This window comes from Phocoena sinus, chromosome X (genome assembly GCF_008692025.1).
Source record: "Phocoena sinus isolate mPhoSin1 chromosome X, mPhoSin1.pri, whole genome shotgun sequence".
In the NCBI taxonomy this organism is placed as follows: domain Eukaryota; kingdom Metazoa; phylum Chordata; class Mammalia; order Artiodactyla; family Phocoenidae; genus Phocoena; species Phocoena sinus.
In genome coordinates, this window is record NC_045784.1 from 127,068,981 (window position 1) to 127,194,379 (window position 125,399).

At 44.8% G+C, this 125,399-nt stretch overlaps 1 protein-coding gene across 6 annotated transcripts; it reads left to right on the forward strand.

Annotated features, from left to right (window-relative positions):
• Positions 1–22,660: 22,660 nt before the first annotated feature.
• On the forward strand, positions 22,661–120,731 carry MTM1 (myotubularin 1). 6 transcript variants are annotated; one of them, XM_032620379.1, is made up of 15 exons: positions 22,661–22,722; positions 48,116–48,188; positions 50,809–50,881; positions 52,339–52,433; positions 65,513–65,623; positions 69,851–69,952; positions 89,886–89,969; positions 92,159–92,308; positions 96,945–97,133; positions 100,851–101,036; positions 104,121–104,327; positions 105,402–105,494; positions 106,105–106,218; positions 111,282–111,458; positions 119,041–120,731. In XM_032620379.1, the coding sequence occupies exons 2-15, from the start codon at positions 48,126–48,128 to the stop codon at positions 119,206–119,208; spliced, it is 1,812 nt and encodes a 603-aa protein (XP_032476270.1). In that variant the 5' UTR covers positions 22,661–22,722; positions 48,116–48,125; the 3' UTR covers positions 119,209–120,731. The 6 variants fall into 6 exon arrangements, with proteins under 6 accessions (XP_032476270.1, XP_032476273.1, XP_032476274.1 ...); XM_032620382.1 differs by having other exon boundaries at positions 22,668–22,722; positions 52,317–52,433; XM_032620381.1 differs by lacking the exon at positions 22,661–22,722 and adding an exon at positions 37,730–37,762.
• The last annotated feature ends 4,668 nt before the right edge of the window (positions 120,732–125,399 follow it).

Genomic DNA, 125,399 nt, shown 5'->3' on the forward strand with positions numbered 1-125,399 from the left:
ATATTCACAGTGTTGTCCAACTAACATCTCTACCTATTTTTAAAACATTTCCATCACCCCAAAAGGAAACCCTGTGTCCATTAAGCCATTAGTCCCCATCCTACCCCCAGGCCTTGGCAGCCAGTAATCTACTTTCCGTCTCTATTTTGGACATTTCATTTAAATGGAATCATACATTAAGTGGCTTTTATATCTGATTTCTTTTACTTAGTATAATGCTTTCAAGGTTGATCCATGGTGTAGCATGGATCAATACTTTATTACTTTTTTTAAAATTTAGATATAATTGACATATTATATTAGTTTCAGGTGTACAACATACTGATTTCATACTTCATGTTTTACTAGTTTAATAAAATACCACATTTTATACATTCATACATTGATGGACATTGGGGTTGTTTCTGCCTTTTGGCTATTGTGAATAATGGTGTTATGAACATTTGTGCACACGTTTTTGCTCGAACATCTATCTTCAATTCTTTGGGTATAAACCCAGGGGTGGAATTGCTGGGTCACAGGGTAACTCTGTGTGCTTAACTTTTGGAGAAACTGTTACCGAGTCCAAGCTTGAACTACTCACCACACAACAGGCCAATAAATCGAGAGACGAGTTGCTGGGGCAAAGAATATCGACTTTATTCGGAAAGCCAGCAGACCGAGAAGATGGTGGACTCGTGTCCCGAAGAACCATCTTCCCCAAGTTAGAATTCAGGCTTCTTCTATATTAAAAGGAGAGGGGGCGTGGCTGGTTGCTGCAAACTTCTTGGTGTTAGACTCCTTTGTTCTTGCAGCTGTCCAAGTAGGTCAAGTCATGATGTTCCTGGCAAACCTCCAACAAGACAAATGGTATTCTCTGTTCTGCAACTTTTTATCTCTGTATGAATGGAAAAGGTCAGAGCCTTGAGAATGGTCTATGCTGTATATTTCAGGCTAGAGGCAGCATTCTTAACTTGTAGCAAAAGCAACAGAAGAAGGTTAAAGTATGGAAAGCAATTGAATATGGAGTCAGATTTGTTCTTCCCTATTACACTTCTCCCACCAGGCAGTGAGAGGAGCCCCCCATCCCTGTGGCTGCAGCTGAGAGATAATTACCAGGAGTTGCATCTGAAGAGGTTCAGTCTCCGCAGGCTGATAGCCCAGAGCCTGGTCTTCAAATCCCAAAGGGCAACATGGGGTGGGGGGCTTCCCTGGTGGCGCAGTGGTTGGGAGTCCGCCTGCCGATGCGGGGGACGCGGGTTCGTGCCCCGGTCCGGGAGGATCCCACATGCCGTGGAGCGGCTGGGCCCGTGGGCCATGGCCGCTGGGCCTGCGTGTCCGGGGCCTGTGCCCCGCGGCGGGAGAGGCCACAGCAGTGAGAGGCCCGCGTACCACAAAAAAAAAAAAACATGGGGTGGGGAGGCCAGGCTAGAAGGAACTTCCCAAGGGGCTGCTACGGGAGGAGTTACGAAGGGGGACTGCCAAGGAGCCGTCAGCTTGTGAGCCAGTGTTCCTGGGGTGCCGCGGCCTTGCTTACTCACCTCCTTGCAAACCCTCACTTGCAACAGGGATCCTTGTCATGGGCTGAGCCCCAGCTCCAGTCCCTGCCTTGTTACTCCAGGTCCCATGGAGGCAGGACCACTTCTCCGAGCCACAACCCACATGGCTGGGGCCCTTCCCTTTGGGTGGTCCTTGAGAGCCCCTTCCCCTGGGGGCCAGACCACATCCTGGGGCCACTGGGTCAGGGCATGCAACACACAGCCACTACTGGCCTTCTCTGTGCCAGGCCCTGGGCTGTGAGCTGAGGATTCAGCAAGAACGATTTCACTCATGCATTGACTTGACCTCCATGTGTTGAGAACCTCCCACGTGCCAGGGATAGGAACTGTATATAGGAAAGGCCAGGCCAGGCATGACCCCTGACCTCGTGAATCCCACATTCGGGAGGAAAGGACAAGAAGAAATTTAAAAATACCACAGTGGGCTTCCCCATTGTGGTGGCGCAGTGGTTAAGAATCCACCTGTCAATGCAGGGGACACAGGTTCGAGCCCTGGTCTGGGAAGATCCCACATGCCACGGAGCCCTCAAGCTACAACTACTGAAGCCTGCACGCCTGGAGCCCGTGCTCCACAGCAAAGAGAAGCCACCGCAAAGAGAAGCCCGCGCACCACAACGAAGAGTAGCCCCCGCTCGCCGCAACTAGAGAAAGCCCGTGCGCAGCAATGAAGACCCAACGCAGCCAAAAATAAATAAATAAAATAAATAAATGTATATTAAAAAATACCACAATGAGATACTACTTCACACCCACAGCATGACTCTAATCAAAATGACAAATAATAACAATTGTCAGCAAGGATGTGGAGAAATTGCAGAGCTTGTGCGTTTCTGGTGGGAAGGTGAAAGGGTGCAGCCGCTTTGGAAGACAGTTCGGCAGTTGTTCAAAAAGTTAAACATTGAGTCATCATTTGAGCCAGCAATTCTACTCCTAGCTCTAGACCTAAAATAATTGAAAACAGATGTTCACACCAAAAACCTGTGCACCAATGTTCATAGCAGCATATTTCACAATACCCAAAAGGTGAAAACAACCCAGAAGTCCATCCGCTGGTGACTGGGAAAGCAAAACGTGTTAGACACATACAATGGAGTATAATTCAGCCATGAAAAGGAATGAAGTAGTAACACCTGCTACAACATGGAGGAACCCTGAAAGCGTTATGCTGAGCGAAAGTAGCCAGACACAGAAGGCCACGTGTTGCGTGATGCCATTTATGTGTAATGTCCAGAATGGGCAAATCCATAGACAGATAGCAGATACTGGTTTCCGGGGGCTGGGGGAGGGGGTAATGGAGAGTGACTGCTAATGGGGATTGGGTTTCCTTTTGGGGTGATGAGAATATCTTGGAACTAGGTAGAGGTGATGGTTGCACAGCACTGTGAATATACTAACTGCCACTGAACTGTACAGGTTAAGATGGTTATGTGAATGTCACCTCCGTGAAAACCAAATACACGACTTGATTTCAGTAGCGAGCAGTGCTGTGTAGACATTGAAAAAAGAAGAACCAGGGTGGGGTGGGTTTTAGCCAGGGAGGTCAATGAAGGCCTCTCAGAGGAAATGACATTTAAGCTAAGACTTGAAAGTAATAAGCCTGTCACACTTAGAGCTGGGAGAAGGCCACTCCAGGACAACAAGATGAGATAGATGTGGACTCCACCTTCGCAGCCCAGTGGGCGAGACGTGCTGAGTGACAGTGAAATCACTCCGAGAGCAACAGGCACGGAGTACTGGGGGGACACACAGGAGGGTGCCGACTCTGCCTGGGTGAGCAGGTGAGGGCAGGTAAGGAAACGATTCCTGAGCTGGCCCTTGAAGAATGGGGCGAGTCAGCCAGGGCAAGAGGAAGGGGTGTTAACGGAACGCAGGTTCGTGTGCCGGACGCACAGTGAGGCCAAGCAAACCGAAATGCCAGAGTTCGGAGCAGAGAAAGGTTTATTACGGGGTCATGCAAGAAGACAGGTGGCTCCTGGCCCCAAACCCCCCCCAATTCTCAAAGGGGTTCGGCAAAGCATTTTTTTTTTTTTTAGGTAGAAACTTTATTACCCCAAGCTTTTTTTTTTTTTAACATCTTTATTGGTGTATAATTGCTTTACAATGGTGTGTTAGTTTCTGCTTTATAACAAAGTGATTCAGTTATACATATACATAATGTTCCCATATCTCTTCCCTCTTGCGTCTCCCTCCCTCCCACCCTCCCTATCCCACCCCTCCAGGCGGTCACAAAGCACCGAGCTGATCTCCCTGTGCTATGCGGCTGCTTAAAGGCAAGGTGAGGGAGGGGAAAGGTTGGTTGCGGCAGACTTCTGGGTGCTGGAATCCTTCGTTCCTGCCGCCGTCCACATAGGTCAGGTCACGATGTTCCTGTAAACTTCCAACAGAAAAAATGTTATTCTCTGTTCTACAACTTCGTATCTCTATATGAATGGACTCTTAAAGGTCAGAGTCCTGAGAATGGGCTATCCTGTATATTTCAGGCTATGGGCAACATCCTCTTACAAAAGGTGCAGAGCCAGCATGGCTAAGCACAGGCAATAAAGCACAAAGGGTTAAAGTAAAAGGAGCAGATCTCATATGGAGTCAGACTTGCTCTTCCCTGTTAGAAGGGAAAGCCTTGAACTCCTGAGACCACAACGCTGCCCCCACTGAGAAACAGCGTCGCTTCCGGTCCCCAGCCCCAGCCAACGCCAGTCACGTCGCTGCACAGCCGCCAACTGGCAGGTGCTTTGGCAGCATCTATGAGGCATCTTGGCCACTTGCTGGGTCAGAGCGGGTCTGGGAGGGGAGCGCAGAGCAAGTCGTCTCAGACCTGCTTTTTCCTGCATCCTCATGATGTCTGGGGGAGTGGAGTCCAGGTGAAGAGGCCGGGCCCATGTCTCATGAGTTACGTGTGGGTTATGTGCACAGTATTTTGGGCACATAGCTAATCCTACTGCTGCATTCCTACTCAGGCCTGAAGACCAAGGGTTTTCTGCAGTGGCCTGCAGCCTGCATGCGAAGTGCTGTGAGCCCTTGACCTTCAGTGTGTTTATACGGCCACCAGGCCCATGCTATGGGGGACGGGGTGTTACTGGCCAAGTTCTGCAATATGAATGTTGGTCAGTCTTTTTGCTCTGAGACAAAGGACAATATCCTGAGAAGTCTCTTTCCTGCCACCAGCGAATGCATGAAAACGGTGAGTGAAAAGACAATCTCTGCACAGACCTCAGGGATCACCTCGTCTATCCCCCCCTCACTTACCAAACGGGGAAACTGAGGCCTGGAGCAGGGATTGAGCAAGGTGGCAGGCAGAAGGGTCACAGGGCAGGGGGTTGGAGGGGGAAGAGTTTAGGCACTGGATTCGGAGAGAACGGAGTCTGAACCACAGCCTCACCACGTGCTTGCTGTATGACACCACACAAGGCTTTTCCCTGTCTGGGCCTCAGTTTCCCCATCTGTAAAATGGGAATAATGGCATGGCCTCTCAGAGTTGCTGTGAAGAAGTTATGTGACATAAAAGGTCCGATGCTTCAGAGGTACTCGGGAAACTGAACTACCCTTCTTTGTTTTTCAATATCTGTTCCGTAGTCCACCGCTCAAGCCACTTGACCCACTGGCCTTTGTACTTGGAGCATCCAAATAGCCCAGCAGAACAGGGACCTCTGGAGAGGCAAATGGCCACTGCGCATCCCATCCCGAGTGTATTTCAAACAGGCCACGGGGTGGTGGGCAGCAACCATGAGAAGGCGTGGTGCAGAGAAAGATGAAAGAGCCACTTGTCTAAGAGTCAATATCCCTTTCAGAATCCAGGCATGTTCCGGGTCAACATCAGTGGAGCAAGGCAGAGCTGCAATCCACCGCTCTGTTTTCTTTTGAGTGACATGGAATGCTCTTTTTCTATGCAAAGAAAAACAGAACAACCCATGCCATTGTTCTGACATCAATTCAAAGTGCCTTGGGTGGGAGCAGTCCCCTCCCTCTCCACTCCCCCAAGGTTGAGTCCCTTCCAATCCCCAGCGGCTGGACAAGCTCCAGCTAGGTTTGCCAGGGAAAATGCAGGGAGTCCAGTTACATGGGATTTTCAGAGAAACAATAAATAGTGTTGTAGTGTAAGTATGTCCCAAAGATGGTATGGAACATACTTATACTACAAAATTATTCATTGTTTATCTGACACTTAAATTTAACTGTGCATCCTGCATTTTTATTTGCTAAAACTGGGAACCCTGGCTCCAGCCAAACCAGCTAGGAGTTAGACCGGCTCCTGGCCACAAATCTGGGTCACTAGGCAAATTGCAGTGGGGCTTCAAGGCTGCCTGAGCTCCAGCCCCGGCTGCCCAGCCCTCCAGAAGCAGCCATCTTGTGGATGCCACTGAACTAGGGAGACAGCCAAGCACGCTGATTCCTGTCTGTGGGTTCAGCTCCCAGGAAGGCAGTTCTCCACACCCAGCTCTAAAAGGGACCCAACTGGTCTCGGTGGTGGGGACTTTTGAACTACTACCCCACACTGGTCAGCCTCCCTCCCTTCCCCAGCAGCAGCCTGCAAGCCCAGCCCTGCCCAGCTCACTCAGCGCCTTTCCCGGGAATGCCTACTCGCACCAGGCTGTCTGAGAGGCTTCGGAGCTCGATGGGGCGGTGAGCAAAGAAGATCCAGCCCCTGCCCTCCAGCAGCCCCGGGACTACCATTTGTCAAGGCCCACTTCTGTGCCAGACACTTTATAGCAATCGTTGCGTTCAGGCCTCGTAATGATCCTAGTGCTATTATGACCATCCAGTTTTACAGATACAGATGAAGAGGCTCAAAGACAGAAGCAAGGGTGTGGGGATGCCGGGATTTCAACCCAGGTTTCTCAGACTCCAGGAGACTGGACCTGCCCAGAGGGTGGAACTATGACACAAAGTGCAGGAGGTCCAGGGGAGGGAGGGGTCCGTGCCTCTGGTGGAAGAAGGAGGTCCAGCAGCTGGCTTTGCTGAACTGGAGGGCCCCTAAAGTGTGGCAGTGTGGACCCCATGAGGGTCCCTGCCTGAGGACAGCGGTGCTGGAAGCAGTGGACACTGGGACAAGAAGGAGACTTGTATCATCATATTGTTCAGACTCCCGATACCCTCTCCAGAGGGGGCACTGTGGTTATTCGGCTTGAGGTCACCCCTTATGGGAACAAGAGAACAGCAGCAAAAGTTGCACTTCACTGGAGAATGCTCACAGCCCCTCAGATGGAGACACCCACAATGATGATCGGGAAGCATCCCCCAAGAGGCCAGTCCTCAGCCTCTGCGGCACTTGCCGAGGCCTCATGCATGCACGCATTCATTCATTCAACCGTTCACGTGTTTCTTCAGCAACAAATACTCGGGAAGCACCTACTAGGTGCGAGCTGTGAGGTGCGGGCTGAGTGATCCAGCGCCGCCTAGCTGATCGTGAACGACAATGGGGTTCCCTCACTAACCGTCCCCTAGGCTTTGGGTACCTCTCTGCCCCTCTTTCAGGCTCCGGGTATGTGGAACAGGTAGGAGGGGGCCTCCGAAGCTGTCCCCGGCACATCAGAGGGTGGCTCCCCGGGAGGGAGGGCAGGCCGGCTGCCGAGGGGCCGCCTCCCCTTCCCCGTCGGGCCGCACTGGGAGTCCCGTTCCCGGCGGACTCGGCTAGAGGGGGAGTACCAGCCGGTTCCGGGCAGCCCGTCCCCTGCCCGCCCCCTCTTCCCCACAGCGCCCCGGAAAAGCACGGCCCTCCCAGGGCCTCGGCGGCTACCCGCGCCCTTGACCGCGGGCCTCGCCTCCTCCCTATTGGCCGCCGGGTCACGTGCGCGGCCGCCCTGACCAGCGGGCGGCAGCTCCGAGCGGCCGCCGAGCCGGGTTCTCTCAAGTCCCCCGCGCGCAGCCGCCCCTTCGGGCCCCCGCCTCGCTCCGCCGCCGGCTCGCGGCTCGCTCCCCCGCTACGTGCGCCCCTTCTGCGTCCCTCAGCCTCCCTCCCGCTGCCCTCCGGCCCGCGGACTTACAGCCGGTCACTGTCAACTCAGCTCAGCTCCTCCACGGGAGCTGGGGACCCGGCAGCTCCGAAGTGTTAGTGGAGATGGGTAGCAGACACGGTGGGCCAGTCGCCGTGAACGCAACCGCTGATTCAAGCCAACTGTGTTTACTGAGCATCTGCTGGGTGAGCGGGGGCGGGGGGGGGCGGGGATAGGGTAGGGCTGGAAACAGGTCAGATTCCTGCCCTTAGGGACCCGCCATTCTAGTGGCCCAGCCCTTTGTATTTAGATGCCATCAGAGGCTCATTTATCTCTGCGGGTGTTCCTTTGAGCTCTCCCCACCCTGGGTCCCGACTTCTGCTGGGCATTTTACGGAGGGCTGGCTGGAGAGAGTCAGGGGACATGAGTGAAATGAATCACCCCAGCCCACAAGAAACTCCCAAAGCCCAGTGGAGAGTAAGACGAGAAAACCCCTAATTAGACTGGAAGCCAGGAAGTGCTGTGCCCAAGGCCTGACTCTGCGCGCCCAGAGGATGCAGTGTGAGCGGGCCTGGGCTTTCTGCTAGCACCAGTCATTTCAGGCTCCAGCGCGGGCTGCGAGCGGGACTCGCTGCCCTGTGCGAACACCAAGGTGGGGTGTGAATCATGGGGCTGCGGGGTGCGAGGTATCGGGTTAAATACAGGACGCCCAGGTACGTTTAAATGACAGAGACGCAAACAAACAAACGGGGGTGAGGGCGTCGCTTTGGCATAAGTATATCGCAAATACTGCATGGGATGTACTTACACTAAAAATAGTCATTGTTTACATGAGATTCAAATGTAAATGGACAACTGTATTTTTATTTTCTAAATCTGGGAATTTGGGGAAGTGCCCTGTGGGAATGGCCCAAAGGGATGGGGGGCATTGACTAGAGTCCCCAGTCAGGCGATCCCCCCTAGAATGAAACTGTCTCTACAGCGACTTGGAGCCCTGGAACGAGTGGCGGCTGTTGTCCAATAGTGCCCTGGACCCTGTGTGATAAAGGAGGGGGCAGCCCCCGGTGGGGGAGGGGAGGAAGAGAGGAATTAGGAGGAGTCCCACCCACGGAATGAAGGCCTGAAGGGTTAGAGGCTTCCTGCAGAGGATTTCTAGAAGGGGCTCCCGAGCTCCACACCAGCGATGCCCTGAGGACTCCGAGAGGCTTTGGAATTCGTCATTTTCCCCAGAAGGGCTTGGGGTCGAGTTGGGGAAGGGAGCGTGAGTGGCTTTGGTCCTGACAGCAACTCGGGGCTCCCGGCGTGCAAGTGTGGCCCCCGGGAACTGCAGCAGCTCTCTAAATCCCGAGAAGCACTGAAAATAGAGAAAAGGGGGTATCAGGGCACAGACGTTGTCTGGACATGGGTTATACAGGGCCCGGGACGCACAAAGTGTACAAGGTCACACAAAGTGTACATGGCCCACATAAAACCAGAATTTAATTTGGACTATAATAAAAGATGCGAACAGGAGGAAATTGCAAGCTAGCGATGATTTTGTTTGCTTTGGCACAAGTTAGAAGCATTTTAGAGGGGGACAGTATTTTAAAGGTCTAGATCGCTCCACTCCTGAGACAGGCACACACACACACACACACACCCGCCCCGAGGAAGGTAGGGGCAATGCCTTCTTTCTAGCTCCCATAAATTTACTGTAGGAATTGGAGGCCTTGGGAAGTAGCCCATCCATCTTAGAAGTGACCGTTAAACAACCACAATGAACAAGCAGATGAGGCACCAAGCTCGCCCTCTCCACAGTGGAGGGCACATGCATGGGCTCTGGACAGGATTGGCCTGGCTTCAATTTGCTTTCGGTGCCACTTAAGAGCCGCGTGACCTTAGGATGGCCCCCGACCCTCTCTGAACTTCTGTTTCCTCATCTCTAAAATGGGTCTAATGATCGTCCTGACCTTGCGGGGCAGTTGTGAGGATTTCATAAGATGCTATATGGGAAGCTATGTTCAGGGCTCAAGAAATGGACCCTCTTGTCAGAGTCAGAGCAAATACATGGCCCACAGACAGGAAGCTGTGGGCGTCAGGCTGGGGGCATTTTGTTCGCACAGTTACCACTCTTCGCTCTGCACTCTTCAGTGAGTGAAGACCCCCTGGCGCGGGCTTGACTGCACCCCACTTCCTGTTGGCATAGTGGATGCCGCGAGGTGGAGGGTGCAGAATGGATGGCTCCGTGTGGGGAGAGGGGAGCGGGGCTGTGCTGGTTAATGTTTATCCACCAAGGTTGCGCTGGCCAGCCTGGGTTGGTTAGGCCGGGGTGTGCAGAGGGCTGGAGCTGCTGCTGAGATCACCGTGTGCAAAGCATGTTTGCCGTGAGACAGGAGCCGGGGGGGGGGGAAGTGATCCAGACTTGTCCGCCCCCGCTCGCTCTTGTTTAGATTCTCCCAGTGGCCTTCTGGAGCAGAGGGGCCCCAGCACTCATGCTCTGAGCGAGCAGGTGAGGGAAAGGCCGAGAAACAACGAGAAGCAGCCCATTTCTCTGCTCCAGCAGGGTTGGTGCTGCACCATGTCGTGCCGTGTGTGGGTGGAAACGGCTGTGGTCTGTCCCTCTTTTAGTGAGAGAAGGCTAAATAAGGGGTCTGCAGAGCCTTGCTGGAAGGCCTTTGTAGAGCTACTGGAACAAGCAACCACAAACTGGGTGGCTCAAAACAACAGAAACTTATTGTCTCAGTTCTAGAGGCTAGAAGTCCAAAATTAAGGAGACAGCAGGGTCGTGCTGTGTCTGAAGGTTCTAGAGGATGATCCGTCCCTGTCTCTTCCGGCTTCTGATGGCCTCAGGTGTTCCTTAGCTTGGGGCTGAATCACTCCAATCTCTTCCTCCATCTCCACGTGGCCTTCTTTTCTGTGTCTCTGCGTCCTCTCCCCTTCTTACAAGAACGCCAGCCACTGGATGCAGGGCCCACACAAAAGCCAGGACGATTTCATCTCGAGATCCTTAACTAGCTACATCTGCAAAGACCCTATTTCCAAATAAGGTCACATTCTGAGGTTCTGTCTGGACATGAACGGCGGGGGCGGGCGGTTACTATTCAACCCACTACATACTCCTAACTGAAATTTGCGCCAAAGTAAGCATTTCAGATTTAATCTTTATTAGCTATTATTTATGAGAATATTGTTAATTGACAAAAATGTGCTTCAAAGTGGTTTCCATCATCACCAAATTCCCCTCTAATGGTGTTACCTCAGAAACACACCTTGACCACCGCTGTATGCGGGTCCCCAGAACAGTACCAGGTATATAGTAGGTGCTCAATAAACATTTGCTAGATGAATAAATATAATGAAATCCATTTAATGGCCCAAAGGACTTGCCCTTCGAGTGAGAGAAGCCAGTCATGGGCACAAAGTCCCAGGTTTTCCCAGCTATTAACAGAAGAGTACAGGGCATTTTTTCAGACAACTCTGACAAGTGTAAAAGCAGTCCAGGCTGAGCCCTTCCGGTCTGCCCTGCCCACCCTCTGGGCAGTCACCAGGGTACTTCCTGGGGCACCAGGAGCCATGTGGAAACCCTGGCCGTAAGTCAGGAATCAAAGGCAAATGAGATTTTTCAGTGCTGGTTGTACATCACACACAGCACCAAGGCATTGACAACCACCCCTAAAGTTCACCCTGTAAAATGACACAGCTTTTTATTCTACTCCCCCCAAAGCATGCACTGAGAGTCAGCCTACACGGTGTACTTTAACAGGTTAACAATTGTTCTCTCGCAAGGCAGGTGGTGAAAATGGTTTTCGAGTGAGGAACTACCCTTTTCTATTAAAGGGATCCCATCGTTTTCAGGATGCATATGTTGCTTTCTTTGGTTTCCCAAAGGGAAGTGCAATACGAAGAAAAGATATTTTTGTAAATGTGAGGAGGAAAAAAAAGCCCCCGAAGCACTGTCCATCTCTAATTGGACTAAATTGAAGGGCTGGGCTGCCAGGGTGGCTGTTTTGAAACAGATCGTGCTACATGCCAGCCTACCGACTGGCAGTAATCCCCCATGACCTTCAGGATGGTCTAGACTCTTTAGCCTGTCATTCTTTCACAGCTGTCTCCATCTCCTGCCTCACTGTTAAGGATTGAATTGTGTCCCCCCCAAAAGATGTTGAAGTCCTAACCCCTAGTATCTGTGAACGTGACCGTCTTTGGAAATAGGGTCTCTACAGAGGTAACAAGTTAAGATGAGGTCTTCAGTGTGGTCCGTCATCCAATGACTGGTGTCCTCATAAAAAAGGGACATCTGAACACAGAGACATGCACATAGAACGCCATGTGACGATCCAAGTGATACTGCCACAAACAAGCCAAGGGACCCCCCAGCAACTGGGAGAAAGGCCAGCTTGATCTCAGGCTTCTGGCCTCCCGAACCCAGAGGACACATTTCTGTTGCTTAAGCCACTCGGTTTGTTGTACTTTGTTCCCGAAGCCCTAATGCACTCACCTTCCGCGGATCCCTCCCCCACCCTCAAAGCTCACACTCTAACTGCTCTGTTCCCTACACGCTTCCAGCAGCCTCGCCACTTCCATCGTGTGCTTTGGCTCGGAGGAATCACACATCCGGGTTTCCAGGAAGAGTCCCGGCTCATGCCCGTCGTCGCAGCATAAAGGTGAACAGTGCCCCTTTTCAAAGGCATCCCGATTTGGACGCTGTACCGGTGGTCCCACTAGCTTGAGTGAGCCTCCTCTCCTTTTCTACCTGGTAAACTTCCACTCGTTGGTCAAAGCCCATTTTGAACATCACTGCTTCTGTGAAACATACCCAGCCTCAGCGAGGTTCTCATCAATCTGTCCTCTGGGTCCCCAGGGCAGTTTATACATTTCCAGCTCCCAACGCTTTTCACTACGTCATGTCAGCTCGAATAAGCTCTTCTCAGGATGACTCCCTGATGTCCTGACTGGCCCAGAGCCCTGGCCATTGCTTTCATGGTACCATGGACTCCACTCCCTTCGTGGTCTGTAGCACCGGCTGTAATGAGCTATCTGGGGGAGTCTTATCGTCATGGTAATCCAGTATTTGCTCCCACCCACTGGTGGCAGGCACCAGGTCTGTGTCCTGGCACACAATTTGAATGAAGAAACACCACAAGCGACTATTTAAGTTCTTGTCCTCCCTGTAAAGCTGTCACCTCTTGCCGATCTTGGCTGTCTTCATCCTCTCTCTGCCCTTTAGCACCTGCTACTGTGTCTAGAACATCCAAGGGCTCGATGCCTGTTTACTGAGATCGTGTTTTATTTAAGAGTCAAAAAGGGATATTGTATGTTCTTCCCTCCCTGCGGGAATACCATGTGATGTTGGGGCCTTCCTGGACAATAAACGCAACTGGGACAATCGTGGGTCTCGGAGTGACTGTTCTACTGGGATGGAGAAGTGATACAGTGACAGTCCAGCAATAGTTGCAGGGTGGGGGAAGGTGTGGGAAATGGCCCATTTCAGCCCCTGATCCAGCTGATTTCAGGCAAGAGCCACTGTAGAAACACAGGACTAGTGACTCCTCATGTGTATTTTAGTCCTTGAGAGTTTATAAAACGTATTCGCTTAAATGAACTATGTTGAATCTCACACCTCTATAAACTAACGAGGGCAGGGAAAGGAGCAGCGGAAGTGGCCTTTATTTCAAAGGGTCAAATAGCATATCTTCAGAGTCCTGCCGTTTAAAGAGAGCTGGGCTGTCCAGGAGGGAGCTTGAGTTTATAGCTGAAAACTGGGGTTTTAATTTGTCCTTGAGTGCTGTTGTGTGGACCAGAGAAGAAGAGGGGTTGAGAGGGCCTGGGGAACTTGAAAGCACTGGGTATATTAGGAGCCATCCAAGGTGGCCTTCCTAATGAACCCAGAGAGAAAAGAGAAGGAAAGAAGTATGGTACTGGCATTAGGCTAGACATATGGATCAATGGACTAGAATGAAGGGTCCAGAAAGAAACACATACACATAGATGGTCATTGATTTTCAACAAGGGTGCCAAGACCATTCAGTGGCAAAGAATAATCTTTTCAACCAGTGTGCTGAAACCACTGGATATCCACACGCACAAGTATGAACTTGGAGCCCTACCTCACATCAAACACAAAAACTAACTCAGAGCGGCTCATAGACCTACACATGAGAACTAAAACTAAAACTCTTCTAAGAAAACATAGTGGCAAATCTTCATGACTTTGGATTTGACAATGATTTCTTAGACATGGAGCCAAAAGCATAAGTGACAAAAGAAAAAAAAATAGACAAATTAGACTTCATCAAAATGAAAAACATTTGTGTTTTAACAGAAACCATCCAGGAAGTGAAAATACAACTCACAGAATGGGAGAAAATTTTGCAAATCACCTATCTGATAACAGACTTGTACCCAGAATATATAAAGAATTCTTGCAACTCAACAATAGAAAAGTAAGTAACTCCATTTTTTTAAACGGGCAAAAGATCTAAATAGACATTTCTCCATAAATGATGTGCAAATGGCCAGTGAGCTAATGAAAATACGGTAAAATATCATTAGTCACGAGGAAATGCAAATCAAAACCACCACGTGCCACCATTTCATGCCCACTAGGATGTCTAGAATAAAAAAGATGGACAATGACAAGCATTGGGGAGGATGTGGAGACACTGGAACGCTGATGCATTGCTGGTGAGGATGTAAAATGGTGCAGCCACTTTGGGAACCAGTCTGGGAGTTCTTCTGAATGTTAAACATGAGAGTCACCATATGACCCAGCAATGCCAATCCTAGGTGTATATCCAAGAGAAATGAAAACGTAGGTCCACACAAAAAATTGTGCACAAGTATTCATAGCAGCGTTATTCATAAGAGACAACAAGTGGAAACAACCCAAATGTTCACCGATGGATGAATTGATAAGCAAAATGTGGTAGGTATAGACATACATTGGAATATTATTTAGCCATAAAAAGAAATGAAGGGACTTCCCTGGTGGTGCAGTGGTTAAGAATCCGCCTGCCAGTGCAGGGGACACGGGTTCAAGCCCTGGTCCGGGAAGATCCCACATGCCGCGGAGCAACTAAGCCCGTGTGCCACAACTACTGAGCCTGCGCTCTAGAGCCAGTGAGCCACAACTACTGAGCCCGCGTGCCACAACTACTGAAGCCCGCACACCTAGAGCCCGTGCTCTGCAACAACAGAAGCCACCGTAATGAGAAGCCTGTGCGCCACAACGAAGAGTAGCCCCAGCTCGATACAACTAGAGAAAGCCCACGCGCAGCAACGAAGACCCAATGCAACCTAAATAAATAAATAAAAATTTAAAAAAGAAATGAAGTACATACCTGAAACTAACATAATATTGTAAATCAACTATACTTCAATTAAAAAAAGAACTGAACTACTGATTTATGTTACAACATGGATGAACCTTAAAAACATTATACTAGGTCAAAGAAGCCAGACACAAAAGGTCACACGTTGTATGATTTCATTTCTATGAAATGTCCAGAACAGGCAGATCCATAGAGAAAGAGAATTCATTGGTGGTTTCCAGGGGGTAGTGGGGAGGGAGAAATGGGGAGTGACCGCTCACGGATATGGGGATTCTTTTGGGGGTGATAAAGTATTCTGGACTTAGTGGTGGTGGTTGGAGAGCTCCGTGACTACACTAAAAACTATTGGATTGTACCTTTTACGTGGGTGACTTTTATCGTGTAGAAATCTCAATAAAATTGTTAACAGAGAGCATGGGCCACGTTCTGTGTTGGGGGCAGGGGCAAGGATTTGGGAGGGGGAGCTTAGCCCAAGCAGGTTCCCACGTGTAGCACTGAGGCCCGGGCTCTGCCGGTGTTCCCTTAGCAGTCTGAAAAGTTGCCAGCGCTCTCATTCCCCAGCATTTCAGCTTTGTTCCCATAAGCCCCATGGTGTGAGGAAGGGCAGGTGGGTGGTCTGCAGCTGTCACTAGAAACACCCGTAGTTTACTCCCTAGAGGCCCCACAGGGGCAGCGGTAGGGCTGAGATGGCTGAGGCTCCATCCTGCTCACAAATAGCTACCCCTGGAGGCCCCCACTTGAAGACTCATGGGGTTAACAAGCTCCTTTGGGGGGGTGCACATGCCCCCCACCCCCCGCCATTGGCTGAGGACTTCTTTGAAGTGATCCCTGGAAGCTCTAACTGGGAATGGAGCGTCTCGCTCAGACTCTCTCTGGGGCACTTTCCCAAAGAACTCCCCGCAGCTCCCCACCCCTGATAGGTGTGACCCTCAGGAGGCCGCTTCTAGGGCAATTCCATTGCATCCTGCTCCTCTGCACACCCCAGCCTTCTCCCTGGTGTTTTTCCTCCGGAGTGGAGAGGAAGGGGCTAGAAGACATTCTGGGAAAGGATCTCCCTCCACAAGTCCCGTGAGTTTTTGGCAGTGACACAAAGAAGAGGCGGTAGTATTTATTTTGGAAAGGACCTGTGTTCTTGCTTCCCTCATCCTTCTAGTTGCCTGGGACTGGGGCTCTTGGTTAATTCTGGCTCCCTGTGGGAGGCTTTGTTTCTGAAGCAGGACACGGGACCTCCAGTCCTGGGTGGAAGCTGACCTTGTCAGTGTACAGTCACATCTGAAATGGACCATGAGGGACCTTGTCAACGAGTCTAGGTTTTTGGTCCCCTTAGCTCAGACTACTGTGGAGCCTTAATTAATCTTTTAAAAAATAGTGGTATAATACAAGCATCAAATTTACCATTCAACCATTTTTAAGTGTACCGTTCAGTAATGTTAAGTACATTCACATTGTTGTGCAATCGTGAAGGGTTCTAACTTCATCTTGAAAAACTGAAACCCTGTACCCATTAATCAATAACTCCACACCCCTCTCCCCCCAGCTCCTGGTAATCACCATTTGACTCTCTGTCACTATGAACTGGATTACTCTAGGTACCTCACATAACTGTAACTGGAATCATACAATACTTGTCCTTTTGGGCCTGACTTCTTTCACTTAGCATAATGTTTTCAAGATTCATCCGTGTTGTAGCAAGTGTCAGAATTTCTTTCCTTTTTAAGGTTGAATAATATTCCATTGTGTGGGTAGCCCACATTTTGCTTGTCCATTCATCCATGGATGGGCACTTGAGTTGCTTCCACCTTCTGGCTATTGTGAATATCGTTGCTATGAACATGGGTATACAAAAATCTCTTTGTAACTCTGCTTTCAATTCTTTTGGGTAGATACCCAGAATGGAATTGCTGCATCATATAGCAATTCTATGTTTAACTTCTCAAGGAGCCACCGTACACTTTTCCATAGTGGCTGCACCACTTTACATTCCTACTGACGGTGCCCAAGGTTTCCATTCCTCCACATCCTCCCCAACACTGGTTACTGTCTGGGGTTTTGTTTGTTTGTTTGTTTTTGATAGTAGCCTAATGGGTGTGATGTGGTATCCCATTGTGGTTTTGGTTTGCATTTCCCTAATGATTAGCAATGTCGAGCATCTTTTCCTTTGCCTTTGGCCTTCTGTATATCTTCTTTGGAGAAATGTCAATTCAAGTCCTTTGCCCATTTTTTAAGTGGGTTATTTGATTTTTTCTTGTTGAGTTATAGGAGTCCTTTATGCATTCAGGGCATTAATCCTTCACCAGATATGCAATTTGCAAAACTTTCTCCCATACCGTAGGTTACCTTTTCCCTCTGTTGATTGTGTCCTTTGACGCACAGACATTTTCAATTTTGATGTAGTCTAATTTATCTATTTTTACTTTTGTTGCCTGTGCTTTGGGTGTCATATCTAAGAAGTCCACGTCAAAATTTCCCTCTGTTTTCTTCTAAGAGTTTTATAGTTTTAACTCTAACATTTAAGCCTTTGATCCATTTTGAGTTAATTTTTGTGTATGGTGTAAGAGAAGGGTCCAACTTCATTATTTTGCCTGTGGCTATCCAGTTTTCCCTGCACCATTTATTGAAAAGATTGTCCTTTCCCTACTGAATGGTCTTGGCAACCTTGTTAATAATAATTTGACCCTATATGTGAGGATTTGTTTCTGGGCTTTCTATTCTATCCCTTGGTCTATATGTCTCTCTTTATGCCAGTACTACACTGTTTTGATTACTGTAGCTTTGTAGTATGCTTTAAAATCAGGAACTGTGAGCCCTCCAACTTCGTTCTACTTTTTCAAGATTGTTTTGGCTATTCGGGGGTCCCTTGAAATTCCATATGAATTTTAGGATGGATTTTTCTACTTCTGTAAAAATAAAATGTCATTGGGATTTCGATAGAGATTGCATTAAACCTGTATATCGCTTTGGGTACTACCGATATCTTAATAATATTAAATCTTTGAATCCATGAACACAGATGTCTTTCCATTTATTTGCCTTTAATTTTTTCAGCAATGTTTTGTAGTTTTCCGTGTACAAGTCTCTCACCTCCTTGGTTAAGTTTATTCCTAAGTATTTTATTCTTTTTGATTAATTAATCTTAAATAACAAAATTTGATTCAGGTTCAGCAAATATTTGCTGAGATTCATGTTTTTCCCCTTTCATTTCTCCCCTTCTCGTATATTCTTGCTCAGTTTCAATCTTGGGTCTCCAAATCTCTCAGTGTTTGAAAATACCATACTGTTTACTTCAACATGAATCAGGCCAGCCCCTTTAAATAAAAAGATAAAGCTCTTTTAAAAAATCTGTTTTGAATAAAACACACTTGAATGTATCATGAAATAGTTCCTCATGGGGCTTACTTCCTCAAAATAATTTTAGTGTAAGAAACTGAGATTTTAAAATAAAACTCATAATTGGGGGCAGAGGGAGGGTATCTTGTGAGTTGGCCTTTCTTCCAAGTGGCTTTGTTTTGATGTGTGATCTGACTGGGGCCTGGGGCAATTTTCTCACCAGGCTGCTTGTGGACTAAACCTCAAAGCCATCCCTGAACACCCTCTATTTGCCTAGTGATGATGAGGGAGACAAATGGAGGTGGCCCTTGGAAACACTGTGATGTCATAACAATAATCCCCTCATGTCTGGTCCCTGTGTCTAAGAGGCCCTGAGACAAAGAAATCTGGGTTTCTCTCTGTGTGTGTTTTCATGTCCCATTCCTTGGCTCAGACTTCCACCCAGCACCTGGGAAAATAGACCCTGCTGACCAGCGGGGCCCCTCCGAGGAGGCCCTGACTCAACACTGAGTTTCGCAGGGAACTGGAAGGGAAACGGCGGCAACAGCACCCTGGTCTACAGATAAACACAGGGTCCGGGTGGACGCCCACAGTATCCTGGAGTCCCTCCGTGTGCGCCACAGGTCACTGGCAATTCCCAGAGAGAAGGAGGGGGAAACTTCTTGTCCCTGGGGCCCACAGGTGTCATGCTCCATCCAGGTAAGCACTCCTCATCCCAGCCCCACGGGGCTGGGCCACCATCTTCTCCTGGTGGTGGCTATTCCCTAGCCCCACCCAAGCTTTTGCCTTACAGCACACCCTTGGTACGTGTAGGGCAAGCATCACCACCCTCTACACTTCAAGGCCCTGGGTCCCTTCTAAACAACCAACCAACCAACCAAACAAACAAACAGAAACATAGGAACAATTGTGGGCAGCCTCAGGAAACTTCACTGAGGCTACTTCCTCCCGCCCTTTAAACCTCAACTTTACTGAAGTATAATTTCTCTACAATGAAATGCACCTATTTTATGTTTAGAGCTTAATAAGTTTGGGGCATTGGTGTACAGCCACGTAATCACCATCACAATCAAAGTACAGAATGTTTCCATCACCCCCCAAACTCCCTTCTTTGTCCCTTGGCAGTCAATCCCCTTCCCATACCTCTGGCCCCACAAATCTGCTTTCTGTCAGTATAGTTTTGCCTTTCCCCAAATGTAATATACGTGGAATCATACAGTATATAACATTTTGTATATTATGTGTTCTGCTTAGCATAACATTTTTGAGATTCATTCCTGTTGTAGCACGTTTCAGTGGTTCTTCCTTTCTATCGCTGAGCAGTATTCCATTGTGTGGACCTATCCCCGTTTAGCCATTCATCAGCTGATGGGAATCTGAGATGCTTACCTTGTTGACAACTATTCTTAAAAGGCTACTATGAATATTTGAATACAAGTCTTTTTAGAAACATAGGTTTCCTTGTGTCTTACATAAGTACCTAGGAGTGGTATTGCCTGGTCGTGTGTGCATTTAACTTTATAATTCACTGCCAAACTATTTTCCAAAGTGGCTGCGCCATTCTGCTGATGCTACTTTTTAAATAAAGGGCGGGGTGGGGAGGAGGCAGCAGAAGGACTTTGCGGTTCTTTTAGAAGCAGAAGTTAGTCGTAGGCATTCATGTGTTTATTCTGCACAAGCTTATGAAGTAGATATTAATATCCCCATTTCACAGATGAGGAAATCCAGGTTCCGAGAGATGTACTTGCCCAAAGTCACATACCCAACAAATGGAAGAGCTAGAACGAGCCCAGGGGCCTTCGTGCCAATGCCCAGGGGCCTGCCCCCACCCTCTCCCACCTCTCTTCCCATCAGCCACCTGGCAGCTTGGGCACACTGCTGCCTTGACACTCTACCGCACACTCACCTCTATCCCTGCTGTGCTAGGGCACAGCAACCCTGGGAAGTGGCCTTTGACTCCTTTTTTCAGAGGAAGCAGCTAACGGTCAGAGAGGTGAAGTGACATTCCCAAGGCTTACAGCTTGTCTATAGAATTGCTGGGACTGGCATCCAGGTTTCCTGATTCCAAGCACTTTCTGCCAGAGCCCAGTTCCCTGTAGCTACATCGAAAAGTTTTCATTTCTGACCACTTCCGTCTCCAGCTTTCTCCTTCATAGGGACGCCCTTCCCTTTCCTCCAACTTCCTCCACTTCAGGCCCAACGGAGGGAATCTGGTAGAATAAGGTGATCGCAGCCCCCAGCCTGCATCAAGCCGAGGCGGGGTGGGGACCGCAGGGGTCAGAGTATCATCACCAGGGCCTTTGGGGTGAGTGTGCTGAGGGAGAGAAGTAGGAAATAGGCCATTTCCTCTCTCAGGCCTGCTTCTCTGCCAGGAGGCTGAGGGTGGGAGAAGGGGCACAACTAGCCAGGCCAATGGTGTAGGCCCGTCCTGGTTCTGCCTGCTTTACTTCCCCCAACTTGGGGGAACAGGATGGAGCCCAGAACCTAGGAGGCACCTCTAGTCTGTGCCTTAGCAAAAGCAGGTGGCCATTGGTGGGGATGGGTGCAGGATGCCCTACCCAGAAAGCTTATCGGAGAAGCAGCCTCTGTCAAGCCTACTGCTGTTCCCTCTCTGTTGTGCAGAAGCCCCTGACTGGGAGGCCTGCCATCTCTCCACAGGCCCCTGCATTTGAGGTGTGTGTGCACCTGTGAAACACGAGGAAGCCTGAAGAACCCCCAACACACACACACAGGCACTCACACATATACTTTGAACTGTGAGCTGCAGCCCCAGCCTGAGGGAGGGCAGGACTTGGTCAAGACTACCGCCAGCTCGCCAAGGGCAAGGTGGGAACTCCTCTGCAGGCTTCAGCCTTTACAGTTTTCCAAGTGCTTTCACTTCTCTTCCCTGCGTGATCCTGTGATCCCGCACCTACGCTGTGAGGAAGGCGGGCAGGGGTCTCGCCCTCCATTTCACAGGCCAGAAGACTGGTCTTCTCTCCCGGCCCTTTCTGCTTGGGCTGCCTCCTTCTGGAGCTGGGCTGGGCCGGGGCTGGACCCAGGTTGGAGGTGGTGGAGAAATCTTCTTCAGTAACCACCTCCTTAGGACGAGGAGTGTCCCTGCTCTGTGCCCTACCCCTTGCCCCCCACTCCCATTGAGCGAAGGGCTTCAGCCTCATCCTTGAACGCAGTGCCTACGGTAGGCAAGGCCGCCCACCCAGCGGCCGTCCTCCCTCCATCCAACCACGGGTCCCTCTCTCCCTCTGCTCCAAGACTCACAGGTTCGGGTACAAAAGTGAATGTGCTTCAAAGAAGTTCCCAGTCTGGGGAGAGGAGTTGACAGGGAAGAAGGGTAAGCACTTCTCATCAGTGCTCTGAGAAGGGCTCTGGGGGAGGGGGGAGCTTCTAATTCTGCCTGGCCCCGAGCAAGTGCTATTCTGCTCCTTTCTAGGAGTCTGGCCAATCCGGGAGAAAGGAAGAACAAGCGTAAGGGGCTGGAGGGAGGAAAGAACAGTGGTGCATCCTGAGAATAGAAAGAAGTTCCCTGTGATTAGACCAGAACTTGGAGTGAAGAGAGAGGGAAGAGGCACATTGGGAGAAGTGGCTGAAGAGTAGGTGGGGTTCGCGTCTGAAGGGCCTTGTTACTCAGATGAGGAATCTTGACTCTTCAATAGAGTTAATATGTGTGTATGTATATATATATAATGATATATGGTTATTTACACACACAGACACACATATAGTGGTATCGTGCTTTTAGATGCTGGAGTACTAAGAATAGAAGAGGCAAAAAACGGCATGTTAAAGTAATCCTATTTACCGTCATTTACCTGAGCTGCTTATGTATAATTATAATGTAGCACAAAGACAATTACAGATATTCTATGAGTATTTTTTTCTAATTACACACTGAATTATCTTCCTGAAATTGTCTTTTTTTCTTTTCCTTTCTTTTTCCTGGGTTAGTAGTCGCCTGTCCCAAACCTCAAAAAAGTAGAAGGAACTTTGTCCTGAAATGTTTCCTTTCACTAAGTCTCAAGAGAGTTCTTGTAAAGGTGCTGACGTAGCATGAAGGACACCAGAGTCAGTGAAATTTTTTTCTCTTACAGTATCTCAACTTCACGCAGCCAACCCTATGAGCCCCCAAATAGCTCAATTTAGCGACAGCCGCTAAAGTTTTATCTAGAGAAGTTTTCCCTCAGGGTTTCCCCCTTATTGGAGAAAAACAGTGAGACGCAAAGAATAATTCTCGGACTACACTTCCCAGCGGCCTCCCCTCGGCGCCTAGTCCAACTTCCCTTAACAGGGGTGGTCCCTAGCATCTTGGTCCCGCCCATTCCCGGCACCGTATTTAGAACTACAACTCCTAGCAGTCTCCACGCGCCGGGCCCCTGAAACAAGGTTTCCCAGCAGCCTCCAGGGCGAAGAGCCCCGCCTCTCGGGGCTGCTCCCCAGGCTTGGCCGGTGCCCTCTACCCGCCCCGCCCCCGGCACGTGACACACCCCCACCAACCGGCGCGCGGAGGAGGGCGGCGGGCGGTGGCCGAGGGCGGGGAGGCCGCAGGGGGCGGGCCCTGGAGGGGGCGGAGCGGGGCCCGGGAGCCGAGCAGCCTGGCAACGGCGGTGGCGCCCGGACCCCGAGGTGGGTGCGCGGTCGCGGCTGGTCTGGCTTCGAGCCGGGCGCTGCGGCGACCTGTGGTGGTGGGGGGGGCCGGGAGGAGGAAGTTGGGACTCCCGGGGCTGGCGAGTCCCACGGGGCCTCGCAGCACCCGCGGAGGTGGGCGGGGGGAGGGGGGTTAGCCCGAGTGCCTTCGCTGTCCCGGCCGGCTAGGGCTGAGGCCGGGGAGCAGCAGGCAGGTGCCTCCGGCTTCCCTCGTTCTCCCCGCCCAAGGTCCCGGGCCGGCGGCGGGCGAAGGTAGGGACAGGAATCGGGCCGGGAGGCTGGGGGAGTGGGGGCGTCGCGGCCGCTGCCCGGACTTTCCTTCCCCGTCCCAGGGCGGCGAGCGGGCCGAGCGGCCGCCCTGCCTTCCCGGCGACGCGCCGCGGCTGGTCTTCACCCTGGCCCTCCGGGCGGGGCGGGTGCCTGCCGCATCCCCCGTGGGTCCTGCGGAGGGGCCGTAGCCCGGCAGTGTCCGCGAAGACTCGATCGGCGCTCCTGGACAGTGTTTCTGTGCCATGCACGGGAGGTTTGTCTGCTTTTGCAACAGTTGAGGGAAGATCTGAGGAGGGAACGGTTAGTTCCCTGATACGCAGTCGGAAGTATGCACAGGCACGAGCAAGCGCCCTTTGCCGGGTTGCCTCCCTTAACTGTCTTGCTGCGCTCAGGAAGTGAAAACTAATTTTAGTTTTTGCCTAAGCAAATATGAAATCAGTCTGCTGGAAAACCTATATCACGGGCTTTATAGACGCATGCAAAGTGTGAAGCGAAGTGGATTGAGACTGGTTTTTAAACAGACATAGTAGACCTTCACAAGAACGGAATCATGCCGTATTAGAATTGACTGGGACCTTTAAGTTTATATTGTTTCCCCGTTAGGGAAGCTAAGGCCCAGAGAGGTTAACTAATGTGACAACTTAATGGCAACTTAAAGGCAAAGCTAATATCACAAGTCAGGTTTCTGGGGGCATCTCAGCATCTGTGTAGCCTGGGTAGTTTTTATCACAGCTCAGTTTTGTTCCTTGTAAAGTATCCACCGTAGAGTCTAGAGACCGAGCCAGCGATTTTGTTGTAGTCCAAACCATGTTTGAATTACCTTCAAAACCAGTTTACCAGCCAGATAAGACTCTTGGGCTTGTTCATTTATAGACAGCTTTCCCTTTCATCCAACATATATATTGGGCATGATCACTCGTTCACCAGATTTGACTCTGAATGACTTTTGGCTGTTTCACAAAACCCAATATACCCTTGAGAGATTCCACAGCATGGAGTAGGTTCAAACCAGAGGTCCTGCCGCTGTGTAGCAGCTTCCCAAGGTACTTGAAAGTGGAGAGCGTCCGTAGGGGCTTTTAGAGTCTAGTATGGTTATTCAACGATTGGTCTCCTTACCTTAAAATTCTAACTTGTATTTATTAAGTTGTCAGTGGTTTCATTCATTAAACGCAGAATGCCCATGCTGTGCCCGCAGTGTCCTGAGTGCCGGGAAGACAGCAGACGGCACCACTGACGAGGTCCCTGCCTTACAGAGCTTCTGTGTGGGGAAGCGGACAGTAAAAAAATAAACAATGATAGATTTTCCGGCGGAGATGAGCGCTATGAGGAAGAATAGAGCTCTGAAACTCTGACATGACCATGCAGCAGGCCAGCATGATTGAGCGGGGGTTGGGTATCACTTAGCATCGCTAGTGTTAGATGGCCAGCGGCGGCTCCATTAAAGCAAATCGCCAAATCCAAAAGTAAATCTGTCTGAATCCGGGAGATCCTACGGGGTCATCATTTCTCCAGCCATTGCCTCTTGGATGATAAGTTTGTCACAGCCTCATTTTAACTTGCGTTTCCCCCTCCCGTGCAAACAGTAAGTAGTTTCAAACACCCAGGGAGGCGCCCTTCAAATCCCTCGCAGTCTCAGTAGCTGCCTCACGCCAGCTACGGAAGGCCCTGCTGACTGAGGTCAGGGTTAGGTGTTGATCCCATGCCAGTGTCTGCTGGCTGTGAGCTACCTGACACAGGGATTTCTCTTCGCGCACATTGGTTTGTACTGGGAACCTATCATGTGAAGGGATCCTCATTCCTTGTGTTGTGTGCTTTGTAAAGAAACTAGTTCAATTTGAAAGTAGCTCTAGAGCCAAGAGGCACCCAATTTCCCCAGAAGAGTGCCAATGAAATGGCATTAGTGATAACTTACCATAGAGTTTCATCTGCTTGGTACCTTTTCAGTTCTTTCCTTTTCTGTATGTTCAGTGGCTTCAAAGCAAATGTTTTCATTTTTATAGGTTCCGAAAAATCATTAAAGTTACCCAAAAAATACGCCAATATTCTTTGTTCCAAAATGAAAGGAGGATTAACAGAATGTAGTTACTTTAAAAACCACTGAAAGAACATGGGGTTCTTGCTCTTACTGGGGGCTCCAAAATAAGGAGAAAAGCGGAGCCTCTTCAAGGCTTAGGCGACATTTTGAACTGGTGGCCAAAGATTTCAAAAGGCCAGAGTTTTTCTTATTTCCAAAGTTTTTTCAATTTTATCAAAGAATAAGAGGTGGTTTTCATTACTCGCTAGTAATCTCCCTTCCCTGTTTCTGACCTCTTTGAAGTTCTGCTTTCTTTCTTTTCTAGTTTCTCTGTTCATTATTCCTTTTTGGCAGATGGGGGGACAGGGGCTGTCGTTCACCTTTAAGGTGTTTACTCAGGATTTGAATCCTATCTAACTTTGGGCGAGTTCCATACCTCTGTGCCTCAGCTTCCTTATCTGTAAAATGAAGATGCTAACAACAGTACCTTCCTCCCGGGGCTGTTGGCCTGCCTGCGTGATAAGGCATGTTAGGTGCTCACAGTAGCATCTTACACATAGTAGGCACTCAAGAAATGTTAACTGTTATTGACTTGAGCTACATGGAACTCCTTTCTTTTAAAGAAAAAAAAAAGATTCTAATCATGTCCCAGTAAACTTTTGGAAATCCAGTAAGGCATGATTTTCTAGACATTTCCCTGCATTTCATTGTTGACCCGAGCTTTGAGTTTCAGGTGACATTGGCAGCAGCTCACACAGTTCCTGCACGGCTAAGTTCTCTAAAGAGAACTTTCTGTTTGGACTCAGAAATTACTCGAGCCCATATTTTGTTTGTTGCTACAGACAGGAATAGAGCAAGAGAGGCTTTCTTCCAGTTCCTCTCCCTCGAGAGCCAGAGAGGACCAGGAGACCCAGTTGGGGTTAGTCGAGTGAGATCCAGTTGCCATCCTGTAGTCAGAGGATGGTTTCTCATGTTAAATGTTTACAAACGGATTTATCCACAGGACCACCAGGAGAGTTGCATCCTTTTCTTTTTAAGAATGTAGCAGGCATCTCTTCAGAAAATTGGCATCGTGCACTAGTGCTTTCTATTTCTACCCGGAGGAACAAAGAGTGGTAAAGGAGCCTTGTGTCTGTGGGAGGTGGTAGAAAGCCCCTTCTTAACTCCATGACACTGGACAAGTCATTTCGCCTCGCTGCTGGTGGTTCCTCCATTTGTAAGATAGAGCTAAGACAGCCTGCACACCAAGCTCCCAGAACTCTTCAGAGAATCCAGTGTACATCAACGTCCTTTGCAGACTGTACGGCGTTATTATTATTGCATCTGTGCGTTATATAAGCCGTCGCTATTTGGAGAACTGGTGTGAGAGGGCAGCATCCTTCCTGTTCTTGGCCCATCTGCCCCCGAGCTGTAGGTGTGGCCTCTCTGACCCCCACCCCCAGCTTCTGTCAGCATTGAAATATGCAAGTGTTTTGTTACCTCTCTCAGACCTGAAGCCATTGGTACACTGTGAGCTTCCATTTTGTTTATTCCTAAAATGATAGTACTGTGTAGCCAACAATCCCAGGGCGATAACGAGGTGATCCCTGCACCAGGGAATATTGCCTGCCTTTCCTGTCTCAGAATGGAAGCCTTTCCTTTTTAAAATCAACACTTTACCTTAGCTCCACAATGCAGCTTGAGGCCCTGCCGAGTTCCTCCACTCCTGGGGGCGGGATAGGAAGAAATCCAGGGACTTGATTGCTCTCTGGGTCCACAGCACCTTCCCTGTTCGAACAGGATGGGTGCCGAGTGCTCCTTTCTTGTTACTTGAATTTGTTCCTCGGGATCTTGAAATGACTCCATAAGTAGCTTTGAAATTTCATGTATGTTTAGTATTGCTCTTCCTCGACTCTCTTGTGGTATGTAACACCTGTGTATTTCAGCAGTAATTTTTTTCATCTTCCAAGCTTGTAATAAAGAGGGCTGAGGTTGAAGACGTTTCTCCTGGGCAGGTGAAACCTAACATGGCCCTGTACACGCAGTGGACATTTAGTGAATGTTCTTTGACTTGAACTGGACAAGGGGGCATAGTTTAGAATTGTTGGGATGTGTTCATTTCAACAAATTCTGTTATCTGTCTAGAGATCAGAGTACGGGATGAGTGTACAAGATGCAAGGGAGCTCATGCTTAGTCTTTCTTTCCATGGTCAATTAGCAAATGAATAAGAAAGCACTGAGTCCAGTGGGGCGAGAGGTCCCACACGTTGCTTTCCTACCTTTTTCTTCCCAGCTTCTGGATTTTTAGACTATTGTCACCAGTAGTTTGAGTTTAGGTTTGTTTTTTGCTTTGCTTGTTGGTATGTTTGGGGGTGGGAAGGGGTAAGGGAAGTTGAAGGTAATAATTGAAAGTAAAAATAGAAGTAACTTGTTTGTAACTCATTCAGCTCGTGTTCCCTTGCCTACAGACCTCGGGGACACGGTGTTGCCCTTTCTTTACCTTGTGATAATTGTTATATATTGCTATCTTGTCCTTGGGCATTTTGTGAGGAGGCGCTGTGTGTTTCCCAGAGCCTCTTCCAACGGAACGGGCTGCTCCGCCAGGGTGTCCTACTTTCACCTTCACAGGAGCTCTTGAGGTGGAGGTGGGTCATAAAGGGGATTCTTAGCATCAGGTGGTGTGGCTTGAAATGCCCTTGTATGACCCTCAAGTTCCTTTATGGCCCTGGGACGACTTAGGCGGGGACTGAGCTGTCAGGGTTCATTCCAGCAGGCCAGGAATCCGCCCGAACAGTTTTACTGGAAGAGGAAATGTACCTGCGCAGCAGTGACCAGCTGCGACCTGTCAGTACTAACCGTGCGTCACGGTGAGAAGGAAGATTGCACTCGGTTTCAGTGAGACCCCAGGAGGGTGCTGCCGTTGACACTGGTTGTGTGGCAGGCAGGATAGAAGAACCCCTGATCCAGATTCCATTTTGAGCTTCCTGGTCCTGAGATGTTCTTGCACACGTCGGTGCTCCTGGATCTGTCAGAGACGGTGGGAGTCGCTGCCACCCTCCCAGGTGGAGGACAGTCGGAGCTGGCCCTCACCTCTCTGTAGCCCTTGCTGCGAGACATAATAACTGATTTTTTAAAGTTGAGGCTGAATGTAACCCCGCCACCATTTCCTTTCTTCACTGTTATCAACTCTGAAATGATACGATCCTTTCTCCAGAGCTTCCCATCATGTCTGTGCCACAAAACAGGTTTTCCTTGTTGATAAAATTGTTCTGATGTCTCTGCTCCTGGGAGCTTAGGAGAAATGCAGAATCTTAGGCCCCTGTAGACCTACACAACCAGAATCTGCAGGCTAACAAGACCCCCAGGTGATCTGTATGTAAATTAAAGTTTGAGAAAGTTGGTCTAAGTAGCGAGCGGTTCACATCCCGGCTTCGGGATCCTTTGGGACCAGGCTGTTCATTAGAAAAATAATTCAAGCCACATGTGTAATCCCGTTTTCCTAGTAGCCGCATTAAAAAAGACAGATGAAATCAATTTTTATAATATCTATTGTTCAACCCAGTATGTCCAAAATATTATCATTTCAACATGCAATCAGTATGATAATTAGTGAGATGTTCCCCTCCCCTTACTTGCACTAAGTTGTCGAAATCCAGCAGGTATTTTACACCTACAGCACGCCTGTTTGGACTAGCCATATTTCAGGCTCCACATACTAGTAGCTCCAAGTGTCGGACAGTATAGCTTTGAGAGATACATTTTGGCCTTGATTTGATGATGATGTCATCAGATTTGCTGTCCATGCTCGAAGAGCAGTTAGAGCGTCTGCTGCCTGGGTAGTAACTTGCATTCACGTTCGGTGTAATCGGTGCAGAGCCCTTTGCCCGGTGCTACCGCGTACATCTCATCTGAATCCTCACAACTTTGTTTCAGAGAGTTCTTCTCTGGGTTTCAGCTTGGTAACCTGTATTGAAAAATCGCCATCGGTAGACGTGTGGAATGCAAGCTTCTTTCTCGGGGGCATCTTCAAAGGACTCAAGGGACGCCTCTCCTCTGGCTCAGGGCGGAAATGGAAGCTTCCTTGCGCGCTGCGGACCTGCAGACCCGTGGTTGGCCACGCTGGCTGCTCATTAGAATCACCTGGGGAGCCTTAACGACCTGCTGCCCCAGCCCCACCCAGACATTCAGATTTATTTGATGGGGTGGGAGGGAAGAGATCAGATATCTGCATTTTAAAGAAGTGCTCTGGGTGATTCTGGCGTGCCGCCCAGCTCGAGAGCAGCTGTCCGCAGCTTTGCTGCGCCGAGAACCACCCGGACTTGGGGTTGAAGTGCAGATCCTGACTCTGGAGGACGGGGACGGGGAAGGGCGGAGAGCCCTCCTCCCGCGGGGGACGCGGATGCTGGAGCCGCGGCCCGAGCTCTGACTCCGAGGAACCTGCGCTCCAGAATCACCTGAGGGCGGTTCCCAAGCTCCAAGTTCCCTGGCAGCTAGCCTGGAGTTTCTGATTCAGGAGGTTTGGGGTGGGGCCCGGGATCTGTACTGAAGAAGGCGCGATGTTTTCCATATTTCACCACAAAGAATTATGTTGACTTTAGGGTTTGCGTAGGCGCATTTCTAGTGCACTTTTTGGGGGGGCGGGGTGGTGCAAATGGATGTTGAGTTTTATCAACCCCCGTTTCTGCCTTTATGGAGATTTGTCCCTCACCCTTTAAACCTGTTAATGCGATGGGCTATTTTAAGGGATTTTCTAATATAACTTGGTAGCGTTAACCAGGTTTTGCATTGCTGGCATGGACGCGTTTCTTACTGCTGGGTTTGTTTGGTAATATTTTCTCCAGGATCTTTACATTTGTATTTGTGAGTGAGATTGGGCTTTAATTTTACTTTCCTCTACTGTCTTTGTCTAGCTTAGTATCGTTTTGCTAGCCTTATACAGTGAGTGAGAGCATTCCCTTTTTCTGGTCTCTGGAAGATTGTATAAAACTGGAGTTATTTGTTCCTTGAATATTTAGTAGAACTTGCCCCAGAGCCAGCTGTGCCTGGTGCTTTGGTGTGGGAAGGTTTTAAGCTACCAGTTAATATCTGCCATATCTGTACTTACGTCTGTCTTTTCATTCTTGAATCTTCATATTGTTTGTGCCTTCTCTCTTTTTTCTTGATGAGCCTTACCAAAGGTTTGTCTGGTTGTGGTTATGCAGTATGAGGTTTGTCACTATGTAGAAAGGAATGAGCAGAATTATACTCTCCAGCGTCTTTTTGATTAACTTTAATGAAATGATATGATTTGAAAGTCAGATTTTTATCAAGGTATATTCTGAAAAGCTTTACTTTCACTCCTGTCTCCTGCCAGCCATGCTGTTTCTTCCAGCCACTCCAATCAATATTATTAGTTTTTAGTTCATTCTTCTGTGTTTCTTCTTTTCCACATTTGAGCTAGTGCGCACGTGCGTGCGCCCCCCACACACACTTTCACACTTACTGCATTTCCTTCCTTTTCTTACACCAAAAAAGCATACTACATACACAATTCAGCCTCTTGCTTTCTTTTTTTAAAATAAATTTTTTTATTTATTTTTGGCTGCATTGGGTGTTCGTTGCTGTGCACGGGCTTTCTCAACTTGAAGGGAGCGGGGGGCCCCTCTTTGTTGCGGTGCGCAGGCTTCTCATTGCGGTGGCTTCTCTTGTGGAGCACGGGCTCTAGGTGCGCGGGCTTCAGTAGCTGTGGCCCGCAGGCTCTAGGGCACAGGCTTAGTAGTTACGGCGCATGGGCTTAGTTGCTCCGCGGCATGTGGGATCTTCCCGGACCGGGGCTCGAACCTATGTCTCCTGCATTGGCAGGTGGATTCTTAACCACTGTACCGCCAGGGAAGTCCCAGCCTCTTGCTGTCTTCACGTAAAATATACCCTTGAAATCTTTTTTTTTTTTTTTTTTTTGCGGTACGCGGGACTCTCACTGCTGTGGCCTCTCCCGTTGCGGAGCACAGGCTCCGGACGTGCAGGCTCAACAGCGATGGCTCACGGGCCCAGCCGCTCCGCGGCATGTGGGATCCTCCCGGACCGGGGCACGAACCCGTGTCCCCTGCATCGGCAGGCGGACTCTCAACCACTGCGCCACCAGGGAAGCCCCCTTGAAATCTTTTTGTCTTCATTTTCTCTTCTTTCTTTGGATTTATTTTGCTGCTTGGATGTTTCAAAACACAGTATTTTTATTATTATTTAGTTCTAATATATTCTGATTTCCATTGTGATTATTTCATCCACAATGGAGTTGTTTAGAAGTTTATTTTTAAATTTACAAATGTTTTCTAGGTGTTTTAAAAACCGATTTCTAAGTTAACTGCATGATGGTCAGAGAACGTGGTCTGAATGCTAGTAGTTCTTTGAAGTGATTTGACGGTAGGTTTATATAGATAGTATTTTGTGGTTGGCTTCTTTCATTTAGTGTAAAGCTTTTTAGATTCATCCATGTTTTGTCATTCATCATGTATCAACAGGTGGTGACTTTCTTTTGCTAAGTACTGTTCCATAGTTTGGCTGTAACAATATGTCCATGCACTAGTTGAGGAACATTTGAGTTAATTCAGTTTTTTGGCCATTATGAATAAAGCTGCTCTGAACATTTGCTTACAAGTCCTTGTGTGGACTCATATTTTCATTTGTCTTGTGTAAATACTTAGGTGTGGCATTGCCGGGCCATATGCTTTGTGTACGTTTAACTTTACAAGAAACTGTCACGCTGTCCGCCAGTGTCTGTGCAATTTTGCGTTCCCACCCCACTGGCAAAGTGAAGTGTAAGAGTTCTGCCTGGGTCACGTTCTCACTAACATTTGTTACTGTCTGTCCCGTTAAGTTGTAGCCATTGCAGTGGGTGTGTAATGGTAGTTCATTGTGCATGTTCCTGATGACTAACGATGGTGAGTATGTCTTGTGCTTGTTGAGCATTTGTATATCTCCTTTGATGAAGTGTCCGCTCAGATCTTTTGCCTGTTTCTTATTGAATTGTCCGTCAGTTCTTTGTGTATTGATATTTTGGATACAGGCCTTTATTAGATAGGTCATTTGCAAGTACTTTCTCCTGAACTGTGATTTACAGTTTCATTTTCTAAACTGTGCCTTTGAAAGAGCAAAGGTTTTTAATTTTGATGAAGTCCAGTTTATTGGGTTTTTTTCTCTTACGGTTTATGCTTTTTGTGCTCTAAAAAAACTTTGCCTAAGTTCACAAAGATTCCCCCTGTGTCTCCCTCTAGACTTTTGCAGTTTTAGCTCTTTGTTTAGACCTATTTGGGCAGATAGACCCTAGGGTGGCACCCCTGATTTCTGCCCCCCACCCCCATGTTCATACCCTGTGTAATCCCTTCCCTTGAGTATACAGCTTTCTGAGACCTTGAGCAGAGGATCCCGGTAAGGCATGCCCAGACTCCTGACCCATGACCCACACAAACTGTGAGATAATGAACATGTGTTGTTTACAGCTATTAAGTTTCTTATACAACAGTATAAAACTAATACTTATGTGCTTCACTTCAAGTTAATTTTGCATATTGTGTGAAGTAAGGGTCAAGATTCACTTATTTCCATATGGACATCAAATTGTTCCAGCATCATTTGTGGAAAAGACTGTCCTTTTCCCATTGAATAACCTCGTTACCTTTGTTGGAAGTCAATTAACCATTGCTAGGACCTCCAAAAGATGGGCCTAATTCTGCAGTCTGTTCTGTTCCATTGATCTATATGTCTAATCTTAGGATGCCAGAACCACACAGTCTTGATTACTGAGGCATTATAGTAAGTTTGGAAATTGGGTAGTGGAAGTACTCCAACTTTGTTCTTTTTTATTCCCCCCCCCCCCCCCCCCCCCCCCCCCCGCAAGATTACTTTGGCTATTCTTGGTTCCATATAAATTTCAGAATCATCTTGTCAATTTCTATGACAAAGCCTACTGGGATTTGGTAGAGATTGCATTGAATCTGTGGATCAATATTGACATCATAACAATGCTGAGTGTTCTGATCCTTCAGCATGATATGTTTCTCCATGTATTTAGGTTGTCTTTAATTTTTCTCAGCAGTGTTTTACAGTTTTCAGTGTATGGATCTTGTACACATTTTTGTTAAATGCATCCCTAAATATTTCATTTTTTAAATTATGCAGATGATATTTTTATACTTCAGTGTTCATTTGTCCATTGCTAATGATACAAATACATTTTTTTATGTTGATATTATATATCATGCTGACTTACTAAATTTATTTACTAGTTCTACTAGTTTTTCTCTAGTATTCTTAGGATTTTTTACACAAGTGACCATGTTGTCTGCAAATACAATTTTAAGTCTTCCTTTCAATATGTTATGTTGTTTATTTCTTTTTCTTGTCCTGTTAAAGTTGCTAGGATCTCTAAAATATATCAAATGCAAGCCATAAGACCAACCGTCCTTGCCTTATTCCCACACTTGGTGGGAAAGCATTGCATCTTTCACCATTAAGTAGATGTTAGTTGTAGGTTTTCCATCGGTTACTTTATCTGTTCCTAGTTTGCTGAGATTTTTTTTAAAAAATCAGTATTAGATGTTGAATTATGTTTGTAGAAGCTATGTCTCAGATATAATCTTCAGGAAGATAGTATACCTCGTGAATAGCCCTGTTGACTCTACATATCACCACATTCATACTATTATCAACCACCACTACCCAGCTTTTCCTCCTAGTGTTGATAATAGAATTTCCACCTGGAGCTTGGGAATTCTTTTATTTTTCTATGGATCAGCATATACAATCATCCCTCAGTATCCATGAGGGATTGGTTCCAGGACCCGTTGTGGATACCAGAATCCATGGATGCTCAAGTGCCATAGTCAGCCCTCTGTATCTCTGGGTTCTGCATCCGTAGATACGGAGGGCCGACTGTATTGCTCCTTCAAAAGCCATGGCAATTCTGTGTGGGATTCCTGTGTCATTGTTATGGTACTGGAATTTCTTCATCTTCTTTCTTTGCCATTCTTTTGACACGGTTTTGGTTCCTCTTCATCTCCTTGCCTTTTTTATTTCTGCCATTTTTTCTTTGATTATTTCTTCCACATCTGTGAAAGCTTCCTCCATGCGAATAGTGCCAAGTTCTTGAAGTGTGTGCATGTGTGTGTGTGTCTGTCTGTAGCAGGGATGGGTGGCCCCTTGTATTTGTGGCTGGAATAATAGGTAACTGCCCCAAGTAGGAAGATAACCGTTGTCCATACTGTGGGTCACTGCAAGTCTCTTTCTGAAACTACAAGGCTTCTAGTGAAGCCAGTCTTTGGAGATTCCCTTTAGACACTCCTTTAACTACTATGGCAAAGTGCCTATTGCCCAGGCCACGAGTCCTGCTGCTGATCTCTGTTAACCCTCAAGGCCAACCTGCTCTTGTAAATTAGGACTAATTAAGAAGTATCAAGCCCAGCATTTTTAACAATTGGGAGATCCTAGGCAACATTCAAAAACCTCCCCTGCTCCTTTTTCTTCTAGCCCATGTAGAGAAGGGACAGGTAGCTCCAAATCAAAATTTTCCAGCCCAGTTTTTGGAACTCTTCTTTGGAATTGCCTTCGGAGACCATGACCGTGACAACTTTTACAGAATATCCTCAATGGAGTCAAATCTCTGAGTAAAGACTTGGCATTTGCCTTCAGCCCCAAATCATTTTGAGGCCCATCCATTAAATAAAGAGAGTGGGCACTCATGGGAAGCCTTGTTTTTTGTTTAAAAATTGAGATATGCATCGCTTCTCGGCCTTTTAGCTAAGATCAAGTGTAAAAATTGAGATATGGTAAAAGTCATGAGATGGTGTCTTATCTAGCTTTAAGCTCTAAAAGCACTTTCAAAAGAATTGGAAGAATACTTTGCATAGTGACAGTGTCCCCGGAATAAGTACACACCATCAAAGGGGACGACTTTGTAGAATAACTCATCTAGCTACATGTGCTCTGATAGACATTTTTAACCCTTATTGAATTTTGTCATTTTTAATATAATTTGAAAAGACTCTTCCACAATACAAAGTACTACTGCAGTCAAACAAGAAGGAATATACTGGCTCAGGGCCTCACAGACATGGATTTGGAGGGGAAAGTCACTATTTGGTTAATCATATTTAAAATGAAGTCTCGTGTTCTTATTTGGGACCAGATTTTATTACAGAGATGGAATTCCAAAAAAAAAATTTTTTTCTTCAGCTGTATAAGCAGGAGGCATAACGTTTTCATTTTTTAATTTGATCATCAATTAGATAATTTAGAGCAACAGACATCTGTTAGTGGGTATAGTGGGTAAGAGAACCAGACTGCCTGGGTTTGAATTCCAGTTTCGAAAGTTCTTAGTGGACATGTTTAACCTTCCTGTTCTCAGGGTTGTGTGTTTTCACATGAAGGAGTATTAGTAGTTGCCTTATGAGGTTGTTGGCAGTATTGAAGGAGTTCATCTGTGCTTAGAACAATGCCTAGCACGTAGCAGAAAATCAGTAAATGGAAGCCAATTTGCTTTAATTGTCTATTTAACTTACACCTGTTCGTTGTCTTTATTGCTGTTTAACTTGTCTTATATTTATTCAGCTCCCCAACTCCGTCGCTAGCTCCTTGAAGACCTATCTCAGTTTTTTTTTTTTTAGAATTTCTCACCATGCTCCAGAGTAGTTGCCTAGTACGCATTTGTTGACTAATATTTGACCTCTTTGGAAACAGGATTAAATAATTGTATATGTCGAGTAAGGAGTATCTCAGAAATGATTAGCCTGGTGTCATTTCATTATTTCTTCTAAGAAGCTATATTAATATTTCCATGCTGGTTAACTTAATAGGTGTTCAGTGAATGTTTATATATGGATTCACAAGCTAAATTGTTCTGGTAACCGTATGTCAACCTTTTTGTAGATTGTTAATTTCTGAAGCTAACCTCTTGCTTGCTCTGCTTTGGATTGTGTCCCCATAGAAGATATGTTGGTAGGCTTAGCCCCCTGTAACTCAGAATGTCATCTTATTTGGAAATGGGGTCACTGCAGATATAACTAGTTGAGGCCATACTGGAGTAGGGTGGATCCTTAATCCAGTATGGCTGGTGTCCTTATAAGAAAGGAGAACACCATGTGAAGAGACAGAGACACACAGGGACAACACCGTGTGACAACAGAGGCAGAGATTTGGAGTGATGCAGCTGCAAGCCAAGGAATGCCAGCAACCAGCAGAAGCTAGGGGGAGGCAAGGAAGGTTCCTACCCGAGAGCCTTCACAGGAGCATGGCCCTGCCAACGTCCTGATTGCAAACTTGTAGCCTCCAGAACTGTGAGGGGAGAAATTTCTGTTGTAAGCCATCCAGTGTGTGGTACTTTGATTCAGCAGCCCCAAGAAACTCAGACTCCCATCCATTATCATGCCCTTTTCCCCTTTGCTGCTTGAATTAGAGTGTTGATGACCCAGGGAGTTCATTTCCTCTAGAATGGTTGATTTGCCTCCATTTTCTTCCATTATCCATCTTTTCCATATATTTTGAAATTAAAAAAAAAAATGTTTCCTGCAAGGTCAGACAAAGGTGTTGGAAAACCTGGCACACAAATGCCGTCGCAGTTCTGACACGTGTGCCAGAAGCTGTTCGGAACGTAATAGCGGAGTCTGCAGCCAGTTCACGTGGCCGCTGAGGAGAGCGTGGCAAGCAGCGTGTGGAACGGTGGACCGCTCTGCAGCAGGGAAGAGGAGCAGGGCCCAGCGCCCCACGTCCACATCCGTGGCTCTTACAGCAGTGCCGTGTGAGAAGAGCAAGGGCCCGCAGAATGTGTAACCATTCCTCCTACGTATAAAAGTTCAAAACCACGCACACTCAGCGTATTATTTGGGGATATATCCATATGTAGAAAATGATACAGGTATGCGAGGGAGTTATCAACACAAAGATCAGCCCTAGGGAGGGAGGTTGGAGTACCTTTAATGCCCAGAGGCTGTCTCCAAGATCACGCAGGTTTCTGAGGGTGGAAGTGTATTCACTGCCTCATGAACTGAGGGCCCAGGCTGCTCCGCACGGCATCGCAGTGGGAACCAGCCCCTGGCCTTAGGAAGCTCTGATCTAACAGAGAGACATAAAATGTCAATGGATAGGTAAGTGCAGTACAGCATGAGAAGTGAAATGTTAGAAATTTCTACAACATACAGAGAAATGAAGCATGTGCGTTGTATGTGCGCGTGTGTACACGGGCAGAAGCCTCCTCTGTCTTGAAGCTCCTGCTTCTCCTCCCAGTGAACATGCCTGGAGGAATTGGGCTGAGTGGCAGGTGCTCATCTCCAACCTTCTCTCCTCTCTTTGTTTTTCTAGAAACTGCGCATCTGCTCTTCAGTTTCTTTCCAATACTTCCCCCCGCAGTGCTAATTCCAGTTGGAGGTTTCATCGTTAGTAATGCCCAGTCTGGGAAGGTCTGTGGGAAGTTCGATGTTCTGAACCAGCACCTTCCTCGCTGTTATAGCTGTGGCTCTTAGGTGTTTACTCTTACCTTCAACAATTACCTTTTTTTTTTTTTTTTGCGGTACGCGGGCCTCTCACTGTCGTGGCCTCTTCTGTTGCGGAGCACAGGCTCCGGACGCGCAGGCTCAGCGGCCATGGCCCACGGGCCCAGCCTCTCCGCGGCATGTGGGATCTTCCCGGACCGGGGCACGAACTCGTGTCCCCTGCATCGGCAGGCGGACTCTCAACCACTGCGCCACCAGGGCAGCCCAACAATTACCGTTTTAACTTCTGTGTAAGAAGGTACTTTTCACTTATAAATTGAAAATACGCTTTTGGGGAATAGTTTCTCCCCGGGGAAAATAGTTCTGTCATGGAGCAGATCAGCTGGGCTCATGAGTTTGGGAATTGGCAGGTGGATGGGGAACTTGATCTTGTTCCTATTTTAAAACTTTGTTTACTGGCAGGTATTTGGTGGTTACGAAATCCATTGGTGAATTTAATGATCTGTCTAAGTGTATATAAGATTGCTAGGTAGCCTTTTTACATTAAAAAAAAGTTAACCTGCTGGTAGGTGGCTTTTCTAATAGTTGCTTTAGCATACCAATTTTAAGTTACGAAGCATTTCTAAAGTTACCCTGTTCCATGGCCACAGTGCATGCCGCTGGAGCCAATCAGCTGTCTTGAAGATGTGCCATTTGTCATGAGGGGACCAAGGACTAGGCTGAATGGATCAGCTCAAATCCATCACTAACCACTGGAAAAAATGATTCAAAATGCATTCTTCACTGAATCTGAATTATAGTGTTTTTAGCCAAAAGGTCTTGGCAACATTTAAAGAAGTGGAAGAAAGTGTATTGTGATCTTTAAAGTGAATAGTAAATATCAAAATGATACAAAGAGTGAGTTTCTAAATGAAATACTGTTTAAGATTTTAAAATTTCCAAAGAAGAGTCATCAAAACAATGTCCCTTGAGCCCTGAGATTTGATTTGGCTGAGTTAAATCAAGAGGCTCTAACAGGGCTTCCTTGGTGGCGCAGTGGTTGAGAGTCCGCCTGCCGATGTAGAGGACACGGGTTCGTGCCCCGATCCGGGAAGATCCCACGTGCCGCGGAGCGGCTGGGCCCGTGAGCCATGGCCGCTGAGCCTGCGCGTCCGGAGCCTGTGCTCCGCAACGGGAGAGGCCACAGCAGTGAGAGGCCCGCGTACCGCATTTAAAAAAAAAAAAAAAAGGGCGCTCTAACACATGTGTTGGAGGTATCTTTTTGGGCAATAAGCCACTTACATTGACAGGGGGTACTCTTTTGGAATAACTACAGTTAGATCTACTCTGAGACCTCTAGTGTATTTCGATATCCTTGAGTCACAATAGAAGGCAAAGAGGCAAGATCTCCGTGTTAGGGATCCCATGGAAAGTTTCCCTGGGCTAGGAGTCGAGTGTTGTCTTTTTTTTTTTTTTTTTTTTAATGGAAGTAGGCATGCTTTGAGAATAACCTGCTTTAAGGCTGTCTAGAGCTTTGCCAAGATTAGGTGGATTATCTCAGAAAATGTGTGCAGAGTGGTTAGGCAGTGTTAGATATTGTATATTTTATGGAAAATCCGGCCTAGTCTGTCAGCACCACTTTGAGGAATGACTTCAAAGCATCTCTTGTAAGAGGAAGGGACCTGGTATTTGAGTGCCTCCGTTTTGCCCTCTGCCATGCCAGCATTTTACACGTTACTTATCACCGCCCCATGAAGTAGGTAGTATCATGCCCACTTCACAGACAGAGAACTGCAGTCTGTCCAAGGTCGAATGACTATTATTAACCAAGTGACAAAATTGGGATTTGAAAGCCAAACTGGTCCGAATACAGATTCCCTTCCTCTTTTCAACTGTGTCACACAATTTTGCAGCTGGTCATAGTGCGATTTTACGAGGTATAAGCTACGAATGGTGGGGTTAATGGCTTATATATTAGTTTAAAAGTCTGTCATACAGCGTGAAGTAAGTCAGAAAGAGAAAAACAAATACCATAAGCTAACACATATATGTGGAATCTAAAAAGAAAAGGTTCTGAAGAATCTAGGGGCAGGAAAGGAATAAAGATGCAGATGTAGAGAATGGACTTGAGGAGACGGGGAGGGGGAAGGGTCAGCTGGAACGAAGTGAGAGTGGCATGGACTTATATACTACCAAATGTAAAATAGCTAGCTAGTGGGAAGCAGCCGCATAGCAGAGGGAGACCAGCTCTGTGCTTTGTGACCACCTAGAGGGGTGGGATATGGAGAGTGGGAGGAAGACGCAAGAGGGAGGGGATATAGGGATATATGTATACATATACCTGGTTCACTTTGTTATACAGCAGAAACTAACACAACAATGTAAAGCAATTATACTCCAATAAAGATGTTAAAAAAAGTGCACATAGACTGCTGGTAGAAGGATTAATAAAACAATATAAAAGATTTTTAAAAAGGACATGATTATTATTTACTTTGGCTGAAGAAATTTCACTTGGAAATAACTTTATTTTGATAGTTTAAGGCAGAGGGTGGCAGCCCGTTTTTGTAAATAAAATCGTGCTGGAATACAGCCACACCCCTGTATTTCCCTACTGCCTGTAGCTGTCACAAAGCCTAAAATAGTTACTCTCTGGCCCTTCACAGAAAAAGTTTGCAACCCTTGTTCAAAGAAAAATGTATGAAGATGGAATAAACTCCTACTTTTGCAGTTCATTGTTTGTCTTCATGTGGGATGAGCAAGTATAGAGGTTGAATTGATTGTTCCTGGTCTCTAAATGGCTGGGGCATGAACATTTCTCTTTGGTGCAGGGTGGTTTGGTTGAGCGCATCTTAACACATCTTTTTCATTTCTTGCCTCTGAGGTGGCCTACAGTCAGAGCAACATTTTTTTTTTTAACATCTTTATTGGAGTATAATTGCTTTACAATGGTGTGTTAGTTTCTGCTTTATAACAAAGTGAATCTGTTATACATATACATATGTTCCCATATCTCTTCCCTCTTGCGTCTCCCTCCCTCCCACCCTCCCTATCCCACCCCTCTAGGTGGTCCCAAAGCACCGAGCTGATCTCCTGTGCTATGCGGCTGCTTCCCACTAGCTATCTATTTTACGTTTGGTAGTGTATATATGTCCATGTCACTCTCTCACTTTGTCACAGCTTACCCTTCCGCCTCCCCATATCCTCAAGTCCATTCTCTAGTAGGTCTATGTCTTTATTCCCATCTTACCCCTAGATTCTTCATGACCTTTTTTTTTTCCCCCTTAGATTCCATATATGTGTGTTAGCATACAGTATTTGTTTTTCTCTTTCTGACTTACTTCACTCTGTATGACAGACTCTACGTCCATCCACCTCACTACAAATAACTCAGTTTCGTTTCTTTTATGGCTGAGTAATATTCCATTGTATATATGTGCCACATCTTCTTTATCCATTCATCCAATGATGGACACTTAGGTTGCTTCCATCTCCATGCTATTGTAAATAGAGCTGCAATGAACATTTTGGTACATGACTCTTTTTGAATTATGGTTTTCTCGGGGTATATGCCCAGTAGTGGGATTGCTGGGTTATATGGTAGTTCTATTTGTAGTTTTTTAAGGAACCTCCATACTGTTTTCCATAGGTGCTGTATCAATTTACATTCCCACCAGCAGTGCAAGAGTGTTCCCTTTCCTCCACACCCTCTCCAGCATTTATTGTTTCTAGATATTTTGATGATGGCCATTCTGACTGGTGTGAGATGATATCTCATTGTAGTTTTGATTTGCATTTCTCTAATGATTAATGATGTTGAGCATTCTTTCATGTGTTTGTTGGCAATCTGTATATCTTCTTTGGAGAAATGTCTATTTAGGTCTTCTGCCCATTTTTGGATTGGGTTGTTTGTTTTTTTGATATTGAGCTGCATGAGCTGCTTGTAACGTTTGGAGATTAATCCTTTGTCAGTTGCTTCATTTGCAAATAGTTTCTCCCATTTGGAGGGTTGTCTTTTGGTCTTGTTTATGGTTTCCTTTGCTGTGCAAAAGCTTTGAAGTTTCATTAGGTCCCATTTGTTTATTTTTGTTTTTATTTCCATTTCTCTAGGAGGTGGGTCAAAAAGGATCTTGCTGTGATTTATGCCATAGAGTGTTCTGCCTATGTCTTCCTCTAAGAGTTTGATAGTGTCTGGCCTTACATTTAGATCTTTACTCCATTTTGAGCTTATTTTTGTGTATGGTGTTAGGGAGTGTTCTAATCTCATACTTTTACATGTACCTGTCCAGTTTTCCCAGCACCACTTATTGAAGGGGCTGTCTTTTCTCCACTGTATATCCTTGCCTCCTTTATCAAAGATAAGGTGACCAGATGTGTGTGGGTTTATCTCTGGGCTTTCTATCCTGTTCCATTGATCTATATTTCTGTTTTTGTGTCAGTACCATACTGTCCTGATTACTGTAGCTTTGTAGTATAGTCTGAAGTCAGGGAGCCTGATTCCTCCAGCTCCATTTTTCGTTCTCAGGATTGTTTTGGCTATTCGGGGTCTTTTGTGTTTCCATACAAATTGTGAAATTTTTTGTTCTAGTTCTGTGAAAACTACCAGTGGTAGTTTGATAGGGATTGCATTGAATCTGTAGATTGCTTTGGGTAGTAGAGTCATTTTCACAATGTTGATTCTTCCAATCCAAGAACATGGTATATCTCTCCATCTATTAGCATCATCTTTAATTTCTTTCATCAGTGTCTTATAATTTTCTGCCTACAGGTCTTTTGTCTCCTTAGGTAGGTTTATTCCTAGATATTTTATTCTTTTTGTTGCAGTGGTAAATGGGAGTGTTTTCTTAATTTCATTTTCAGATTTTTCATCATTAGTGTATAGGAATGCCAGAGTTTTCTGAGCATTAATTTTGTATCCTGCTACTTTACCAAATTCATTGATTAGCTCTAGTAGTTTTCTGGTAGCGTCTTTAGGATTCTCTGTGTATAGTATCATGTCATCTGCAAGCAGTGACAGCTTTACTTTTTGTTTTCTGACTTGGATTCCTTTTATTGCAAAAGTCAGCACAAGTTAGTCTTGTTAAATCCCGTGTTTCTGGGCATTCAGGTGCAGAACAGAGCTCTCTTTGCGAGTGGTTCTCACTGGGGGCGATACTCCCCCTAGAGGCCAAATTGGAAACGGGGGGTGTTTTTGTTTTTAGTGTAATTTGTATTGAAAAATACGTTCTTATAAATCACTGTCCTTTTATTATATTTCTCCTTCATCCTGGAGCACAGGCATTATACTGCTGATTTTTAAAATTGTGGTTCATTTGATAATATCCTTGGCTTTCATTGCAGGCTAGCCAAAGGGGCTTTGCACAACTTCGTTTTATAATAAGGGGAGCATTGGGTCTGGGAGTACTGAGCAGCTCTGCCCTGAGTATTTCGCATTTTTTTCAAAACAGACTTCCAAGTAAAGAAAGCTCCCTTCGAAAGACCTGGAATTCTGGATTCAGGGGCTGCTTGTGCAGGACTTCTTGCTCGCTGGCAGCCTTTCGAAGTCGGTTTGCAGACTGGGTAGGTTCCCACAGCTCTCAAGGGAGCCTCCAGAGAGAGATCACCCGTAAGCTTCATTTAAACAGCAACACAGAGTAAGAAAGCACAGCGAGTAAAATCCAAAGAGGAAGGCCTGTGTGCCTTTCCTCACTGTTTGTACACGGAAAGTGTGGGAAAACCCCCAATCAAGGGCCATCGATTGCAAATCAGTGGCCATGGCCACTGAGCTCCCCTTGGAGTTTAGATTTTGCTTGCAAAGGCCCAATGAGGTGGATGTCAAATTTATTTTCTAATTCTACTGCTTTTAGATGTTTCCAGTAAGGGTAAAAATGGTCCTTATTTATTTGAGAGTGTTTATAGTTACGTCTGCCGCAGGTGTTTTGTGAAATCCTATTTTTCATATGCAACGGAGAGGGGAGCAGTTTCTTAGTCTGGAAGAAGGGCGTGGGGGAAGAGCTCTTTGTACCTTAATTTGAAATATCTATTCCATTGTAAAGTCTGTAGTGCAGGATGGTAGTTCTTTTTGGTGCAAGTTCCTTATGGTGCTTCAAGGCGCCAGAAATTAATGCCATTCTGCTGTGCAGAGCCATGGTGCCTTGAGCATCTTGATTAGCCAAGGATTGGTTTTACCCTTTTTTTAAGCTTGCATAAATTTCTGACTTAAGTGAAATATCGGGCAAACAACAGTTATGTTTTTTGGCTGAGTCTTTATTAAAGCCCAGTTCATTCATTCATTTAATGGATATCTATTAAGTACCAACTGGGTGCCAGGCACTGTACCAGGTGCTGTAACTGCAGCATTAAGTAAAACAGACCAGAATCCTCATCTGCTGGGGGCTCGTATTCTGGTAGGGGCTTGTATTCTGGTGGGGGCTTATATTCTGGTGGGAGCTTGTATTCTGGTAGGGGCTTGTATTCTGGTGGGAGCTTGTATTCTGGTGTGGAGGGTGGACAGTAACAACAGGTTATCTGGAAGGTGGTAAGTGGTAGGGAAAGAGACAGGGAGAGAGAGGGGCAGAGAGAGAAAGAGAGGAAGGAGACAGACAGAGGGAGAGGGGGAAGAGAGGTGAAGGGACACGGAGGGACAGAGGGAGATACCATGAGACCATTGAGGTTAGTTGGCTTGAATTTAAAGAGAGACACAATTGAGGCCATGTTGTAACTTTAAAATTTGATTTTTTAAATAATGCCACCTTTATGTAGCTTTATTTGAAGGGGTTGTGGGGGGGGGTCTCAGAGATTGCTTGCCTAGATGAGTTTTCCTAGCTATGTTTCTTACTCTAAAACTCCTTCTCCACTGAGACTGGGACCAGTCTCATCCAACCTGGTTTCTTGAAAAATAGAGATCACTTGGACTCACTTTTTCCTGGATGGAAAGGATACTGCCGTGTTAGGAGATGTCAGCTAGAGCTGGTCCTGCCACTGACTCACGCTGGGGTCTTGTCGTAGTACCCTCTCTAGGCTTTCCTGCCATCTTCTCGGTAATAGGAGAAGACTGGGCTTAAATCATCACAAAAGTTTTTTTCAGGATCAAAAAAGATAGAAGTCTACCTTTGGTTAGATTCCTGAAATTAGCGTATATATAGGGAATTAAGTTTCAATTTTCACTTTAAAGCCAAGGTAGCCCCAATTCAATGTTTTTTAAAATAAAAAGGATTAAAGCTTGATCTTTAGGGGTTTGGGGCAAAATACACTATAACCAAAAGGGTAGCTGACTTTTGTAAACTTTACTGTAGCTTCTAATTATTATTGAACCCCATTTAGACCAACAGAAATATTTTATAGATGAAGATATGGATATTAGAGACAGCTCAGGGCCTGCACTCACCCATCTAGTACATTTTCTACAACTCTGCACAGGGTCCAAATGAGACAGTATTTCCACGTACTTTTTTTAAAATATAAATTTATTTATTTATTTATTTTTGGCTGCGTTGGGTCTTCGTTGCTGCATGCGGGCTTTCTCTAGTTGTGGTGAGCGGGGGCTACTCTATTGTGGTGTGCAGATTTCTCATTGCGGTGGCTTCTCTTGTTGCGGAGCACGGGCTCTAGGTGCGTGGGCTTCAGTAGTTGTGGCACGCGGGCTCAGTAGTTGTGGCTCGTGGGCTCTGGAGTGCAGGCTCAGTAGCTGTGGTGCACGGGCTTAGTTGCTCCGCAGTATGTGGGATCTTCCCAGACCAGGGATCGAACCCCTGTCCTCTTGCATTGGCAGGCAGATTCTTAACCACTGTGCCACCAAGGAAGTCCCTCCATGTACTTTTTCAAGAGAAGCTTTATATAGCTAGATCACCACTGGCCATGCACTGTCCCTGTGGTAGTTAACTTTCTTCCTAGTATTTCTAGGGTCAGACCTAATTTGTAGAAGAATTGGTTGTGGCGTCAGCATTCAGTTATTATCCTTTCATTATTGAAAAGGATGCTAATAATTTGTTAGCAAATATGTCATGTACTGTTCTAAGCCCTTCATGTGTATTACTTCATTTTGCCCAACTATGCTGTAGTAAGATAGAGATAATAGCAACCGAAGCCCAGAGAAGTGAAATAATCTACCCAAGGTCAAATAGTGAATCGCGCAGTGGGGATTTGAATGGAGCCGGCTCAGTACCTGTGCTGTTCAGTGTCATGCTGCTCCAGCTCCTGTACATTTCAAGGGTCTGTTGCAACCTTTCAACAAAGAGAGGCTCACTGGTGACATTTGAAAGCAAACGTCATCATGGAACTAACCCATGTTACCCAGACCCTTGGATTTCTCAGCTTTGTACTCAATCCAGCTTTTAATAGTAGCGTCTTCTAGGGTAACTCTAAAAATGAGGGCTTTAGACATAAAGACTGCATATTATTTGATTCTGTTTATATGAAATGTCCAGAATGGGTAAATCTATAGAGATAGAGAGCAGATATGTGATAGGGGCTGGGGGAATGGGGAGTGATAAGTGATTACTAATGGGTATGGGGTTTTTGGGGGAAGTGATGAAAATGTTCTAAAACCGATTGTGGTGACAGTTGTACAATTCTACAGATATACTTAAAACTGTTCAATTGTTCACTTGAAAGGGGTGTGTTAATAGTAGGTGAGTTATAGCTCAATCAGATAGTTAAAAATAAGGGGAAAAGGAGGACCTCCCTCTGTTAAATTTAGTGCATGTTATTTATTTTAAAAAAATATTTATTTGGCTGCGCCAGGTCTTAGTTGCGGTGTGCGGGATCTTTAATTGCAGTATGCGAACTCTTAGTTGTGGCATGCGGGCTGTAGTTCCCTGACCAGGGATTGAACCCAGGCCCCCTGTATTGGGAGCACGGAGTCCTAGCCACTGGACCACCAGGGAAGTCCCTATTTAGTTCATTTTAAATTGAAGTTTTTAAATGAGGATTGATGAAAACAGGAGGACTCATCTTTCTTTTATGGTTTATAAACAGGACCGTGAAGACTGAGTCGATTATATAACCCAGCATTTGAAATGTCTTATGTTGACTTGACAGTAATAACTTAACATGTGTTTGAAGACATTGACTTATATGATAAAAGTGTTTTAAATATTATAGCATCTGATTACTAAAAGTAATTCTGTATCCGTTCCTGATGAAAATCCCCCAAATGTGTAATATTGTTTAGTCAGTAGAATAATTTCAGGGCAGAAACATCTAACTTGCTCTATCTAGTCCATCTCATCCATTCTGCCGTCTCAGAGAATAATGGGTTATTTGACTGGATTTTAATTTACGATTAGAGAGGTTTTTTTCAAGGCTATATTGTCTGAACTATTTTGTCTGCATTTAATTCATTCTAGAGTTATTCATTAATCTTTTTAAAACAGTTATTTCTAATTTTAGATCGTGCTACCTCTTAATAGTTTCAGGTCTTTTAAGTTTAGTATTCCTTTCTATAAAGAAGTATTTTATTTTGCCCTAAGTGTTCATGTTTAAGCCTCTGCAGTAGTTTCCTAGTTCCAGTGTTCTGGGATTTGGTGAACTGATACCCAAGCTCAGAGCCTCATCATGTTGCCCAATAGTGTGTGTTTTGCACATAATCAGTCATTCGTTCATCAAATAGTTATGAGTGTCATTGTGTGCCAGGAGATAACCGTGACCCAAATGGACCCCCAGCCTTGCCCTTGGAGAGCTGAGCTCTGGTGGAGGAAGCCTGGCGGTGCTAATCTTGTAAGATTGTTCTCACCTGGCCATCTTGCTGCCTCTGTCCTGATGGGTCCCCTCATCCGCATCTTCTTTCACCTCTCAGGCCTTACTTAAGGACATTGGACAGCCGTGCACAGCTATCAAATCACTAGGTTTTGTTCCAAGGGGTAGTGATGTTTTCCATGCCATATTTTGTTAGTGAGTGGTTGGTCTTTTAATGAGCCTGGCAAAAAAGATCCTATAAATATCCACAGTCACCTTGCTGAATTGGATGTGGTTTAACCACCAGTGACTTCCATATGTCTCTCTCGGTGTCATTAACTTTGATAAATAAAATAACCAAAGCACTACTTAGTTTCCTGTTGTTGCTATCATCTTCAAAAGTCTAAATAAACCCCTGGGTTACCAAGGTATTGTATGTATTCCGAATATGATGGTTTCATTTATGTCTGAATTGTGATGAATAAGCCTTATTTAAATGAAGTATATACTTTCCCTAGAAAATGCTGATTAAATCAAATCTTCCTAATTTGATTTCCATCAAATCCATGCCACTTTAACTTGCCTTAATTTAGAGAAAACAGAATTATTAAAGGGGAAAGAAGAGTGAGTTCAGCAGTCTCCCCTTTTTATCACTCCGCCTGGCTGCCTCTTAACTGTCTTTAAAAATTAAGAAATGTGGAAATTTGAAGCCTGTTGCACAATTAGTGAACATTAAGTTTTCTCCCATGACAGTTTGAAGGCTAGGAATAAAAATTCCGGGCACATGTGTGGTGTCTTCTGCTGAGCTCCCCCTTCTCTGTTCCTCCACGGTTCCCTGCACCTTCATCGGAGCTCTTTCCCATGAGCTGTGTTGTGGTTGATACTTCGTGTGTCTCATTCCCACTGGAGACTACGAGGGAAATAGGGCCTGTCAAGCGTACTCCTGTTTGTTCTCAATTGCAATATGTTTGAAATTGCATACAATTCCATTGATATTGAATGTTGTCTTTCTTGGTAGAGTTTCCAGTATGGCCTCTGCACCGACTTCTAAATATAATTCACACTCCTTGGAGAATGAGTCTTTTAAGAGGGTAAGTTGAGTTTTCAGATTTATCTGTACCTCCTTCTCTCATTTCTCCTTTTGTATTTGAATATTAGGTGCTCATTCTGGGTTTCTTGAATTATTAATTTCATTATTTATTCACATAATGTAAATTCTGTGATACATGTGGTTTCGTTAACCCACCTTGTTCAGTAAAAGACTGATTATCTTATGTGTGTTCAGTGAGTTTTGTTTGTAAATCCTTTCACATAACTTCATTTTTGAGAACCTCTGACTTGTGAACTACTTCCAGTGTTACATTTAAGATACTAGGCAATCTCTTGCCCCTGAAAGCTTTCTGAGGGAGAGATTGGAAGCCAGGGTCCGCTGAACAGGCTGTTAACACCTTCCTAAATATTGGTGTTATTTTCTAATTATGAGGATAAAAGAGTTATAGGACCAAAACAAACACAGCATTAACAGAAAATGGTTCCAAGTGTCAAGGAGAAATTGTGTAATTAGAGGGAGATATTGGAACAGCTATTGGAAAGAAGGAATTTTAAATAAGCTTTATTCATGGCCCTTTAAGGCTTTTGATACATATTACCGGTTATCCACCAGAGAGGTTCATTTACACATCCACAAGCAGTGTAGAGAGATACCCAAGCAATCCCAGAAGGGAGCCAACCAGTGTCTTTTAATTTGTATTTCCCTGAGTACTAACAAGGGTACCTTTTTTTGGTTTGGTTTTGTTTTAAAGGTGTGTTTCTTGTCCATTTGTAATTGTTTTGTGAAGTGGCTGTCTGTGTCCTTTGCCTATTTGTGTTTTGGGGTGTTCGGGGTATCCTTTTCTGTTGACTTCTAAGCATTCTTTATAAATTATGATGATCAACTCTTAATAATATATATTATTCTTTATAATACATATAATAATAACATATAAGACTTTTCCCTAGTTTACTGTTAGCCTTTTAATTATATTTATGTGTTTGGATTTTGAAATACAGAGGTTTAAATTTTTATGTAACCACATCATCAGTCTTTTCTTATATTTTCTGCTTTTTGTGTCATGTTTGTAAGGACCTTTTCATCCCCCAATTATAAAAGTCTTTATCGTATTTTAGTATTGTTATGGTACAAGGATCAGTTCTAAACACAAGAGTAACTTCAAGAAGGTAATTGTAAGTCCTCGTGTAACGTTACTCTACTGTGAAAGTACATCTTCTGTTAATCCCATGTTTTCCTGTGTTAATAGACATTTGTTTCCCTTATGTTGTGGCTGAATTACGCTTTCTTCTCCTGACCCAGAACTGTGGTATTTAAAGGCTGTATGAATATTAAATTTGCTCGTTATACTTGTTTTTAGTTTGAGGCAGTGTTAAAGGAGGATGATAATTTCTTTGCAGTCGTATCATTTATATAAAACGTGTGGTTTTTGCTCCTCATTGAAGAAGGCCTTCCTGGCTGGGGACAGTTTGCCTTACCCTCTGAGTTATAAAATGCTTAGCTTACAAGCACTAAAACATATTGAAAATTAGCTAGGAATTTTCACTTTGTACCTGAATAAAAAGACTAAAACCATTAAAAATCCAGCAGAGCCCCCCTCTTTGACAGCTTATCTCTCACCTAAATACACAAGCCACGTTTCTCTTGTTTCAGAATACTCTGCATTTGCATAGCCCTTGGTAATTCTCAGAAGTGTGCTTGTGTAGTTTGTTTCACTTAATATTCACGAAACTCCTTTGAGGCAAGGATTACTAGCTTCACACATGAAATAACTGCAGCATGACTTTGGAAAACAACTAGAAAAAAATGAATGAAAAACAGCGATGAAAAAACCTTTTGCCCAAACAGATGTTAGTGATGTGCCTGGCACTGATCCGCTGGGGCGGCTGAATAGATTGAAAGACGCCTTTCCCAGGCATCCAAGTCACCTGGCAAATGAGCCTCTCAGAACTCACCTTCACTTTTAGCGGCTAATACTTTGCCTGTCTGGCAGAGCGGCTGCGGTGATTGAACGAGGACCATGCGTGGGGAGCCAGGCCTAGAGACGTAGTAAAGTCACGCGAAGAATTTGTGCGTAGATGGTTCCCAAGGCCCCTGTTGGCTCAAAAGTTCAATGACAGGCCACCCCGTCCTCTTATCTAGTCACCTACATGAAGAAAGATCTTAATAAAATAGGAAAATAAAATAGGAAACCCAGTGTGTGGTAACTGTTATTTTCTGGTGTCGTGAGAAGATGCTGTAATTACTGTTGCTCAGTTAAGGCCCCATTGAAATCAAGTTTTCATTCCTTCTCTCAACAAAATAGGACTAAATACTTAATATGAAAAAAAGCTGCCACGGTATATGTGTACCTATAGAATACACTTAATATTTACTTTTTATCACTTTCCTGAACACTGTTAACTATAAATTGCTTGGAAGGGGTGTTTAATTAATATCACTGAAAAGCGTGCTAATGTTATTTACAGACTGAAAGTTAACACAGCTAATGAATGTTGAATGCTAAGTTGTAGTTTTTAGTCGTGTGGATTTTCTGTGCCGATTTTCTGTAATGGTCACTATTTCTCTAATTTTTTTCTTTGACAACGATATCTCTGTTTGGTTGCTCAAAATCCTATGCAAATGTAATGTCATTACTCCTGATGGCACCATTTTGTTTCCAGACTTCTAGGGATGGAGTTAATCGGGAGATCGGTGAGGCTCTTCCTCGACTTCCAGGAGAAACCCGCATCACTGGTAAGGAGCCTGTGAAGTTAGGATTTTCGTACATTGATGAGAGGTCCAGCAGGGTCAGGTGGCTTCAATCCCACGGACTCTTTAGAAGTTACATTTCTTGATCAAAGAGTTCTCTCAAGAGCTTCACGCTCTCCAGGATAGTGATATTTTTTCCCTCTGTACCAAAGACAGAATTATTTTGGAAAAGAAATGTGGATTAGCTCTTGAAAGTCTCTTATTGGAGCTATAAGCTCTTATGGTTTGAGGTGATAAGAAGAAAATGGTATTAAGGTTTTCCAGTCTATGATGTATGCTTTAAAATGCCTCAACTTAGAGGCTTAAAGTCCAAGTATTCTCTTCTTTGAAATATAGGAGACCACAGTGGTTTAAAATATCTTTGATTTGCCAGATAGCCGAAGTTAGTTATGTTGATGTAACATTCTGATTGTTGGCTTATTTTCTTCATTATAAATTCATATTACGAGGGAGGTATCTACTTTGGAAAGACTAGATCGTTCTGGCTTAACAATCCAGAAGCACCTGACAGCTTCTAAGCGAAGTGCTCATGTTGTGGGCATTCACATTTTTTATTAGGGTCGACATCCCCCTCTCAGATTCCCATTTGGTGATGATACAGTTAACCATCGTTTCAGAGAACCTTTCGTTTTATTGACTAAGATCTGGGTTGTTTAGCTTAAATGGCCGAAAGCATGGTGCTAATCAGATTAAGGTCATAGATGTGGTACCTGTGTGAATGAGTTAGCCACGCACCATGAGAAACTATTCCATGTCCACAGACTTGCACACGTGATCCTAGTCTTGAAAAGGAAACCGGTGGCGTGTGTCCATCCCAATTTCTGGATAAGAACAAAGAGGATAGCTTACTTTTGATGGTCTTCATTTGTAAAGTTTTGGTGCTCTGTATCAGTGCCAGAACCTTCACTGAGGTAGTGTAGTAACTGACTGAATGAGCATGAAATAGCCTTACTGGGTATTCTTCATTTAGCACCTGAGGAGAAAGGGATTTCAAAATTACTATGAATAAGTAAATAGATAAATAAACAAATGCCATGAACACATTCAAGGACATCCTTGAAAGTTAAGACAAAGATATATTTTATTATAACAACTCAACTCTCCTGATTTAGTTTCTCCTTATGTTTGATCCTACCAAAGATGTACTAATTTCTTGGCCATCTGTTTCATCTCACTTAATATGTGAAATGAATCTAGCTCCACTCTTCTTCTTTCACTTCTGCTCTCCAGCTGTTCTCACCTTGTCCCTAGGTAGTGGCAGCCCCATTCGACCTAGCATGGTAATGTAGAAGCATTGCCAGTGCTTGCTTTAGACCTTTTCAGTGACTTTTTTTTTAATTGTAGTTATTCTTAGCCAAATAGTTTATATTAAATTAGTGCCATTTGTTGTGTATCTTGGTATATATTTCCATTATTTTAGGGTACTTTTTTTATCTTAATAGACAAAGAAGTTATTTACATATGTCCTTTCAATGGCCCCATTAAGGGAAGAGTTTACATCACAAATTATCGTCTTTATTTAAGAAGTTTGGAAACGGTAAGTAGAATCTAAGACCATAAAGATGACCCTAACTGTTAAAGATAATGCTAAACTGTTTCTCTTCTACCTTTTGCAAGATTGACTGGGGATCAGATTAACATGGGGGTATATTTGCTTCTCAGCTCTTAATTTTTGGCTTATGCAAAGCTCATTTAACACTAACACCTGTTTATGTAGGAATAGAGTGAATTAAAATAAGTTTTGTCCTTGATAATCTGGGGAGGGGAGTTTTGTAACTGTGCTCATTTGCTAGTTTGGAGAAGTTGGTTAGGTGTAGAACAGTGGTTCTTTACCAGAAGCACCGATGAGAACCACTTGCGGCGCTTAGCAGCCACTACAGATGCCATGATGTACTGCATCCGAATGTTCCGGCTTGTGGTCCAGGCACAGCGGTCATTTTTTAAAACATCACAGATGAGGATGCTGATGTGTGTGAATCTGATGTGAATCCCTTGTTAAGGCCCACTGCTCTAGAACTTTCCAAGTGTTCAATTACAGAACACCAGGTAGCAGTTTAGAACTAGGATGACTATGTTGTGGCTTAGTGCCACTCTACCTTCTCATTCCGTGGCCATAAGATGTTTGCCATGGTATTTCAACGAATTTCCCATTGATGGAACAATGTGATGGAGACGAGATGCTCCAGAAGGGAAAGAATGAATGAACAGCTGCTGAGGCTGGCCCAGAAGGGCCTGTGGTGGATGTGGTGGGTTGCCGTTGCCCAGGCCAGCCTGAAGGGGCAGCTGTATTTTGATGGGCTGGATCGAGGAGGGATAAACAGGGCCGGGGCACATGGAAGAGGAGCCCAACATCAGCTTAAACGCAGGAGATGTTGGGAGTGTTGGGGGAATCTAGCTTTTGTTTGACTGCTTTTTACCTCAGAGTTTCTTCAGGACAGTTCTAATCTAGATTAGTTTGAACCTTTGGATTTTTAAAAAATTATGCTCATCTTTGTGTCCGAATTCTGAAAAATGCTGTTTATTACTGTTATTGCCTTAGCTGTGGGAGCCCACTTCTGTAGTGTTCCTAGACCCCCATGGGCCTGAGATTGGGCATTTTACTTATGTGACTCTCTTCAGGCTTCTAAGCAAGACTGGAGCTGAACAAATGTTTTAGTTTTCCAGAATGTGAAAGAAGATTCTGGAAATTAACAGAGCAGTGAGCTGGTTGTCAACCCTTGGCAACAGTTGGCAACAACTGTAGAATTTATCATTTGAACAGATGATTACGTACCCAGGAAAGAAAGAAACCCATTGGGAGTATTATAGACAGACTGTGTAACTGGTATCAAGCCTTTAACTTGGAAGGGGGTTAAAGGGAAGGGGAAGGGGTTTGAAGTAGTCTTAATCGGCTAAGATATTGGAGTGAAGCCACTAATGTAAAACTGAGCGTAGATAATAGTTACTTCATAAAAACCAGTTGTATTGGTGAAGGATGGAAGAGGTCTGTCTTTACAGGGGCTCAAGTTTATTTGATCCAGTAATTGGATGGGATTGGTTAAAAAGTTAACATACCTGTAGGCTGAACTAACAAAAGTATAATATAACGTTATGTAATATTATACTATACTGTACTATACAATATGGCCAGCCAAAGTAAGACTCATTCGGTACAGCTTCCAAGTGTCAAATTGGGACACACTGAGAGATTTTATGCTAATATATGCGAGAATCATCAAAAATCGAATTAGAGCAAGTTGTTGACCAGCCACACATGCCCGGTTCCATTTCGTGCTGTCACTGGTGATGAACTGGGGAAATTATTTAAACTGCGGTGCCGTGACAAGATTGTGTCTGTTCTGTGATCTCAACTGTGGAAACCAAACAAAAACTATCTGTCGAAAAGAGACCAGAAAGAAATACACCAAAAGGTTTAGTACTTGCGATAGTTGGACGGTGGAATTACGTATGCTTTTGTTTTCCTCCTCCCACTTGGCGTGAGCATACATTACTTTTGTAATTGGGCAGCACTTGGCCAGCTTTATTTATTTCGTTTTCATACAGCACTCCAGAGGCCAGGGGTTAGCGTGGAGTGGGTGAATAAAATGCCCATTTGACACTGACTGCTAATCTTTTTCTTCTTCTACCAAGTTTTACATAAATATTTTGACCAATTGGCCACATCGTTTAGTCCAAGTTTAAAAACAAGCAGTTCGTGGCAGAAAACATCATATAAAGGAAGCCATTTGGGTGGTTATGCAGAAGCCTCAAAACATAGTCATCATAGTGTATCTCAAAGTCCTAAATAAGAACATTAATCGTGGATTCTGCTGCAAAATGTGAATGTTTCTCACGTGTTTGACAAAGAGCCGCCATCTCACTGGCCTTTTGAAGCGGACACCTGTGTGGTTCAGGTATGTAAACACTGCAGTGGGAGCACGGCCTGCCTCGGGAGTCAGCTGTCCTGTTTCGTCAGGTGTCAAGGGCAGTTTCCCTGCCCCTGATGTCCCGGGCAGTAGACGCACCATGGTCTTTGGACTGTCATGCGGCCTTCTTCCCCTGGGCGTCCTTTGGGGTCTCCCCCCGCCCCCACTCTGAGCAGCATACTTTGCAGTCTGAAAACTCTTGCTGGATCCCCACTGCCCGCAGCATAAAATCCACTCTCCTTCGTGTGGCAGAAAAATTCTTCTGACTTCCCTTGCCTCGACTCACACTGCTTCTCCCCGTGCTGTTGTCCAGCTGCACAAAGCCCTGGCCCTCTCCCCAGCACCTGAGGCCCTTCTGGGCTGTTTTCACTGGGCCTGGATGCCCTCTCGTCCCTCAGAACCCACCTCAAAAATCATGTCCTCCCTGGAGGCTTCGCCATCTTCCGCCGAAGGCCTCACTCCTTCTCTGTGTTCATGTCCCCATGTTCACACTTATTGCTGGGAAACTTACCCTGCCCACCGGCTCTAAAGGTCCCAAACCCCTCCCCCTCCTCCTCTCCCCCTTTCATGTTTGTTTGTTTGTTTCTCCTGAGCACTTGCCACTGCCTCCTATTTTGTATATTTCACTGCTTTGCCTCGTTCCCGTCTGACCGAGGCCAGGGATGCTTTGTGTCTGTTCGCCGCCGAGCCGTGAGGCCTAGGATGGAGCGTGGCATGTGGCAGGGAAGAAATTCAGCCGTATTTATTTGTCACGCTCTCTGGCCTTCACTAGTGGCGAGACCTGGTGGTCCCGAACACCACCGTTGCGTTTGGCGTTGAGAAATCACAGCCGCCTTTTGACCTTGAGGGGTTTGTCTTGCGTTCGATCTCGTGACTCCAGTAGGGCTGTTTAGGCCTGTAATACTCTGTCATCTGTGGACTCCCCGGGGGCAAGACCGCTTCCAGTTTCCCTCGCAGGAATACTTCGGGCTCAGGCGCTGTGGTGGGTGAGAAAGACAGATTAACCCTCTGTTCATTCATGCGGCCGTATCCTTATCCCAGGAACACTCACTGAGCGCCCGGGTGAGTGCCACGGTGCCGGGTGCGCGACGCGGAGATGAGCACGTGCGGTGTAGTGTGGCAGAGCCCACGGCGGGTGCATCGTTCCATGAGGTTACAAGGGAGAGGCGGGTTAACTCTACGCTGAGTCACAGGATGCCTTGTAGAGGAGGTGATGTTCCAACCACGTCTCGAAGAACGGGGACCGTTTCCTGGACAGATGGGCGGGAGGGAGGAGGCTCCACAGGGCGCTTTTGCGCGTTGCGGGTCTAGGGCTATGGAGGGGCCCTGTATACTGCGGCAGCGGCGGAGGGATGTGCTGGAGAGGGAGTGTGGAGGGGAAGGGAGGAGACGAAGCTGGAAGCCTCGCCAGCCTCTAGCATGTAATCAGTCACCATTCAGCAGTGTGCGTGTCACGTGGGGAACGACACATGCGTTGCAGGAAGGGAAGTCGGGTCGCAGCGTGTGTGACAGATTGGGGGAGGGGGAGACTGGAGGCAGGGAGACCGTCCAGGAAGTGATCTCCGTTTTCCAGGCGAGCAGGTCCTAATCCAGCCCACGTTGCAGTAGAAAGGAGGGAACAGCCGTGAGCCAGGCAGGAGGATCTGGGTGGCATTTGGAGTTGCGAGTCGAAGGGAAGACTCGAGTCGACAGTGATCCCTGTGGTTTTGGGCTTGAGTGGTTGCAGCTGCTCCCATTCGTGGAAATAGACATCACAGGAGGAGTGGGTTGGAGCTGAGCCCCCGGGAGACAAGTCTGAATGTGCAGACTTACAGCTGCTGAGTGCGAAGTGGAAATGGCTCAGGAGCCATTGGGAACACGAGTCTGAAGGTGCTGAAGTGATGGGCATACGGGTGTCCGTAACAGCCGGGTCTAGCCACAGGGTTACCTGAGGGGACCAAACGGTCACCGGAGATGCGGCTGCGGAGGGAGCCTCGGGGGGCCCGGCTCTCCGGGGCGGGGAGAGGAAGAAGCCGCAGTCAGAGCAGAGGGCAGGCTTGTAAGACAAGGCTTTGGTGGAAGTGGGGAGAAGAGCAAAATCTCTAGAAGGAAGGGAGTGGACAAGGGAGTGAAATGTTGCAAGTTTCAGTGACATCAAGAAGGAACAGAGGCCCCGGAGGGTGGTCCTGGGGAGGTGGCGGGGAGCCCCGGCGAGAACAGAGGCTGTGGAGACGGTCCCTCTCTTGCTCTTGCTTCCACTCCCCCTTCCACTGCCTGGTGGAAGCTTCTGCAGCTCCCAGGCCCTCAGCACACTTCTATTCATCCTCCCCACGGCTTCCTCCACCTCCCAGCTGCACTCGCTTCTCTCCAGTTAGCATTGTGTGCCCACGGACGCAGCCCGTCTGACGGCAGCTGCCGGGCAAAGCAGCCACCGCCCGGCCCCTTCCCTAGTCCACCCAGCCTGCTCCTGGTTTTCTAGCAGCGACCTTTCTTCGGGCCCCAGCTTCTCCTTTCTCACTACCTGCTGGAGATCCCTTGACTTTCCACCTGGCACCCCAGGTGCACGGCCAAGCCAAAACTCTCCTGCTTTTTCTCCTTGCCACTTCCTTCGTTGGGTGTTCTCGCTTGTCTTGATGGTGCTACTCTTCTTCTAGTCACCGTGGAGTCACCTCCTCCCCCTCCTCCGTTCTCCTCTGAAGTCTTCATTGTCCCGTCCCTGCCGGCATCTTCTCCCCACTGCGTTCTCTCTGGCTCCCACAGACATTCTTACAGACATTCTCCCCGCCCCCCACTTGGAAACTCTCAGTGGCAGCTTTCCTCCCTCATTTCAGATTCCTCAGTGTTCTTGGTCCTCTGCAGCTCAGCCCTGAGTCGCCTCCCCACCTCTCTTTTCTGTGCACCCCGCATGATGGCACAGGTACCCTACTCAGTGTTCCCTAAACCAGCCCTCCGCTTCTCTGCCCTGGCTGTTTTCTCCACTAGAACTCATACATATTCATCCCCACCCATCTCTGCCATTCACACCCCCACTTTTTAAAAAATTATTTTGAAATATTTAACATAGAAAGTTTGTAAAGAATAACATAAACATCTGTGGATCTACCCCCCAGCTGAAGAAATCCTTTTCCCCTCCCCATCAGTGGTAGATACCATCTGAAAGTTCCTAGGTCTCACTCTCGGTCACTCCACAAACTCCTCTTTAAAAATAGGATGGAGTTCCGGAGATGCACGGATGAGCAGATGATAACCCTTAGGGCTGCCGGTGGGATGAGCAGCGTGTCGTGTATACACTTTTCATTACCTGACAGTCGGAGACAGTATGTTCTTCCTGGATTAAATTCAAGGAGAAATTTGTCATTAGGGTTTCCTCTAAGAGGTAGGACCATAGTGATTTCATTCTTTGGGCAGAGTATTACCTAAAGATTCTTGAATACCATTCAAGGCCCTCTTTAAGGACAGGACACATGTTAACTTTTACTGGGTAAAGGTATTTCTGGGAGGGACTAGCAGGCTGGGGTCTGTTGACTTTGCTGTTTGATGATTTACCAATGCGGAGATGGGACTTGGAGAATCAAGGTGGATGGATGGCCCTCGTATCTGCCTCTCAAATATCTGGTTCTGAAATGAGCATTTGCGAGGTATCGTGCCTCCCAAGAGCTGGGCATCTGACACGAGTGGCAGACCTGTATTGCCTCCCACTTTATAACAAGCATGAACAAAAAGGGTTCCTGTAGTGTTTTTCTTTTCAAAAAAATACGTTCGGAACTTTTCAACGTTGTCCTTTTTTAGTTCCTTCCGTCTAATGGAGTTAGCACCTTTTTTCATTTAAAAAGAGGTGAAATAATGCTAAAAAGACTATAATAATGAAACATCCTAGAGTGTCTGTAAGTAGGAGCATCAGTGGGAACGTAGGATCCGTACTATAGGTTTTCTTTTAAATTTCAGTCTTAAATCGTCTTTATTTTGCTGCTGCAAAATGACTGAGACCTTCAGGTTAAAACAGTCCCTGCTGATACCCCAGGTCCCCTTGCCCCTTGTTGCCATCCATTCCCAATTTGCCAGTCACCAAGCTTGAGAGGCTGTGCGCTACTGAGCCCTCCTGTTGAAAGTCACACAGTGGATTTAAGTAATTATTTAGCTCCACTACAAGTTCGGGCTTTCAGACCTCAGAAAGGGGCTCGTGGCTGCTTTGGCAATTCTCTCCATCTCAGATCGACCTCTCATCACATTCCCCACCACACCAGTGACAGACCCCTCTGAGCTCCTTTGCAGACCTCATCTCTTGCTTTGTTGCAAAGTTAAAAGTCATCCTCGCTGAGCTCCCATAAATTCTTTTCCTCCTCCTCTGCCATCTCAGAGGAAGGAGCTAGATGTCTTCTTTTACAAAGGGAGCCTTTCTGCTTCTAGCCCCTCTGGAGCCCTAGTGCCCCACCAGTTACTCTGTGTCTTACGTGTGTGGTTTTCATTGGCTCCCCAGCCCGCAGACCTGCTCAAGTCTCTTTATTTTGAAACACCTTCTTGCATCCCTGCTACCCTGATACTCCAATACTATCCTCTTTCTTCCCCTTCCCTGCTAGACTTTTTAAAAAGTGAGTCCACACACACTGCTTCTGCGTACGGACTGTTAACTCCTTCACCTCTCATGGTCTGGCTCATGCTCCCTGTTAAAGCTCCTCTTTGACCACTCAATTCTGTAGACCTCAGTAGACTCTCAGCTCTTTACCTTCTCTGCAGTGATCAGTCGGTATTGCTGGTTACTCCTGCTTTCTTTGTCCTCTTCTCCGTGCGTCCTTTTGCCTTTATTGCAGTTCATTTCTCCTTCCCACCCCCTAAATGTCTGTTTCCCCTGTCCTTGCCCTCTTCTTCCTCACTTGTCAGTTGCTTTCCAACTCTGTAGCGCCAGACCTGATCTTTCATTCTTTATTCACTGTTTGAGAGCCTGCTATGTGCCAAGCACCATGCCAGGCACTGGGATAGAGTGGCATGCACAACAGACACAGTGTCGCCCTCATGAAGCTTTCGGTTCCGGTGGGACTGACAGACATGAGTCAGATAATCACACCAGGGTGTAACAACAAGCTATGCTAGGTGTTGCCTGGGAGCAGCATAGGAGGGCGGTCGTTTGAGGAGCCCGGGAAATTGTCCTGAGAAAATGATGCTTGACCCATGGTCTGAAGAATGAATGGCAGTTCCCTAGATGCTTGGCGTGGACTGGGTCGGAGACAGTAAGCTGAGAGAACAGCACAGGAGAAGACCTGGGACCAAAGGGAACATGAAAAAGTGATGGTGTGGCTGGGTTGGGGGTTGGGAGAACAGCAAGGGATGAGCAGGAGATGTGGGTAGTGGCCAGATGACCTAGGCCTTGTAGACCCCGTTAAGGATTTAGGTTTTTAGAGTTGAGCAATGAGAAGCTTTGGAAATGGGTTAAGCAGAGGGATGGTAGCATCAGATTTACTTCTGTAGAAGATGACCTGGGCTGCTGTGCGGTGGGCAGATTGTAAGGGAGCAGAAGTAGATGCAAAGAGACCCCTGCGTCTATTCCAGTGGCCCAGAGAAGTTGCTGGTAGAATTGGAAAGAGGCGGACAGATTCAAGATGGATTTAAGAAGTAAACATGGAGATTGGATTAAGGCTAGTGGAAAAGGGAAAGTCAAGGATGACTTGTAGGTTTCCAGCTTTTGTCACTGGACGGATGGAGTGCTAGCCACTGAGATGGGAAGATGTAGCTTGGAGAGAGAAACATCATGCACTTAGTTCTGGGCATTTTGAGTTTGAGGGGCCTTGGGGATCTTCCACTTCTGCATTTTCAGCTGCCTCCTGGATATCTGTACTTGATTATCAGTCAAACCCAGGGTGTTTATTTTTATTCACTTTATTATTTTTTTAAACATCTTTATTGGAGTATAATTGCTTTACCATGGTGTGTTAGTTTCTGCTTTATAACAAAGTGAATCAGCTATACATATACATACATCCTCATATCTCCTCCCTCTTGCGTCTCCCTCCCTCCCTCCCACCCTCCCTATCCCACCCCTCCAGGCGGTCACGAAGCTGATCTCCCTGTGCTATGCAGCTGCTTCCCACTAGCTATCTCTTTTGCGTTTGGTAGTGTATATATGTCCATGCCGCTCTCGCGCTTTGTCACAGCTTACCCTTCCCCCTCCCGTGTCCTCAAGTCCATTCTCTAGTAGGTCTGTGTCTTTATTCCCATCCTGCCCCTACGTTCTTCATGACCTTTTTTTTTTTTAGATTCCAAACCCAGGGTGTTTAGACACTCAAACCCAGTGTGTCTAAAATTCACGTTAATCTTTCTCCAGAACCGCCTCCTGTGCCCTTCATGTGTCTTGGTGGGACCACCGTTGTCCCAGACACTTGGGCCTGCCTCTGTGATTCTTCCCCACGGCTCACCTCCCTCTTTCGCTTTCCACCTCGGACGCTCTCCACTTTTAGACCCTCGCGGTGATCCTCTCACTTGCACTGAAACATTGGCTTCCAGGACTGCAGGGAATGGGCGGACCCTCCCTGTGCTGGTGCAGAGTGCTCGGCGCTGCCGGCTGCATCTGCGTACAGCCACATTATGTCGTTGCAGACCTCTGCCCAAGACACATTTCCCAGATCCCAGTCACCCTGAGCCAAGCCCTGGGCTACTCCCCAGGGGATTCCCTTGCCACCTGATCTTAAACCTGGCCCATTTGGTTTTGCTTTTTTAAAATAAAATTCCCATGCTTTCCCACACGTGTAGCCACTGTCACTGTACCTGTTTTTGGAAGGCCAGTCTCCAGCTGCTGTTATTCCACCCTTTAAGGATCATCTTTAACATTGCCATCACAGCAGAACCATCGTGTGACCCCATCAGTTAGAAATCGTCCTGCCCTCTCTGACCTCCCGTTCCACCTCATCTGGATTTTTTTAAATGGCTCTTGGCACTTACAACCTAGCATTGTGGCTATTTGCGTACATGTGTCTCATTTCCCAGACTGGGCCTTCCTTGAGCTCTGTGAGGGCAGCACCTACATCTTCATTCTCCCCGTGGTCCCTAGCATCCAGTAGTTTCTGTTACTCAGTATGCACTCGAGAGAGAAGGCAAATGATTGCATCTTCTAAGCTGTTACATTTACTTCTCAGCTATTTTAGATACGTACAGGTACAGAGGAATAGATTTTGAGTTAGCATGGACCTTCGGGAATCCTTAAATATTTGATGATACTTAGATAGTGATGACTCAGGTTTCTAGAGAGTAAAGCTAATTTTCCTATTCCTGGATCTTCCAGTTGGGCTTGCTGGGTTATCTGATCTTGAACCTGTCATTCGGGGAGAACGTGGCAGGTTAGCCTCATTAGACTGTGGGTGCCTTTGGTCAGGAGCTGGCCGGTTCTCCTCGGTGTCCCATTTTCTGGTTTGTGTTGGGTCAGGGTAATCAGAGCTATAGGAATTTTCTTGCTGCGGGAACAAAGAAGAGGAAGGTCTCACTCACTTCTAATCCTCCTGCTTTTTAAATTTGCATTCTTGCTTCCATCTTGATATTAGGATATCAGACTTCAATTTATTGTCTACTCTATGTATTTTTAGGTACAAGTTTGATATTTAGGGGTACAGTTGAATAGACACTCGTAAATTTCAATATAATCTAAGCATAGTAACAGACTGCTTGATAGCATTTTATTACTATTATTATTATTTTTATTTATTTTTGGCTACTTTGGGTCTTCGTTGCTGTGCGTGGGCTTTCTCTAGCTGTGGCGAGCGGGGGCTACTCTTCGTTGCAGTACGCGGGCTTCTTATTGTGGTGGCTTCTCTTGTTGCAGAGCACGGGCTCTAGGCGTGCAGTCTTCAGTAGTTGCGGCATGCGGGCTCAGCAGTCGTGGCTCACGGGCTCTAGAGCACAGGCTCAGTAATTGTGGTGCACGGGCTTAGTTGCTCCACGGCACGTGGGATCCTCCGGGACCAGGGCTCAAACCCACGTCCCCTGCATTGGCAGGCGGATTCTTAACCACTGTGCCACCAGGGAAGCCTGATAGTATTTTTTTTAATATCTTTTTTTTTTTTAATTTTGTCTGCGGCGTGTGGGATCTTACCCAGGGATCGAACCAGGGGTCAAACCTGCATCTCCTGCGTTGGAAGGTGGATTCTTAACCATTGGACCACCAGGGAAGTCCCTTGATCGTATATTTTTAATAACTAGATTATATTGAGAAGTGAATACATTATAATACGTAGCTACATATGTACATGTAGTGTAGTGTCTTTAATCTCTAAGCATTTGGAGTTCAGTCATGGAGTGAGGGGTCTCACCGCATGGCGCCAGCTAAAAGATGCCTCCTTATAGGTACAAACAGAAAGCCCTGTAACTGCTTGCTACAGCATACTGATCCACTATATTTGCAGAGCACAGTCATGTCTTTCACATACTAAGATATTCTTTGCTATAATAATAATAATAACTTGCATTGTTATCTAGCTACCATATACCGGGCATCATGCCAGTTACTTTAAGTCCATTATCTCTAATCATGCCTATTTTACAGGTAAACGTGGCTGAGAGATACAGTAACTTGCCAAAGTCATCCAGTTAATAAATGTCAGAACTCAGATTGGAAGCAGTTTTGTCCAACTTTAGAGTTTGTGCTCTTTTCTCTACACCACGATAGCCATACTCTCACACGTTTTAAACTTTATTTTGAAGTAATTATGTACTCTCAAGAACTTGGAAAAATAGTCCAGAGAGTTCCTGGGTACCCATCACCCCACTTCTCCAATAACTGCACTGCTTTATCAAAACCAGGACATTGAATGGTGCAGTATAGTTAACTAAGACTCTGTACTTGACTTTCACCGGTTTTTGCACGCACTCATTTTTGGCGTGTTTTTGCTCAGTGACATCTGATGCCCTGTGTAAATTCATGTCACCGCCACCACCAGTCAAAGTATGCGACTCTTCTGTTGCTACAGAACTCCCTTTGTACCCTTTATGCTCCTTTTATAGCCACGCCCTCCTTCCGTTCAGCCCCGGCAGCCACTTCTGTGTTCTCCAGCTCTAAAACTTTGTCATTTCAAGAATGATATAAATGGAACCATACAGCACCTTTTGAGATTGGCTTTATCCACTCAGCACGATGCCCTTAAGATTCTCCCGGATCGTTGCATGTATCCATAGTTCATTCATTTTTGTGGCTGAGCAGTATCCCATGGCATGGATACACCACAGTCTTATACTTTTTTAATTTCTAGAACACCCATGAGCTATATTTATATTTTGTGAAGAGATGCTTAGTTTGTTGTATTGTGTTTTAAAGGGAAGGATTTAAAGTAAAAGAAGAAATTAACTTTATTTGTATTCCCCCCAGAGGACGTCTTTTAAAGAACAAAAACTCAACAAGCAGCTTTTAAAATATTTGTTAGCAAAGTCATCTAACAGGGCATTAAAGAAGATATTGGCTTAAAACATTTGTGTAGCCCTTTCTGTCTCTGTCCATATGAATATATATTTTACATTATTGTAGTCACAGTGTATTTTGTATGCTGCTTTTTTGCACTTAAACTTATTTTTCCATGTACCGTAATTATTTTAGTAGCTGCGTGCTTATTCCATCAAGTTGACTGACTAATTTTCTTCGCCCCAGTGACCAACTCTGGCTCTATCGAGCATCTTCACGCATGTAGCTTTCCCTCCTGTTGCTCCACAGCTGTAAGATAAGGTCTTAGGAGTGCAGTTGTGGAGTCAAAGGGTAGGACCATTTTTATGGCTCTGTTGTTGTGTGTTCCCAGACCTTGGCTTGAATCTCAACCCTTCCCTGTAGTTACTAAGCCAGTTACCGAAGCTTTTTAAAGCTTTGGTTGCAACATCAGGAAATGGGAATACTTCACCTGTGTCCAGAATGGTTGTGAGGACGATACACGCGTTGACCTTTTGTGGTACCCGGCACAGATGATGTATTCCGAACACAGCAGCTGCTGTTATCTTGGTGGGACGATCTCGGTACGACTTTACTGACGTTATTCCGTCCTTCGTGCCAACAGCCCTCTGGACCCCTTGAGTCCAGCGTTGGGCAAGGATCTATGGAGAAGCATTGTATGCCCTCAGGCCCTTCCTTTGGAAAGAGCACCCATGCCTAAGATAGGCACCGCTTCCCGATGTTTGGCTTCCAGTGGGGGAATACGGATGTGGAAGTTCACGGCAATGAGACTTGAAGCGGGTGGTGTAACACCAGTCCGAACCGAGTGCTGCAGAACTGCAGAGGAGGGAGTGGTCAACTCTGATCTAATGGGAAGCGGGGCGTCGTTGGAGAATGTTGGTGGTTGGGAAAGTCAGATCATCCTAGGCAAAGGGAACACCGTGCACAGAGCCCCTAGGCCTGAGTGTAGACAAAATGTTTGGAGAATGGTGAAGGCGTCTACTTAGTTGGAACAGAGAACGTCGTGGGGCAGCAGCCCACAGAGACAGGTTGGGAGCAACGTCCCGGGGCCCTCGAGTTGTGTACCCAGGAGTTCAGGCTTTATTCTGCAGGCAGTGCAGAATGGCACACATTTGGGGATGGATTTTGGTTGCATAACTGACTATTTTCATGCTTGCTTTTTCATGTGTGATCGCTATCATGCTTTTATTCATAAAAGGTGGTAAAAGGGCCAAGATAAAAATGCCCTGAAAGCACATGGGTTTTTTTTTTAAAAGTATGTTTTTGATGTTTTAATTGTACCGACAGAAATACTGACTTGTGTCTTTTTGTCCATTACAGGATTCTGCTCTAATACTCGATGTTCCTCTGGGTGTGATCTCAAGAATTGAAAAAATGGGAGGCGCCACAAGTAGAGGAGAGAATTCCTATGGGCTAGATATTACTTGTAAAGTAAGAGATTCAGTACTTTCTTACGGGAAAATAGGCACGTTAGCGTTGAATGATAAGTAAAAAGTAAATGTGGGTTTAAAAGAAAAATCAAAGACCCTTGTTTATCTGAGGCCCTGGTGTGGTTCTCCCTTCATGATCAAGCGTTCCAGAACCTCCTGGGGAAAGAGTTCCTATGAAAGGGACCTGCTGTCGTCCTTAAGTGTGAGAACCCGAGACAGTCAATTGGTTTGCTTGACTGACTAGGAAGAAAACTTCATAAATCACGTTTCACACTTTTTTGTTTTTGCACAAGTCTGCTCCTGGTGTTCTTCGTGTGATGTGTTTCCAGCCAGACACCTTCACATCGTAACAGGAAGGAGAAATACAGGAGATTTTTCCCTCTGTGAAGAGTCTGTGTTCTTACCTCTCACAGCCCCTCCCACTTCTGCTTAGATGGTGTTCAGAGATGGTGGCCTCCTGTTATGTTTCGGCATGGGGAACAGCAGAGATTTAGCGATAATAACGTTCAGCCAGTTATGATAGTAACTGTTTATTGAACATCTCTGTCGGTCCAAAGAGGTACTAGGGGCTTTGCATTAAATCCTCAGGGCAGTCCTCTGAAATGGACAGTGGTGTCCCCATTGTATAGATGGGGAGCCTGAGGCTAAGAAGAGTTCGGTAACTTAGCTAAGATTACCCAACAGATGGCAAAGTTGGAATCCAAATCCGGTGAGATAATCATTTTGCAAACGACGGAATAAACCTTCTTGCAAGAAAACTGCCTTCTCAGGTATTCTGTATCGGAAGACTACAGTGCCCAGTCCTAGAAAGAGCTAGAAGGGGTTTGGAGGTCATCTGTCCCAGTGGTTCCCACAGCTGAATATGCATGAAGGGAACCTGGGAAGCCCTCTTTGGGTTGACAAAGGTAAAGCTTTGGGTTCTACCCCAAATCCCCAGATAATCTCTGAAGGCTGGGTCCCAGAGGCTGGGACTCTTTCATGTATCTGACCATCAATCTAGTGTAGGGGTCAGCAGACTTTTCCTGTCAAGGGCCAGAAAGCAAATATTTTAGGCTTTGTGGGCCAGCAGGATCTCTGTCATATGTTCTTCTTTGCGTTTTGTTTTTTCTCAACCCTTTTGAAATATAAAAAACAATCTTAGCTTGAAGACCACACCAAGACTGACCTGGGCTGAAACTTGCTGACCCCTGGCCAATCCAAGTCCTTCATTCTGTGGGTGGGAAATGAGGCATTTGCTCAACGGGCTTCCTTGCCTATGGGTCCCCGAGGAGCTGATGCAGGAGTCAGAATCCCAGCCCAAGTCTCCTTTTCCTGGTCTTGTGCACTGTGATTTCTTAAAGCCAATCTCCTGTACTTTCGTTTGGATTATGAAGATAATACCTTTTTGTCTCCAGTTTGTACAAGGTCAAGACTAGTACACTCTATTAGAAAGCAAGGGATTTTGTCACGATGAGACTTGAACTGAAATTCTCCCTCACTCCCCACCTTGGCTTGTTTTTGTTGTTTTTGGTTGAATCCAAGCTCCCTTAATGCCTTATCTATAATCCCAGCTACTGTCTACCCTTTTGGGCCTAGAAATGTGGGGATTTACTTTTAAGGAAGGTTTTTGCATTTTGCATAAAAGAATCCATGGGAGGAGAGTGTTATATTACAGGACTCCAGGGAAAATGAGGTTTTGATGATTTCAAAGTGACTTTCATTCGAAGCAAGTTGAAAAAAATCCTATTTGTTGCCTTATCAATGGGAAAAACTTGTATTTAAATGTTAACCCCCCCCCCCAAATTAATAAGACAAAGCACACTCTTACCCTTTGACTGTTTACTCTAAGAACAAAGGTCTTGGGAACAACTCCGCAGGCATGATTCTCCAATGTTAAGTATGTATGTTTCTTGGAATTAGTGTCAAGCCCAAAGACAATGGCCTAGAACAGTGTTGTAGCACAACCTTTTAACTCAGTTATCTCCCTGGAAACACGGATGTTGAGAGTTGAATTCCGTTTTCTCAGGAACAGACCTGAAGGTGACAGAAAGAGAATGTGCCGCAGTGGGGCAGAGACTCGCCTCCTGTCTCCCGTAGGTCCCCTTTCACCTGCAAGCAGTAACCACAGTACAACGGTGCCACTTCACCGAAACGAGAACGTAGAACCCCTACAAATTTGGCTCCACCCGGTCCGTACATGGGGATTTCTGCTTGCCAGTGGCAACTTGCATGTGATGGATAGAAGTCGCAGTGGTTGTCATCTAGCAACCGAGGAGAAGGTAGCTCCAAATATGTGAATTCTTACCCGCCAGGCCCCATGCCATCCCCTGCTGACAACTCAGAGCTTAAAAAAAAAAAAAAAAAAAAAAAAGCAGAGCCAAACCATCCCACCAGGGCTGTTGCAACAGGGGTGTGTTTACTCATTTGTTATCACGAGGCTTCGCTCAGCGCCGAGTGCCCCAATTGCTAAACGCCAGAGGTCTGACTGCGAGATTCTTCTACCAAGAGGCTCTTGCCCAGGTGTCCTTCCCTGACGGGTCAGGCTCTAGGAGACCAGGTGCAACTTACCCCTCAGTATATGCTCGTATTTCTGTTACAGATTTGGTGATCTGCCACCTGTGAGTCATTTGCCTTTTCCACTTCATTTTTCTTGTTGGCAAGACAAGGTAGTGATTCTTTCTGTCCTTTAATTACATCTGAATCAGATGGCCACACGAAGTCGCTTGAATCACTTGTACTTTGGCACATCGAAAGTCGTGGTTTGAATCTCTGATGGACCAGAATAAATATTTATCTCGAAATGGTCTAGTTTCTGGTTGAGTGGTTAAGAGCATGATGTTACAGAGTTATCATTGGAACCAAGGCTGGTCAGAAGAAAATCCTTCATACGTCTGTGAGCCTTGGGGATACTCAGCTAGCCGGTGCTATCCTTGGGGTTCGTTGCAAACCCCTTGAAAGCACGTCATCTGATTGAAATGATTATTTTTCCTTCTACTTGACCAGTGCTTTGCATCATGAGACGACAACTGGTATCCCAGTGTTCTTGGAATAGGTCGTGAATCCGTTTTTGGATGTTATTGAGTTACGTGCTTTTAAAAAAGAAAGCATGGGATCCTGGAGCTGGCGAGGCCCAGTAGATGCCATCTGTATACAGAGAGATCGGTTTTGGGTCGTTGATGAGAGGTCTGAGAGCCTGTTGCCATACACTCCCTTCACTCCCCTTTGCATTTTGGGATGTGTATGGCAAGGCCTTTGCTGCTCCTACATGTTGAAGACTTAGGAAGCTTCAAGAACGCTGTTGACGTAACAAACGAAAAAGCACTTGGAAAAATATGAAGATGGTGACATCCGAGAGGGCAGGGGCTGGATCTGTCTCACTCCTGAGGTGTTGAAAGTGCAATGCAGAAGGTAACAGCCATCACTCAGCCACAGCACCATGAGTGATTTAGGAGACAACCTCAAAAACCCGCCAGCTTCGAAAATAAGTTAGAATGTTATATCTTTTGCTGTGTAATACAAATTGATATTTAAGGGAGCTTATTTTATTTGAATTTGGTTTAAAAGAAGGTTTTCCTGCTTATTAAAGAGATATGTGTTGGAAACTATCCTTAAAATCTGGTTTTGAGCATTAATTCTTAGTTCCTAGAAGCATAGTCACTCCCACTTTGGGGCACCTTAATGTGCTCTTAGTAGAAGTCTGTGAAAGTAAAATTGTTCAGTAAAAAATGTATTACATTACTTGTATTAGAGCTTAAAATGCCAGTCATTTCCTAATTTTTAAAAGGGAGACTTTAAAGTTAAAAGCATGAGGGGAGAGGGAGAGAGCTTCTGTATTTTAATGACACGTTTGACAGTTTTGAAATGATATTTTGTGGCAGATACACATTTGAAAAGTCCTAAGAATAAAATACTGTTTTATAATTAAAATACCTCGGAAACCAGTAGAGTAGACAGACGCAGACATGATGCGCAAGGCAAGGTTTGATTTTTCTTTTTATCCAGTGAACTTTAGCTCTGTCTACTCTTTAACACGAGTTGTCTTGTCTTTACAATCATGACTCTGATGGAAATATTTTCAGGTGTTCTTAAACCGGATGTTTCAAAATATTGTACAAAACAAAGTAATTTTCTTAGTAGTCTAGATTTATTGCCCATTCAGGTAAGTGGATCTTCTACCTGAATAGAAGGTTTGCTGACGAATGTGACTCGATTTGCAGACTGAACTGGCACATTTCTCCTCTGCCCCCAGGACATGAGAAACCTGAGGTTCGCGCTGAAACAGGAGGGCCACAGCAGAAGAGATATGTTTGAGATCCTCACGAGATATGCCTTCCCCCTGGCCCACAGTCTGGTAAATTCCAGGGTTCTCCTCGGTGGCATCAGAGGGTTTCTGGGTGTCCCCTCCTTCCGCTCCGTGCTGCGCTCCCCAGTGTGGTGTGTGTACGAGGCTGTTTATTACAGAAGGTTGACCCGTTCCCTGAGGGAGCGGGCCTCTGCTCTGCCAGTCTTTGTGGGGTGGCTCAGCCCAGGTGACTCCTGCCAGCCCCGAGCCTGCCCTCCACCTGGGCCAGCCCTCTTCCAAAGGCAGAAGGTGGCGAGGTGACCACGAGCATGTCAGTGTAGCACTGTGACGTCACATCCCAGAGCTCGTCGCCCCCTACTTGGGAACCAAGAGTGAGCCTAAGTGTCATTTAAGCCAATGTGCTTCTCAAATGCAGATTCGTGGCTTAGGTGCTGCAGGCCATCACTGGACAGGGGAGGTTTCTTTATTTATCTTTAAGGAACGACACTTTAAATGTCATTTGATAGCGTTTACTATATATTTGGCAGGACACACTTATTATGCATTTAATTACTTACAACCTATGACTTAGTCCGTAGCAAGTTTTGGGCTGTGTATACCTAGAGCTGTTCCTTCCTATTTAGTAGACTGAGTAATCTCACTTTGTTCTACCACGGGACCGAAATAAAGCTTTCCACGTGTCTTGCTCTTCAAACCATCTTCCTTCATATTCTGCCTTGATCTTGCCTTCTTTTTTTCTGTCCTCTTACCCTCTCCTTCTCCTCTGCTTGACTTTGTTGTTTTTCTTTTTGAAATGTAAATTTCAAAAGATTTATTGATTTTATTTTTGATAGTGTTCTTAGCATTTTCCCCAAATGGTTGTTTTAAAATTTTATTGAAGTATAGTTGGTTCATAGTGCTGTGTTAATTTCTGCTGTACAACGAAGTGACTCAACTCTGCATATATATATATATATATGTATATATATATATATATATATGTGTATATATATATATTCTTTTTCGTATTCTTTTCCATTATGGTTTATCACAGGATTCTCTGCTTGACCTTAAACAAATGTGGAAGCAGTCGTCTGCTAAGGGGAGAGCAGGGGAATAATTCTTTAAAGATAATTCTTTAAATAAATAAATAAATAAACGTATGCCTTTATTTTAAGTACGGAGTAAATATGCCTCCAGCTAGACTGAAGGTGATGAAAGAGATCATTAAATAGAAGAGCTGCTTTGTAATGGAGCTCTTCTTCCTATGCCCGTCTTTTGTCTATCTATTTATCTATCTATATTCATTTATTTATTTTGGGGCAGTGAAGGCTTAAATTTTTTTCTAGCAAGACAAGGCTTCTCTCTTCCCAAATTTCATCAGCAGTTGTTTCCGTCAAAGGAAATTCATGGTTGATGGAAAGGACAATTATACAAAGACTGTGGTGGTCTAGAAGGATCTGGAGTACTCGTCATGAGTCATGTGTTGATTGTAGATTCAAATGTGATGCTTCCAGGAAATGCAGTGATATCATAGAGTTGAATACATTCTCAGCCTTTTCTCAGTTTTTGATTAAATATGTGATTTAAAAGATATTTCAATATTAAAAATTTTAAACTATTAGGATGAAAAGAGTTTAATGGGAACACATCCTCGGAATTCCTATGAAAGTGAGAATGTACATCTAATCCACGAAAATTCAATGAGGGAATGGGTTATGTCTTGGGTTTTGCATATCTGGCCTTAAGTGATCAGAGATTTAAAGATGGTTCACATAGCAGGGTTTGTTTATTTATTTATTTATTTATTTATTTATTTATTTTTGGCTGCGTTGGGTCTTCGTTGCTGCTCACGGGCTTTCTCTAGTGGCGAGCGGGGGCTACTCTTCGTGGCAGTGCACGGGCTTCTCATTGCGGTGGCTTCTCTTGTTGTGGAGCACGGGCTCTAGGCGTGTAGGCTTCAGTAGTTTTGGCACGTGGGCTTCAGTAGTTGTGGCTCACGGGCTCTAGAGCACAGGCTCAGTAGTTGTGGCACACGGGCTTAGGTATCTCGCGGCATGTGGGATCCTCCCGGACCAGGGCTCGAACCCGTGCCCCCTGCATTGGCAGGCAGATTCTTAACCACTGCGCCACCAGCGAAGCCCCACGTAGCAGGTTTCTTCAAACCTCCTGCGAGCTGAGGCCCTAGTCCGTCTCCTACACAATCTTGCTCCATCAGTCATCCCCTTTCTCTGGTATCTTCTGTCTCCTTGAGAGTTTACTCCCCTAAAAAGAGGTCAAGTGTCGGACCAGCTTTCCTCTAAACTACTGTCCCATCTCTCACTTCAACCCACACTTCTGGAAAGAATATTCTAGGCTGTCCACATCTCCAGTTCACTCATTCCTCCAGCCCATTCTAGTATCCAGTTTTATCACAAGTACCTTCTTGGAACTCAGACCTCTTTCTTACTGGCCAAATTTAGTGACTCACTTCAATCTTCATTCGGTTTGATCTCCCCTCAGCGTTCAATAATTTTGACCGCCCTCTTGCAAGTCTTGGTTTCTGTGTTTCGGTACCATCTTGACTGTTCCTTCCCAGTCTCCACTGCCTCTGTCTTTTCCTTAAAGGTAGACATCTTGATGGTGGTTCCCTGTCAGCCCTCTTGTCACGTTACTCACTTTGCCTTGATGATTTCATTTAATCCATAGCTTAAGCTGTCATTGCTGTATGGGTGATTTCTAAATCCAGCCCTGACATTGGCCTCGAGTGAATCTTCATGAGCCTCTCAAACAGCTTCCTCTGGAAGCCTGTGAGAATCAGGCTCAGCATCTCCCTGACCTCTTTGCAGTCACCAGGCCTGCTCTTCAGCCTACATCTCCCTCAATGTGGATGATCCTCAGTTGCTCAGATTCGAGAACTTGAAGTCAATTCCCCACCCCAATCAGGCATAAAATTTATTTATTTTATTGAAATAGTTGATTTACAATGTTATATTAGTTTCAGGTGTACAACATAGTGATTCCGTATTTTTACAGATTATACTCTATTTAAAGTTATTATTCTAAAATATTGGTTATATTCCCTGTGCTGTACGTTACAACCTTGTGTCTTATGTACGAAGTCAACTTTCTCATTCCCCTGCCTTACTTCTCCTATAGCCGCATCAGTTCCAAATCCCGTAGGTTTTGCTTATTAGTGACTCTCAAATATTTCTTCCCATTTCTCCCTGTGCTTCCCAACTCACTTCCCTTCATTCAGTTTCCTTCCCTTCCAACTTATCCTACACAATGCTGTTGTCTTTTTTTTTTTTTTTTTTAGGTATGATCATGTCACTCTATATCCCACTCTCCACACACAAAAAATTCTCAGTGACTTCCCGTGGAGTCTCAGTGACTCCAACCGCACAGGACCACCCTGTGCTTCTCTGGTATACATAGAACTGTCTCAACTCAGGGAAACTTTGGTTTCCCTGTGCCCTTTACCTGCGGTCCCCTCATCTCTTTAGAGCCTATCCTCCACCATCTTGCTCAGTCCTAGGTCCTTTCCCATGCCATGTGCGTTCCCTGGTGGGAGTTCATCTTACCTCTCAACCTGTTAGACTTTGCAGGTCCTTCTACTAGAGCACTTATCTCCCTCAGTCTGCCTTATGTCATAATTATGTAGTAATTACCCATCCCCCTCCTATACTGTAAGCTTATCAAGGCGGGGATCAGGCTTTATCTCTCTAACCTCAGCCTAATGACTGCTGCATGGCAGTTGTATAATGACGGCTTTTTTATTGAACACAGGTTTAGTAGAAAGTGAAGGAGAAGTCCATTCCATGGAAACAGATGGGCTGGATTTCTGGATATTGTGGATCTAGTGCCAGAGCGTAGGATTCTGGGTTACTGTCATTGGAGTGGTCCACAGAGGGGTTGATTTCTCAAGTCTATGGTGCTTTGCCTTATTTTTCGTGTCTGTGCTAGGAATCCCTACTTTTTTCTTTAGGAAGTCAGTAAAGTGAAAAACTGGAGAGAAAAATGGGAACTGAATTGCTCATACAAATTTTTGGAAAACTGCGTTCTCGAAGTTTTAACCAGTAAAAGTCATCTTAAAAAAAAACAAAAAAACTAGTCACCAAAACAATACAAGATACAGATAAAAACAGATCCGCTGTTGACGTGGCCCTTGGAATATTAGCCCCTGCTATTCCAGTCAGTGTGTACGTCTGTTTCATCAGTTAGGTTCATTTCAGACTAGTGTGTTGTTGGGCGGTGTTGGGGAGCCACGAAGGCAGTTGAGAAGTCGTAGTAGGCTGAATGATACCTGCTCCCATTTGGGGATGTGACAGAAGTGATACGACAGATGTGTATGGTTCCGATATAGGGCGGTTGATATTCAGTGCTGTAAGAGAAAGGCCTTCTGGGGATTCCCAGGGGGAAGGGCACAGGTCCAGCCTAGATTGGAAAAGCTTGTGTGGAATCGATAGTCATTTGTGTTGGGCCTTGGAAGGATGGTCATCGTTGCCGGTGGGCAAGGATTCCTGGCGGAGGAGGTGGCATTTCAGGCAGAGACAGGACCCTGACCCTCAGACTAAGGGAGGGGAAGCTGGAAGTGTTGAGAGCTCACGAGGGTCGCCAGGGATGTTTGGCTGGAGAGTGGCGGGGACAAGGAAAGCTGGGCGCATCTGGTGGACGGCCCTGCCGGAGTCAGGCGCTTGTACCCTGGGAAGTAGCAGAGACTTACTGAAGGTTTCGAAGTAAGTGATGGGACTGAATACAACGTCACGAAGAACAGATAGGAGAGGAGAGCTCAGGAAGCTGGGAGGGGAGTCAGAGGGAGGGCCAGGCGAGACGGTGGTGATGCGGCCGGAGACCACACGCTTGGGCAGTAGTTTGATCCCGGAGCACAGGGAGAAGGCTGAATCATCCTTCCTTCTGAGGTCTGCGGCCCGAGTGGTGACAGAGCGGGGAAGTGAGAAAAGGATTTCGTATGGGGAAGCAGGTGGAAGAGGGGGCGAGGAGGGAGGAATGGGGAGCTCTGTTTTGTCTGCGGGGCAGGTAGCATCTTCTGACAGAACTTACAGCAGCACTTGCGGGCCTTTTCCTCAGAAGAGAGTCCAGAGGTGTAGATCTAGAATCGTGGTTCTCAATCTGTTTGGAGTCGTGGATTCCTTTGGTGATACGGCGTAAATTAGGGCGTCTTGTCCCCTGAAAGATGCGCTATGTACAAAACTTGACATAAAATTTTAGGGGACTCGCAGCCCCTTGGAAGCTCACCTGTTGGTCCCAGGTGAGGAGCCCTGGTGTGTAACAGAGGAGCCAGCAAGGTGAATGAGGATGGTTAGAGAGGTGACGGGAGAGCCTGCAGGGTGGGGTCTGCAGAGGCCAAAGGCAGACAGAGGTCTGAGAAGGTAGTGATGGGTGTGTGAGGCTGCGGGGACAAAGACGAGGCTGAGGAAGAGTCCTTTATATTTGATGACGACTACGAGTTCCTTGGGGCCTGGACGCGCTAGCTGTGGACTGCTTGAAGCTGGGACCTTCTTTCCTCATGCTGTTCCCCAGCGCCGAGTTCAGTGCCTGGCGTACACTTATCGAACTTTTTTGAATCACAGAGGATGGTCTGGGTAGAGGGGACCAGAGCCAGTTGGTAGAGGTTTAAAGAGAGAGGGTGGTGTTTCAAAACAAAAATAGTGGTAGCGGCCAGGTTGAGGGAAGATGTGTTTCCCTGAGAATCCGAAAAAGGTGAATGAAGATTTGTGGGCAAGAGAGAGAAGGGTTCCTTTCCTGAGCGGGATCCTGGGGAAGGCAGAGGGGGATGGGATTAAGGCCAGTTTGTAGGGCAGTTTGGGAAAGGAGAAGGGACAATTATTCCTCTGAGACAGGAGGGGAAGAAAAGTTTCCAAACTGCCACTTTGGGGAATGCGAGTGTGTGCCAGAAAGGGACTTCCCGGAAGCGTAATCTAAGCCGGATTGCATTCAACAATACAGAGGGCCCCTGCTTGAAAAATAGCACGTTGTTAATATTGTTGAAACTGTTAGAGCAGCTGCAGGTTATCTCAGTGATTGTCACTGGCATTGGAAGCCAGAAGTAAACTTGCTGTTGCCTCCCGAAATGGTGTCTGGAGGCCGGGAGAGCTGGGTTCTAAATCCAGCCATGGGGTGAGCGGTGTGTGAGTGAGCTTTTTCCTTTCACACCAGCCCCAGCTCTCTTGCCTCCTTCCCCATTAGTATTTTCACCACTCATTGTGTTCAGTTGGAGACTTAAACTTTGAATTGAACTTGAATTAAACTTGGCCACACAACGGTGGACCCCAAACCATTACCTTGATTGTTTCTGTATTATGTCAATCCATTAAGACTTGAAAATTATTTAGATTACATTTTCTATTTCCACCAAAGCATTTATTTTCTTGTTTTATTTTTGCTTTGCTTTTCAAACAGTAGAAATTGTATGCCGTTTTCTCAACTGCATTGTAACTCAATACCAATTTTAAGTAAATGCTACATTTTTATGATAAGAAATGTGGCAGTGCCTCTGATATGATGGTAATTTTTTTTAAAAGCAGGAACAAAAAGTGTGTACATATGAACAGAGCCTGATAGCACTACAGAAGAATAAAGAGTTTAATTGTTGGAGTGGTATGTTCAATGCCAAAGCTCCTCTTTCATTGATTTCCTTTACTGTTTGCTCAGTTTTTACTCAGATGGGATAGTCAGAGATAATTCAAATTTTAGATGGGCATTTTTTTTTAAACTCTGAATCCCATTGTATTATTGAGTCATGAAATCAGTTGACTAGGTTGTAACCAGCATTTTTTAATGAAATAGAAAACATTAAGAGCATAACACATAATATAGATAAGTATGGTTTCATGAAAGATTTCTTTCGGTTATCCGTGTGTGTGTGTGTGTGTGTGTGTGTGTGTGTCTGGGTCATGGCGTGATGAACAGTCTTTTAGATAATGGTAGAATATGTAGAATAATATGCACTTTAAGTTAATTTAGGCACCAATATAGTCACTTAAATCTATCTTTACAGCTATAGGCCTGCGTGGATTTTCTTGACTTTTGTTTAAGTGAAGGGCTTGAGTGTATGACTAAACTCATGGCCTGTAGACACACATAAGGGAAACGTGGCGCTTGAAGAAATGGAGCCGGAGACCTGGCTGCCAGGCTCCCGGCGGCCCAGACCCTGCTCGGCGACTTTGAAAATCATGTAATATTTCTGTGCTTCAGCATTCTCATTTGTAATGGGGATAATAACACTCCCTGCTTCACAGGGGTTTTGTGAGGATTAAACGGAAAGTGCTCACAAAAGTGCGTGGCATGCAGTAAGTGCCCAATAAATGTCGGCGCTTCTGTTCTTAGCGCCCCATTTTCCCCAGCAGGTGCAGAGAGTAAGGATGGTTACCACAACCCAGTCTTCCCAAGAATGTGAGTAAAGTAATTGTGATCCTGTATGGGACACTTTGAGCCCTTTAAAAGAAAGATGCTCTACAGATAATGGTCAGTATTCTTATTAACAAACCATTGCCTGTACGTTGCTAAAGGATTAGTCGAAAGTCTTCAGTTTCAGAGCATTAAACCCAGAAAGCATCTTAAGTAGAAATGGGAAATATGAGCAGCGATGCCATGCAATACACAGAATTCTTCAGAAATTGTTTTTCTTTTCTTTCCACCGGTGACTCTGTGTGCGGGGTAATGTAGCTCTCTCGGGATTCAGCTCTTCAGCGTTGCAGTGCTTCCTACTTTTTGTTATTCTGTGAGCTGATCGGCAGTCATAGAGTTTCAAAGTTTTCTGGTATTTATTTGTCTTGATAAATTTGAGCATCTTATGGGCGGTGGAGATGGGCACAGGAGAGAAGACCCGCTGGCTCTAATCTCGAGAGAAGCCACGGGCTCGCAAAGGCCTTTCTGTGGCGACCAGCGAGCAGGGCCCTTGCCTTTTTCCTGGGCCTCACTGAACCCCGTCACGCCCTGCTGTGTGGCATAAGCAGTGCCGTTTCCCCTCGTGCCCTCTCTGGCTCTACTCCCATGGCGCTTGCCTACAAAAATAATTCCATAAAGGTTACTACACTGGGCTATGGGGCTGTGCGTCTTTTTTGACCATTTAAATGAGGCGTATAAATGACCCTACGAAGAGAAAATGAAGAGCATAGGGTACTTTTTCCTGTGCCTTCGTTTTTCAGTTCAGAAGGCGGGGACATTTTTATAAATTGCTTTGAGATTGTAAACCAGGCTGAAACGGAGCAGGCTCTTACCTTCTAGGCTGATTACAGAATTAATAGCTAAAAGCAAAAAGCTCATTTTCAGCTGGGAATTGAACGAGAAGCCACACTTTTCTGCCTGGATGCGGCCTGAGACTGAAGTGCGGCTTTGTTCTCTGTTTCCTTTTTTTTTTCTTGAATAAACAGTAAACTTGGCTAATTGAGGGTCTAATCATGCTTTTAAATCTCCTCCCTTCGTGCCTCCTCCAAGACTTGGCCCTCGGTTCTCCATGAGTGGCTCTCTCTCCGCTTCCCTCTCCCCCCGGCCTCGGGATGTGTCCGACCGTCCTCCCCGCACCCATCTCCAGGGACCGTGGTCCCGGCTGGACCACCCCCCGCGCTGCCCTCCGTGCCCGCGAGCACAGCGCTCATGGCCCACCTGCGCGTCCTACCTTATTGCCCCACTGCCCACCCTGCTACTTGGGAGGACTTGGCCTCTTCCACTGCACCACCATTCAGAGGTTTTTTAAAAATCTTGAGTAGCTGTAGTTTATGAAATGCCCATCAAATGTCCAGAGTCAGGATCTTTGGAGCATCCCTTTGTCTCGGGGCTGCTATGTCTTCTACTTCCTTTACCCCCTCTCTCTTCAGCCGGGCCTGGCCTGCTGCCGTCTTATCTGCTGGCTCGCGGGGCCTACTTTCTCGGGCTATTTTGTGATGATTTTGCCTGTGGACTCATTCCTTGGACCTTTATCTATGTATAGGAAGACTCCGAGGCTGGGATTGAAGGCAGTTTTACGTTTTCTTCTGCCAGGCATCTGGGGGGCACTCCCAACCTGGGACAGTCACAGATTAACTTCTCTGCTTGATGTTTTTCGGACCATCCAAGCTTTATGAGCTTTGGCTGCCTTGTGCTACAGGCTCCGTTACTCAGCACGGATCGTCTAGACAGGTAAGTTCCCTCGGAGTCTCAGGTGCTTGTTTCCTGTTCGTCCTCACCCTGAGGGCGCAGCGTTATTGAAGGAAGTTTCCAGTTTGACACCCATCTTGGCATCTTGGGGCAGGCCCGGGGTGTTACGTCCTCTCTCCTAGAGCCCGAGAGGCCACGAAAACCGGTCCTGCCCTGGGGGGAAGCCGGCGTGTTCCTCTTGCTCTCTGCATTCTGTTCGCAGTTTGGCTTGGGCTTCTGAGTATTTCTTCTTCCCTAGTTGACTCATAAATGCATTTTTCAAAAGGGTTTCTGTTTTATCCAGCGGTTTTAGATGTTGTCAGCAGAAGTCTCAATTAGAGCAACCAGACCATCATACTGCCGGACACCTACCTGTCCTGTTGCTTCTGAGGTCTTGATCTCCTGGTCTTCCTTTTCTTCTCTAGTTCCTCGGCTTCCTTCTGTCATCTAAATATGGGTTTTCTAGAGAAGTCCGTCCTTCCCCTCCTCCTGTGCATCCCCTCAGCTGTATTTCGCACTTTGACCAGCATTGCCTTCTTAGCTTCATGTTTCCCATTAGCTGCCGCATAGCTTCAGCTGATGCCTAAACCTTTGTTTAAAATGAATCTCTCATCTTCCCCTCAAGCCTCCTTTGAGCTCCCAGTTTCTCTAGTGCTGTCACTCCTTTCTCCACCTCTTCGTCCTCCTCCAAAATCAAGGTCATTGTGAGATTTCCCTTTTCCATAACATTTACTGAATCCAGGGGATTCTTCCTCCCCAGCCCAACTTAGTTCAGGTTTCCATCTCTTCTTTTCTAAACTGTGGGGATGGTGCTTTTGCTGGTTTTCCTATTTCTGTTCTGTTTCCGATCCAACCCACTTCTACACGTGCCTCCTGTCAGGTCGCTGTCCCTGGGATGCAGCTCAGCTTATCTCATCCCTTCGCCTCCGAAACTTCAGCCATTCCTCCCTCCCTGTCAGTGTAAATGCAAACCTCTGTCTCCTCCACTGTGGGGCTGCATCTCTCCATGGTCTCCTGGTGTTCTACCTGTCTATGCTCTGGCTGCCAGACCGAGGTGTTTGCTGGTGGCCACGTGTTTTCTGAGTTTGGCTCTCATTTGTGACTTTTTTGCCATCGTCGTCGTTACCCTGTCCCAAGTTGTCTTACCCTTCCAGGGGAGCTCACATGCCATCACCGCTCCTCCAGGCCCATCTGTCCAGAAGTAACCCTGGCATCCCCTGGCGCCCCATGGCACTTTATCTGTACCTCTCATGGAACTTACCGTTCTCCTCTTTACGTGAGCAGTAGTTGCGCTCTCCTCATCTCTCTCCTTTGGAGGATTTCTAACTCCTTAAAGACAGTGGTGGTGTCTTATCTTTTTCTCTACTTAATACCTTGTTCGTAAGTGGGCCCTCGGTAAATGTTTGTTAAGTGAATCTACTAACGGCAGTAGAGTGAATGAATAGGAGCTAGCAGCGACCAAGTGACCAATAAGAATATTCTGCTGTTTAGAAACTAGGGCATTTATGCAGCAGGCATTTATTGGGTTGACCAAAAAGTTCATCCGTTTTTTTCCAAAAAGCCTTTCCATCTTACGGAAAAAGCTGGATGAACTTTTTGGCCAACCCAATACTTTAAACTTTTCAAAAATGGCTAATGTATGCCCATGATTGAAAAGTCAGGAAGGATAAAAGGACTAAATGTTTGTGTCCCCCCAAAAATCACGTGCTGAAGCTCTAACCCTCAGTGCGATGGTATTTGGAGGTGGGGCCTTTGGGAGGTGATTAGCTTTAGATGCGGTCATGGGGGTGGGGCCCCACGATGGGATTAGTGCCCTTAAAAGAAGAGGAAGGCACCAGAACTCGCACTCTCCACCACGTGAGGTACAGCACAAAGGCCATCTAGGAAGCGGATCTCACCAGAACCAGACCATGCTGGCTCCTTGACCTCAGACTTCTCAGCCTCCAGAACTGTGAGAAATAGTTTATTGTTCTAAGCCACACAGTCTGTGGTATCTTGTTATATTGTAGTAGGCCCAACTAACCACAACAGTAAAAATAGTAAAAATAACTCCCTCCCAGCACCCTTCAGCCATGCCATTCCCCTCCTCACAGACAACTAGTGATATTTAGGCAAATGCAGGCAAGTTGTTATTTATATTCCTTCCTCCTTGGACCCTCATGGAGCATGCTACGTATGCTCTTCCATACCTTGCTTTTTAAATTTACCAATACATATTGCCTACCAGATGGGCTTCTTCACTCTGTTAATGACTGCACAGTATTCTGTTGACTGCATCATACTTTATTTAATCCTCTGTTGATGGATATTGACATCATTTCCAATCATTTTCTATTATACAAACTACTGCAATGGATAACCTAGCATAAACATCATTTTGTACGGGTTCACGTATGTTGTACGATAAATTCTTAGAAGTGGAATTACCACTATTGCCAAGTTCCCCTTTACGGAAGAGGTACTGGCTTTCACTCCCGCATGCAGTGTGTCAGAGTGCCTGTTTCCAGACATCCTCTCCAACTGTCTTAGTTTCCTATAGCTGCTGTAACAAATTATCACAAACATAGTGACTTCTAAAAACATGAGTCTGTCATCTTACAGTTCTGGAGTTCAGAAATCCAAAATGGGTCTCACGGGCTAAAATCAAGGTCTCAGCATGGCTGTGTTCCTTCTGGAGGCTCTTGATTTTAGCCCGTGAGACCCATTTTTCAGCTTTTAGAAGCCACCGTGTTCCTTGGCTCATGGCCTCTCCCTCCGTCTTCAGAGCCTATCTTAAAGTCAGTCGATTAGAAATCTTAATTCCACCTGCAACCTAATTCCTCTTTGCTGTGTAGGATAACATAACACAGGTCCCAGGGATTAGGACATGGACATCTTTGGGGGACCGTTATTCTGCCTACCACACCAATCCAGTATACCTTCTAATTGTTTGATCTTTGCTAATCTAATAGGTGAAAATGTAGATTCCTAGTTTTATTTTGTATTTATCCTATTTGAGTGAAATTGAGTATCTTTTGGTTTGAGCTATTTGTGTTTCTGTTTCTTCATTCTCTTTGGCTTCTGCCCATTTTCTTTTGGGATTTTGGTCTTTTTTGTTGTTGTTAGTTGTAGGAACTCTATGAATTGTAAATATTTTTCCCATTTATCTTTTGACTTTTCTTATGGTGGCTTTTGCTGTGGAGAATTTTAAAAATACTTATTTGGTAGAATTTATCGATTTTGTGTGTGTGTGTGTGTGTGTGTGTGTGCGTGTGTGTGTGTGTGAGAGAGAGAGAGAGAGAGAGAGAGAGAGAGAGAGAGAGAGATGGGGGTCCCTAAGCCCACTCCCAAGTTCAGATTCCTTAGGAGAATTCACAGGACTCAACATATAGTCATACTCACAAGTATGATTTAATACAGCAAAGGGATACAGAGCAAAAGCAGCAAAAGGAAAAGGTGCGTGGGGCGACGTTGGGGGGAAACCAGGACACACTTAAATCCTACAGTAGCAAGTTGTGACAACCCATGGGAAGTGTTGCCAACCAGGGGGCTGGTCACGTAGACACCCTCTGCCTAGCACATACCAAACTTCCAGAGTCCCAGAAGGAAGGCAGGGGTTCGACTTAAAGCACGTTGTTGGTATAAACGTTTTAGGTGCCGTAAACTTAAACTCTTTATCAGTTAAGGAGTGGTGGGCACTCTCCCAAAATCCAGGTTCCCCATTGCCAGCCAGGGGCCAACCACGCCACAGGCCTCTGTAAGGACAGCAGTCTCAGACCTGCTAGGTTAACTCTTTTCTGCACACTTCTCTTTTATAGCTTCTGGGTTTTACATCCCAGGTAGGAAGGTCTTCCCCAGTCAGAGTTATAAAAAAATTATCCCACGTTCCTCTAATACTTTAATTTCCTTTTAAACATGTAAATGTTTGAGCAATTTGGAATTCATCCGGGGTTGCCTTGTAAGGTAGGGATCCAACTCTTTCTCCCCCTTTTACTGCAACATCATTTGAAGACCAATCCACTGGTTTGAAATACCACCTTTATCACACACCAAATTCCTCTCTGTATTTGGTTTTATTTCTGAATGTTTCATTTCACGCATCAGTCACTCTTCGTGCACCAGTAACAGTCTTGTGACTATCAAGGCTTTGTAAGATGTAATGTCTGGTAGGGCAAGCCCCTTTTTGTTCCTTCTCTTTTTCATTCCTTTCATCCCTAGTCTTGGTCAGCAGACATTCAGACGATGCCTACATTACAGCCGCGCGCTGGAGCTGGAGCCGATACCCACTCCCTGTCCCCAGAGGGAGCACAGTTTTCCTGGGTGATGTGGACGAACAAATGCATACAATACAGATACAGATACACAGGGTGTCAGGAGAGGGGAAAGTCAGTGGGTTGGTGTTGAGGAGGGCTTCCTAGAGGGGGCCAATCCTGAAATATGAGCGTGCTGGGACAGTATGTGCAGGTGTCCAGGGGCTGGACACAGGCTGACCCCCACACGCGGATTAGAGTCCGGGAGTTGGTGTCCGTGTGAGGGTGGCAGAGCCTAATGTGCGCCACCAAGAAGTTTCATTTTTTATTTGAAGGTGAGGGGAGCCGTTAAAGGGGTTTAGGCAGGAAAGTGACATGATTAGATTTCTGTTTCAAAAAGATTCCTTGGGCTGCAGCATGCAGAGTAGATAGAGAGGGGCAGTAGTCCATTTCTGGGGATGTTTGTTAGTTGCCTTGGTGTATGATCATGAGTCCCTGAAATGGGGCAATGGACAGGGACAGGAGAGAATGGATTTGAGAATGTTCCTAGGAGATAAGATCAGTAGAATTTGTCGATTGACTGGTCATAGTTACGAGGGGGGATGGGATGATAAAGAGGGAAGAACCAAGCCTGGATAAACAGGTCGATGGTGGGACCAGTGGTCAAGGTGGGGAACATAGGAGGGGAGTGAGGCAGAGAGGGCAAGTTTTCCATTTTGGCTGTGCTGAGTTGCAGGTGTCTGTGGGACAACCAAGTATGGGTATTTGGGGGGCTGGTGGCTACGAAGACCTGGAGCTCTGGCCTGGGGAGAGGTTTATTTGGGAGACCAGCTGTGATCATTGGCATTTTCATCGATGCCACCAAAATTGCCAGGAGAGAGAATTACAGTGAGAATCGGGGTGCAGTGGATGAACCCTGAGAAATGTCAGCCTTAAATGATTATGATTGTGGCCAAGTAGTAAAGAATGTCCTTTTTCTAAAATGCTTTCAAATGACATTTCAAATGTCCTTTTGTCGTCCTTTCCTGAAAAAATGAATATGTACATTTATATATGAAGGTAAGGGTGACTCAAGAATATTAAAGCCATTTTCTCCAGGGAAAGTGGTAGAAATAGGACAAGCAAGTTGCTTTTTGACCTATGGGACTTTTGTCAGATTTTTGGATGAAATTACTTTCGATGCAGTTGTACAAATTAACTATGTCAAGTCGTGTGAAAAGAGGCCGAAATCCCTATCTAGCATGAAGCTGTTACTTACAATTATAAACTGCCAAGTTTCAGCACCTCCTGTGGTTCTTCCTTAAAATTTTAGACTTTTTCTCCTCACCTGAGTGAAAGAATTATTTTTCTTAGACGAAGGGGTCTTATTTCTTAAGTGCAATCTAAAAGATGAAAATGAGATAATTTTACATTGCCGCTTCCTTCAGTGGTGGATGGAAGCTTTGAAAAAGGCGAATTTCAGGAATCAAATTGGAAAAAAATGCTCACTTAGATTCCTGTTCAAACGTTCCAAAATTCTATCAGGAAAGAGTTAGTGACCAGTTTCCTGAATTTTTAAGGCTAGGTCTTCAGAGATGTAGGAAATCGTGTCCACTGATGACCGTGCCTTTGTGTGGTGGCAGCATCATTTGAAAGCACTATTGCATCTACATAGCTTATCAATTTATTCTCCTCAATACTGTGAAAATTGTTTTCTTCTGTAACTGTCTCCCTATCAAATGATCTTTAATTTCTATAAATCTAACTCTCAAACATCCACTTCTGAGACACGACATTGTTGACGAGCCTTTGGGAGAAGAGGCTGTCCATGAGGGGCCATCGTGAGATCAGGGAATCCTAATTCGGTGACAGACAGTTCTCCCTCCTCAAAGAAGGAAACTCATGAATCACTCATTATTTATAGATTCTACTCGGTAAGAATAAATCCAATCTAGATGTTTAAAGCAAGTCAGTGCATCTTTATATAAGTGCCATTTAAAAATAAGGGCTAATTAAGTGAAAGCTAAAATCTGCTGTCATTTCAGATGTTTGCTCCCACAAGACATAACAGTGATAAATGTAGCTAAATTAAAAAGACAAGTTACATTCTCTTTGTCAGAGCTGTTTTTATCTCTAGTGTGAAATTGGAGATTTTCATCTCAACTTTGTCCTTTAACATTTTTCAAATGTTACATTGTGCTATTTTTAATCCTGGAAAAAATGCACAGGATTGCTTTTTTTTTTTTTTTTCTTTTTTCCTCTCAAGTCTCCATGCGCTCCATGCATGGTATCTCTTGACTAGTAGGAATCTGAATTGGTGAAATGCCCAAATATTCATATAGAGCCAACTAAAGGAAGACCTGCTCACTTGAAGCCAGGGGTGAGCACTTGAGTGTGTCTGTTTTCTGATGTCGGTTTCCCAGCTTTGAAGCTGGGCTCCGGTTATGCAAGATGCTCACGTTGGGGAGGCTGGGTGAAGGGTGCACGGGCCTTCCCTGTACCTTTCTCTGCAACTTCTCATATATCTATAATTATTGCAAAATCACTTAAAAAAAGTAAAGCAGCCCCCCAAAGCTTGGCCACACAGAACCCTCAGGCAAGATTCCCACGTGTTCTGGAGTATTCCGTGGCCCTTGAGGATCAGGGCATCACCCCCTGGAAGTTCTGGTTCAGCGGGGCGAGCCGGGGCACTGGCAGTGCCTGGCACGGTGGGGAAGCGCCCCCCACCCCAGGGTCCCGAGGCAGAGGCGAGGCAGGGCCTGGGCCGCAGGAGAAAGCCAGGAGGGCTTCTGGAAGTGCCCGCTGAACGCTGACCTTCGGCAAACCATCCTCTGCCCCGAGGCTTTGCTGAGCTGGGACTGAATCCTTCTGGGGTTCTGCACAGGCCGTGAAGCAAAATGGGTGCGGGGACGGGGTCACCGAGGGCACGTCATCACCCACTTGGCGGACCTGACTCCCTGCGTGCCCTCAGGAGGGAGAGTCTCTAGAAGCAGTTCCCTCTGTGGCACTTGTGTTTCCCAACCAGGGTCCCTACGGACCCAGCGGTGTGGTTAGGAACGACTGGAAAACGTCAACCCGCGGATCAAGTTCTAAAAGACTCAAAGCCTTAAAAACTGCGAGTCTATAAGAAAATAAAGGACAGCCCAAAACCTCAAGACACGTAACCTGCTAACTTTAGGTTTTAACAATTTCCAGGCAGGAGCTGTAATTAGCCTTGTAACAAGTAACCACTTGTAGGGAATTTTGTACTTCTGAATAATGAGATATAGATGAATGAGTTCTGTTGTCCTTGCTTTGATGCTTAGTAGTTTTAAGTTTTTTGTAATAATCCACCTTTATGTTAGTCTATTGAGAGCTTGTGTTTTAAGTCTTGCTTTGTTCTCTTATCTGAATCTTTAAGGGGAATAAGGTAAAAATTGAAATATCTGGGAAGTAAGTCCTGTACGTTCAACTTTAGAAACTGTCAGTGTTGGTTCTTGTAGAACGCTTGCTTCAATAGAGCCAAGGAGTTAATGACAGCTTAGTGTTTACATCGTGTTTTCCTTTAAAAACTAACAAGTAATGCTTTTTTAAAGAAACGTTTTCTTGTAATTGTAAGCTGATTTATTTGGAGGATTAAAATATTGGCTTGAGCACCTGGTCTTTTCCACCTTAAGCTCCAGTTCAATGTTAGATGTGTCGATATGTATTCATGGCAAGAACTATCTGGCTGTTATTTGATTCATAAACTTGCCTGAAATATTTGAGGTCCAAGTCTGGCTCTTAGCATCAAGAGTCTCCTGGTGGGCTTCCCTGGTGGCGCAGTGGTTGAGAGTCCGCCTGCCCATGCAGGGGACGCGGGTTCGTGCCCCGGTCCGGGAGGATCCCACATGCCGCGGAGCGGCCGGGCCCGTGAGCCATGGCCGCTGAGCCTGCGCGTCCGGAGCCTGTGCTCCGCAATGGGAGAGGCCGCAACAGTGAGAGGCCCGCGAACCGCAAAAAAAATAAAAATAAAAAAAAATAAAAGGAGTCTCCTGGAAGCTCTGTCCATCATAGAGTTCCCATAGGCGCGTTTCCCAGGTAAAGGATGCCAGTCATGCACTCGTCCTATATATCTGGACATCACTCAGTGTCACTGCAGACTGATTTCATGAGAAAGGGCACCTGGTAGGTCGCTACCTTGAGGACACTATCATTCCCATATTAATGACAATTCTTTTATATGACTTATTTTCAGACATTAAAGAAATTATGGGGATAATTTTGGTTTGAGCTATAGAACTTTATCTTCTGATGATAACAGTTTTGTATACTTAGATTACACTTACTGGTAATTTTAATTAAGACGCAAGAGGATAGATATTTGAAGCAAAGAAGGAGTTGCTTTATTAGTGATTGAGAAATAGAAAGTTACATTGAAAATGCTGCCGGCAAGTCAGAGGACACTCTGGGCATTAATACACATGATGGTTTTTCTGGAGAGAAAGCTTTATTTGGCCTCTGAGTGAACAATTTTATTCTTTCTTCTTAAAAGGGCACCATATTTGCTTGAGTTTCATGGGAAAGATGCAAATAGCTAAAAACCGAAAAATGAACAAAACTCACGTTGAGATCAGGAACTTATTTCAAGAAAGCAGATTCAAGGTTTTCTTCTAAAGTGAGTGACAGTGCAGCCTTACATCATCTACAAGTATGTCACCAGCACAAGGTTCAGCAGTATTGAGTATTTACCCGGGCCAGGTACTGACCAGGGCAGTATCCCGTGCTCAGATGTCACCAGGAGGATGCTTGGACATGTTCTGTGGGTTCCGTGTATGGATAAAGAAGCGTGCTGTACATTTTAGTGCTCTTTGCACCAGAAGTCCCTCTGTCTCCGAATTGAACTTCAGTTAACAGCAATCACTTGTTTTCCCCGGGAGTACCGAATAATTAAGTATTCCTGTGGATTCACTGTCAGCCTAAAGCCTCAGATGCATAGCTAGGTCAGCATCATTGCTAATGTGCAGTCACAGAATACACAGCACTCGGGCCTAGTGCTGCCAGAGTTGAGACCTGCTGAGGGTGCCACGTGCTTTGGAAAGTTCAAGAAAACAGTCCGGAGAGCATGATCTTGATCAGTTTTCACCTTAAACCTCTTGCCACTTAAGTACAGAAAACCATTGCCGCTAACTGATGCTTTACCAGAAGTTCTCTGTAACGTTGGGGTCGGGGGAACACTAGCATTGGAGGCCACAGGCTGATAACAGGAAAATGGGTGGAAGGAAGATACTCAGAGGAAAAGTGCCTCCAGAGAAAGCGCTTGAGCAGGGGCTGTATAAGGCTTCCCGCCCTCATTCGGTCAACAAATATGTATTCCACCTACACAGGCCAGACAGCGTTCTGGTTACTGGGGATCCAGGGTGGGAAAAAAGCAAGTGTCTGCCTTCATGGAGCCCATGGTCTAGGAGGGAGGACGGTAGGGGTCCAACAGTAACAAATAAATAAATATAGGTCAAATGGTCATAAGTGATGGAAATAAAATGGGAAGGAGAATCGGTGGTCCTGTTGTGGGGGAACATGTGTCAGAGAAGGGCTCACTGATTAAGGTTACATTTGAGCAGAGATGTGAAAGAAGTAAGGGAGGAAACCATGAGGGCAAAGGATTCCAGACAAGTGGAACAGCAGGTGCAAAGGCCCTGAGATTGGTGCACGCTTGTTGCTTTCCGGGAGCGGCACCGAAAGCATGGCTGGAGTGGATTGAGCGAGAGGAAGAGCAGAGACGTGGTGCGGGACATAGCCAGGTGGCAAGGGAAGGATTTGACCTGGCTTAGGTTGTGACACAATTACTCTGACTTTAGAGGTAAAGATGAAAGCAGAGGACCAGTTAGGAGGTGTTATTATAATCCAAGTGGAGATGGCAGAGCCTTGCACCAGGGTGGTAGCAGTGAGGTGATGAGGATAATGCCAAGGTTTTGGGTTCAATCAGTGTGAAGGATGGCGCTGTCATCTGAAATGGGGAGACTGGGAGGAGTTGTGAACGTTGCAGTCCTCCGGCTGCAGTGGCCAAGTCTGCAGATCACAGTGGGGCTGGAGGGCGATAGATATTTAGGAGTCGCCAGGGTATGGATGGTATTCAAAGCCCTGAAATTCATCAGTGTCACCTTGAGAGTGAGCATAGAGAAGAGGTGAGAGGCCTGAGGCCTGTTGTTTCAGAGATCAGGGCATTGATTCCGAATTCACAGAGAACAGTTAATTAAGAATTTTCTTAACATTCTGTCACTTTCTTAATAGATTAACACACCACTGGTCCCTTTTGAGACAGTTGCACTATTTAATAATCATTGCTGAATTTTTTTTTCTTTTATATTTTAGTGTCTTTTACCCGTCGATTGCTAATACTGCTTAAAACTGATAGGCATTTTTGGGTCTGGAAATCTGAGTTTTGTGCAACAGCATTAAAAAAAAAAACACCAAAAGAGATGTTTGTAGCCATAGAAAATTGCGGTCTCAAAAGTATACAATTGTTAATCAAGATAGAAGGTAGTGTAAGTCTAGTCTAAATTTTTCACTGTTATTTCTTGCTTAAAAGTCTCAGTTGGGGTCGTGATTTCATGGTAGGCAAATCTGGTAAAAAAAAATCAAAGGATGTAGTATTAATAGAGTATTAGTTCCTTTACACTGAACTTGAAATTCTTTCCTTTTTTTTTTGCCTTTTCTAGCCAATATTTGCATTTTTAAATGAAGAAAAGTTTGACGTGGATGGATGGATGGTTTATAATCCAGTTGAAGAATACAGAAGGCAGGTAAGTCAGTAGATACTGTAGATGTGGGGAATCTCAAACCTGCCTGGTGATGATATGCCATCAGTCACGCTCTTTGAGTATCAGTAACACCCTTGCTAAATAAATTTTTCCTGGCAGTGGTATAATATGGCTCATTCTAGTACTGTGGAACCTACAGGCTCATCCCAGGGCCATGTTCAAGCTGCACTGAAGGCTGCATGGCCAAGTTCTCTTTCCTTCCGCTACGCGAAGAACGTCCATTATATTGTTGTCCATGAAATGAATCAAATACTCAGAGTCTAGAGAAGCCAGACTTCTGTACCTTACTACTCAGGAGTTGATGTCATGATGGATGTATGTATTTGGGAGCCTAAGTATTACTGGCAGTTAGATTTCTGTTATATTCATTTCAGTTTAAAGATTCAAATGAATTAGAACTGTTTTCCTGTGATGACTTTTCCAAGAATGCTTTGATGAATGTGTATGAGAATTGCCTTTACTGCTCTCTTAGTAAACTTCACCCACATGCATGTTTATTTGCAATAATAAAGCGGGAGGCTTCATGTATTGTTGCTGTTCGGGGCAAAGGTCTCTCTGCATTTTAAAGAAGATTCCCATGCCTGTTATGGAGCAACAGCTACACTTTGACCTCTGCTGTAACCAAATCATAGGACAGGAGTTTTGTGATGAGGTTTTTCATAATTCTCGTTCTACAAAGCTCATAAAGTGATTGGGAAGTTTTGTTGAATGAGGTTTGAGAATCAAATCAAGCCCAGTGAATGTAAAGTAAAATTGTAAAACCCTAGACTTGAGAAGAACCTTCTAGCCACGACTTCCACTACTGGGCACCTGGGTTGACTTCCCGGTTTAGCCTTTTTCTTTTTTTAATTAATTTTTATTGGAGTATAGTTATTTTACAGTGTTGTGTTAGTTTCTGCTGTACAGCAAAGTAAATCAGCTATAGCACAGGGAACTCTACTCAGTGCTCTGTGGTGACCCGTTTAGTCTTGATCAGTGGTTTGCCTCTGTTCATAATAAGATTCGGTGCTCAGGGATGTGGGTGTGGGAATTTATCTCTAGAGCACATGTATGCGGTAGTATGTCCTGTTGCTTCCAGAACTCAGCTTTAGTTTGTTGAGTTTTCGAAGGCTGTGTGTACCTCTCATTTTAATAAGCTCTATTCCAGGTCAGTTGTGGAGGCAGAAGAGGGACCGTTAAAACATCTTGCATGTTTTGGAGACCTCTGTAGTGTTACGTATTAAAATATTCGCACCTTAGTTTTTGAGTGTTATTGACAATATTAAGACTTACTTTTTAGGGCTTCCCGTTTTTAAGCTTGCATGCACATATGAACTCTTGAAGGTATTTAGTTCTAGAATGCCATTATATTCCATCTTTTCTTCTTATACCTTTCTGATGGGACTTGTAACTCTCTAATTGGACTCAACATCAGACACATCTGTCTGGTCCGAGCTCTATAGGGCCAGACCTAAAGATGAGGTACAATTTGCGTCCCCAGAGCAAGCACCCACATGGCTCACTTTTGTGCGTGTACTTGTGTGTTTGTGAGCATGGGGAGAGAGTTATTCCGCCACCTCTGGACCTTGTCCACAGATGAGTGTATTTCTCACACAGCCCATAGAGCAAGCACCCATCCCAAACCACTTGATTGAAGAAATTCTCAGGAGGTGGCGAAATGAGCCTCCCCAGAGGGGTTTTCCTTACTTCCCTTCTGTGAACGTCTTCATAAGCTCAGCCTCTTTCTACTTTGGAGCAGGTTGAAGCGAGTGGGGAGTGGAATTGGCCTGATTGCTTTTTTACCCTCAATCAGGCACAGATGCAGATTACACAGTGTACTTTTCTTTAGGGCGTGGGGCAGTTTGCACGGGTCGGGGAGGAACTTGGGTTTCTCTTCATTGTACGAGTAGTAGAGAAAAGTTTGACATGAAATCAAGGAAGACCTCAAGTTCAAGAGAATTTGTATTTACCAGCGATAGTTTAGAATTCTGGAACCTGCCAGTGTTTTGTCTTGTGTTCTTACCTTCTCTGGATTATCGATCTGGCTCCCTTACTATAAATCAGTACACCGTTACTACCCCGCTGTCAGAGGCACACACACATTCTGCTCGAAAGAAGAAAGGAGACCCATCCAAGGCCAGATCCAGAGATGAAAGCATCAGTGCTGACGTGGACTTCCTTTTTTCCTGCAGGGCCTGCCCAATCACCACTGGAGAATCACTTTTATTAATAAGTGCTATGAACTGTGCGACACTTACCCGGCTCTCTTGGTGGTTCCATATCGTGCCTCAGATGATGATCTCAGGAGAGTTGCAACTTTTAGATCCCGAAATCGAATTCCAGTGAGTACTGCAATTAATGTTTTCTGTGAGGAGTGCCTTTTCTTCCGTGAGAACAGTAGTCAAGTAATTCAGAGAAACACTCTTTTGGAATTTCAGTCACACAAATAATTATCAAGTGTCCTCTGAGTGCAAAGCAGCAGGCCAAATGGGGAAAGAAGTAAGACGTCACCTGCCTTCCAGGAGCTCGCAATCAAGGACAGAGAATGAACTCAAGTAATTCTTATACAGGAGAGGGTACAGGTAACACCAGGTGGAAAGGAAGAAGGAAGGACAAGGTCTCTGTGGCTTGTGTCTTTGTAGCACAATAGCTGACAGGCGTTAGGCTCTGGTTAATGTCGGTTGAGTTATGCTGGAAACCATGCACTAGCCTATGTTATGGAGCCTATGAGTATAGGCTTTTACGTACCACCTTTGTTAGGATTTGTCTGTCCTCATCACGTTTGTAAGCTGCCTTCATACCATTAGCAACCTGGGGTCAGGTGCAGACTATCCCAAACTATATTTACGGTATCACTGGACCTAGTTCATAAATTAGTCTTTGGTTCTTAAATATTTATGTACGAGTCACCCTGTCTACTCTGTGTCCATAAATCTTGTTGGCTAAAAATTTAGAGAATTTTTCCCCTCCGTTAATTTCCAGGGCATGTCATAATAAGTACATTGTCTTATTTTGTTTTGGTTTGATTTTGAAAAACAAGGGTTGAAAAATTAAGATTTAATGTCACGTTGCCTTTAACTTCCAAGTCTAGACATTTTTGTCCCTAAAAGGATATTTGTGTGAAACTTTCGTTATGCTATCAACATAATATGAATTGTAACTTTTTTAATGCACTTGCTTCGCTAAGCACGAGCGTCCGTTCATATCTTCATGATATATATTATACTTGAAAGTATGTTCTTTGGCTCCTTTTGCAAGAATACTGTGCTGATGAAGCTAGAATTACCATTTCGCTCCTCTCGTGCTCGACCCCTGCCCTGGCTAGCTGTCTTGCTAATCCATGCCTCACCCGCAGGAGAACTGGGCTAGGATAGTGTGAATTGATTCTGTTCACTCCTTCATTCAATTAATATTTATTGAACATCTACTGTGTGTGTGTGCGCGCGCATGTGTGTGTGTGTGTGTGAATTTCACGGGATTGGGGGTAGGAGGGGAAATGAAACAACTGAACCCAGCCCATGTGCTCAGGCTGCCGTCTTGATCCAGTTGTTCCCCCTGTTCTGAGTGAATGGGAGCCCACCGTAGAGCAAATAGAAAGCTTAGCTTTTTACTTAGCCATTTTATTGATCCTTCTTACTTTGTGATGGCCAATTTGCATTTATTTTTCCTTAAAAAAAACTAAGGCTAAGCTCTCCATCACTTCTCTATCTTTCATAGATTACCATGCTTAATAATATCTAATAATAGGGCTTCCCTGGTGGCGCAGTGGTTGAGAGTCCGCCTGCCGACGCAGGGGACACGGGCTCGTGCCCCGGTCCGGGAAGATCCCACATGCCGCGGAGCGGCTGCGCCCGTGAGCCATGGCCGCTGAGCCTGCGCGTCCGGAGCCTGTGCTCCGCAACGGGAGAGGCCACAACAGTGAGAGGCCTGCGTACCGAAAAAAAATATATACATAATATCTAATAATAGATAATGTACTCTTTGTGATATACCTTCTAATCACCTGACTCTTGACTATAACCCAGGAAATGTATTTGCTTTTGATATGAAATCATTAATATTTGATATTCAGTTCTTTTTTTAAAAAAAAAACATATAAAGGTACAAAAAGCATTGATGAGAAAGCAGTCTTGTTATGTTATCCATAAATAAGATGCAGAGTATTATAAAATATCACTGAATAACAAAATGATCCACATGCATTAGTGTTCCCATTAATGGATACATACTCCTTTGTTCTCAAACAGGTTGGTCTTAATGTTATCGAATTCTTTAACATATAAGTAATACATATTTATTTTAGACATTTATAAAAATACTGGTAAGGCTAAAGGAGACTGCCACCTAGTGAGAACCACGGTTATGTGCTTCCAGACTTCCTTCTATGCATACATATTTTTATTTGGAAAAAAGAAAATTATTCTGTGGTTTATGTCTCAATCTGCTTTTTCTACACCGATGACTGTCTGTTTCATGTGCCGGTGTGTAGATGTACTGTATAGATTGACAGAAAACTGTCAGTCAGTTTTCTATTCCTATTATAAACAGTGCTGTGATAAACATCTTTTAGTGGCTAAATATTTGTGTACATCCTTAATTATTTATGGCTTCTACATATTAACTTCAAAAAGAATAGCCTGATATAGTAGCATATACTTTAAAAGCACTCACGGTAGTTGATGTTGTGATATTTGCATTACTTGTACCTGGTCATCTATATGGCAAGCATCCTTTTTATAAAGGTAGTTGAGATCCCAAAAGAAAAAGCAGGTAAGAGGTGAAACAACTCGTAAGAATAGCATTTCTTAACATGGCCTGGTGATTCCAGTCTTAAATCTCCCAAGCAGAGAGAAGAAGGGCAGAAGAATGGAGGGCACGCGGGGAACAGGGCCGTTTCTGGCATATGACCTGATTTAAATTTAAAACTTGATGAGGGTCTTTATCAAATAATAACTGTCTTGTATGTGCAGCGATTTGCTCTTTTAAAAGTGATTTCATATTGGGAATTCCCTGGTGGTCAAGTGGTTATGACTCCACGCTTTCACTGCCGAGGGCCTAGGTTCCAGCCCTGTGTTGGGGAACTAAGATCCCACAAGCTGCCCAGTGCGGTCCCTCCAAAAAAGAGTGGGGACTTCCCTGGTGGCGCAGTGGTTAAGAATCTGCCTGCCAATGCAGGGGACACTGGTTCGATCCCTGGTCCGGGAAGATCCCACATGCCGTGGAGCAACTAAGCCTGTGTGCCACAACTACTGAGCCAGCGCTCTAGAGCCTGCAAGCCACAACTACTGAGCCCGTGTGCCACAAATACTGAAGCCCACATGCCACAACTACTGAAGCCCGCACGCCTCCACTGCTGAAGCCCACATGCCCAGAGCCTGTGCTCCGCAACAAGAGAAACCACCGCAGTGAGAAGCCTGTGCACTGCAATGAAGAGTAGCCCCCGCTCGCCACAACTAGAGAAAGCCTGCGTGCAGCAACGAAAACCCAACACAGCCATAAATAACTAAATAAATAGATAGATAAAATTTTTTAAAAAGAGCGATCTTATATCAAATCAACATGTTGTAGACCTTAAATTTACATAGTGTTATAGGTCAAGTATATGTCAATAAACCTAAAAAAAATTAAAAATACATAGATACTTAAAAGCGATCTCACGTCTTTTCCCTCTTGGAGGCAAAGCCATAGGAGGTGGGCAGGGCAAGTCTCACCTCCATGTTGTAGGTTAGAAAGTGGAGGTTGAGGGAGGCCAGCACTTGTGCCCAGGCCTCCCAGTCCTGAGCCTTTGGAGTCTTAGTTGGGGGCCACAGTGGTGTTTTGACTGGGCCCTGGCAGGCACAGAGACTAAATTGAATGAGTATTCGTTCGTATTATCATATCATCTTTGCTCACTGACGTGTTGTCATTATTATACACAGTGATCGTTACGAACATCATTGCTCGTCATTTGCCATAGTGGGGAGGTGACTTCAAAGACGACAGTGTACTTGGCCTTGTATTAAGTGAGCTCGAACACTTGTGCTTCTGGGGTTGTGTCTGCTTTTCATGGGTTTTCGTACACTGTGCTGGGTACATGCGTTCTCCATTCATCCTCCCAGCAGTGTCATGCTGTCTCGTGGCTCCGCATTTGATGAAAGAGGGAAAGGACGCTACAGAGGCTGTGAACTCAGCCACCACACTTACCTTCCAGCTTCTGTTAGTTTTATTTTATTTTTCTCTTCTAACAGCTTTATTGAGATAGAATTCATCTATGAAACCATTCATTCATTGAAAGTGGACAGTTCTGTAGCTTTTGCTGTATTACAGTTTTAGCTTCCTTTTGCAGGTCTTGTTTCTCAGGCGCTATGAACTGAGAGACCAGGTAGCAAGTGTGCTGGGCTTGTGTGTAAAATTGGAGAAGGTTGATTCTGAGTAAAGGCTCAGAGCTCTCCCAGGAGGCGGGTGTCCAAGCTTCATCGTGGAGACTCTGGCAGCTCTTTGGCGGTCCTGAGATCCTGTTTGCTTCCTTTGGGTTTTCAAGCCCCTGTGTTGGATTCTAGAGTTGAGAGTGTTGGGAAAATGACCTGCAGGTGTGAGGTACCAGGGGTGGTTTTCTTTACCTCTCACCTTTTGCTAAAGCTGTTTCTGGATGATGACAAATCCAGTGCAAGCTACAGGACTGAAATAAAATATCTGAAGCTTTCTGTTTCCTTTAAGTGATATAACTATTTTTAGGTAAGCATTTAATGTTTTTAGATGTGGTGCGAATTAAGAAAAGACTAGTAAAGCAACTGGTTATTCTCATTGGCTCTGAATAGTCATCATCGTTAAATGTGTGCTTCTGGGCACACGTGGAAATGGCAGGTGAACAAGCATCCCGTTTCAGCAAAATGAGATTCACTTCATCATGATTGTTAGTGCTCTCTTTTTTTTTATAGTTTTAATTGTTTTGACATTTGGTTCTTTCTCGATAGCTTAAAATTTCTGAACCAACCGTAGGTGCTGTCATGGATTCATCCAGAAAACAAGACGGTCATCATGCGTTGTAGTCAGCCTCTTGTTGGTATGAGTGGTAAACGAAATAAAGATGATGAGAAATATCTCGACGTCATCAGGGAGACGAATAGACAAGTTAACAAACTCACAATCTATGATGCTAGACCCAATGTAAATGCAGTGGCCAACAAGGTAAGTATATTTAATGACATGGTAGAAACTTGCCTTACGTACAGTGTGCAGTGTTTTACACGAAGGTTGTTGCCATGGCGTATCAACATGTGGGTTTAAATTAAACTTCGCTTAGAGAGGAAAACAAGTTCACTGAAGGTAGAAAGTAGTTTTAATCACAAAACATATCTTAAAAGTTGAATACATTAAAGCCAAATGAAAATAAGCTTTAGGTAAAGTAGAAGTCTAGAGCTGTAGTGAACTTGGGAAAGAGAATCTCTTTGGAGCCCTTTAGGCTATTGACAGTCATTCTCAGTGTGTACACTAGTGAGGCATCTGTGAGGATTGTGGGAAGCTGTAATTGTTAAAATCCTAAATTTGTAGCTTTATCTAAGCGTTCTCTTCACCATACTCAGAAACGTGTGTTCTCATTTATATGAAACAATCCAAGAAATGAGTAGATCCGTGTATGTGAGTTTTACAGTTATACACATAATGGTAATATTTTCACAAAGAACTCTGTCTCAAGGGTCGTCTTGGCCTTCTTAAGTAGAGTGTGCAGACTGCCCCTAAAGTTGAATGACAAGGCAGTGTTGCCTGCAGGACTCCTCAGCAGATGCTCAAGGTGGAAGGCTGTTTGCCCCTGCACTACAGGGCCCAAGATTCAGAAATACCTTTGACATTCAGTTTAACCTTTGTGTTCTGTTTTTTTTTTTCCCTTTCCCTCTCCCATTGCCAGCTGTCACTTATGAGTATTCACAGTGGGCCTGCCCCATTCCACCTTTCAGATGTATGGCTTCTTGTCAGATGTAGGCTTAAATTTCATCATCTTGAATATTTTGCTTATCCCAAGGTCATTTATCTGGCATCTTCAATTATTCAGAGCACAAGACAAGAACCTGAAAGCAAAACAAGTCCTCAAGCAGCTCAGATAGATTCAGTAGCTTCCTAAATGGACCCTGTGATGTCTGTCTACACAGGCGTGTGTGTGGGGCTCCACTCATAATCATTTGCACACAAATTGTGCACCTTACACATTTACTTTTGGACCCGGTATTTGTTACTGGAGTTGGTTTTGTTTTACATGACGAAAATGATATTGAAATTATTTATAAAGCAATCAGGTAGTGAAATCGATAAATAGGTTAGGAAATGTAACACAACATTTAGGAAATTAAGTCTAAATATGAATATCTTGTTGTATTATCCTTACCTTTACATTTCTGTTCCTGCTATCCTTCAGGTATAATTCAGAGTTGAATAATGTATAAAATGAAGTATTTCCATGTATACATTTAGCCTGAAACAGATATCATATAACATTAAAATGGGGTATTTAGAAAGAATATTTTAAAATATATAAAATGAATAACTTTATTGTATTAACTCTAAAGCTTATTGTTATAGCAGTAGAATTCTTGAATGCCTTTTTTCACACTCAGGAAATATGCCTGTGTTCCTAGTCCATTTAGGAATGAAGGGAAGGAAAAATTTAAGCAAAAAAACCTAGGCTTGAAAGATCTGTGCATCATTCTCTAAAAAAACACACTCAGGTTCCCCTCCTCCCTCGACTGTGTCTTCCTAGTCATCTGTATCCATAGCAACAGGCTGTGTACGTGGTTGTACTAGGTAACATGGGTGGTTCTTTTTTGTTGAAGAGAACTGAAAAGAAAACTTCAAAACTAATCAGAGATGTGGAATTTGAACTTTTGGGAACTCAGTCTATGTGTGACTAATTGATTTTTACCCTTCTGAATTCTCTCCTCTTTGGACCTAATTGTTCTGCCCTTGTGGCTATTTAGAAATTTACAACCCTGTATGTAACAAGCAACATTGCACCATTTTAAATTAAACAAAAAAACAAACAAAGGAAACCTAGAGGCAGATAAGATCCAGCAGCCTGTGATGAATTAAAGCAGGACTGTGTTAATGTCTGTTTTTGGCAGAAACTTTGGCAATGAATTATTACTTTTTCCTCCTATCATCTTCAGTGATCTATGAAAGAAACTCCAGAGTTAGGAATGTCTTTGAAAATCACTAACTGTTTACAAACCACATGTACAGAGAAACAGGTCACATGTCCGTGGGAGGGTAACGTGTGTCCTCCTGGGAGAGGCTTGCAGATCCAGTTCACAACAGTGACTGCCAGGGGGATAGGTGCACCTCTGTTGTGACCTCTGACGGCAACTGCAAGGTGTTTTTCCCTGAGGTAGGGGTAACCAAGGAGAGGGTAATATGACCCATTTGTGTATGGATTCATTAGCGGATAACTATTTAAAAACAAAGTGAACGTTTATTGTCTACTTACTACTGATGCCGTTTGTAGCAAGCTTTAAAAACACATTTCTGTCTAAATAAAATACAATTTCTTACCTAGAGTCTCTGGAGATCAAGGCCTCTGGCTTGTACATAGGTCTCCAGGTTTGAAGTTCAAGTGGTAGCCTTACTTCTACTGCAGGAAACCTTCTCTGTGACCAACCCTGGAAAAAAAACATAGGATGTATTGGCCCTTCTGTCCCGAGCTACAAGTTTATATTCCTTCAATTGTAAATGAAAAGAGAAGAGGTATTCCATGGCACTGGCAGGCATGTCGCTTGTCTGTCCTTTACCTGCGGGCACTGCCAAGATAGTACAACTTGGCTTTGACTGTTTACTTACCTTTACTGGTGAGTTTACATATTCATATGTTTTTACGATGTTAATTAGCATCCTTCCATTTCAGCTTGCTTTCTTCGAAGGTCCCTGAATAATTTAACTTTTCCTTAAAAGGCCAGAGGCCACATGTTCCATGGCATTTTAAAGCATTAAGCAGAATGCAGCCAGGTTCCTAAACAAAGCCGGAGCGTTTCTTTTTGTCTTCGTGGAAAACGGGCATCTTCACGACCCTGTGAAAGGGAAGTGACGCCCAGCCTAGCGGGTGGATGCTGGTAGGCGCCGCGGCAGGTGGTAGCCATCTCGTCCCCGCTTGAAACCTTTTGTCCCTCCGGGGCCCACCACGTGCAGCACTGTCCTGGTGTTTGCATAGCACACAGACAGTCCTGGGGCACTAGAAAAGGTTCAGGCTGTGAAGTCGGATGACTTAAATTCTGCTGCTTACCTCTGACTTCGGGGGTAGTTAAATAGCATCTCTTCTCATTTTCAAAATGGAGTTAGTAATACCTGTCTTGCAGCATTGCTGTAAGAGTTAGATAAAATTATGTAAAGCAAGAATCACAGTATCTGGGATGTCAGAGGGGCTCATTAAATGGTGGCTGGTGTTAGCTGTTACAGAGCCTGGCTCCTTTTTAATCTTATGAGACCTAGGTAGTATTATCCCCTGTTCTACAGGAGACAGCGTTGAGGCGCAGAGAGGTTAAGTGCCTTGCCCCAGATCACACAGCAAAGAGGGGCTGAAACTGAGCTATCCACCTGGGTCTGTCTGTCTCCAAAGCCTGTCGTTTTCCTCTAGCCCGTCCAGTCCCATGGGAGCCTGTCCCTGAAGAGTACTGTTAAAATCCAATGGAAGACAACGACCATTCAGAACCTGCTCTTGCCTTTCCAGATCCAGAAGAAGAGCTAGTGACTAATGTTGTTGAGGCCTAGCGTCAGATAGGAAGTCAGGTCACATCAATTATTGTATCTAAGTTGCAAGTTTTTAGGTTGAGATTTGGAGGACCAATAACCTTTGAAATATTTGTGTAAGTTACTGAAGAAATAGAAAACCCAACTTACTGTCTTGTGTATCTTATTGTTTCTTAGGCGACAGGAGGAGGATATGAAAGTGATGATGCATATCATAACGCCGAACTTTTCTTCTTAGACATTCATAACATTCATGTCATGCGGGAATCTTTGAAAAAAGTCAAAGACATTGTTTATCCTAACGTGGAAGAATCTCACTGGTTGTCCAGTTTAGAATCTACTCACTGGTTGGAACATATCAAGGCAAGTATATTTTTTTGAAAAAAGATACACATATATAAAAAAGAAAGTAATGGTTTAGTGGATCAGGAAATTTTTTTGATTCCTTAAATTTAAAATAAAAACTGAACAGTGAGAGAGAAGATATTTGTTGTATGTAGCTCTACATTTGACAATTTTGTGTTTCTTTACAATTTGCTTACCTAAATTAAAGATTTCACCATATTATCTCCAGAATATTTTTTAGAGTTTGTATAGAGATGTCACTTTCCAACTCATCAATAGCAAGTAGTTGAGACTTTCACCCAGGTTTATTTAGGAGTAGATAATTTATTATTGAACCATTACTGGGTATGACCCTCAAGAACCTAGAGCAATTGTGTTTATTGAAACTTACCTCAAATGGACTTTGTTTAAAGAATGAGTTTTGTGTTTTTATTATATTCAATCCTTCATCTTGATAGAGGCATCAAAAACCTCCGTTCTTTTAAAAGTACTTGAAGTTGGGACTTCCCTGGTGGCACAGTGGTTAAGAATCTGCCTGCCAGTGCAGGGGACAGAGGTTCGATCCCTGGCCCGGGAAGATCCCACATGCCGTGGAGCAACTAAGCCCATGTGCCACAACTACTGAGCCTGCGTTCTAGAGCCCATGAGTCACAACTACTGAGCCCTTGTGCCACAACTACTGAAGCCTGCACGCCTAGAGCCCATGCTCCGCAACAAGAGAAGCCACTGCAATGAGAAGCCCATGCACCACAACGAAGAGTAGCCCCCGCTCGCTGCAACTAGAGAAAGCCCGTGCGCAGCAACAAAGACCCAACGCAGCCAAAAATAAATAGATAAAATAAATAATAATTTTTTTAAAAAGTACTTGAAGTTATGTGAGGGAACTAACAATTTTAGAAGCCACCATTTAGTTCTATAAACAAACAAAAAGCCAACCTTAAATAGGTGGATTCTGAAGATAGAGTGTTTTCTAGTCAAAATTTATTTTCCGACTTGATAGGAGTTATAATTTTAGTCAGTCTCTCGAACTTTCGTTTTTTTTTTCATAGTTTATCATCCTCAAAAATGAATTGCAAAAAATCTAATTGTGACAACTAAATGTAATATGGTATCGTGGATAGGATTCTGGACTAGAATAAGAGAACATTCGGTAAAAACTAAGGAAATCTGAATAAAGCATGGCCTTCATTAAAAATAAGTTTATTAATAATTTAATAATATATCTATATTGGTTCATAGTTGTGACAGATGTACCATACTATTCTAAGATGTCAATAATAGGGGAAATTGGGTCGAGTATATGGGAACCTTCTGTAGTACCTTTATAACTTTTCTGTAGATTTTGAGAATGGCTCTTCAAGGGCTTTTGTAGACAAAGCAAAAAGATACAGTTTAGGTGGGTTTAAATTTTTTTATTATTATTAATTTATTTTTTGGCTGCTTTGGGTCTTTGTTGCTGCGCGCGGGCTTTCTCTACTTGTGGTGAGCGGGGGCTGCTCTTTGTTGCGGTGCGCGGGCTTCTCATTGCGGTCACTTGTTGCGGAGCACGGGCTGTAGAGCTCACAGGCTTCACTAATTGCAGCGTGTGGGCTCAGTAGTTGTGGCTCACGGGCTTAGTTGCTCCGCGGCATGTGGGATCTTCCTGGACCAGGGCTCGAACCCGTGTCCCCTGCATTGGCAGATGGATTCTTAACCACTGCATAGGTGTGTTTAATTTATTAAAGGAAATAACTACACAGGTCTGAAAAGGTGAATATACTGGTTGGGGGTACCATTCACTCCTCACTTGAGCAAGAAAAGAACCACAGTTATGTGATTGGCTCAAGGTGAGACATGTTAAAAATGGAATGAGGTTTCAGACCCAGACCTTTGGTCATGGAGCCTAACCAGTACAGACTACAACATGGATGAACCTCGAAAACATTATGCTGAGTGAAAGAAGCCAGGCATAAAAGACCAGCTACTGTAGAATTCCATTTCTGTGAAATTTCTAGTAAAGGCAAAACTGTAGAGACAGAAAGCAAATCATTGGTTGTCTGGGGCTGAGGGTGGGAACAGAGATTGGCACCCGGAACTATCTTGGGTAATAGAACTGCTCTGCCACTGGATGGTGGTGATGGTCGCAAAACTATAAATTTATTAAACCATATCGAAGTGTACACTTACAGGTAAATTCTACTGTTTGTAAAGTGTGCTTCTGTAAATACTTAAATCATCAAAAAATGCCATCAGAGCAGTAGCTCTTTGTACGCATACATTTAGTCACTGCTAGGTCTCAGATTTCTACTAGAGGCTGTCAGTTTATCTTTAGGTAAGGATTCTGCAATTTATGAGCCACATAAGAGTTCATATCTTGTCGATTTAAAGGCCAGAAGGTGATTTCCATTGTCTCATGCCTTTAAGGTCTAGACTGGACCTCTTGGGCTGGTGATTTTTCTAATATGATCACTGTTATTGGTTGCATTGTGTCCTCCCAAAGTTTATATGTTGACGTCCTGACCCCCAGTACCTTAGGGTGTGACCTTATTTGCAAATAGGTCACTGCAGGTGTGATTGGTTAAGATGAGGTCTGACTGGAGTAGGGTGGGCCCTTCATTCGATAAGGCTGGTGTCCTTATGAAAAGATTGGAGTTATGCTGCCAGAAGGCAAGGAACTACCAGAAGCTTTGAGATGGGCCTGGATCAGGTCCTTCCCTAGAGCCTTCAGAGGGAGCATGACCCTGCCCACACCTTGATCTTGGACTTCCAGCCTCCAGAACTGGGAGATAATACATTTCTGTCATTTAAGCCACGCAGTCTGTGTGACTTTGTTACGACAGCCCTAGTGAACTCGTACAATCACATATGTGAAAGGAAGCTTGAAATGCAGTTTGGCTTTCGTGTATTTGTCTTGTTTTTTAATACCTACTTGCATTCGAAGGCAGTTTCTTTAGAGGAAAAGCAACAGACCCTGCAGCTTCTGGCCTTCCGTTTTCAGAACTCTTTCTGTTCTAGACGTTAATAGTATTTTAAAACGAACTTTAACTAGGGCTAAAAGCTATAAGTTCAAATTCAAGCAGTCCCTTCCAGCTAGCTACTGACTCGCATGTTTTTCTTTGGCAGCTCGTTTTGACGGGAGCCATCCAGGTCGCAGACAGGGTTTCTTCAGGGAAGAGCTCGGTGGTGGTGCACTGCAGCGACGGATGGGACAGGACTGCCCAGCTGACGTCCCTGGCCATGCTGATGTTGGACAGTTATTACCGGAGCATCGAGGGCTTTGAAATATTGGTCCAAAAAGAATGGATCAGTTTTGGACACAAATTCGCATCTGTAAGTAAACAATAAAGCTAGTTTTTTAAATGTCTGATCACCACCATCTGGGATAAAAAAAAACTATTTGTGAAACCAGTGATTTCCTTTTAAAAAGAAAATCTGAGGAGTGTAATGAAAAACACTGCAGGTTTGAAAATGTGTGACGCCTTTGGTTTAGCCAGTCTTTTCAGGAGACATGTTTGTCCATCTGCACTATTAATAGTTTCGCCTGAAAGTAATACAAAAAGTGTTTAAATTGAAATTGTGCAAAAGAAGGAAGATACTCCTTTCCCAACTAAAATTATAACTATTAGAGCCAAATATTTTGTAGAAATGCTAGACTTTTTGTTGAGGCTTTTACTATTCTCTGATAGACATTTTGAAAACCAAGAGAACCTATTAAAATTCATATTTCCTATTTTCCTAAAGAGCCTATTAAAATTAAATTTCCTATTAAAAGGGTGTCTTGTTTCCAGGCGCCCTTTGAATAAGCATTTTGAACAAGTTCCCCACATGGTTCTCATGAAGAGAATCCATAGACAGTTTCAGAAACACTGCTGTGTAGCCTTGTAGCCTTCATCTAAATTTCACAAGTAGTGTGAATAGCATCGTCAAGTAGAAAGAGTCATTGTTTAGTAAATGCATAAATGGTGAGGTTTTCGTCTTGTTTTTGAGAAAGAACCTTTTTTTTTTAAAGAACTTTTAATTATAATAATCACACCCTTTTGGACATGGTTTCAAGACTTGAGACTTTGGGATTGGTCCCTTAGCAACTGGTAACTTAACTCTACCTGCAGCTGCCCACGACTTGTACAAAATTCCAATCGGATAAAATAGTTGTCACGTTCACATAGCATCATGATGCTTTCTCCGTTTGTATTGATTTATTATAGACGTTTATATACTTAATTTCCATTATTTTGAAACCATACGTTATTTTCTGTATTGCCATGGGGAAAAAATACTATTCACTCTCTGGGAAGCTTGGCGTTTAGAATGCAGACTGCTGAGTTGTGATTGTCACGCTTTGTGAGTTATATGCTTCCTCAGTTTTGTACCCAGAGATTAAAACAAATCATCACTTCCTTTCAGAGAATAGGTCATGGCGATAAAAACCACGCCGACGCTGACCGATCTCCTATTTTTCTCCAGTTTGTTGATTGTGTATGGCAGATGTCAAAACAGGTAAGAGATATTAGGATGAAAATACATCTGACTTAACATTGAAATATTTTGATGTAATATCTGGGATTTGCCTCAGTAACACAGGGTAGGGACAGAGATGCAACAAGTTTGGCCATGTGCAGATAACTGTTGAAGCCGGGTGATGGGTACACGGGGTTCACTTTTTTTATTCTCACTGCTATTTATATTGACTGGGATTTTTCATAATAAAGTTTTAAAATTTTACTGTTTAACTGTACTCTCTCTGCTGGTGGAGGAGCCGCATAATTGACAATAGCAAGTCGTCTTTTCCAGTTCATCCTACACTGGCATTTGTGTATAGGCGAGTCTGCTATCTTAGACTACCGTAAATAATTAAACCCTCCTGTGTGTCCTGTACGCTCAGGAGAGCCCAGAAAATGGGCTTCTTTTCCCTTTTTCCCTCTTTATTCCTTTACTTGACGCTCAGTTAAGCTCTTCAGCCCTGTGCAAAGCACCGACAGGTGAGCTGTAGCACGCCGCAGACCACAGCCTCAGCTGTCCTCCTGGAACATTTATGCACCTTTTTTCGGCTCTATGTGAGATCAGCCCCAAGTTTTCATGCATTGTTTGCTTGTTTGTTTTTGTCTAGTTCCCTACAGCTTTTGAATTCAATGAACGGTTTTTGATTATAATTTTGGATCATCTGTATAGTTGCCGCTTTGGTACTTTCTTATACAACTGTGAATCCGCTCGAGAGAAACAGGTGAGTGTTTAACATCTTTAACATCTTTTTAGCTAAAGACTCACCAAAATGTGTTTAGTCTGCTGTGAAATAACAAAGAATTTGATAGCTTGGTTTGTGGTTAATGCAAAGTTTCTCATTCTGTACCCCAAGCTTGGGCGTTTTCACTTCAACCAGGGGTTATTGAGTGTATGGTGTTTATTTCAGGGGTAAGACATTGACTTTGCTTTCAGGGAGTAGGAATGACTTTTTTGTTGAGGTATAGGTGATTTACAATATTGTATAAGTTTCAGGTGTATAACACAGTGATTCAATAGTTTCATAGATTATACTCCATTTAAAGTTATTACAAAATAACAGCTATATTTCCCTGTGCTACATATCCTTATAGCTTATTTATTTTATACCTAGTAGTTTGTACGTCTTAATCCCCCACCCCTATCTTGCCCCTCCCACCTTCCCTCTCCCCGCTAGTAACCACTAGTTCGTTCTCTATATTGGTGAGTCTGTTTCTGTTTTGTTACATTTACTCACTTTTGCTTTATAGATTCCTCATATAAGTGGACACATACAGTATTTGTCATTCTCTGTCTGACTTATTTCACTTAGTATAATACCCTCCAGGTCCATCCGTGTTGCTGCAAGTGGCATTATTTCATTCTTTAATGGCTGAGTAATATTCCATTGTATATACATAGCACATCTTCTTCTTTTTTTAAAATTTATTTTTATTTTATTTATTTTATTTTTGGCTGCATTGGGTCTTCGTTGCTGCACGCGGGCTTTTCTCTAGTTGTGGTGAGCGGGGGCTACTCTTCATTGCAGTGCACAGGCTTCTCATTGCAGTGGCTTCTCTTGTTGCGGAGCACAGGCTCTAGGTGCGCGGGCTTCAGTAGCTGTGGCACGCGGACTCAGTAGTTGTGGCTCACCGGCTCTAGAGTGCAGGCTCAGTAGTTGTGGTGCACGGGCTTAGTTGCTCCGCGGCATGTGGGATCTTACCGGGCCAGGGATCGAGCCCGTGTCCCCTGCATTGGCAGGTGGATTCTTAACCACTGTGCCACCAGGGAAGCCCCTAGCACATCTTTATCCAGTCATCTGTTGATGGACAGTTAGGTTGCTTCCATATCTTGGCTATTGGAGTAGGAATGGCTGTTAAAGGCATGCAAGGTCACCCTCCCAAAATGCCATAAAAATGTCAATAAGGGAAATTTTTTTTAAAAGGCATAAACCCGCAAGAACAGGGGGAAATAAGGAAGGAGACACAGCACCAAACTTGGAAGCTGGAAACTTAGTAGATAAGTGGGAAATAACTTTACTTGAGAAAAGTGACTCGCAAACCAGCAGTGGGGAAGCCAAGAACCAGGCCACTTTGCATCACAGCAACCCCATATGACTCAGGGGTTCTGGGGCAAGGGTGTACCAGCGTATGGGGCAAAGAGGGAAGGGTAAGATAACCTGAAGGGAAAAAACAAAAAAGATAACCTGAGGGTCTGTTTAGAATGAGCAGGTAGCTTCCCCAGATCACCTCCACTTGTCTCTGGAGTTAAGGACAGAGGTTTCTTCTCGAGAGAGGGTGAGAGTAGGTATCCGGGCTGGGGACCTGAGTGTCCTCAGGGGATGAGGTGAATGGGAAGAGCTGGTCTGTGAGAGACCCAGCCCATGCTGCCTGCTCACTCCCAGCATTCTGGTGGCAGGTCCTTATCTTTCAGGTGAGAGCCTGTTGGCAAGGATGGGGAGAAAATGGAACCCTTGGATGTTGCTAGTGGTATGTACCCAAGAGGAATGAAAACAGGGGTTGAAACAAAAACTTAGACACAGATGTCCATGGCAGCCCTACTCAGAATAGCTAAAAGACGTCAACAACCCCAGTGTCCATCAGCTGATGAATAGATGAACTAAATGTGGTCTAGCCATTCACTGGAATATTATTCAGCCATCAAAAGGAATGATGTTCTGACCCATGCCACAAATGGATGAACCTTGAAAACATGCTCAGTGAAAGGAGGCAGACACAAAAAAGGCACGTATTGTATGATTTCATTTATATGAAACTTCCAGAAAAACAAGTCCATAAAGACAGAAAGCAGATTTGTGGTTGACGGGCTGGAGGGAGGGGAGAATGGGGAGTGACTTCTTAATGTGTACAGGGTTTCCTTTGGGGATGATGAAAATGTCTTAGAACTTCATAGAGGTGGCAGTTGGACAACATTGGGAAAGTACTAAAAGCCAGTGAACTGTAGACTTTAAAATGGTGAATTTTATGGTACGTGAACTACACTTCAGTTTGGGGAAAAAAAAAAAAAAAGAAGGAATCATCTCTAGAGAAACTGACTAGCCCAAGAAGAAGGACCTAAAGATTACCAACAGCTAGGGTTCCCCATGGTGAAGCTCAAGTTGACAAAAGCCTCATGACTTCAGAGCTTACATAATAGCAACAAGCAGGAGGGAAATAAAACAGCTTGGAGAAAATAGTTACCATGTAGGGTGGGGAGAAACCTAGACAGGAAGCTATCAGTTAATAGCCCAAGAAAGATAAGAAAATATTGGTACCATGAAATAATAACAGGATATTATTTAGAAAGAACATTTAGAGACAAGAAAACTTGAAATTAAAAACATGCTATAAGGGACTTCCCTGGTGGTGCAGTGGTTAAGAATCCACCTGCCAATGCAGGGAACACGGGTTTGAGCCCTGGACGGGGAGGATCCCACATGCCGCGGAGCAACTAAGCCCGTGCACCACAACTACTGAAGCCCTTGTGCCTAGAGCCCGTGCTCCGCAACAAGAGAAGCCACCGCAAAGAGAAGCCCATGCACCGCAACGAAGAGTAGCCCCTGCTCACCACAACTAGAGAAAGCCTGCACGCAGCAACGAAGACCCAACGCAGCCAAAAAGAAATTAATTAATTTTAAAAAATGTGCTATCAATAGAAATTTAAAATTCAGCAGAAGAGTTGTAAGATGAGGTTGAAAGTCTCCCAAAAAGTAGGGCATAGAGACAGGTAGGAAATGGAGATAAGAAAACTAGGAGATCAGTTCTGGAGTCCAATATCCAAATCATAGGAGTTCTAGAAAGAGAAAATAGGGAAAGAAGAGCAGGAAATCACCGGAATAATGTGAGACTATTTCCCAGAATTGAGGTGTGTGAGTTTACACACTGAAAGGCCTACCAAGTGCCCAGGCACAGTGGGCAAGAAGAGACCCACAGTAAACCACATCTTTGTGAAGTCTCAGAACACCAGGGAGAAAGGAAAGACCCTTCAGGCTTCCAGAGAGAAGAAGAGTAGGTTATTTGCAAAGAAACAGAAATAAGGAAGACTGAATCCTTCAGCAGCAATATTGGAAAGTAGAAGTCAGCGGAGCATTGCCTTCCGAGTTTTAAAGGAAAATGGTTTCAACCTAGAATCCTCTCGCCACCCAACTGTCAACCAGATGTGAAGTAGACCAAACGTATCCTCAGACACACGTGGCATCAAGAAAGAAGACTGTATGGAGTTCAGGAAGCTAGGAGCTCCAGCACAGAGAGGCCAGAGGGAAGCCTCAGAGGGTGAAACAGAAGAGACTTCCTGAATGAGAGCTGGGTGCATGACGCGGGGGCGGCCAGGGCAGCTCTTTCCTCCCAGGATGCACCTGGGGACTCCGGATGTGCTGAGTGTCCTGATCAGAGTTTTAAAGACATTGGAGGAAGAGTTTGGGGTTGAATGAGTGATAGATGCCAAGAGAAGTAAGCAAGCAGAATAGACAGCTGTTAAGTTAAAGGAAAACAAAAACAGAAATTGTACAGGAAAAGAAATCAGAGTAGAAAAGACATGACTTACCTGGGAATAGCATTTGCTGAGTCATAGCAATCTAAACCCTAAACATGGATCTAACCAGAGCAACGCTGTAAACTGGGGGGTCTGAGGCAGGGTAGAAGGTGTGAGCGCAGCAGGATGGGGAGGAACGTTCTCGCTGTGGCAGTGTCAGCAGTTAATGCCTGTAACTTTATAGTCAACAAGTAGCAAGAAAAGGGTGTTTCTCACGGGGGTGGAGGTAAGTACCAAATAACCAAATCAATTTTAAAAATCAAACACAGTTGCTTGGGGGAGAAAGGTGAGGGACTACTTTTTTCATAACAAACCTTGTCAAGCTGCTTGACTTTAAATCAACTGTGTGTATGTATAAAAATAAAAACAAGCATGCCAATAAACACAAGGCAGTGTAGACTGTGGAATCAGAAAGGGACAAGTGAAGTTTTAGGTGGATCCCAAGGAAGGCAAAATTATGCTGCTATTATTACCGTTCACATTCACGAAACGTGTATGTTCAAAAAATTTCTTCAGTCACTATTTCAAGCTGTTCTTTTCAGCTTCCAGTTTTAGCTTACTGGTCCTTTCTTCTTGACGTCATTACTAGGGAGAGTTTCCAATTCTGCCTTCAGTAATTTTAATATTTGTACTTTTATTTCCCAAGTTTTGATTTTCCTCTACTTAGGATCAAAACGGGTAAAAATCTGTAATTAAAAAACAGTGAAGATGTGAATATCTGTATGAGATGATGGACACCAGACTGAAAACTGAAGATTCAGTGAAGTCAGTTATCCACGTGTTTCAAATATCTGGATACTGGCATGATGCATTAAACATCTGGATGTTTGATTAACATAACGCTTTGTCTAGATGCCTGCTGTCAAGTAGATACAGGTTGAGATTTTGTAGTTCTAACAAACACAAAAATGGAAAAAGTCAGCGAGATCTTATGATAATTTTTCTTGCTGCCGAATTCAAAAGAGCGTACTGCCCATCTGTTCATAAATGTTTTCCCTAGCCAGGAATAGTCTTCTTAGGTCAGTGAGTTGCATTTAATGTTAGAGCATCCTTCCCCTCTCTCTTCAGGCAGAAACAGTGGCTCTCAAGCCATTATCTATGCAAATATTGGGAAGTGGTGCTCGGCACTCCCAGGCGCAGAAGGCTTTTTGAGCTATTACGGGGATAATGTACATGTGTGATTCAAGTTGATGCTCAGCTGTATCGCCGCAACCTGCAAAATGGTTTGTGTACCAGGGTGTGTTTTTACTTAGGCTTTCTACTTTCTCTTTCCTCTAGAAAGTTACAGAAAGAACTGTTTCTTTATGGTCGCTGATAAACAGTAATAAAGACAAATTCAAAAATCCCTTCTACACTAAAGAAATCAATCGAGTTTTATATCCAGTTGCCAGCATGCGTCACTTGGAACTTTGGGTGAATTACTACATTAGATGGAACCCCAGAATCAAGCAACAAGTAAGTGAAGTAGCATTGTGAAATACAGTGATGTCGACTGAGTACTACTTCTGGACTTAAATAATGTTATGTAGTACGTTTTTTATAATTTTTATTTTATTTTAAATTTTTATTGGGGTATAGTTGATCTACAATGTAGTGTTAGTTTCAGGTGTACAGCAAAGTGAATCTGTTATACATATGCCTATAGCCACTCTTTTTAGATTCTTTTCCCACACAGGCCATCACAGAGTACTGAGCAGAGTTCCCTGTGCTATACAGTAGGTCTTTATTAGTTATCTACTTTATATATAGTAGTGTGTCTATGTCACTCCCAGTCTCCCAGTTTATCCCTCCCCCCACCTTTCCCCTTTGGTAACCATAAATTTATTTTCTACATCTGTGACTCCACTTCTGTTTTGTAACTAAGTTCGTTTATACCCTTTTTTAAGATTCCACTTACAAGCTATATCATATGATATTTGTCTTTCTGTGTCTTATTTCACTCAGTATGGACAATCTCTGGGTCCATCCATGTTGCTGCAAATGGCATTATTTTGTTCTTTTTTATGGCTTTTCAAAAATATTACGAAAGGAAAAATAGCAGACTAAAAAAATGACACTTGCTTTTATTTTTATTTTTTTTATTTTTTGAGTCCACTTGGCTCAACTATTTTATTCACTAAGCATCTGTTTTTAATGGGTTTTTTAAACATCTTTATTGGAGTATAATTGCTTTACAATGGTGTGTTAGTTTCTGCTTTATAACAAAGTGAATCAGCTATACGTATACACATATCCCCATATCTCCTCCCTCTTGCGCCTCCCTCCCACCCTCCCTATCCCACCCCTCTAGGTGGTCACAAAGCACCGAGCTGATCTCCCTGTGCTATGCGGCTGCTTCCCACTAGCTGTTTTACATTTGGTAGTGTATATATGTCCATGCCACTCTCTCGCTTCGTCCCAGCTTCCCCTTCCCCTTCCCCGTGTCCTCAAGTCCATTCTCTAGTAGATCTGCGTCTTTATTCCCATCCTGCCCCTAGGTTCTTCATAACCATTTTTTTTTTAGATTGCATATATATGTGTTAGCATACGATATTTGTTTTTCTCTTTCTGACTTACTTCACTCTGTATGACAGACTCTAGGTCCATCCACCTCACTACAAATAACTCAACTTCGTTTCTTTTTATGGCTGAGTAATACTCCATTGTATATATGTGCCACATCTTCTTTATCCAGTCATCTGTGACACTTGCTTTTAAACACAACTTTAGTTAAAAATTGTTAATTACTAAACCATTTATTTTTTAAATTAATTAATTTATTATTTTTGGCTGCGTTGGGTCTTCGTTGCTGCACGCGGGCTTTCTCTACTTGCAGCGAGTGGGGGCTACTCTTTTGTTGCAGTGCACAGGCTTCTCATTGCAGTGGTTTCTCTTGTTGTGGAGCATGGGCTCTAGGAGCGTGGGCTTCAGTAGTTGTGGCTCACGGGCTCAGTAGTTGTGGCTCGCGGGCTCTAGAGCGTAGGCTCAGTAGTTGTGGCACACGGGCATAGTTACTCCGCGGCGTGGGGGATCTTTCCAGACCAGGGCTCGAACCCATGTCCCCTGCATTGGCAGGCAGATTCTTAACCACTGTGCCACCAGGGAAGACCCACTAAACCATTTATTTTGATTGGTGTTAAACTTACATTTTTCCTGACAACATGAATAATACATTTTTTTTTTTTTACTAAGATGTAAACTAATTTAAAGCTCTGGAAACTTTCTGAGTTTTGATTGTCAAGGATTTTCTTTAATCATTGTAAGTTGTTAGACATCATAAGAAGGTTCTTTCCAGCGACTGGACTGAGATGGTCCTTTAAGGAAAAGGAACATTTTCTACTCTCTGTTCAGGTGTATGTACTTGTCAGCTAATATGAGAGTGCTCTTTACTTCTAAAGTAAAGATAATTGATCTGGCAAAGGATAGTACAGTCATTTGGCCATTTCTCGCTCCAACATGGCAATGGTGATTTTTGAAGCGAAAGACTGCACATTTTATTAAAGGCACAGTCAGGCTTTCCCTTCTCCCAGCCTCACTGCATCCAAGATCAGAAGGAAAGTCCAGCCTGTTTGTGAGGGCTTGGAAGTATGTCCACTGAGCCGTTTGTTCTAAGTGCTCTAAATAGTCAATATTTGCGGTTGCTCTCTGTAAAGGTTTGCACGTTTTCCTGCAGTCCCAGGCCAGTCTTGCGTAAGCAGCAGCTTTAATCCCACTACAAATAGTCGGGCAACAGCAGGGCCCGGTGCTCAGTCTGGCCCTCGGTTTGTTTATTCCACTCTGGCAGCTGGCCACACGCCAGTGTGTGTGTGCTCTCTCTTCCCACTGGGGAAATGCACGTTTAAGCCGGCCCTCTTGTTTCAAGGTCTCTGCTTGCTTGCATGAAAGCCTTTGCAATTTTGTAATGGTTGAAATGTGTAGTCTTTTGGAAAGTGACAGATTCCAGGGCTTGAGAACATACACTTGTTTAGTTTGGGATTTGAGAAGCACACAGAGGGAATGCCTTTAGCGTAGCTCCAGCATTTGGAATATCAAGTAAAGAGGAAATGGGAATTTTTACAGGGTTCTAAGCAGTGTTACATGGGGTGTGTTCCTTTTCTGATTAAAAAATATAGATGAGCACCGTTTGTCCTATAAATTTCACCTTTTCTGCATTTATCATGGCTTTTTAAAAAAACATTGCTTTTTAGAAAATGTTGACAATTTCTGTACAGATTCTATAATCTCCTGTCACCCATCTGTACTTGGAGAAATTCTTGAAATTGCAGGCATTTAGAGCAATTCATTTATGATATACAAAGGTCATGACAATTGTGTGACAAGTCAAGTTTGCAGGGACATCACTGGCAGAACTTACTGTGATGTGTTTCTCCCCCTTATTCTCCCAGAGCTTAGCAAAATGGAACTGGGCCGGGTAGGAATGCATATTTGTTTGATTGAGGTTTTTATTTTGAGACACTGATTGGTGATCGGTGACATTTACCCGAAGAAAATAGCTTACCCTTTCTATATAGATTTTCTGAACGTCAAGGGTCCTACACGCGTCTTTGTTGTCGCTCGGCATCTTGTGTTTTCATCTACCGAATACTGAGCGTTCCCATGCGTCAGGCACTGGGGGGACCCAGAAATTAAGAAGAGGTGGTCTCTGCCCACAAGGAGCTCCCAGACTGGCAGGGGCACCCAGGAACGTAAGCCGATGATGACAGACAATCGAGGAGAAATGTGGAAACGGAAGTGTGAATGAAGTGCATCAGGTTTCCCGAAAGATCTTATGCAGGACGTTATTTCATACAGAAATAGATTACAATCCAATCACGTAGGACTTTGCCAATTATATAACGTAGACCTAAAAGAATATCCTTAACCACTGAAGCCATTACTCAGTTGTGTGGCCCAGTCGGTATACAGGCAGTGACTGTGGTAAACTATCAGACCGATGCTTACATTTGACAAGCTATGAATAAGCAAACTTGGTACTTTTATGTAATATGAGGCAGTTGCTCATGCTGAAAGCCTAAGGATAGTTTAGTCACATAAACCTGCGTGGGACCTTCGGCTGCTGGTGAGTCGCGTATTGTCCTTTGGGGACCTCTGCACTCCACGTGGCTGTGAACCAGAGTTGCCCCGGGCAGTTCCCATTTTGCTTAGGATCACAGCGAGGACAGACATTCGCAGGCTTACGTGGGTGGGGTTTAAGTCATTTCTGATAGAAAAGTTAGAACTTCATGCTTCATTCCCCAAGGGAGACGTCGAGGTGTGGGATTTATAGTCACTTGACTACGGATTTCATTTCTCATCATTGTGTCCTTTGATACACTGTCACAAATGCACTCTTTCCTTCTATTATATCCTCTAAATTGGTTTTGTTTGTTTATAGACTAATGACTTCTACATATTTTGTACGCATTACTAGATAGAATTGTCTTCTTATTTCTAATAGTTTTCCAACTCTATAGCCTCGTCATTGGCAAATATGATTGTTTTACCTCTCATGTATTTGTCTTGTCTTAACTGTACTTGCCGGTACAATAACAAACAGATTCTGACAGTCATATGGGAAAGAGAGGTTTTCAAAATAGCCAAGGCCAGAAACAGGGCGTGGAGGTTCGGAGACTGGGGAGGGTGGGAAGGTGGCGGAGGGGAAAGGATGGACTGTTGATGGTAAATGTTTACTGGTAAGTGGTCCTGACACAGCAGATGTCACACGTCCACACAGACCTCCCGTTCCCCGAACCTGCTCCTCCCTCGGGTTTCCTCATCGCAGCGCTCGGCAGCTCCATCCTACACGCCCTGCCCAGAAACCTTACACTCGTCCTCCCGCCTGCCCGCTTTAAAACAGTAGCTTCATTGAGGTATAATTGACATGTAGTAATCTGTACACATTCCAAGTGTGCGGTGCGGTGGGTTTTCACACGTGTCTATACCTGTGACACTACGAGCACAGTCGAGGTTGTGAACATACCATCCCCAGCAAAGGCTTGTGTCACCACAGGTGAGCTTCCGTTTTCCAGTCATCCTCGTCTCCCTGCTCTCTCATCCCAGGCTGTCAGGAGAGCCTGCTGGGCTCGGCCTTCAGAAACCCGTCCAGCCTCCGAGCCTGGGGCCGTGCGTTGCTGCAGAGCCTTCCAGCTGGACTCTCAGATTCTCAGCTTGCTTCCCTCTAGTGTGTTCTCAGCACGGCAGCCAAAGTGCTCCTCGTGAAATATACCCCCCAGGTGCCAGCACTCCTCTCCTCGGCACTGTCCAGGCAGCCGCTCGCCTCCCCCGGGGTCAAAGCCCAAGGCCCAAAGCCTCAGACCTCTTGAGGCCTTGTGTGGCCCCCACGCCATGCCTGACCCCTCTGACCTCCCGGCCTCCCCACCGAAGACTCGTGCTCACACACCCTGATTTGGCCACACTGGGCTCCCTGCTCAGCCTCAAGACACTCTAGCATCTGCTTGGTCGCCTCCCCGTTGAAAGTGTAACCAGCGTGTCCCCATCCCTCTCACCCTGCTCTCCTTTTCCGTAGGCCTCATCACCTTCCACGTCCTGTGTACCTCACAGGGTTGTCTTCGTTGTTTGTCTCCCCCTGCTGGAAGAGAAGCACCATAAAAGTGGGCATTTGGGCCTCCTTTGTTCACTGATGTACCCTGAGCACCTAGAGCAGTGTCCGGCCCTCGGTGGAGCACATTCAGAGAAAAATGGGCAAAGGATATTAACGGGCAGTGCGCAGCACTTACTGGGTGTCAGGTGCTCTACCAAGCATTCCTGTTCTAATGCCAATACGCATTTTGGAAAAAACCTTACATTCTGCAAAGTCATGCAGTAAAAAGAACAGGGACTTAACAGGAGGGATGGGGCTAGGAGGTAGGAGGAGACCCCTCCAAACCCGTGCACCTCTGTAACCAGAGCGCTGACGAAAGCAGCAATCAGGCCTTGGCAGCCCGTAGTGGGTTGAATGGTGGCCTCCAAACGACACATCCACTTGGAACCTGTCAATGTGACCTTATTTGGAAAAAGGGTCTTTAAGGATATAATTAAGTTCAGGATCTCAAAATGAGATCCTCCTGGGTTTATTCAGGCCCTAAATCCAATGGAGAGGAAGATTTGAGAGACAGGATGAGGCCATGTAAAAACAGAGAATGACTGGAGTGATGTGGCCACAAGCCAAGGAAACCTAGAGCTGCCAGAAGCTAGAAGAGGCAAGGAAGGCTCCTCCCCTAGAGCCTGTAAAGGGAGCGTGGCCCTGCTGACAGCCTGATTTGGGGCTTTCTGCCCTGCAGAACTGTGAGAAAATAAATTTCTGTTGTTTTAAACCATCAAGTTGATGTTCATTTGTTATGGCAGCCACAGGAAACTCATACACAGTCTTAAACCCCAGGGCTCCTGCCCCCTTCTCTGAGATGCAGGTCCTGGAGAGCATCTGCCTCTGATACAGACCATTCTGACCAGTACAACTCAGATCCAGGGTATAGCCTTCTTCATCAGCGTAGCATCTTCTCAACTTCCTTGTTGGTACTCGCAGCTTCAGCAGATAGCTTAATGCAGTGGAAAGCAGGACAGTTCTAGAAGCCACTAGCCATAAAGGAAGGCACTTCTGTAGACTTTCAGCTTTTTTCTTAATGTCCTCATATATTGCTCAAGCTTTCTAGAAGCTTGCCCTTGATCACTTCAGAACCTTAACATGTTGGCAAGGGAGTCTAGGGTCTGTTCTGTTGTATATTTTGGCCTGGGTGGTGATTACATTAGTGTATATGTATGCAAAGATTCATTGAGCCGAACATTTTTCAAAGATTTGTTTGCATTACTGTATGTAATTTCTGTCTCAATACAAAAGTTTAAACAATTAACATCCCAGGGTTATTAAATAAAAGTACCAAGTATTAAATTGGTACTTAAATTGGTACCAGGGAGAATCTCATTGTGTTTTGGTGTAACTTCTACCTTTGTACTGCCATCAGTCCCCTATTTATCAATCAAAGACATCAGTGTTGTACCAGAACAGACTGTATTGACTAACTTCAGTCTCACGACAACCCTGTGGTCTGGGCTGGTTTTATTCCCATTTGACAGATAGGGAAATGGAGGCACCCAGAGAGTTGTCACACAGCTGTTAAGAGGCAGACTGGAGATTCACACGAGGCTGCCCGTCAGAGCCACTGCTTTCAGCCATGCATGTGAAAAGATGTGCTAATGCAGAGTGATGCAAACTAAAGCTACCACAAGATGCCATGTTACACTCATCAAATTGGCAAAAACTCTTTCTCTTACGTTGCTAAGTTCTAATGAGGATGTAGAGCTACAGGAATCACCAGATGCCGCTAGTGGGAGCATAAGGTCATCTCCCCACCTCAGAGAACAATTGGGCAGCATCTAGTAAAGTTGAAAAGACCATACTGTCCTCTCCAGCAGTTCCTTCCTCACCCACCAGGAAAATTCCTTCGAGAAACATTCACATACAAGTCTGAGGAGGTGTGTCCAAAGATGGCCCGGCGTCACTTATAATAGTGGGGAATATCCCACTATTGGGAATGGATAGATCAGCTGTGGTTTATTCATTCAACGAATTCAATTGGGATCTGCTTGAGAAAAATAGTCGGATCACAATGTCGGTCGATAAGTACAGAATACCACCATTGATGTAAATTTTCACCAAATAGAGAAGAACGGTGTACTTTGTTTCTGGATATTCATTGAGAAGAAAAGTGTCACAAGTCTGCTCGGGAAGGAAGGCTGCATGCCAACCTGAGAAGAGTTGTTGCCTCTGGGAGTGAAAGCGGGCAGCAGGGACAGGTGACACAGGAGCCCGGAGCTGTGCCCGGGTTGATGCATTTTAAAAAGATGCTGACGCATGTGTGTGGATATGTGTACGTGAGTTATTTCTTGGTGGCAAATAGCTGGGTGTTTTTCTAATTAATCTTTGTGCTTTTCTGTATTTGTAAGTTACGCAGTATTGAAGGGAGTGATGTGCGTTAACCCACAACGAGCGAGTTTGTTCAGAAAGCGGCAGCCGCAGCAGATGTGGGGCACAGGCGTGTCATGGTGGCGGAAAGTGGGAACTCACATCTGTGCTTCTTTCCAGCAGCCAAATCCGGTGGAGCAGCGCTACATGGAGCTCTTGGCCTTGCGCGACGAGTACATAAAGCGACTTGAGGAGCTGCAGCTCGCCAACTCTCCCAAGCTTTCCGATCCCTCGACCTCACCTTCTAGTCCTTCGCAAATGATGCCCCACGTGCAGACTCACTTCTAATAAAGGAGATAGCTGACTTTCATTCGGGGCCTCTGTACAGAGTAGGTTAAAAACATTTGCCTCCATGTAGAACTTGAACTAACATAATCTTAAACTCTCGAACATGTGCCTTCTAGAATACATATTGCAAGAAAACTACAGTGTCTACACGGCAATCGGAAGAAAGGAGCCCAGATGGGGTTTTGGAAAATCCTGATACCTTCCAGAAGCAGTTTTTGAAAGATAATATTTAAATTATATTTACCTCTTCAGAAATACTATGTGTACAATATGTATCTTGTGGGCCTCATTGGAACAACATTTTTAACTAAAGGGGAAAGAATATATGTTTGTGAAATGGATATACCTCGAACTGCTTATAGTAGTTGCTTAGGGTGATCTAAAAGGAACCCAAATGTGAAAGATGTGTGTTCCTGCCAAAACCAAATTGAGCTCAGCTTCCAAGGCATAATCCACAAGCAAGGTGTTTAAATAATTGCCAAATTTCATACCATCGTAAGTGTGATGACTTAAGGACAAATAGCTGTGTAGATGAGCTTTCCATTATTTTGAAATTTTGGAATATGAAGTATTTTCCCCAAGAGAAGCTTATTTTTATATTTAAAAAAAAACTGATAACGCCCAGTTAAATATGATTTGATTGTTTTTAACATTGCCAGTTCTGTTTCCTAAGTTCTTTCATGAGCTTGCCTAGGATTCTGACCTATTTTCAGGTGGTAGAAACCCCTTCTATAGCACTGTTTGAAGATGTCGGATGCATTATGCTGCTTATGTGAATGTTTTCGCAAACGTTGCTCTAGTCAAACTAGCTGATCTGCCAAAGCGTCGGGTTGACCATCTTGGATGTGTGAGCTGTCGCTAGAGCAGCATCCTTTGAAATAAAAGCCGCAGATGTACATTTGTTGAGCGTATTCTTGAAAGTATGGTGTTTATGCATTTCAATTTCAGTGGTGTTCGACACCCCTCCCCACCCAGGCGTGCATAAAAACTGGTTCTACAAATTTTTACTTGAAGTACCCAGCGGTTTGCTTTTTCAGGTTTTTTTTTTTGTAGTATTAAATGCAATTTCAAATGCAGTTCTATTTGATATCTGAACTAATTCATTTAGTCAGTATATTTGTAAAAGTTAAGGCTACAGTTAAAAAACAATTAATGTGTTCTACAGTGATTTGTAAAGGACTATTTATAGCTAATATGGTTTTGTTTTCAGTGAATTAAGAGAGATTAAATATATCTTTGTAAATTATTTTATGTCATAGCTTAATGGTCTACCAAATAAGACATCTCAAATGCAGTAGTATAAATGTATAAATTTTGTATGTATAAGAAATTTTTTAGACAGTCTCTTGCTTTTTGTAAACGCTGTAAATATTTCATAAATTAACAAAGTGTCACTCCATGAAAAGAAAAAAAGCTAATACTAATAGCTGAAAGGATTTTGTGAAATTTCATGACAAATGTTTCATGGCAATAATGACTAAAGACCTGCTGTAATAAATATATTAACTAAACATTGCACTCTATTCCCAGGGCTGTAACTGTGTATGTGTCTTAAATGTGCGTGTTGCCCATCTTACTTGCTTTTCCTGGATCTACTTCACATGCCCTTTATCTTACTAGCAACCTTGTATAGGGCTCTCCCCAAGTCCCAACAATATTGGAAATTTAAGTACATTAACAATGCAGATTTTAAGCCACAGCTACCTTCATTTTTTAAAATGTATTTTATTGCAGTATAGTTGATTTACAATGTTGTGTTAATTTCTGCTGTACAGCAGAGTGATTCAGTTATAAATATATATATATATTCTTTTTCATATTTTCCATTATGGTTTATCATAGGATATTGAATATAGTTCCCTGTGCTATACAGTAGGAGGACCTTCTTGTTTATCTATTCTATATGTAATACTTTGAACCTGCTAATCCCAAACTCCCAATCCATCCCTCCCCCATCCCCTCTCCCCTTTGGGCAACCACAAGCCTGTTCCCTATGTCAGGCCACAGCTGTCTTTATTAAAGTAGGGATAGCTTTCACAGAAGTGCTGGGCTGCAGAAACGCAAGACTTTCAGACTCCGGATGGAGAACACAGCAGTTGACATTAAGGGAGATTAAGAGACTGGTTGAAACAAGTCATACTCGATGTCTCTTTAGGTAAGAATTATTAAAATTCTTCAAATGCGGCCAACTGGAAATTCATCTACGCGTGTCCTAAGAACGCTAAATAGTTATACTAGTAAACTTACCATTTTTTTAAAATCCCAATAGGACTCTTAAAAGAGTAAGTATCTCTTTTAAAACTATGAGTATTTGAAATGCTCTCCAAGGTTCTTCTTCAGACACGGCTGTGTTTCACCCTCACTGCGCCCTCGTGGCCACGTGGTGTTCTATTATCCCTGTTTTTCAACCGTGGAGAGCATTGTTGCTGCAGGGGTTCATTGACTTGCCCAAAGTCCCAGAGCACTGAAACAAACGTATGCAGGCATCGAACTGAATTCTGCCTCTCTTGCATTCCCACTGAATAGCCTTAGCTTTGCCTTCTGCAATGAAATAGAATAATCTCTTCCTGGGACAGCCCTTCAAGTAAGTTGGAATCATATCTATTTCTGATAGTATAACAGGTTTTTCCTAACTATAGTCACAGTACTTTCTGATCTATTTTTGATAATGCAGCAAAGCTCCTCCTTACAGTTTTGGGGAAGGAATAATACTCAAAAGTTTGAAAATCTGTTGACCAGTATCTCGTCACTTGCAGCCCTCTACAGAATGCAGCTGTCAGTCATGTGGACAGCTCATGTGGCATTTGGGAGCATTAGGCAAAGGCAGGACTATACAAAGGGAATGCTCTTAAAATACAGGAATTGATTACAGAGTATATACACCTCTGACTGGAGAACATGGCCATTGGTGGCCATTAAAGTAAAATCTGGGGACACCCAAAGGAAATAAATATATGCAGCATGCAGCACAAACAAGAACGAGGATTAGCACATCTGCAGGAAAACCTAATGGTTGAAATAGATTGCAGTCGAATCCTTTTAGGTTCACAGAATCCCTAAAGCATGCTGCCGGAATACCAATTTTTGAAATGAGTCTAATACTCTGGCATCTACTGGTAGATTTATAACTTAGTTAAGGAATTATTAGTAAAGTCTTTTGTATTAAACATATCTGGAAGATGAAAGATCAGCAAAACAAAGTATTCTCATTTCCTTATGAGGCTCAGATTCAGATATGGTTTATTCCTTATTTGCAATAATTCGTCATTTAAAAGCAAAGGCGATAACGTATTTAAACCATGTAGGGTAGCTAAATGCTTAGTATTTAAACCATGTAAGGTAGCTAAAATGTTTAGACATGACCATTAAGATTTAGTTTGTTTTCCTAGTAGTTACGGAGAACACGGCTTATTCATTTATAGTGATTAATACGTATGTGCTTCTGAAATGGACTGTTCCACAGTGCAGTCCACATAAATTACAAAAGAAAGTTGTTCATCTCATTTCGGGAGCTTTATGTCACAAACCTGTATTAGAAAGAACCCTGGTCGGGGACGTGTGGGGACCTGGGTTCCCGTCTGGGCTCTGGACCTGCTTCTTGGCTGGAAGATGTGAGGCCCTCCCAGCACCCCCTCGAGAGGCCCAGGAGGAGGCTTTAGTGTCCACCTGCTCAGTGAGGGTATGGACTGCATGTTCTCGAAGATCCTTACAAGTCAAACAGCCCTTGTCAGAAACACATTTTCATCACTTATGCGCATACAATACTTATGGTAGAAGATGGCATTGGCCCTGTGTATTAGTTTCCTGTTTCTGCTGTGAGAAATCACCACAGACATAGTGGTGATTTATTATCTTCCCCACACATTTATTCTCTTACAGTTCTGGAGGTCCGAGGTCTGAAATTAGCCTCTCTGGCCTAAAGTCAAGGTGTCAGCAGGGCTGCGTTCCTTCTGGCAGCTCTAGAGGCGAATCCTTTCCTTGCCTTTTCCAGCCTCTAGTGGCCGCCTGCTTTCCCGGAGTCGTGGCCGCTTCCTCTGTGTCTAAAGCCAGCAGCACAGCACCTTCAAATCTCTCAACTCTGACTCTTCCGCCTCCCTTGTTGACATTTAAAGGACCCTAGCGGACTCCCCTGGCGGTCCGGTGGTTATGACTCCGCGCTTCCACTGCAGGGGGCACAGGTTTGATCCCTGGTCGGGGAACTAAGATTCCCCGCGTGGCCAAAAAAAGAAAAAGGAAAAAAGGACCTTGGTGATTATACTGGGCCCCTCTGGATAACCTAGGCTGCTCTCCCCACCTCAGAGTCAGAGAATCAGCAACCTTAATGCCCCCTTGCTGTGTAAGGTAACACAACAGGTTCCAAGGCATTAGGACGTGGACATCTGGGGAGGCTATGATGCTGCTACCACACCTCAGTCCGTGTTGGCAGATGATGGTGGGCCTGCAAGCTGAGAGGTCAGACGCACTCTCCTGTTACCAGCTATACAGTGACTCACAATTAGGGAAACAACTAGCTCAATTCATTTTGTTACATCTCAGGCGATATTTAGACTTAAGAGTTGCCTCTGACTTTATTCCCTATTTCTATCCTCGCATCTATCTAAAGCCAGACCATGTGCTTTCAACCCCCTTGGTCCCTGAATGGAAGAAAGGGAGATATTTATCGGGGGCATATGTGCCAAACTCTGTACTATTTAGCCTCCCCACAACCTTATAAAATTGATAGGCTTGGTTTTTTAGGGGTTTTTTGTTTGTTTTGGGTTTTTTTGGGGGGGTCGTTTTATAGATGAGGCTAAGAACCACGAGTGGGTTTTTTTAGACAATATTTTCGATAGTATTTTTTTAGACAGTATTTATCAACAAATACTGTCTACTATGACCCAGACCTGTGTCAGCTGATCTTTGTTGGGAAACAAAACTGAGTAAAACAGTGGCCTCCTTTGAAGTGTCTGACCTAGTAGGAAGATAGTTCAGTTAACTGGTAATTCCCATGCAGGGTGCACCCTGCTCTAATAGAGGCAGACTGGGGGGCTTTGGGGCCAAGATAGGGGGTCAAGGAGGAACTTCTTGGGAATGCAGTCAGAACTGAGTCTTCTTAGTTAAATAGGAGTTCGGTGATATCAGGGGAATGTACATTCGAACCACAGTGGGATACCACCCCACACCCACATATTGGCAAACCTTTTAAAAGTCTGGCAGGGCTTCCCTGGTGGTGCAGTGGTTAAGAATCCACCTGCCAATGCAGGGGGCACGGGTTCGAGCCCTGGTCCAGGAAGATCCCACCTGCCGCAGAGCAACTAAGCCCGTGCGCCACAACTACTGCAACTGCGCGCCTAGAGCCCTGTGCTCCGCAACAAGAGAAGCCACCGCAATGAAGAGTAGACCTGGTTCACGGCAACTAGAGAAAGCCCACGCGCAGTAACGAAGACCCAATGCAGACAAAAAAAAAAAAAAAAAGGCACTAATCCCATCATTTCAGGGCCCTAGCCTTATGATCTTATGACCTAATCACCTCCCAAAGGCCTCATCTCCAAATACCTCAATACCAATTTGAGAGTTAGGGCTTCAATATAAATGGTGGAGGTGGCAGGAGAGACACAAACATTCAGTCTATAATAGTGGGTTAAACATTTGATTTAGTAATTTTGGAAAACCAGAAGCCTGCAAGAGGTGGGTCTCCAGTGTATTTGGAGATCTTCCCTTCCTTCCTCCCAGCTCTCCTCACCCTGTCACCCTTTCACCCCAGGCTCATCCCCTCGTGGGTGTTAGGATGGCTGCTGGGGTTTCAGGCATCACATGCTCACAGTTCAGTTGGAAGTTATTAAGCTGGGAGGGCAGGATGGGTTTGGGATGGGAACTAGTTACTCCTTGTCTACAGGTCTGCCTTTTATCAGGATGGAAGTATTCCCTTTATATTTCACTGGCCAGACTTGGGTCATAGGTCATACTCAGGGCAATCACAGGCAAAGGGGCTTAGCCATGATTCCCATCCCCGTCCCCAACTAAATCAGGGGTGGGTTGAGAGGGGATGAGCCCGTTGGATATGCAAACCCTAACACAATGAGCAGGGAAATAAATATTGAACAGGAATCAAATGTCCTAAATGCCTTTATCATCAGCTACTGCCCTGATTTTCACAAGCCGTGATTTAGCTGACAGAAGTTAAATGTTACTGTTAATATAAAGCAAGGGCG

Bases quoted from the DNA above. Each gene is read 5' to 3' on its own strand.
- MTM1 (XM_032620379.1), top strand. From the start codon at position 48,126: ATGGCCTCTGCACCGACTTCTAAATATAATTCACACTCCTTGGAGAAT. The intron at 92,309-96,944 runs GTGAGTACTGCA...AACCAACCGTAG, and splicing joins GATCCCGAAATCGAATTCCA to GTGCTGTCATGGATTCATCC. The intron at 106,219-111,281 runs GTGAGTGTTTAA...TCTTTCCTCTAG, and splicing joins AATCCGCTCGAGAGAAACAG to AAAGTTACAGAAAGAACTGT.